The sequence below is a fragment of the Myxine glutinosa genome, chromosome 2 (genome assembly GCF_964187855.1).
Source record: "Myxine glutinosa chromosome 2, kmMyxGlut1.1, whole genome shotgun sequence".
In the NCBI taxonomy this organism is placed as follows: Eukaryota; Metazoa; Chordata; class Myxini; order Myxiniformes; family Myxinidae; genus Myxine; species Myxine glutinosa.
This window is the reverse complement of record NC_136262.1, coordinates 121073637-121217815: the sequence shown is the minus strand read 5'-3', so window position 1 is coordinate 121217815 and position 144179 is coordinate 121073637. Positions and strand designations below refer to the sequence as shown.

Sequence of the window (144179 nt, the reverse complement as noted above, 5' to 3'; positions counted from 1 at the left end):
TCGGGGGGCCCGAGGCAGACCACGAGTTTCTCCTCTGGACCTGCTTGCGCTTTTTGCAAGAAACCGGGACACTTGATGTCCAGTTGTTACCTCATGAAAAGGGAAAACCCAGAGCGGAGTCCGACTATTACAACTCCGAATGCGATGGCAAGCGTAAGAAATTGCCCACAGAAGAGTTACCAACCATTTATTTATGAGGGGTTGGTCTCCCTCGAGGGAGACTTGACTAACCCAAGACCTGTTAGGGTATTGAGGGACACAGGAGCCCATCAATCCTTAATGCTTGAAGGCATTTTGCCATTGTCAAAGACTACCGCAACTGGTGATAGTGTTCGGTTACAAGGGATCGGTGGCTGTGTTAGTGCTCCACTTCATGTCATCCATTTGGAATCCTATTTGGTGTCAGGACCAGTCACCGTCGGTTTACAAGCCACGCTTCCTGTAGAGGGGGTATCTGTGATTATCGGGAATGATTTGGCCGGGGGGCAAATTTATGGTAACCCGAGGGTGGGTAAAGAGCCCCGCAGGGGAAATAACACCACCCCAGCTCGGGATGGCGACAAAAGTGCCAAGTTATTTGTAGGGGGACTGAACTTCAACCCAGAGGAAGAAGTTCTGACCTCTGTCTTCAACAGATATGGGCCGCTGGTGGAAGTGCGGGTGGTAAAAGACAGGGAAACGCAATGGTCAAGAGGGTTCGGCTTTGTCACGTTTGCAAGCACAAAAGACGCCAGGGAGGCAGAGAAGAATTGGAATGGTAAGGATTTGGAGGGTCGGACCATAACAGTAGGGAAGGCATTTCGTAGGCGTCGAGAGGTCTACAGAAGAGGACCACTTGGCGGTAGTTTTGGTGTTGGCAGCAGCCGATATTACTATGGAGGCTCCCAGAGTTACGGCATCTCCCGAAAGAATGATTGGCAGAGGACTGGCCGAGAAGGAGACCGCCAGTCAGGGGACTGCTGGGACAAGGGGTCCCACCGTAACTGTTAGGAGTCCGGAGAAGTTGAAGCACTCTATATACGGCGGAGCCGCCGAGCCTGGGCTCCTACACGGGCTAACCGTGAACGCCACGTTCTTAAAAGGCGTCCCGGTAGGGAACGTTCCTACACGGACTAACCGGGAACTCCACGTTCTTAAAGGCGTCCATGTAATGACCTTTCCTCCCCGGACTAACCGTGAACCCCACATTCCTTAAGGCGTCCATGTAGTGAGTACTCAGCTGGGCCTCCATCCAAGAGCAACTAGAAGTGGTTGACGCTTGGTCTCGAGGGAATTACCTTGGAATCTCTGGGGGGTTTTGGTGAAAGTTTGTTGCTTTATTTTTGAGATGCGATAATTGTGCCCGGGGGGAACTGATGATTTGGGGTATCGGGTTGGTTTATCAAAGTGGCCGGCACAGAAAGTTTTCGCGGGGTTCAAACTTTCTTTCTTGAAGGGGGGGAGTGTTACGGATCCCGGATTTAGAGGAGTTACTATTCATGTCATTGCTTATTAATGTTTATTCTATTAAAGGTTGTTGTGGTTAAAGGGTTAGAGAGGCTCCGGATAACAGGAGACCGGAAACGGGATAGTGAACCGGAAGAAGAAAAAAGACACGAGGTCCGGGAGAAGCGGCGATCTTCCTCTTCCTCGCCCAGCTCCGACGCGAGCAGTGTCGATATTGAGCAGCGTAGGGGGACGCTGCGTTTGAAAGCCCGTCTGGCGAAAGGAGTTACCTGCGCGGGGTAATTACTGATTACATGTCAAGTGCCATGGGTTCGTGCACGGAACCAAGCGTCCGGCACAGTTCGCCTCGACGTCTACAAGGACGCGTACGGGTCGCACCTTGGGCCTCGCGCGCTTTGCCAGCCGCGCTTTGCTTTTGCCCGCTTGGCTGTGCAAGGAGGAGGGCGCTGCAGCAGTTGTTCCCGGTACGTGATGTGCACGTTTGGAGCACGTCAGCCAGGGGTCCGTTCAACCGCCCGTGTGCGGAGAAGTCGACCTTCACCTTGGCCAGGAGGGGCCCAGAGACATTGTGAGGGACAGTGACCATTGAGGGGTCATGAGTGGGGAAAGGGGGGACATACATGAGATGGCCATCTTAGTAATATTGGTGATTGATTAATTATTGATGGTTGTTGATTGATTGGGGAATATATTAATTGATGAATCTGGATCCTTGGTGTGGGGTTTCTTATTGACTTGAATTGTTGTGTCTTTCATATTGATTGCGTTACGAAAGCATATAAATCATAGATCTTTCTGGCGGAGTTCCTCTCACGGTCCGGGGGTCACCGAGACCAGGTAGTCACCGGGAGGACCACGTAACACATTGATTTACCCAGTGTTATCAAAAATAGAAAAGCAGTTATCAATATCAAAAATAAAGACAATAAATGTTTTCTCTGGTCTATTCTGGCACACTTACATCCTCCACATTTTCATGATGAAAGAGTATCTCATTATAAAAAATATGAGAATACATTAAATACGAAAGATCTAAAGTTTCCTATGGCTTTAAATGATATTCCTAAATTTGAAAAGATGAATAATTTATCAGTTAATGTTTATGGTCTAACAGAAACAAACAGCATTCAGGTTTTAAAGCTTTCTAACAATTGTAAACAAACTCATATTAATCTTCTATATTATAATTCAGAGGAAAATTCACAGTATACATACATCAAAGATATTGCTAAATTAATAAAACCACAAGTATGTAAAAGAACAAATAAAATATATATTTGTTTGCGTTGTCTTAACTTCTTCCATACACAAGAAAGATTAGATAAACATTCAAATTATTGTGGTGAACATAAATCAACGGTAATCAATATGTCTAAAGAAGGCTCAAAGATCACATTCAAAGATGAAAAGAAAAAGATCAAACATCCATTTGTTATATATGCTGATTTTGAAAGTACAGTATTTCAGAAAAAATAGATACTGCTTCTCCATATCCAAAAGAATCATACACAAATAAATATCAAAAACATACTCCTTGCGGTTTTTGTTATTATATCAACTCATCCGTTGGTGATAAATATAACAAGTTAGAGGAGTATAGAGGCTCAAATACCCCAGAGGAGATTGTGAAACGACTAGAAAAAGACTGTGTCCGATTAACCAAGATAATGAGAGAAACCAATGAACCAATGTCCTTGACGAGTGAACAGAAAAGGGAATTTAGAAAAAACAATGTTTGTCATATTTGTGAGGAAAAAATTGGTGAAGGTCTAAAGGTTAGAGATCATTGTCATCTCACTGGTAAATATAGAGGTCCGGCTCATCAAAGTTGTAATATTAATTATAAACTCCCCTCTTTCATTCCCGTCTTACTTCATAACAACGCTCATTATGATACGCATCTATTTATTAATGAACTTTCAAAGACATCTGGACACATTTCAGCAATTCCTAACACGGTTCAGAAATACATTTCATTCACAAAAACAATTCACACATCTCCTATTACTCATATCAGATTTCTTGATGCATTTAAATTCATGGCAAGTCCATTGGCTAACTTGGTTCAAAATCTAAAAGAGTTTCCATGTCTTTCAGAGTATTTTTCAGATAAAGATTTTCTAACACAAAAGGGAATTTACCCCTATGACTATATGGACTCATTTGAGAGATTCAATGAAACACAACTTCCTTCAAAAGAAAATTTATATAACAAATTAAACAACAGTCATATATCTGATAAAGATTATGTACACGCACAAAATGTTTGGGAAAAATATAACATCAAGAATCTTGGCGAGTATCACGATTTGTATCTCAAAACTGATGTGCTTTTATTGGCCGATGTATTTGAAGCCTTTAGATCTGTTTGTTACACTGGATATGGATTGGATCCTGCTCACTACTACACAGCACCTGGATTGGCCTGGAGTGCGATGTTGAAAATGACAAAACAAGATTTGGATTTGATAACCGATGTTGATATGCTTTTGATGATTGAAAAGGCAAAGAGAGGAGGAATTTCACAAGTCTGCTCGAGTAGATACGCAAAAGCAAATAACAAATATCTTCCAAATTATGATTCAACGAAAAAGAGTTCTTACTTGATGTACTATGACGCGAACAACCTGTATGGCTGGGCAATGTCTCAGGCTCTTCCTTATGGAAAACTTAGATGGGTAAAGGAAAAAGACTACAAAAAGGTTTTACAAGATGTATGTATCTCTACACAAAAAGAATTGGATGATTCAAAGGTTGGTTATTATTTTGAGGTCAATTTAAAATATCCTGAAGAACTTCATATCAAACATAAAGATCTTCCATTTGCTTGTGAGAAAGAAAGTCCAAAGAAAGAATGGTTAAGTGATTATCAACGATCGTTTGATATCGGTGAATCAACAGAAAAATTACTTACTACATTATATAACAAGAAAAATTATGTTCTACACCAAAGAAATTTGCGACAATATTTATCAAAAGGTCTAAGAGTAGAGAAGATCCATAGGGTTCTAAAGTTCAATCAAAGTCATTGGCCAAAGGAGTACATTGATTTTAATACACAAAGAAGAACAGAGTCAAAAACAGATTTTGAGAAAGACTTTTATAAATTGATGAATAATGCAGTCTTTGGTAAGACCATGGAGAACGTGAGGAAAAGACAAAATATCAGACTATCAACATCTTGGGAACAAGCATCAAAATTAATTAATAGACCGAGTTTTATAAGAGCCGAGGTCTTTACTGAGAACTTTTGTGCGATCCATTTGGTTAAAGAGAGTATTGAAATGGACAAACCTATTTATATTGGAACATCAATTCTTGATTTATCAAAGTCATTAATGTATGATTACTTTTATAATAACTTTATTTCAGACATTCAGACATTGATGTTTATTCAGACATGAAGGAGGACATCAATATCTATGACACTAGTAATTATAGTCCAGAGAGTGGATTGTTCTCTTCTAAAAATAAAAAGGTGATTGGAAAGTTCAAGGATGAATTAGGAGGAAATGTTATGAGTGAATTTGTGGGATTGAGGTCCAAGGCTTATGCTTATAAATACATTGTGAATAACGTTGAAAAGACTGATAAGAAGTTAAAAGGTGTAAAGAAAAATGTTATTAAAGAAACAATAAACTTTAAGGATTATTATAACTGTTTAACAACAAAGAAAGAAGAGTTTAGAAAGATTAATGGAATAAGAAGTTATAAACATCAATTATATTCAGAAGAGGTGAATAAGGAAGCATTGGGGGCTTTTGATGATAAGAGGTTTATTTTAGAAAATGGATTTGATAGTCTCCCTTATGGTTATATAAGTGATAAGATAAATAAGTGATAAGATACATATAAGTGATAAGATATAAGTGATAAGATATATATAAGTGATAAGATATATATAAGTGATGAGCTAAAAAGGGGGTTAGGGATTTTAACGGGCTACCACCGCCTTTTTTTACTATTATATAAATGATAGAACCAATTATCAACCAGACTAAAGAGTGGAGGTGTAATCAACCTTGGTATATAAATGGAAAACATAATGAATGTGAAAAATATCAAATAAGACCTATTGAAAAGGCAACTGGTAAAAAAGTTCACAAAACAAATAAGAGAATTAATTTAAATACTGGTGAGTTAGGTCAAAAAGATGGAAATCTTTTTGAGTGGATGGAAAACTTTGATGGTTGTCAGGAAAATATATACTTTAATTTTAAAATGGTGTGTGGCACTGGAGGCGCTCAGACAAGGACATTGAGGGAGGTTTATCATTTTATTTTAGCTCAGTTAAAATATCTTGATAAAGAACCAAACTCAAACATATACTTTGTTAATATATTAGATAGTGAAGAGAGTTGTAGGAGAATTAAATTATTTCCTACACATAAACAAATATTTGTAGGATCATTGTTTGAGTGGTCTACTCGATGATCTGCCAGATGATATGTATAAGGCTCAGTGTCAATAGTAGAAGAAGGATCATAGGTCCATAAGGTTAGAAGGATCATGGGTCCTCAAGGGGGGTGAGAGGGAGCAAATATTCGTAGGATCATTGTTTGAGTGGTCTACTGAACAACAATGATCATTGATAGTAAGAGTAAAAGGCCCATAAGACCAAAGGGGGAAGGAATAGAGGTGTTAAGGGGAAATGAAGAAAAGTGATGGTGAGAGGAAAATTTACATGTAAGTGAATGGAGATTTGGGGCTGTCCCAGGAACAACATTTATCATCTACTCCCCTCCATCCCCTCCCTTACCTCAAATGGCGACACAGTTGACACCGCACGTGACAAAGCCGAATGCCTCAACTCTGTGTTTGCCTCAAAATCTTGTGTCCCAAACCCATCTCTCTCTGTTCCCACCTTTTCCAGTTGAACCCAACTGCTCCTGGACTCTGTGTCCTTCTCTCCTGACAAGGTGGAGAAGTTTTTGTCAAACCTCAACTCTGATTCTGCAACTGGACCAGACAGCATCAGCCCACGGGTCCTAAAATCCTGCTCTGCCGCTCTATCTCACCCTCTCTCTGTTCTTTTCACCCTCTCTTTTGCTCAAGGTCATCTGCCAGCATCTTGGAAATCAGCAAACATAACCGCTTTACACAAAAAGGTGCAAAAACAGATCCTTGCAACTACAGACCAATCAGCCTGCTCCCAATTATCAGCAAATTCATGGAATTCATCATTGCTTCAGATATCAAATCCGTCCTCTTCTCCAATGGCTTGATCTCTGATCATCAATTTGGATTCAGACCAGGCCATTCCACTCTGGACATGCTGCTTCTGCTGTCTCAACAATGGATTGAGGTCCTAAATGCCAAACAGGAAATCATAGCTGACTCCCTTGACATATCACGTGCCTTCGATACGGTCTGGCACCCAGCTCTGCTCACCAAAATCTCCTCCGATGGTATCCATGGAAATCTCCACTCATGGCTTGCGGACTTCCTCTCTGGTTGTAGGCAACGTGTGGCCCTGAATGGATTTCTCTCATCTCCCCTTCCTGTTCTGGCTGGAGTCCCCCAAGGTAGTGTTCTTGGCCCTGTGCTATTTCTGGTCTTCATCAATGATCTCTCTGACTCTCTGGAAAATCCTCTCTATCTCATTGCTGATGAATCCACTCTCTGTCACTCCATTCCTCATCCCTCAGATCGGCAGTCTGCAGCCTCATCACTCTCTGCAGACCTGGACAAAATCACAGACTGGTCAAACAAGTGGAACATGTCTTTCAATCCTGACAAATCCCACACTCTTTCTAGGTTTCTCCGAAAAGACCGACTGGAAAACCCTCCCATCTACTTTCTCAACAATCCTCTCCAAGGGGTTCTGTCGCTCAAGCTCCTGGGTCTCACTATCTGCCATGAGCTTTCTTGGGAAAACCACATTTCCAAGCTGGCCTCCAAAGCCAGTCGCCGACTGGGCATCCTCCATCGTGCGAAGTCCTTCCTTGGCATACCTGAGCTCCTCACCACATACAAGGCTTTCATCCGCAGCTCAATGGAATACTGTCCCCCCCTCTGGGCCGGTGCTCCTGCCTCACACCTAGCTCGACTTCACGCTGTTGAAACCAAAGCTTTCAGAATCATTGGAATCTCCTGCGATGAAGCTAACTCCGAGGGCCTTTCACTCACTCACCGCAGGCAGGTTGATGGTCTTTCTGTCTTCTACCGACTCCTCTCTGGCCTTGCTCCCCCAGCTTTCTCTGTGCTCTGTCCCCCTAATATTCCTACAGGTCGCACAAGATCTGCCAGCAACCCTCTTATGGTTAAACTGCCATAATCTAGGCTCTCTGTTCACCTTCACTCTTTCATTACCCTTTTTTTTTTCTTTTTCTTTTTGTATACAAGATCGAGGCTCGTGAAAGAGCTAACATTAATCACACAAAAAGACAAACCGACACACAAAACACAAAAAAACAAGGGGAGCGGCAGACAAGATGGGGAGAGAGGGGGAAGGACACAATTTTCTCCCGCCTCTGGAACAAACTCCCACACTCTTTTCAAAACAGCTGTTCACCACCATCTCTTATCTTCCCCCATCCAAAACCTTGATCTTTTCTACCCCCGCTAATTCACCCCAGATGCACTTTTTTTGAAATTCCAACTTCTTTCCTGGAAGTCCTTGCAGTGTTGATGTGTTGTATAGCTCTCCCACCTCCCCCAAAGCCCTCCCCCTCCCACAGTTCTCTCGATGTCCCTGCTCTCAAATGTTGTGTTTGTGTCCTTCCCCCTCTCTCCCCATCTTGTGTTCCGCTCCCCTTATTTTGTGTTTTATGTGTCGGTTGCCTTTTTGCGTGATTAATGTTAGCTCTTTCACGAGCCTCGTTCTTGTATACAAAAAAAAAAAAAAAAAAAGAAGGTGTGCAATCTTACACACCACATAACACAAATCCCAGAGAGGGTGTGGATTCTCCTGGAGAGGGCTGCAATCTCATACAGGACACCAAAATCTCCCGGAGAGGGTCGAAAATATCCCGGAGAGGGTGTGCTATATTCCAGAGAGTGTGTGCAATCTTACACACCACATTAAACAATTCCCGGAGAGAGTGTGCAATCTTACACACGACACAACACAAATCCCAAAGAGGGACTGCAATCTTAGCACACCACACAAATCCCGGAAATGGTGTGCAATTTTACACACCACTCAACACAAATCCCTGAGAGGGTCTGCAATCTTCTGTATATCTTCTGGTCTGCAATCTTCTGGAGAGTGTGTGCAATCTTACACACCACATTAAACAATTCCCGGAGAGAGTGTGCAATCTTACACACCACACAAAACAAATCCCGGAAATGGTGTGTAATTTTACACACCACGCCACACAAATTACCTAGACTCTAGGGCCTAGAGCAAGTGTTCTTTACCTTTTTTGAGTCGTGTACCCCTTTGAGAATGTGTTGAAAGCTACGGACCCTTCCCCAGAAAAATGCACATTAGCACATAAACACAAAATTTTGCATACAATGAATAAATTTTATTACATAGGAAAATTTTTTCCTTCACATACCGTTATAATCAGAATTTAAAAAACAATCTTTACAAATAATATATCTCACTTTTTTCATGCAAAAATCAATGACCATTCCCTGAATAAAATGAAATATGTATATCCAAATTGTGCAAATTAAACAAAAAATAAACTTCAATTCTGCTGAAAAGGACATTTCAGTGAGAAGGCTGTTGTTGTTTGGCTTCAATAAGAATATGAAATTGGGGAGTGGTCTTTGACAAGGCAACATGCATGTCATGTTTGACATCCAATCGATTTCTACTTTTCGTTTTGATGGTAACAAGTGCTGAAAATCCTGAAATCTATTAAAATATGGATGAAAGATATACAATATATTGTAATGTAGAAAATAAATGCAGATAAAAACATGGCAAGCAGAAAGGAAAATCAGACGCAGGTAGATGGAAAAATTACATTGATGGGTAATTGAATATACAGTATAATTATAGAGGAAAAACAAGCGTTACGCCGAGGTCCCCCGTCAGTGAAGTGATGTGAGTTGACAAAGTGGAAGACGCAAGGTGGTCATCTTGGATTTGGACGTGGCGACCCAATTTTCAATAGCGTTCTTCCTTATGCGTAGATACACCCACACACCAGATTAGAAGTTAGTAGTTCGTTTATTTTTCAAGATATTTCGCTCACAAGGTTCAGACATATATATGGTGGCAGCCATCTTGGATTTTGACGTGGCGACCCAATTTTCAATAGGGTTCTTCCTTATGCCTAGATACACACACACCAGATTAGAAGTTGGTACTTCGCTTATTTTTCAAGTTATTCCGCTCACAAGGTTCAGACATACATGGCGGCGGCCATCTTGAATTTTGACGTGGCGACCCAATTTTCAATAGCGTTCTCCCTTATGCCTACATACACACACACCAGATTAGAAGTTGGTACTTCGCTTATTTTTCAAGATATTCCGCTCACAAGGTTCAGACATACATGGCGGCGGCCATCTTGAATTTTGACGTGGGTTGCACCCACACACCAAATTAGAATTCGGTCCTTCGCTTACGCAGTCACGCACGCACACACGCACGCACGGACGGACGCACGGATGGACGCACACATGGACGGAGGGGAAAACCACAGTCCCCCTTTCGCTCCGCGGTGCGACAGGGGACAACAAGTGTTACGCCTAGGTCCCCCGTCGGTGAAGTGATGTGAGTTGACAAAGTGGAAGACGCAAGGAGGCCATCTTGGACTTTGACGTGGCGACCCAATTTTCAATAGTGTTCTTCCTTATGCGTAGATACACCCACACACCAGATTAGAAGTTAGTAGTTCGTTTATATTTCAAGATATTTCGCTCACAAGGTTCAGACATATATATGGAGGCGGCCATCTTGGATTTTGACGTGGCGACCCAATTTGTAATAGCGTTCTTCCTTATGCCTAGATACACCCACACACCAGATTAGAAGTTGGTACTTCGCTTATTAGTCCCCTACCGGTGTACACCAGAGGGGACTATAGGCTTGCACACCGTCCGTCAGTCTGTCAGTCCGTCAGTCCGTCAGTCCGTCACGCAAAGAACAGTTTTCCGGACTTTTTTTCTAAACTCTTAAAGCTAATAGTAAGGGCATTTTATGAGATATTTCACAAATCTGTTAACTAAATTGTTACCAAAAAATTTCTTCACCAATATGTTTGTAAAGGTGTGTAATAACATGTGTTAAAATGTTGAAGTTCAACTCCCGTGGGAAACCCAGAAAAAAAGCTGTTGAATTCGGGTACCGAAAAATTATTTTCGAGAATTTTTATTTTTTTAAATCGGCCCTTAAGTAACTTATGAGGGGTCAAATAAGGGTTTTTCATGATTCTGAGTTGATTGTTAACATTTATATTTTCACTTTTACATTTACACACAAAGTAGCTTTTATTTCACATACATATATAATACTCAAGAGTTATTTCTCATTCACAATGTCAGAAGTTTCAACAGTCATTGTCTATGTCTTCTTCAGACTCAACAACATCATGACTGCAGTTTCTGCATGTAATGCCATTACAGACTCCACAGGCCGAGATGCACGTGACCCCATTCTTCTTGCAGCTGCATCGCCGGTTGCTGCAATCTCCATGACAATTACAGCTCGTGAACTGCAATAGCTCCTCAGGAGCCGTGGGGTCCAGTGTTGGAACTGGCTCATTGTTGGTGCTGCTGTTGATCAAAGAACCAAAGCTGCTGTTGTCTGTGGATCTGGCAAAGGTGGTGCCGGAGAGGTGACTTCGATCCAACCCATTGAGTGAAAGGGAGTGTTTCCGTGAATAGAGACAATGTTTAAATCTATATTGTCTCCAACAAACTGAGTGACTGCATTGTTTGTTTCCCCAACCTCCATAAAGACCACCTGATCATTACTTGACAATTCACTTTCACTGGCTGGCACTTTGGCTGTCATCACTGATTGATCCTCAAGCGCAGCATCAACCGCAACCTCATCATTGATCTGTTCATCGGTTTCCTCCACAATGGTGTCAAGAGTGCCAGAAGTATCTGGAACATCATCTTCACTCCTACTATTAAGGAAGCAGTATTTGTAGTTTTGTGTCTCCGTGTAAGACTCAGTGTATCCCAGCCGGTGGAACTTGTTGAGCATCCATTTTGATCCAAATCTATGATCAAGTTGTATGGCAAGCCCCATTTGGTGTGGCAATACTCCAGACCGAGGTCGACAGGCCTTAATAAAATTCTGCCCCCAAACGGCAACTCTTTCGTCTGTCTTGACAATCGGTCTCAAGAACATCTGAAGGCTTGCAGGAACAAGTGTCAGCTGACTATCGATGTCAGTCATACTGTGTGTGGTGGGGTATGACTTTGGACCTAAATCAATCAAGGCAATATCATTGGATATGAACTTGAGTGCCGTCTTTATGATCTGAGTCTTCTCATCTCCATGGTCAAGATTAGCATGATGCTCTCGCAGAATATTGTCAGTGCCATCTTTGAGACAGAGTACATCTGCCCTTCTTTCCTGTGTTGTGAAATACAAGGTATCTTCGTATTTCTCTAGAAGTTTTATCTTTAGCCAATGCTTTGAATAAGAAAGGCTCTTCTCTGGTGACTGATCAAACTCCTGCAGCTTTTCATGGACTTGGTCCATGTTCATTACCCCATGCTCTAATTCTGAGTCTAACCATTCGCAGAATTCAATAAAAACTGCCTCTCGCTCCTCATCAATACTCCTCTGTCCTCTCTTCCTTTTTCCTTCCTCATCAGTCTTGGACAAACTGTCACCTCTCGCAAACATAAGTTTGCATCGCAAATGGTACAGTGTTTCTTCTGCTACCAAGTCGTTGATCCCTTCCAGGCGTCCAGTGACTTCAGTGCCCCAGTCATCCCCGCGACTCCGTGCTGTCTTCAGCAAGCTTGCCTTCAGTGTATCTGCAGTCAAATTATCTGGCACTCTGTATTTCTTTCTAGCTTGTGCTGGATTATTTTTGTAGAGCTGGGCTGGTTGGTTGCAAAGAATGCATACATCCTTATACAGGAGGTCAACTGACTGTGATCTTCTAGAACTGCAGCCAGTTGATGAACTGAACTCACAAGTAGTGCGTCTTCTCTTCAACTTTGATGACTCTTTCTCTGCCTTTGATGCTTGAGCTGACTTCTTGGTGGTTGCAACAAAGTTGTTGTACAGATCATTTTTACACTTCTGGTGGTACCTCAGTTTTCCTTCCTTTTGAGCCTCCTTCATACGTTCCACAACAGTAACATTTTCGACAGTTTCTGCTTGTTTCAATAAAGTTGAGTATCCCTTTGGAGTTGCCTGTATGAGCCTTTCAGCTGGTGTATCCGAGCGTGCACAGATGAAGCAATTGAGCACAGGTGGAGTAACGTCTTCATCCATATTGCTAGACTCCATGTCCTGCAAAGTAGAAAATGAGATATATTTAGAAATTATTTTTCCACAAAGGAGTGTCTGTGGTGAAATATAAATGTTAACAATCAACTCAGAATCATGAAAACCCCTTATTTGACCCCTCATAAGTTACTTAAGGGCCGATTTAAAAAAATAAAAATTCTCGAAAATAATTTTTCGGTACCCGAATTCAACAGCTTTTTTTCTGGGTTTCCCACTGGAGTTGAACTTCAACATTTTAACACATGTTATTACACACCTTTACAAACATATTGGTGAAGAAATTTTTTGGTAACAATTTAGTTAACAGATTTTCATATGTTTCCCTTACTATAATGATTTCAAACTTGGTACATCGTTTCCTCATGATAAGTTACAGGTCAAGTTCGAACTTCACGACGTTTCGATCATTTTTGACAAAGTTATGGCACTTTGAACTTTGGGAATTCTGATAATTCTGATGATCCTTAACTCAGTGCCATTTTAAGTTTTAATTTCCTTTAAAAAAGATTTTCTCTGCAATAATTGGACCGATTGAGATCAAATTTTCACCGTCGGGGGGACTCGGTCTGTAGAATATTTTAATGGTAATTATGACATCACAGGTCACGTGGTTCGACCGCGATATTGTTTTTCGTGAAAACACGAAAACCCCTTTTTCTCTGCAACGGCTGAACAGATCGAGGCCGAACTTTGCAGGCAGAATCGCATACCCATGACGAACAAAAAAGTCAGCGAGCATGACGTCATGTGTCACATGGTTTCAGAGTTATGACGTTTTTAAGCATGAACCTTTAAAACTGAGCTCCTCCCTCATTTTTGATCCAATCGAGGGGAAACTTCACAGATCTGTTCAGCATGTCAGTCTACTAAAATGTCCTTTTGGAATTTGCGATAGGGCACGTGGTTTGGCAGATATCGTGAATTAAACGAAAAAAAAAAAAAAGGATATCTCTTGAATCGCTAGTACCTCAGACCGTGAGTTGGTAATTATATAATTCACACAGTGCAATACGTGCAGGCTGCTCCACGGAGTGACCTTGCGGCCTTATCAACGAGGCAAGGCGTGACACACGTGTCTCATGTCTCAGCATACCTCAGATCAAGTTTGAAAACCAGCATCAACCGTGCATAAATTTGCATATTCGATCATTTTTGACAAAGTTATGGCACTTTTAACTTTGGTAGGGGACATGTATTGCAGTGCAATACTCAGAATGCTTGTTTTTCAAGATATTTCGCTCACAAGGTTCAGACATACATGGCGGCGGTCATCTTGGATTTTTACGTAGCGACCCAATGTTCAATAGCGTTCTTCCTTATGCCTAGTTGCACCCACACACCAAATTAGAATTCGGTCCTTTGCTTACGCACGGACGGACGGACGGACGCACACACGGACGGAGGGGAAAACCATAGTCCCCCTTTCGCGCCGCGGTGCGACGGGGGACAGTAACATGGATCTGAAGATACTATAAAGTTTTAAACCTCACCAGTATATGAGAAGATTCCTGAGTCGTGACAAGCCGTGGAAAGTGAGAAATAAGCACTTAATTATGGAGTGGCACTGGATGGCGGACGTGCAAACGACGATACCAAACTGTAAACACGAGGTCTGGTGGCGCTAAAATCTGGGGCAGGGTACATTTTCTTCAATTTCTATCGACGGAAACTATTCTAGAAGTCATAACTTGACGACGATGACGACTGCATGTTACCTGACTGTACACTCAGTATCATCCCATTTCAACCTACCTTACAGACCTACTAGTCTTCAGTAAGCAAGAATAAGTACATAACATCCTGTACATAGACAAAGAACAAAACTTTTAATAAAGAGCTAGCGAAAATAAATTTTAAATAATTTTTATGCGCCTGGTTCACGGATCCCTTGAAGCCCATCCACGGACCCCATATGAGTCCATGGACCACAGGTTAAGAACCCCTGACCTAGAGGGTCTGCAATCTTCTGGATAGGGCGTGAAATCTTCCGGATAGGGCATGAAATCTCACACACCAGATGAAACAATTCCGGGAGAGGATCTGCAATCTTCCCAGATAGGGCTTGCAATCTCACACACCAGATGAAATAATTCCCGGAGAGGATCTGCAATCTTCCGGATAGGGCGTGCAATCTCACACACCAGATTAAACAATTCCCGGAGAGGGTCTGCAATCTTCTGGATGGGGCGTGAAATCTTCCGGATAGGGCATGCAATCTGACACACCAGATGAAACAATTCCTGGAGAGGATCTGCAATCTTCTGGATAGGGTGTACAATCTTACACAAACACAAGCGAACTCCCAGAGAGGGTGTGTAATTTCCCAAAGAGGGTGACCTGAAATTTAACGGAGAAGGTGACCTGAAATTTCTCGGAGAGGGTCACCTGAAATTTCCTGGAGAGGGTGACCTGAAATTTCCCGGAGAGGGTGACCTTAAATTTCCCGGAGAGGGTGACCTTAAATTTCCCGGAGAGGGTGACCTGAAATTTCCCGGAGAGGGTGACCTGAAATTTCCCGGAGATGGTGACCTGAAATTTCCCGGAGAGGATGACCTGAAATTTCCCAGAGAGGGTGACCTGAAATTTCCCGGAGAGAGTGACCTGAAATTTCTCGGAGAGGGTGACCTCAAATTCCCCGGAGAGGGTGACTTCAAATTACCCGGAGAGGGTGACCTGAAATTTCCCGGAGAGGGTGACCTGAAATTTCCCGGAGAGTGTGACCTGAAATTTCCCGGAGAGAGTGTGCAATCTAGCACACCACACAAATCCCAGAGAGGATGTGCAATCTTACACACCACACAACACAAATCCCGGAAATTGTGTGCAATTTTACACACCACACAACACAAATCCCCTGGAGGGTCTGCAATCTTCCGGATAGGGCGTGAAATCTTCCAGATAGGGCGTGCAATCTCACACACCAGATGAAACAATTCCCGGAGATGATCTGCAATCTTCTGAATAGGGTGTGATTGCCCCCTTCTCATGGCGCCCGCAGGAGATTGCCCCTTCACATGGCAGCCGCTGGAGATTGCCCCCCGATGCATGGTGCCCACTGGAGATTGCCCCCTTCGCATGGTGCCTGCAGGAGACTGCCCCCTTTGCATGGTGCCCGCTGGAGATTGCCCCCCTTTGCATGATGCCCACTGGAGATTGCCACACTTTGCATGGTGCCTGCCAGAGATTGCCCCCCTTTGCATGGTGCCTGCAGGAGATTGCCCCCCTTTGCATGGTGCCCATAGGAGATTGCCCCCCTTTACATGGTGGCCGCTGGAGATTGTCCCCCTTTGCATGGTACCTGCAGGAGATTGCCCCCCTTCACATGGTGCCTGCAGGAGATTGCCCCCCTTTGCATGGTGCCCACTGGAGATTGCCCCCCTTTGCATGGTGCCTGCTGGAGATTGCCCCCCTTTGCATGGTGCCCACTGGAGATTACCCCCCTTCGCATGGTGCTCACTGGATAATGCCCCCCTTTGCATTGTGCCTGCTGGAGATTGCCCCCCTTCGCATGGTGCCTGCAGGAGATTGCCCCCCTTTGCATGGTGCCCGCTGGAGATTGCCCCCTTCACATGGTGCCCGCTGGAGATTGCCCTCCTTTGCATGGTGCCCGCAGGATAATGCCCCCCCTTTGCATGGTGCCGGCTGGAGATTGCCCCCCTTTGCATGGTGCCCACAGGAGATTGCCCCCCTTTTCATGGTGCCAGCAGGAGATTGCCCCCATTTGCATGGTGCCTGCAGGAGATTGCCCCCCTTTGCATGGTGCCCACAGGAGATTGCCCCCCTTTGCATGGTGCCAACAGGAGATTGCCCCCATTTGCATGGTGCCTGCAGGTGAATGCCCCCTTTACATGGTGGCCGCTGAAGATTTCCCCCTTCACATTGTGCCCGCAGGAGATTGCCAACCTTTGCATGGTGGCTGCTGGAGATTGTCCCCCTTTGCATGGTGCCCGCTGGAGATTGCCCCCCCCCTTGCATGGTGGCCGCTGGAGATTGCCCCCTTCACATGATGCCCACAGGAGATTGCCCCCCTTCACATTGCGCACACAGGAGATTGCCTCCCTTCACATGGTGCCTTCTGGAGATTGCCCCCTTCACATGGTGCCTGCAGGAGATTGCCCCCCTTTGCATGGTGCCCGCAGGAGATTGCCCCAATTTGCATGGTGCCCGCTGGAGATTGCCAACATTCGCATGGTTCCTGCAGGAGATTCCCCCCTATTGCATGGTGCCCACTGGAGATTGCCCACATTCGCATGATTCCTGCAGGAGATTGCCCCCTGTTTGCATGGTGTCCGCTGGAGATTGCCCCCCTTCACATGGTTCCTGCAGGAGATTGCTCCCCTTTGCATGGTGCCCGCAGGAGATTGCCCCCCTTCGCATGGTTCCTGCAGGAGATTTCCCCCTATTGCATGGTGCCCGCTGGAGATTGCCCACATTCGCATGGTTCCTGCAGGAGATTGCCCCCTTCACATGGTGCCTGCAGGAGATTCCCCCCCTTTGCATGGTGCCCGCAGGAGATTGCCCCAATTTGCATGGTGCCCGCTGGAGATTGCCAACATTCGCATGGTTCCTGCAGGAGATTGCCCCCCTTTGCATGGTGCCCGCAGGAGATTGCTCCCCATTCACATAGTTCCTGCAGGAGCTTACCCCCTATTGCATGGTGCCCGCTGGAGATTGCCCACATTCGCATGGTTCCTGCAGGAGATTGCCCCCTATTTGCATGGTGCCCACAGGTGCTTTCCCCCCTTCGCATGGTGCCGGCAGAAAATTGCCCCCCTTTGCATGGTGCCTGCTGGAGATTGCCTCCCTTTGCATGGTGCCCACAGGAGATTGCCCCCCTTTGCATGGTGCCAGCAGGAGATTGTCTCCCTCTGCATGGTGGCCGCTGGAGATTCCCCCCCCTTTGCATGGTGCCTGCTGAAGATTGCCCCCTTCACATGATGCCTGGAGGTGATTGCCCCTTTTGCATGGTGGCCGCTGGAGATTGCCCCCCTTTGCATGGTGCCCGCTGGATATTGCCCCCTTTACATGGTGCCCGCAAGAGATTGCCCCCCTTTGCATGGTGCCCGCAAGAGATTGCCCCCCTTTGCATGGTGCCCGCAGGAGATTGCCCCCCTTTACATGGTGGCCGTTGGAGATTGCCCCCCTTTGCATGGTGGCCGCTGGAGATTGCCCCCTTCACATGGTGCCCACTGGAGATTGCCCCCCTTTGCATGGTGCCCACAGGAGATTGACCCCTTCACGTTGTGCCGCTGGAGATTGCCCCCTTCACATGGTGCCTGCAGGAAATTGCCCCCCTTTGCATGGTGCCCGCAGGAGATTTCCTCCCTTCACATGGTGCCCACTGGAGATTGCCCCCTTCACATGGTGCCCACTGGAGATTGCCCCCTTCACATGGTTCCTGCAGGAGATTGCCTCCCTTCACGTGGTGCCCGCTGGAGATTGCCCCCTTCACATGGTGCCTGCAGGTGATTGCCCCCCTTTGCATGGTGCCCGCAGGAGATTGCCCCCTTCACATTGTGCCCACAGGAGATGGCCTCCCTTCACATGGTGCCCGCTGGAGATTGCCCCCTTCACATGGTGCCTGCAGGAGATTGCCGCTGGAGATTGCCCCCTTCACATAGTGCCTGCAGGAGATTGCCCCCCTTTGCATGGTGCCCGCAGGAGATTTCCTCCCTTCACATGGTGCCCGCTGGAGATTGCCCCCTTCACATGGTGCCTGCAGGAGATTGCCCCCCCCTTTGCATGGTGCCCGTTGGAGATTGCCCCCCCCCCCTTCGCATGGTTCCTGCAGGAGATTGCCTCCCTTCACATGGTGCCCGCTGGAGATAGCCCCCTTCACATGGTGCCTTGGAGGAGATTGCCCCCTTTTGCATGTTGCCCGCAGGAGATTGCCTCCCTTCACATGGTGCCCGCTGGAGATTGCCCCCTTCACATGGTGCCTGCAGGAGATTGCCCCCCTGTGCATGGTGCCTGCAGGAGATTGCCTCCATTCACATGGTGCCCGCTGGAGATTGCCTCCCTTCACATGGTGCCCGCTGGAGATTGCCCCCTTTCGCATGGTTCCTGCAGGAGATTGCTCCCTATTTGCATGGTGCCCGCAGGTGATTGCCCCCCTTCGCATGGTGCCCGCAGATTGCCCCCCTTTGCATGGTGCCCGCTGGAGATTGCCCCCGTTCGCATGGTGCCCGCACCGATTGCCCCCTCCGTCCCCCACGAGTGTTTGACCCTCATCCTCGTCCCCTAACTGGTTCTCACTGCTCAGCAGGAGGTGGAGACCACGGTCACCATGTTTGTTGCTATCACTATCAGATCGTGCAGTATAAAGCGCGGCGTTACGCGCGCTGCTTGTGAGCAAGGAGGAAGCGGACAAGCGGTAACATATAAACGTCTTTATTGTAAGACTACACTGTAACACTGAACTCCTCCGGGCTGGTCGCCCGGTGTATATCATGAGGCCACGCCTACCCCTCGGGCGTGGCCACCGCCCACTTGGTGCGTGGAATGATGTCACCACGCCAGTGGGCTTTTGTGTCCGCCACACGCGCCCCCCCAGAATTCCCGCGCACCTGGAGGGCCAGTTTGCGGGGCAGACGAATGACCCGGCCGAAGCGCCCCCTGGCGATCGGCGGCGTCCGGGGTGCAGGGATACCAGGTGGGATGCCCCTGGCTGCCCCTGGGATGGGTGCAGGACCGGGGGGCGCCGTGGCGGCGGGGCTGGGCGGTGCCGGGGGTCCGCCCGCAGGAGGGCGGCCCCGACGTGGGGGTCGGGCCACTGGCGGTGGATGGTCCACATCGAGGTGGGCCGGCTTGAGGCGGTCTACCGAAACGCGGTCGGAGTACCGCCGATGTCCAGGGTGAAGTGCTTCGCCCCGGTCTCCAGCACGCGGAAAGGCCCGTCGTACGGGGGCCGCAGTGGTGTCCGATGGGCATTGTGGCGGACGAAGACGTACTCCGCCGTGCGAAGCTCCGGGGCGACGTGCGTCGGTGGGTGCCCGTGGCATGCCGTTGGCACCGGGGCGAACCTCTGGGCGGTCTCTTGCAGAGCGGTGCGCTGCTGTGGCGCGGACCATGGTGCCGTGGAGTCGGGGAGGAACTCGCCCGGCACCCGCAGCGGTTGCCCGAAGACCAACTCCGCCGCGGATGCGCGCAGGTCCTCCTTGGGCGCCGTCCGGAGGCCCAGCAGGACCCAGGGGAGCCTGTCGACCCAGCCGCCGTCGCGGAGGGTGGCCCGGAGCGCGGCCTTCAATGAGCGGTGAAATCGCTCACACAGGCCGTTAGCCTGGGGGTGGTAGGCCGTGGTTCGGTGCAGCCGGACCCCGAGCCCCTGCGCAACCGCCCCCCAGAGCTCCGAGGTGAACTGGGGGCCGCGGTCGGATGAGATGTCTGAGGGGGCGCCGAACCGGGCGACCCAGGTGGCGATGAAAGCCTGCGCGACATCGGCCGCCGTTGTCGACGCCAAGGGCACGGCCTCCGGCCACCGGGTGGTGCGGTCCACCATGGTGAGGACGTAGGTGAAACCCCGCGAGGGGGGCAGAGGTCCCACCAGGTCCACGTGGACGTGGTCAAACCGGCGTTCCGGCACCGTGAACGGGGCCAACGGGGCCTGGGTGTGCCGGTGCACCTTGGCGCGCTGGCACGCGAGGCACGTCCTGGCCCAGCCGCGGACGGCCTTCCGGAGGCCATGCCAGACGAACTTGTCGGCGATCAGCCTTTGGGAGGCCCTCGCGCCCGGGCGGGACAGGCCGTGGATGGCGTCAAACACCTGGCGCTGCCAGCCCGCGGGCACAATGGGGCGAGGACGCCCGAGGGAGACGTCGCACAAGAGGGCCGCGCCCGCGCCGTCGAACGGCACCTCGGTGACGCGGAGGCCCGTGACGGCGGTCCGCAAGGCCTGGACGTCGGGGTCAGCGGCCTGGTCCGCTGCCATCCGGGCATAGTCGATGCCGAGGTGGACTGCGTGGGCGACGGCCCGGGAAAGGCAATCCGCCACCGGGTTGTCCTTCCCCGCGACGTGCTGGATGTCCGTCGTGTACTCGGACACGGCCGAGAGGTGACGCTGCTGCCGGGCCGACCACGGCTCGGTGACCTTGCCCATCGCGAAGATCAGCGGCTTGTGGTCGACGAAGGCAGTGAACGCCCGGCCCTCGAGCAGATGGCGGAAGTGCCTGACCGCCAAGTGAAGTCCGAGCAACTCGCGGTCGAAGGTACTGTAACGGCGTTCGGGCGGGCGAAGCTGCCGGCTAAAGAACGCCAGCGGTTGCCAAGCTCCACGCACCCATTGCTCGTGCACCGCGCCCACCGCGTAGTCCGAGGCATCGGTGGTGAGGGCGATCGGTGCATCGGGCGCCGGGTGCGCGAGCATGGTGGCGTTAGCCAAGGCGAGCTTCGCGCCCGTGAACGCCGTGTCCATCTGCTCGGTCCAGGTAACGTCGCCTTTGCCCGGCTTACCTCGGAGAGCTTCGTGCAGGGGGCGCAGGAGCTGGGCGATACGGGGCAGGAACCGATGGTAAAAGTTCACCATGCCCAGGAACTCCTGCAGCCCTCTGATCGTGCGGGGGCGCGGAAACCCCTTCACCGCCTCCACCTTGGCCGGCAGGGGGACGGCGCCGTGCCTGGTGACACGGTGCCCCAGAAAATCGATTGTGGCGGCGCCGAACCGGCACTTTGCGGGGTTCACAATCAGGCCATGCTGGCCCAGGCGTTCGAAGAGCGTGCGGAGGTGGCGTAGGTGCTCTTCGCGGGACGCGCTGGCGACGAGGATATCGTCCAGGTAGACGTAGACAAAATCCAAGTCGCGCAGGATGCTGTCCATCAGTCGCTGGAACGCCTGAGCCGCATTCTTCAGACCGAAGGGCATGCGCAGGAACTCGAAGAGTCCGAATGGCGTGATGACCGCCATCTTCGGGACGTCCTCCGGCCTGACGGGGACCTGATGGTAGCCGCGTATGAGGTCCACCTTCGAGAAGAAGGACCTGCCCGCCAAACGGGCGGAAAAGTCCTGAATGTGGGGGACGGGGTAGCGGTCGGGAGTCGTGGCGTCATTGAGACGGCGATAGTCCCCGCACGGTCGCCATCCCCCGCCGGGCTTCGGCACGATGTGCAGCGGCGACGCCCAAGCGCTCTCTGAACGCCGAACGATGCCGAGTCGCTCCAGGGTAGCGAACGCCGCTTTTGCCACCGCCAGCTTCGTCGGCTCGAGGTGGCGTGCCCGGGCGTAGACCGGTGGCCCGACGGTGGGGATGTGATGGGCCACCCCGTGCTTGACGGCCCCCGCCGAGAAGGTGGGCCGCGTGAGGGCCGGGAAGCCGGCGAGGAGGCGGGTGAATGCGTCCGCTGCCGGAAGCGTACAGACCAACGTGGCCGGAACCGAATCGTTCGGCAAGCCGCTTGGCAAGCCGCTCGTTGAGCTGGGCAATGCACACGCGAGCGAGCTGAACGTCTCGGCCTGGACAAGCCGTCTGCGCTTGACGTCGACCAGGAGCCCATTAGCGCACAGGAAGTCCGCGCCAAGCAGTGCCATGGGCACGTCGGCGGTGACGAACGTCCATCGGAAAACCTGCCCTCCAAACCGCAGAGAGAGGCAGCGTTTTCCGTACGTACGGATGGGCGTCCCATTCGCGGCAAGCAGCGCGGGGCCCCCACCCGCGGCGTGCTTGTCTGACGTGCCGGCGGGAATGACACTCACCTGCGCTCCCGTGTCGCACAGGTAACGGCGCCCGGAGAAGGTGTCCGTTATGAACAGCAGGCTGCTCGAACGGCCGGCGCTCATCGCCACAATTGAGCGCCGGCCCGGGCATTTCCCGACCCGTTGAAGGAGCACGGCGGATGACACCGCCGAGCTTCGTGGCCGAACTTGGCGTGGAACCAGCACCAGGTGGTGGAGCTGGAGGAGCGCGGCTGGCTCCGCCAGGCCGGTGGAGTCGACGGGTTTCCCCGCGGTGGCGGTTTTCGCCGCGGCGGTGGGCGGGGCGTGGCGGCGGTCACGAGGTGCGTATCAGCATGCTGCTGAACTTCAGCGTGCTGTAGAAGATGATGCTGTGGAACATCAGCGTCGAAGGCCGTGACGGCCACGCCAACGCTCGCCCGCGTGTCCGAAGCGGCGAAGTACTTGTCCGCCTCGGCCGCCAATGCTCGGGGTTCCGTTAGCCCGGTCCCGGCCAACGCGAGGCGAACCTGCGCTGGAAGTTGGCGACGGAAAAGCGCCCGGAATAGCGAACCGGGGGCTTCGTCGCCCAACAGTGACAGCATATGGTCCATTCGGACCGACGGGCGCGTCTCACCGAGCTCGGGGAGATCCAGGAGGCGGTCGGCCCGTGCGTCGTCCGTGAGGCTGAACGTGGCTAGGAGTAGCCGCTTGAGTGCCTCGTACTTGTGGCCGTCCGGTGGGTGGCGAAGGACGGACACAACTTGAGCGGCCGTGCCGGGCCCGAGGGAGGCGACGACGTGGCAGTAGCGCGTGTCATCGCCGGTGAGGTGCCGAAGCTGAAATTGGGCTTCGGCCTGGACGAACCAGACTTCGGCCTGAGCCTCCCAAAATTCCGGAAGTTTGACGAAGGCGGCCATGGCGATGGCGTCGCGTGTGGAAGGATCGCTCCGGCAGATCCAACGTCGAGGGTCACCAGTAAAGCGCGGCGTTACGCGCGCTGCTTGTGAGCAAGGAGGAAGCGGACAAGCGGTAACATATAAACGTCTTTATTGTAAGACTACACTGTAACACTGAACTCATCCGGGCTGGTCGCCCGGTGTATATCATGAGGCCACGCCTACCCCTCGGGCGTGGCCACCGCCCACTTGGTGCGTGGAATGATGTCACCACGCCAGTGGGCTTTTGTGTCCGCCACAAGTATATATTTGCTGTTATCACTTGTGGTACTCGGTGCTCGTCTCGCTAATCGCCGCCTCATCAAGTGATGGTTTCGATACATCAATAAATAGAAATATATCAATAAACGAACCCAAGGAGGGAGACCTGCCAGCGAACAAGCAATCACGCAAAGTACCTGAGCGCGAGCTGTCCCTTGAGGCAATACCTCGTTTTATAAACGTCGAGATGATTCCCATTTACCAAATGGACTTTTATTTCCGTTTGATCCCAACAAAAAGAAAACTTCGCTTTAGAATCTCAATCCGAATTAAAATCCAGATTGAACCTGAACGTGTCTCGGAATAAAGTGGAATCTTGTGAAGGGAGCGGCTTTTCGTGCGTCATGACGTAACACGCGGCGCCGCGTCCTGTCGTACGTCACGCGTATGTTAATGACTGGAGTGCGACGAGGTTCATTCGGGAGCGTTTGTCCCGCTCTTGTGTTTTTTCGTTGTCGTTCTCAACGAGGAGGCCACTTGTCGCTATTTAATTCCATATTTTACTGTCATCTAAATGACAAATTGCTTTCCCTTTTCACCCCATCGGTCCATGAGCTGCGCTTCATTCTCTTTCTCTCTTCATTGCTTCTCCTCTCGCTTTGAGAAGAGAAATCGCTATTTTGCTTCCATTTACTTGTGTCTTGATGCAGCACCTCCTCCGGACTAATTATCGACTATTTGTTAAGCTTCCCTCACGTTCTCTGCAATCCCTCCAATCCACCCTGATTTTCCTCGCTCCCGGTCCCCGGTTTTGGCGCCTTTTCTCCTGCGCCTCGCATCCCCTCTTCAGGTAAGAGGTGTGAGAAGGGGACTGAGTGTTGTGGGGTGTGAAGAAGAATAAGATGATGTATGTGCAGCACGATGTGGAATCTGTGATGATGATGATAAGGTGACTATGAATCATTTAATGTTTATATTTCACACGTTTGGGGTGTTTGTGGTGCACACGTGCTCGTGACATCTCCGCGAGACCCGAGACCCGAGACCCGAGACGCGAGACCCGAGACCCGAGACGTGAGACCCGAGACCCCGGAAAAGACCGACGGGTCGGGGATTTCCCACGAGGAATGAAATGAGAGTAAAAATCGATGCGAATGTAACTGCTTATTGATTATATTTATATTATATGGTATGATATGATTTAAGAGATAAATAAAACTTTCGTCCTTTTAATCTCCATCTTTCCAGCTCTATTTTCCTTTGTCTTGGTTTCGTTTCCACTTCCAGCATCTTCGGTCCCAAAAGGTTATGTGCTTCACATTGTGGTTACAAATGCTTTCAACGAACTTTCCGTGCACAGCAGTTTTTAATGTTTTTAACCACAAACTCAACCCGACGGCTCATTATATCGCACTTATCCGTTCTCTTACCCCCACCCCCCAACGCACTCCCCCACCCCCTAACCCACTCCCCCACTTATCCCTTCTCTGACCTCCACCCCCCAACGCACTCCCCCACTCCCTAACCCACTCCGCCACTTATCCCTTCTCTTACCCGCCCCCCCCCCCAACGCACTCCCCCACCCCCTAACCCACTCCCCCACTTATCCCTTCTCTGACCTCGACCCCCCAACGCACTCCCCCACTCCCTAACCCCCTCCCCCACTTATCCCTTCTCTTACCCCCCCCCCAACGCACTCCCCCACCCTCTAACCCACTCCCCCACCCCCTAACCCACTCCCCCACTTATCCCTTCTCTTACCCCCATCCCCCATGCACTCCCCCACCCCCTAACCCACTCCCCCACCTATCCCTTCTCTTACCCCCACCCCCCCCCAACGCACTCCCCCCCCCCACCCCATAACCCACTCCCCCACTTATCCCTTCTCTTACCCCCACCCCCCAACGCACTCCCCCATCCCCTAACCCACTGCCACACTTATCCCTTCTCTTACCCCCACCCCCTAACCCACTCCCCCACTTATCCCTTCTCTTACCTCCACCCCCCAACGCACTCCACTACCCCCTAACCCACTCCCCCACTTATCCCTTCTCTTACCCCCCCCCCAACGCACTCCCCCACCCCCTAACCCACTCCCCCACTTATCCCTTCTCTTACCCCCACCCCCCCCAACGCACTCCCCCCCCCCACCCCATAACCCACTCCCCCACTTATCCCTTCTCTTACCCCCACCCCCCAACGCACTCCCCCATCCCCTAACCCACTGCCACACTTATCCCTTCTCTTACCCCCACCCCCTAACCCACTCCCCCACTTATCCCTTCTCTTACCTCCACCCCCCAACGCACTCCACTACCCCCTAACCCACTCCCCCACTTATCCCTTCTCTTACCCCCACCCCCCAACGCACTCCCCCACCCCTAACCCACTCCCACACTCATCCCTTCTCTTGCACCTGCGTTTAACCAACTTCATCTGCTTAACTTACCTTGGGGAGGTTCTTCTGGGTCTTCCTGGTCTTTTCTTGTCTTGGACCAAGCTAGTTTCTTTCAGGTGTTGCAAAGTGGACCTCGCACCATTGGAGGCGATATTCACCTTTTCTGTTTTTTTTCTTCAGTGCCTTCTACTCGCAGAGTTTTGATCTTCACACGCTGTTCTGTCTTCTTCTCGCAGAGTTTGGATCTTCACACGTTGTTCTGTCTTCTTCTCGCAGAGTTTGGATCTTCACACGTTGTTTTGTCTTCTTCTCGCAGAGTTTGGATCTTCACACGTTGTTCTGTCTTCTTCTCGCAGAGTTTGGATCTTCACACGCTGTTCTGTCTTCTTCTCGCAGATTTTGGATCTTCACATGCTGTTCTGTCTTCTTCTCGCAGCGTTTGGATCTTCACATGTTGTTCTGTCTTCTTCTCGCAGAGTTTGGATCTTCACACGTTGTTCTGTCTTCTTCTCGCAGAGTTTGGATCTTCACATGTTGTTCTGTCTTCTTCTCGCAGAGTTTGGATCTTCACATGCTGTTCTGTCTTCTTCTTGCAGAGTTTGGATCTTCACATGTTGTTCTGTCTTCTTCTCGCAGAGTTTGGATCTTCACATGTTGTTCTGTCTTCTTCTCGCAGAGTTTGGATCTTCACACGTTGTTCTGTCTTCTTCTCGCAGAGTTTGGATCTTCACACGTTGTTATGTCTTCTTCTCGCAGAGTTTGGATCTTCACACGTTATGTCTTCTTCTCGCAGAGTTTGGATCTTCACATGTTGTTCTGTCTTCTTCTCGCAGAGTTTGGATCTTCACACGTTGTTCTGTCTTCTTCTCGCAGAGTTTGGATCTTCACACATTGTTCTGTCTTCTTCTCGCAGAGTTTGGATCTTCACACGCTGTTCTGTCTTCTTCTTGCAGAGTTTGGATCTTCACACGCTGTTCTGTCTTCTTCTCGCAGAGTTTGGATCTTCACACGTTGTTCTGTCTTCTTCTCGCAGAGTTTGGATCTTCACACGCTGTTCTGTCTTCTTCTCGCAGAGTTTGGATCTTCACACGTTGTTCTGTCTTCTTCTCGCAGAGTTTGGATCTTCACACGTTGTTCTGTCTTCTTCTCGCAGAGTTTGGATCTTCACACGCTGTTCTGTCTTCTTCTCGCAGAGTTTGGATCTTCACACGTTGTTCTGTCTTCTTCTCGCAGAGTTTGGATCTTCACATGTTGTTCTGTCTTCTTCTCGCAGAGTTTGGATCTTCACACGCTGTTCTGTCTTCTTCTCGCAGAGTTTGGATCTTCACATGCTGTTCTGTCTTCTTCTCGCAGAGTTTGGATCTTCACATGTTGTTCTGTCTTCTTCTCGCAGAGTTTGGATCTTCACACGTTGTTCTGTCTTCTTCTCGCAGAGTTTGGATCTTCACATGTTGTTCTGTCTTCTTCTCGCAGAGTTTGGATCTTCACATGCTGTTCTGTCTTCTTCTTGCAGAGTTTGGATCTTCACATGTTGTTCTGTCTTCTTCTCGCAGAGTTTGGATCTTCACACGCTGTTCTGTCTTCTTCTCGCAGAGTTTGGATCTTCACATGCTGTTCTGTCTTCTTCTCGCAGAGTTTGGATCTTCACATGCTGTTCTGTCTTCTTCTTGCAGAGTTTGGATCTTCACATGTTGTTCTGTCTTCTTCTCGCAGAGTTTGGATCTTCACATGCTGTTCTGTCTTCTTCTTGCAGAGTTTGGATCTTCACATGTTGTTCTGTCTTCTTCTCGCAGAGTTTGGATCTTCACATGTTGTTCTGTCTTCTTCTCGCAGAGTTTGGATCTTCACATGTTGTTCTGTCTTCTTCTCGCAGAGTTTGGATCTTCACATGTTGTTCTGTCTTCTTCTCGCAGAGTTTGGATCTTCACACGTTGTTATGTCTTCTTCTCGCAGAGTTTGGATCTTCACATGTTGTTCTGTCTTCTTCTCGCAGAGTTTGGATCTTCACATGTTGTTCTGTCTTCTTCTCGCAGAGTTTGGATCTTCACATGCTGTTCTGTCTTCTTCTCGCAGAGTTTGGATCTTCACATGTTGTTCTGTCTTCTTCTCGCAGAGTTTGGATCTTCACATGCTGTTCTGTCTTCTTCTTGCAGAGTTTGGATCTTCACATGTTGTTCTGTCTTCTTCTCGCAGAGTTTGGATCTTCACATGTTGTTCTGTCTTCTTCTCACAGAGTTTGGATCTTCACATGTTGTTCTGTCTTCTTCTCGCAGAGTTTGGATCTTCACACGTTGTTATGTCTTCTTCTCGCAGAGTTTGGATCTTCACACGTTGTTATGTCTTCTTCTCGCAGAGTTTGGATCTTCACATGTTGTTCTGTCTTCTTCTCGCAGAGTTTGGATCTTCACATGTTGTTCTGTCTTCTTCTCGCAGAGTTTGGATCTTCACATGTTGTTCTGTCTTCTTCTCGCAGAGTTTGGATCTTCACACGCTGTTCTGTTGAAAGTTACTTTCTTGGCGAAATGGTGAACTCACTCATGGAATTTCAAGCAATGGACCTCGCTGATGAAATAGATATTTGCTTTCTCCTCTGAAACTACACACACTATTCCGATGAAACTTCACCACAACCTTCACCACCCGTGATGTACCAATTTTTTAAAGTCTTATGATCATAGCCTGGTGTTGGCTTAGCGGTTAGTGTGCCGGCTTGGGATCCTTGGAACCTGGGTTCAAATCTAAGCAGTTAGGGTGCGTCTTGGGATCCCAGGATCCTGGGTTTGAATCCCGGTCGATCGCTGAATTAAGGCCAGGTGGGTTGACTCAGCCTGTCATCCTTCTGCGTTCGGCAAATTGAATACCTGGTCACTGGTAATTCCCTGTGTGTCGCAAGAGACGACTTACAGGGTTGGCGGCAGGAAGGGCATCCGGCCATAAAACATTGCTTCCAAAAGGGGACCACGGTGCCCGAAAAATGCCAAACCCTGCTCTGTGGGGAAAAATGGCCTCTAAAGGTGGTTTAAAGTGTTATGATTATGTTAGTATGATTCTACATGCTGCCCTGTCTTTAGCAACCATTCAAATTGGTTTAAAATACCCTCAGTGCAGTGTAGTGTTTATTCTCCCAGGTGAGCCCCAGGGGTGTTTTTTATTTACTGTACAAAAATCCACAAACTGTTTCCTGCGTATTTCCTTTGTGACAAGTGGATATTACTAGTACATGATAATATAATATGTATAACAAAAATATAACTCTTTCAATTCCCTAATTTATTTATATACTTAAAGGTGTAAAAAGATATCAAATTGATTTTCACAGAAATCCAAATTATTACTTTCGTCGGAAGAGAGGGTATTGCATTTGGGTCTGTCTGTTCGTTTGTTTGTCCGCATAAAACGTGAGTATGTTTTTGTCTGCAAACGTTGGTCTGATGGACGCGAAATTTTCACCATGGGAGTGCCTCCTCCTGCAGAAGTCTTTAATGATAATTATGATGTCATCGGTCACATGGTACAGGCGCCATATTGGAAAAACCGAAAAACTTTGCACCTCTATATCTCTGAAACCGCTTAATGGAAAATATTTAAACGTGGCTCATTGTCAAGTACTCCCCATGGGGAACAACATATTGATGACGATATCATCTGTGCCATCTTTATGACGTCATAATTACACAAGTAGAATGCTTGATTCAATCAGTTTGAAATTTCTTGATCGTGATCGACACATAATTAAATTATTAAATTGATTTTTTTTTTTTTTTACGTCATAATGATAATTAATTTGATGACGTCCTGGGTCATGTCGTTCAGCAACCATATTGGATTGAAAAAAAAGATCTTCAAAAATCTTATTTTCCAGAGTGGCTTACGACATCGATGGTGGCTTACGACTCCACACATGCATGATCTACTAGTATTGAGGAATAAAGTTTAAAAATGGTTAAACAATAGGTCACATGGTGTGGCAGCCATATTGGATCTTATGCAAAATCTGCATGAATGAAATTATTGTTCTTTGAAAGCACTGAACGGATTGATGCAAAATTTTAACTATGTTCACCTACCCATGGGGATATAATGTTGAAAAAACCCCAAAAAACCGTCATCGGTCATATGGTTTGGCAGCCATATTGGATTCAAGGAAAATATTCAAAAAATAGTTTCTCTGAAAGCGTTTAGCCTATTGATGTGAAATTTTACAAATATAATCTCACATCATTGCTGCATATAGTGTGAAAATGACATCATCGGTCACGTGATTTGGCAGCCATCTTGGACAGAAAAAGGAACCTTATTCAAAACGACACGGAACAAACGCCACACAAAATACACCACACAAACATGTCCTGGCGATGGTCTGCAATCTCCGATTGCTCTTTCTTGTTATGTAACTGTATTGAACACTTCTAACTTCCCAAAAATGTTTAATAAGGAATAGCACCACAAAAGTGAAAAATTAGGACGGCACTCTGCAGAGCGCATACATCTGCCAGGCTGAACAGTTTATGTTTTGTATCCCACTGATAGGCTGGATTTGGATTCGGACCTGAACCAAAATCGAATTGGCTTGTTCTTGTCATCTTTTCTTCCCTTTTTTTTTCATACAAGATCGAGGCTCGTGTAAGAGCTACCATCAATCCCCAAAAAAAAAAAATCGGACAAACAAAACATACAATAAAAGGAGCGGGAGACAAGATGGGGAGAGAGAGAGGGAAGCGCACAAGTACAACAGCAGAGATCAGGGACATCGGAAGATCTGTGGGAAGGAGAGGGCTTGGGGGGAGGGGGGTGGGAGAGGTATAAAACACATGGACACTGCGAGAACTTCCAGGAAAGAAGTCGGTATTTCAAAAAAAGAAGTGGATTTGGGGTGAATTAACGGGGTAGAAAAGATCAAGGTTTTGGATGGGGGAAGATAAGAAATGGTGGTGAACAGCTGTTTTAAAGACCTTGCTAGAGGGAGGAATGGGATTGAAGAGAGTGAGGGAGTTTGTTCCAGAGGCGGGAGAAAAGAGGAATGAAGGAGTGAAGGTGAGCAGAGAGTCTTGATTTTGGCAATTTCACCAGAAGAGTGTTGCTGGCAGATCCTGTGCGACCTGTAGGAATATTTGGGGGACAGAGATAGAGCTGGGGGAGCAAGGCGGGATAGGAGTCGGTAGAAGACAGAGAGACCACCAACCTGCCTGCGGTGAGTGAATGAAAGGCCCTTGGAGTTATCTTCATCGCGGGAGATTCCATTGATTCTGAAAGCTTTGGTTTCAACAGCGTGAAGACTATCTAGGTGTGAGGCAGGAGCACCAGCCCAGAGGGGAGAACAGTATTCCATTGAGCTGCGGATGAAAGCCTTGTAATGTGGTGAGGAGCTCAGGTGTGCCAAGGAAGGACTTTGCACGATGGAGGATGCCCAGTCGGCGACTGGCTTTGGAGGCCAGCTTGGATATGTGGTCTTCCTAGGAAAGATCATGGCAGATAGTGAGACCCAAAAGCTTGAGTGACAGAACTTGTTGGAGAGGATTGTTCAGAAAGTAGATGGGAGGGTTGTCCAGTCTGTCTTTTCTGAGAGACATAGTAAGAGTGTGAGATTTGTCAGGATTGAAAGACATGTTCCACTTGTTTGACCAGTCTGTGATTTTGTCCAGGTCTGCAGAGAGTGAGGAGGCTGCAGTCTGCCGATCTGAGGGATTTGGTATGGAGCGGCAGAGAGTGGAGTCATCAGCAAAGAGATAGAGAGGATTTTCCAGAGAGTCGGAGAGATCATTGATGAAGACCAGATAAAGCACAGGGCCCAGAACACTACCTTGGGGGACTCCAGCCTGAACAGGAAGAGGAGATGAGAGAAATCCATTCAGGGTCACACGTTGACTACGACCAGAGAGGAAGTCCGCAAGCCATGCATGGAGATTTCCATGGATACCAGAGGAGGAGAGTTTGGTGAACAGAGCGGGGTGCCAGACCGTATCGAAGGCACGTGATATGTCAAGGGAGACGGCTCTGATTTCCTGTTTGGCATTGAGGACCTCCATCCTTTGTTGAGACACCAGAAGCAGCATGTCCAAAGTAGAGTGACCTGGTCTGAAACCAAATTGATGATCAGAGATGAAGCCATTGGAAAAGAGGAAGGAGTTGATATCTGAAGCAATGATGGATTCCATGGCTTTGCTGATAATTGGGATAAGGCTGATTGGTCTGTAGTTGCAAGGATCTGTTTTTGCACCTTTTTTGTGTAAAGTGGTAATGTTCGCTGATTTCCAAGCAGATGGAAGATGACCTTGAGCAAACTAGAGAGTGTAGAGAACAGCAGAGCAGGATTTTAGGACCCGTGGGCTGATGCCATCTGGTCCAGTTGCAGAATCAGAGTCGAGGATTGACAGAAACTTTTCCACCTTGTCAGGAGAGAAGGACACAGAGTCCAGGAGCAGCTGGGTACGACTGGGTACGGTTGGTACAGAGAGGGATGGGTTTGGGGCACAACATTTTGAGGCAAACACAGAGTTGAGGCATTCAGCTTTTTCATGCGCGGAGTCACCTGTGTAGCCGTTTGAGTTGAGGGAGGGGATGGAGGGGGAACAAACACCAGAAACGGATTTGACGAAATGCCTCCAGGATTTGGAGGAGGGAGACAGGTTTGAGAGTTCACTCTTGAGAGTAAAGATATAGTGCTTCCTGGCTTTCCTGAGGGTAGACACACACTTGTTCCGGGCTTTGTGAAAGTAAATGAGATTTCCTTCCGTTTGATTTGCCTTCCAGGAGGCGAAGGCAAGTTGTTTCAGGGCAACTGCTTCACCACAAGATTCAGTGTACCATGGACGGGAGGAAAGGTATGACAACTGAAGACGAGATGGGATAAAACTTGCCTTTGCAAGGTTTGATGAACAAGGTTAGTTCATCTAACCAACTCGTCCACCAAGTTTTATCATAATCCGACCACAACTTTAATATATCGTGCTATATATCGTTTTTTGGCCTCACCTCTCAATGGTGAAGACTTGCTTTAAAATTCCCATATCCGGATCTTCACCAATGTCGAATCAATTTGTCCTTGTCACACACCCAACTTGTCCACCATATTTTGTCCGGTGGTTTGCATGCAGCTTGTGGTTGCTTGGCTGCATCACTTCCTGGGGGTGTGGCTGTGCTGCTGATGCAATTCCCCCTATTACCAGTCATCTGGTACTCATTTTGCTGACCTCGGAAGGATGACTGAGGCAACCCACCTGGTGTTATTTTAACGGCACCACAGGGGCTCAAACTCAAGACCCCAACACAGATCTCAATTCAGCCACGTTATCCGTTAAACCAACACCAGGCAAGTTTTGTCTGAATCCGTCCATACCTTTTCGACATATCCTGTTCATAGACAAATAGACAGTGGTGAAAACATAAACTTCATCTACCTTCTGTGGCGGAGGTGTTGACCCAAACCTTTCGTGTGTGTGTTCGTGTATGCGTACGTGCGCGCGTGTGTGTCCAGGCCATAACTGTTTTACTATTTGAGCTATTGTCACAAGACGGAAGCACAACAACAGTCGGGAACAGGGACATTGGGAGATCTGTGGAAGAGGTCTGGGGAGGGGTACAGTTACATGGGATAAACAATATGGACACTACAGCGGCTGTCAGGAAAGAAAACGGGGAATTTGAAGGAGTTGGGTTTGGGATGTATTAACGGGGGTAGAAAAGATCAAGTTTTTGTGTGTGGGAAGATAAGAGATGGTGGTGAACAGCTGTTTTGAAAATAGTGTGGGAGTTTGTTCCAGAGGTGGGAAAAAGAGGAATGAAAGAGTGAAGGTGAGCAGAAAGTCTTGATTTTTGCAGTTTGCACCAGAATAGGGCTGCTGGCAGATCGATCTTGTGTGTCCTGCAAGAAAAAAACGATGATGATTGTGCGAGTCATCACTTTCTACGAATCCTTCCTCTGTTGGCGTGCTCACGAAGCATTGTGCGTCTACCGCAAACATTGCATGTATAGACTGGTCCTTGCGGAGATGGACATTGGCAGGTTTTCCATTCTTGCCTCCTCTGTCTCTCGAGAGCAAGTCTCCTACAAATTCAAAGTGGTCCAGGCCTTTGTGGCAAATGTTATGCCAAGTTGACCTGTTTGTGACCTGATGTTCCCAGATGACAACTCGATTGCCACAAGACTTGAGTGTAGACTTGAGGATGTCCTTATAGCACTTCATTTGTCCACCACGTGACCGTTTACCAAATTTAAGTTGTCCGTAGAAAAGTGCTCTTGGGATTCTACAGTCTTCAATTTTTTATTTTTTTTTGTATACTGAATCGAGGCTCGTGAAAGAGCTAACATTTATTTCACAAACAAATCAAGCAGACAAACAAAATATATAAAAAGAGGGAGCGGAAGACAAGATGGGGAGAGAAGGGGAAGCACACAAACACAACATTTGAGAGCAGGGAGATGTGTGGGAGGGAGAGCGCTTGGGGGGAGGAGGCGTGGGAAGGGGGTGGTGGGTGGGAGAAGTATAAAACACAAGGACACCAAGGACTTCCCGGACAGAAGTTGGTATTTCAAAAAAGTGGATTTGGGGTGAAATTAGCGGGGGTAGAAAAGATCAAGGTTTTGGATGGGGGAAGATAAGAGATGGTGGTGAACAGCTGTTTTAAAGACCTGAAGGGTGGAGTGGGATTGAAGAGAGTGAGGGAGTTTGTTCCAGAGGTGAGAGAAAAGAGGAATGAAGGAGTGAAGGTGAGCAGAGAGTCTTGATTTTGGCAGTTTAACCATCAGAGGGCTGCTGGCAGATCTTGTGCGACCTGTAGGAATATTTGGGGGACAGAGCCCAGAGAGAGCTGGGGGGGGGGGGGCAAGGCCAGAGAGGAGTCGGTAGAAGACGGAAAGACCACCAACCTGCCTGCGGTGAGTGAGTGAAAGGCCCTCGGAGTTAGCTTCATCGCGGGAGATTCCAATGATTCTGAACGCTTTGGTTTCAACAACGTGAAGACGAGCTAGGTGTGAGGCAGGAGCACCAGCCCAGAGGGGAGAGCAGTATTCCATTGAGCTGCGGATGAAAGCCTTGTATGTGGTGAGGAGCTCAGGTGTGCCAAGGTTCAATGCATGTGAGGTGGCTTTATCAGTGAAGCTGGGCTTGCATCAGGAAATACTCCATTCCTTGGATATGATGGTGGTCTATAGGATTGAGGTGTTCGTTATTCTGTGTCCCCAGGTGATGCCAAGAATCTTACGAAGGCATCGCATGTGGAATTGATCAAGGCGTTTTATATGGTGATGATAGGGTGTCCAAGATGCCCATCCATACAGGAGTGTCGATAAGACAACGGCATGGTAGACACTGATCTTGGTGTCCAGGCGAATGCTACGTTCATGCCAAAGGCGATGCATCAATCTTTCAAAGGCCACATGCTTCACCTCGTCTTGATGTTACTTCGTTGGCAATCATTGCATTTTGAGAGAGGACACCTCCAAAGTAGCAGAACGTATCTATAACTCTGAGTGGCGTGTCATCGATGGTAATGGATGGGACGGTATCCGCACCTTCTGGTCTCAGCTGAAGCACAGCCTCGGACTTCTTAAGGCTAATTGTAAGGCCATAGCGACGAGGAGATTGCGCAAAGATGTTGACAATAAAGTGCATATCTTTGAGATTATGACTGAAAAGTGTGCAATTGTCAGCAAAAAATAGATCGTGGCACAGCATTTCCGTGATTCTGGACTTTGCCTTCAGACGCTGCAAATTAAAGACACTGCCGTCGGTGTGGAACTGGATCATCGCTCCCGGGTGCAATCTCTGAAGGCATCATGAAGTATCGAGAGGAGAACACAATGCTAAATAATAGGGGAGCTAGGCCACAGCCTTGCTTTGTGCCGTTGGTAACAGGAAATGACTCAGACGTGCATCCACTGTCCCTCACACGAGCAACCATGCCATCGTGGAAGGATCTGATGATGGTGATAAACTTAGTGGGACAGCCGACTTAGTACAGTAGCTTCCACAGGCCTTCTTTACTAACCAGATCAAACACCCTTTTAAGGTCGACAAAGACAATGTATAGATCGCAATGTTGTTCTCTGCTCTTTTCCTGAAGTTGACGAGCAGAGAACATCATATGGGTCGTGCCACGTCCAGCACGAAAGCGACTTTGGCTGTGGTGACGCTGTTGACGGTTGTTGGTGACGTGTGATTAAGAATGATGCGGGCAAGTATTTTCCCAGCAATAGATAGTTATCGACACATAAGCTATAACCTCTGCATTTGAACAGAGGAACAGTTGTGGCATCTTTGAAGACCTTGGGTACTGACTCTCCACTCCAGATGGCATTGTAGAGTTGGGCCAGTTGGGTGAGGAGGTTGGCACCACCAAACTTGAAAACCTCAGAGGGGATACCATCATCATTAGGGTCTTTTCCAGACGACATGCCTTTGATAGTTCTGCTGGTCTCTATTTTAGTCGGAGGGCGGGCAAGGTCTTCTAATATTGGCTGCTGGGGGAAGAGTGCCAATGGCCGCTTCTGAGATGGAGGATGGGCAATTTAGGACACAATGAAAGTGCTCAACGTTGTGCTTCAGGATCTTGTTTGGATCTGTGATAAGGTGCTGGCCATCTGAGCTACCGAGTGCAGCGATACTGAGCGAATATGGTCCATAGACTGCCTTTAGACCAACATAGAAGGGCCTGAAATTCTTTGTATCAGCTGCCTCCTGTCTTTCTTCCGCTCTTGCTCCCCACCAGCTTTCTTTCATGGAGTGTAGTCTTGACTGTGCCCAGTCTCCCAAGTTGTAGGTAAGAGGAGTGTTTGCTCCCTGAGCCTCTGTCATCAATCCCGCAAGGATGAGCCGCATGCATGGAGTTGGGTAAACTGTTGATCTGGCAGGTGTTCTTATCGAACCAGTCTTTGTGACAAACTTAACAGAACCGAGGACGTCATAAGCTGCCCTGAAGGTGATTCTTGTAGGCCCATCCCACTTCTGCAGTGGTTGTAGGTAGATCCAATGGTTCCAAGGTGGCATTGAGACGATGCCGAAGCTGTGATTGCACATCGCTACATTTAAGCTGGTGAGCTTTGAAGCAAGCTTGAGATTTCATCTTGAGTGATATTTGAATCCTAACAAGCCGGTGGTGGGACCGACAGTCGGAGTCTCTCATGACATGTGTGTGCTTGACATCATGACATGTTGACTGTGCGACTGCTGAGAGGTTATCGTAGACCTGCTCTTTGACCTCATCTGTGTTTGTCATGGTAGGGTTGTATGCACCAATGACAGTAGCATGGCGTTCGTTGTCAAGTTTGAGTCGCACAGTCATGAGACGTTCACCGATACCAGTTGGGACAGAATCTAGAAGGTTATATGTTTGGTTTTAATCGCAAAACCGACACCTGCCTGATGACTTTCACTTTCTGGCTTGCTGCTTCAGCAGAACTTATATCCGGAGCCTCGTTCCTCAAGATGGGATTTTCCAGGCAGACGAGTCTCACTGTGTGCTGCAATGTCTATCACACATCGTGCCAATTTGTGGCCAATAATGGCCGTTCGATGTTTGAGGAGGTTGCCGTTGCCTTGCAACGTGTGCATATTCCAGGCACGGAAATTTGGCGTGTTGTTACATTTGTTGGACTTCTTGTTGTTTATTAATTTATTTTGAGTTGTTTTTTCTCGATCGCAGAAATGGATGACCAACCTGCCGTGGTAGGCAGGTAAGCCGAAGTAGAGTAAGCTTTCATTGGGGAACTTTTTATATCCCCTTCTTCATGTAGAAAGAGCACTGCAACCCCTGAAGAGGGCTGCTGTGATGCCGAAGCAGGATACAAATGTTACTGTTGCTCCTGGTAGATAACGAAAGACCATTTCACTTGGTCCGCCATATGTGTGGACTCATGACTAGGGACTTCCAGCAGCATCTGTTGCCGATTGCCGACACCAGTCCTCCCTCGCTACAGGACTTAGGTATAGATAGGTGGTGAGCAGGTGTCAATGACAAGAAAAACTTGCACAGAGAAGCGATTAAAGTGAGAGAGGTGTGTGCTGTCCCTCTCCCACTCTCTATTCCTATGAGCATCGTTGGCTGCAGGTGCAGTAAATGCAACGTGAAGTCTAATGCACATAGGCACAGCAGCCTGGCCAGGCCATCGGTATGATGGTAGCTACCCTTGATGTCCATAGTTGACACAGCTGTCTGCAGATGCTGTGCAGTGATGCCTAAATTTCTGCCAACATTGACTTTCATGGGCACATTTATAAGGCAGTGGGGATCCATTGCCCTGGGCAAAGGTGCCCATACAGCCGGAGCCAGCTGAGCTCGGCACACGCATAGGGCAGAGACGTCACTCTGAGGTAGCTGAAAACAGCTACCCTGCTACTATATAGTCTATGGGCCTATCAATTTGCCATCGCCGACATGTCAGCGGTCTCTGTCTTTTTTTTAAACCTAATTTCTGGTCTTGCCCTCTCTGTGCACCCCTCCCCCCCCCCAACTATTTCCAGGGCGTATACGGTCCACCAGCAACCCCCTCTGAAAGAAAATGGCTAAATCCAGAACCACTGTTCACCTCCACTCTTTTATTCCTCTTTTTTTTCCCCGCCTGTGGAACTGTCTGCCACACTCTATTCGATCCAATGTCTCCTTTCAGGTCTTCAACACAGCTGTTCACCACCATCTCAGGTCCTCCCCCATCCAAAGCCATGATCACCCATTAAATCGTCCCCGGTCCTCCCAAAATTTTGCTTTTGTATCCATCTTGTCCACCCCTTCTGTTCTTCCCTAACCCTCATTGTTACCTGCATCCCCTTGTTTGTCCGTCTCCGGCTGCATTCTCCCTCTGTCCTGCTGTTGGCCTTTTCCCTTTCTCACATTGTGTCCTGATCTGTTCTACAAGCCGAGACCATGTGATAATAATAAATAATTACAATATCCAGTGGATAAGGTGCAGAATGCGTTGCTTAGGTGTGGATAAGGTGCAGAATTATCCACTTTGTTCTTGTCTAATAATTACTTCCTTAAACTAGATGGTATTCATAGAATACTTACCCTGCGCAGTCAACTTGGTGTGAGCCAACTCTTCTATTTTTGAACGTTTCTTTTTTTTTGATCCAATATGGCTGCCAGACCACGTGAGCGATGACATCATAAATTTATATTCTCTAAATAATTGTTGCATAGATCATGCTCAATAAATTTCAAACTGATCAGACTAAGCGTTGTCCCTGTCGAATTATGACGTCCTAATTATGGCACCAATGACGTCATCGTTAACGACACCTATTCCCCATATGGAGTTCTTTACAATGAGCCACGTTTCAATTTTTAAAATGCTGACACGGCACACACTTTACTTTACTGAAATGCAGACACAAATGTTATATTTTCGTCAAAAATCGTCGGAATTTCGCCAAATCTGTTTTGGTCATGTGTTAATATACCTCGGCGATTGACAAATCTGAAATCAGAATTTTATTTGAGGTCAAAATGACCCCGTGAGGTTGCTCCGTACTTTGCCTGCTCGTCATGTGCAGTGTGATAATTAATTCCATGCCCACTCTAGAGGACTCTTCCTCTTCACGCAATAACGACTTCTAGCTTCCAGACCGTACATACAATCATCTTGAAATTGTTCACACATGTTACACTTCATTACCTTGACTATAATATAAAGTTTCACGTCGATCAATGAAGCGGTTCAAGAGTTATAATTTTTTTTTCGTTTAATTATTTGTACCTGCCAAACCACGTGACCTGTCGCAAATTCCAAAAGGTCATTTTAGTAGACTGATATGCTGAACACATCTGTGAAGATTCCCCTCGATAGGATCAAAAATGAGGGAGGAGCTAGGTTTTTTTTTTTTTTTTTTTTTTTTTTGTATACTGAATCGAGGCTCGTGAAAGAGCTAACATTTACTTCACAAACAAATCAACCAGACAAACAAAATATATAAAAAGAGGGAGCGGAAAACAAGATGGGGAGAGAAGGGGAAGCACACAAACATAACATTTGAGAGCAGGGAGATGTGTGGAAGGGAGAGGGCTTGGGGGGAGGAGGCGTGGGAAGGGGGGGGGGGGGGGAGGGAGAAGTATTAAACACAAGGACACCAAGGACTTCCAGGACAGAAGTTGGTATTTCAAAAAAGTGGAATTGGGGTGAAATTAGCAGGGGTAGAAAAGATCAAGGTTTTGGATGGGGGAAGATAAGAGATGGTGGTGAACAGCTGTTTTAAAGACCTGGAGGGTGGAGTGGGATTGAAGAGAGTGAGGGAGTTTGTTCCAGAGGTGGGAGAAAAGAGGAATGAAGGAGTGAAGGTGAGCAGAGAGTCTTGATTTTGGCAGTTTGACCATAAGAGGGTTGCAGGCAGATCTTGTGCGACCTGTAGGAATATTTGCGGGACAGAGCCCAGAGAGAGCTGGGGGGGGCAAGGCCAGAGAGGAGTCGGTAGAAGACGGAAAGACCACCAACCTGCCTGCCTGCGGTGAGTGAGTGAGAGGCCCTTGGAGTTAGCTTCATCGCGGGAGATTCCAATGATTCTGAATGCTTTGGTTTCAACAGCGTGAAGACGAGCTAGGTGTGAGGCAGGAGCACCAGCCCAGAGGGGAGAGCAGTATTTCATTGAGCTGCGGATGAAAGCCTTGTATGTGGTGAGGAGCTCAGGTGTGCCAAGGAAGGACTTCGCACGACGGAGGATGCCCAGTCAGCGACTGGCTTTGGAGGCCAGATTTGAAATGTGGTTTTCCCAGGAAAGATCATGGCAGATAGTGAGACCCAAAAGCTTGAGTGACAGAACTTCTTGGAGAGGATTATTCAGAAAGTGGATGGGAGGGTTGTCCAGTCGGTCTTTTTGGAGAGACATCGTAAGAGTGTGAGATTTGTCAGGATTGAAAGACATGTTCCACTTGTTTGCCCAGTCTGTGATTTTGTCCAGGTCTGTAGAGAGTGAGGAGGCTGCAGACTGCCGATCTGAGGGATGAAGAATGGAGCGACAGAGAGTAGAGTCATCAGCAAAGAGATACAGAGGATTTTCAAGAGAGTCAGAGAGTCAGTTTTAAAAGTTTATGCTCATAACTCCGAAACCATGTAACGCATGACGTCATGCTCGTTGACTTTTTTGTTCATCATGGGTATGCGATTCTGCCTGCAAAGTTTGGCCTCGATCTGTTCAGTTGTTTAGGAGAAAATTGGATTTTAGTGGTTTTTCACTCAAAACAATATGGCGTCCGAACCATGTGCCCTACGACGTCATTATAATTTTATTTCTCCATCAATTTATACCGAGAAGATGCTCAAGAAATTTCATCCTGATCGGATAACGTTTTTGTCCCCCGTCGCACCGCGGAGCGAAAGGGGGACTATGGTTTTCCCCTCCGTCCGTGTGTCCGTCCGTGCGGATGTGCGTGCGGGCGTGCGTAAGCGAAGGACCGCATTCAAATTTGGTGTGTGGGTGCAACCCATGTCAAAATCCAAGATGGCCGCCGCCATGTATGTCTGACGCCATGTATGTCTGATGCCATGTATGTCTGAACATTGTGAGCGGAATATCTTGAAAAATAAGCGAAGTACCAACTTCTAATCTGGTGTGTGGGTGTATCTAGGCAAAAGGAAGAACCCTATTGAAAATTGGGTCGCCACGTCAAAATCCAAGATGGCCGCCGCCATGTATGTCTGAACCTTGTGAGCGGAATATCTTGAAAAATAAGCGAAGTACCAACTTCTAATCTGGTGTGTGGGTGTATCTGGGCATAAGGAAGAACCCTATTGAAAATTGGGTCGCTATGTCAAAATCCAAGATGGCCTCTTTGCGTCTTCCACTTTGTCAACTCACATCCGAAACCATGTGACGCATGACGTCATGCTCGCTGACTTTTTGGGGGGACCTAGGCGTAACGCTTGTTTACTTGTCGAATTATGACGTCATAACGGCGGCACCTATGACGTCATCATTCACATATGTTTTTTCCGCTTGGAGAGTTCTTTGCAATGAGACCTGTCTCAATTATGTCTGTGCAGCGGTTTTTGAGATATAGAGGTGCAAAGTTTTTTGGTTTTTCCAAGATGGCGCCAGTACCACGTGACTTGTGATGTCATAATATTCACTAAAATATTCTACAGGAGGAGGCCCTCCTATGGTGAAAAGTTCATGTCAATCGGACCAACGGTTGCCGAGAAAATGAATTTTTTTAAAATGCAGACGCACGTACGACGTACGGACGGACCCGAATGCTTAACCCTGCCTTTCGCTTCGCGAGCGCAGGGTAACGAGTCAGGTATGTGATCTTGGAGTGAATTGTTGTCATGCCATTCCTTTTATACTCCTCTCGAAGCTGGGATCTGGTATGCTCCTGTATCAGGAATTGAGAGAATTTTTATTTTTCAGTTTCCTCTTCCTAATTCCTTTATTTTATGGAAATTTCTGTTGAACAATCTTCTGCGATGTATTTTAAGCTATATGAAGTGTTTTATCCGAATTGAACTGTGATGCGTGAGACTCCTTTCATTTATTTAGATTTGCACAAAGCAATCTAATTAAAACGACGTCCAACGATCGGTCTCGAGCCATCAAATATAATCTTTCACCTGAAGATTAAACACACCGAAGAATCCATTTGGTTCATTACATCTGTGCTTTCCTCCAATCAAGTAGTACTTCAATTAAAATTCCCATCCCAGTCTTCTTTTGGAAGTGTATTAATATGTTCGGAAACGCGAGGCTCCAAGTGGATATAAAAACTATGGTACGGTCTGGAAAGCAAGAAGAAAAAAAGAGCCTCGACCAAGGTTTAACATTCTGTGAGGAAGCATCCTCCTGTTGACATTTTTAGACTTTGTACAAAGAGAGTGCTGAGACTACAACACGACTACTACTGTAACACCCACAAAGATTCCCGCTGCCTTGTGGCTTAATCTGCGGAGCAATTTTTAGCCTGTTCTCCGTGCAGTAGGAAACGGTTTTCCAATCACTTCTGTTTGTCTGTCTGTGTATGTGTCTGGGTCGTAACTTTTATTGTACCATTTGTGCTTTTTTTTTTTTTTTTTTTGTATACAAGATCGAGGCTCGTGAAAGAGCGAACATTAATCACACAGAAAGACAAACAGACACACAAAACAAATAACATCGGGAGCGGTAGACAAGATGGGGAGAGAGGGGGAAGGACACAAACACAACATTTGAGAGCAGGGACCGAGAGACATGGAGACATCGAGAGAACTGTGGGAGGGAGAGGGCTTTGGGGGGAAGGCATGGGAAGGGGGGGGGGGGGTGGGAGAGGTATAAAACATATGGACACTGCCAAGACTTCCAGGAAAGTAGTTGGAATTTCAAACAAGGTGGATCTGGGGTGAATTAGTGGGGGTAGAAAAGATCAAGGTTTTGGATGGGGGAAGATAAGAGATGGTGGTGAACAGCTGTTTTAAAGACCTGGAGGGAGGAGTGGGATTGAAGGGAGTGAGGGCGTTTGTTCCAGAGGCGGGAGAAAAGAGGAATGAAAGAGTGAAGGTGAGCAGAGAGCCGAGATTTCGGCAGTTTAACCATCAGAGGGTGGCTGGCAGATCTTGTGCGACCAGTAGGAATATTTGGGGGACAGAGCACAGAGAGAGCTGGGGGAGCAAGGCCGGAGAGGAGTCGGTAGAAGACAGAAAGACCACCTACCTGCCTGCGGTGAGTGAGTGAAAGGCCCTCAGAGATAGCTTCATCGCGGGAGATTCCAATGATTCTGAAAGCTTTGGATTCAACAGCGTGAAGCCGAGCTAGGTGTGAGGCAGGAGCACCGGCCCATAGGGGAGAACAGTATTCCATTGAGCTGCGGATGAAAGCCTTGTATGTGGTGAGGAGCTCAGGTGTGCCTAGGAAGGACTTCCCACGACGGAGGATGCCCAGTCGGCGACTGGCTTTGGAGGCCAGCTTGGAAATGTGGTTTTCCCAAGAAAGATCATGGCAGATGGTGAGACCCAAAAGCTTGAGCGACAGAACTTCTTAGAGAGGATTGTTGAGAAAGTAGATGGGAGGGTTGTCCAGTCGATCTTTTCGGAGAGACATAGTAAGAGTGTGAGATTTGTCAGGATTGAAAGACATGTTCCACATGTTTGACCAGTCTGTGATTTTGTCCAGGTCTTCAGAGAGTGAGGAGGCTGCAGACTGCCGATCTGAGGGAAGAGGAATGGAGCGGCAGAGAGTGGAGTCATCAGCAAAGAGATACAGAGGATTTTCCAGAGAGTCGGAGAGATCATTGATAAAGACCAGAAAAAGCACAGGGCCCAGCACACTGCCTTGGGGAACTCCAGCCTGAACGGGAAGGGGAGATGAGAGAAATCCACTCAGGGCCACACGTTGACTACGACCAGAGAGGAAGTCCGCAAGCCATGCATGGAGATTTCCATGGATACCATAGGAGGAGAGTTTGGTTTTGTCATAAAATTTTCAATAAACCTAATTCTAATGACAATATGGCGAAGACCAATTACTAATTTTGCCAAAAGGTCACAATCCAAGCAATGTCACAGAAAATCGTCAATTTTCATCCAATTGACCGAAAATTTTAAGAATTTGCATATTGGTCGTCCAAAAGCTATAAGCCAATTTTTTTTTTGTTAACATCAAAAGGTCAAAGGTCAAGGTTGCATAAAAGCATCAATTTTCATCCGATTGACACGAAATTTGAACAGGGTTTGCATATCGAGTCACTGAATTGGTTCACCAATAAAGCTAGAGGCCGATTGTTTTGAGGTCAAAGGTCAAGGTCACAAAATTGTCAATTTCCATCCGATTTTGAAATTTGAACAGGGTTTGCATAGCGGGTCGCTGAATTGGTTCACCAATAAAGCTAGAGGCCGATTGTTTTGAGGTCAAAGGTGAAGGTCGCAAAATTGTCAATTTCCATCTGATTTTGAAATTCGAACAGGGTTTGCATATCAGGTCGCTGAATTGGTTCACCAATAAAGCTCGAGGCAAATTGTTTTGAGGTCAAAGGTCAAGGTCACAAAATCGTCAATTTCCATCTGATTTTGAAATTTGAACAGGGTTTACATATCGGGTCGCTGAATTGGTTCACCAATAAAGCTAGAGGCCAATTGTTTTGAGGTCAAAGGTCAAGGCCACAAAATTGTCAATTTCCATCTGATTTTGAAATTTTAACAGGGTTTGCATATCGGCAGCACTGAATTGGTTCACCAATAAAGCTCGAGGCCGATTGTTTTGAGGTCAAAGGTGAAGGTCACAAAATTGTCAATTTCCATCTGATTTTTAAATTTGAACAGGGTTTACATATCGGTGGCACTGAATTGGTTCACCAATAAAGCTAGAGGCCGATTGTTTTGAGGTCAAAGGTCAAGGTCACAAAATTGTCAATTTCCATCAGATTTTGAAATTTGAACAGGGTTTGCATATCGGGTCACTGAATTGGTTCACCAATAAAGCTAGAGGCCGATTGTTTTGAGGTCAATGGTCAAGGTCACAAAATTGTCAATTTCCATCTGATTTTGAAATTTGAACAGGGTTTGCATATCGGGTCGCTGAATTGGTTCACCAATAAAGCTAGAAGCCGATTGTTTTGAGGTCAAAGGTGAAGGTCACAAAATTGTCTTTCCATTAGATAGAAAGGTGGTTCTATCTGATTTTTAAATTTGAACAGGGTTTGCATATCGGGTCATTGAATTGGTTCACCAATAAAGCTAGAGGCCAATTGTTTTGAGGTCAAAGGTCAAGGTCACAAAATTGTCAATTTCCATCCGATTTTGAAATTTGAACAGGGTTTGCATAGCGGGTTGCTGAATTGGTTCACCAATAAAGCTAGAGGCCGATTGTTTTGAGGTCAAAGGTGAAGGTCGCAAAATTGTCAATTTCCATCTGATTTTGAAATTCGAACAGGGTTTGCATATCAGGTCACTGAATTGGTTCACCAATAAAGCTCGAGGCAAATTGTTTTGAGGTCAAAGGTCAAGGTCACAAAATCGTCAATTTCCATCTGATTTTGAAATTTGAACAGGGTTTACATATCGGGTCGCTGAATTGGTTCACCAATAAAGCTAGAGGCCAATTGTTTTGAGGTCAAAGGTCAAGGCCACAAAATTGTCAATTTCCATCTGATTTTGAAATTTTAACAGGGTTTGCATATCGGCAGCACTGAATTGGTTCACCAATAAAGCTCGAGGCCGATTGTTTTGAGGTCAAAGGTGAAGGTCACAAAATTGTCAATTTCCATCTGATTTTAAAATTTGAACAGGGTTTACATATCGGTGGCACTGAATTGGTTCACCAATAAAGCTAGAGGCCGATTGTTTTGAGGTCAAAGGTCAAGGTCACAAAATTGTCAATTTCCATCGGATTTTGAAATTTGAACAGGGTTTGCATATCGGGTCGCTGAATTGGTTCACCAATAAAGCTAGAGGCCGATTGTTTTGAGGTCAAAGGTGAAGGTCACAAAATTGTCTTTCCATTAGATAGAAAGGTGGTTCTATCTGATTTTTAAATTTGAACAGGGTTTGCATATCGGGTCATTGAATTGGTTCACCAATAAAGCTAGAGGCCGATTGTTTTGAGGTCAGAGGTCAAGGTCACAAAATTGTCAATTTCCATCTGATTTTGAAATTTGAACAGGGTTTGCATAGCGGGTCGCTGAATTGGTTCACCAATAAAGCTAGAGGCCGCTTGTTTTGAGATCAAAGGTCAAGGTCACAAAATTGTCAATTTGGCTTAGCAGTTAGGTTGCTGGCTTGGGATCCTAGGATCCTGGGTTCGAATCCTGGTCGATCGCTGAATTAACGCCAGGGGGGTTGACTCAGCCTGTCATCCTTCCGAGGTCGGCAAATTGAGTACCAGTTCACTGGTAATTCCCTGTGTGTCGCAAGAGGCGACTAACAGGGTTGGCGGCAGGAAGGGCATCTGGCTGTAAAACATTGCTTCCAAAAGGGGACCACGGTGCCCCAAAAAGGCCAACCCCTGCTCTGCAGGGAAAAATGGCCTCTAAAGGTGGTTCTTCTTTCTCCTTTCATCTGATTTTGAAATTTGAACAGGGTTTGCATATGGGGTCACTGAATTGGTTCACTAATAAAGCTAGAGGCCGATTGTTTTGAGGTCAATGGTGAAGGTCACAAAATTGTCAATTTCCATCTGATTTTGAAATTTGAGCAGGGTTTTCATTTTGGGTCGCTGAAGCTGAATGCTTTTGATGTCAAAGGGTCAAGGTCGCCTAAAATCGTCATTTTTTTGTATTTTTATTTTTAGCTGTTTTCATCATGTTTAGCATACGGAAGAAGACCGAATACAATGTGGACGCAGACGGGCTTTGCATTTTCAGATGCTTTCTATTATTTATTTATTTTTGGCCCAAGCCTGCCTTGAGCCGGGTAGCCAGGCCTGCCATTCTACTGGAGCTGATTTGTATAGGAATTTGTCATTTGTTCAGGGTGCCGATGAGAACTCACCTACTCTTCGTGAAATACACAGTGCTATCTTTAACATCCACCAGCTAATGCCAGCAAACGGGACACCCGACATAACGTCCCTCCGAGAGAGGCATCAATCGGGTGATTTATGGTCAGGTCGAGAATGGGGTCTAGTCTAAATGGCTCAAAGGTAAGCACGCTACCAGTGCACCATCCTGAGTGATTAAAGACTTGCTGAGAGAGTGCAGGTAAAGGTCACGGTGACAACCTGAAGATGCCTAGCTCACACAAACACTGCACCCAAAGAACAAGAAAACAGAACCCACAATCTGATATTGAGAAAGGATGCACACCCTCCCCATGATCAGGTGTATCCTTAACGCTGCCTTTACACCTATGGCATCAAGTACCAATGACATATAAACAAAGCAAAACAGCAATTTTCATACATTTAAGACGTACCTAGTGGGAATCATGCTGATGTTTGCACATGGCATAGACACCTTAATGTGGATAAAGGAATGTAAATGCAACTCTTCATTCATTTTTGCATTATGGACTAATAACTTATTAGTACATAATGAATATTCTTGTTCCAAGCAAAAAGGACACAACTCTGAAAAATTGGTGAAATACCAAGAAACTCACACTTGTTCTGTAACTTATCATAATAAAGCCAGGTACCAAGTTTCAGTTGGATATGTTAAAGAGCAAGGGGGAAAAGTGCACAAAACCACTCGTGGGATGGACAAACCTATATAATCCCCTCCGAGGTAGGGAATGTGTAATGCAAAGCATTTCTCCCTCTTGTTACCTAATTATTTCAATTGAGTAACAGGTTAATTGAAGTTTAACTTCCTGTGGACACCTATAGAGTGGGTAAACAGCTTGTCCTATATTTTGAATTACCCTTTTATATATATATATTTTATCATTTAAGCATTTTGTTTTGTCCAGCCTGGTGTTGGCTTAGCGGTTAGGGTGCCGGCTTGGGATCCTAGGATCCTGGGTTTGAATCCTGGTCGATCGCTGAATTAACACCAGGGGGGTTGACTCAGCCTGTCATCCTTCAGAGGTCGGCAAATTGAGTACCAGTTCATTGGCAATTCCCTGTGTGTCGCAAGAGGCGACTCGCAGGGTTGGTGGCAGGAAGGGCATCCGGCCATAAAACATTGCTTCAAAAAGGGGACCACGGTGCCAAAAAAGGCCAACCCCTGCTCTGTGGGGAAAAAAATGGCCTCTAAAGGTGGTTCTTCTTCATGAGCATTCACTTTGACATTGTATTAAAAAAATATTTTAAAATGTCCTGGTGTTTTGTCTGTTTAAATGCTCTACCATGATACCTTTATTTGCTCCCACAGGTGACCTCTTGCTGCTTTATTTGACTGTATGAATTGAGCAGTCATGCTGGATTGTGCAGGTCGTGCTTGGCTGTTTTCATTCCTTGCCTTGATGCAGGCCATCATGGGATCTTCTGGTGAGGGATAACAACAAGTAACAGATACATTCAAAGCACACCACCCCCATGATAAATAAATAAATAACATCCTCCAACACCCAGCGATGCCACCGTGCAGCACATCAAGACGGTATTTGGAGGGAGAGGTGTACAATAATTAATTGATTAATTGCGTAATTGAAATAAATAAATAGGAATCATAAAGTAATTAATTTCTTAAACAATTGGCTAATATAGCATACCTAAACCACCAATGTTTCATCCGAATCTGCAACGGTGTAAAAATTAATAAATAACATTAATTGAAAAATAAAACAATTAATTGATTAATTGATCAATAAATAATTAAGGTAATAGATTAATGGATTAATCAATAAATCAAAGATAGCCATTTCAGCCAAATCACTCGGTCATTATCGTGTCCAAATATCAGCTTCATAGCCCCAAAGGTGCCTGAGATATTGCCCAGATGAGAAAGAAAATAAATAAGTACTAAATTAATCAATAATAATTAAGTAACTAATCAATTCATTGATTGATTTAAAAAAACCGTTTTTGCCAAAGCAGGTGCTCACTATTGTGCCCAAATTTCATCTTCCAAGCTCAAAAGATGGCTGAGAAAATGGCCCGGACAAACAAGAAAGGAAGAAAGAAAACAAGGAAGAAAACAATCTGAGTGAAAACTGAGTGCTCCCTTTCGGTGCGCGTCATCGCCGGGCCCCCTTCAGTGCCTGGCGATGACGTCATGCAGCGCCTGGAGATGGAATAGGAAAGGCGTGGTGTACAACAAGTAAAACTAGAACGGCAATCGGAGCACATACCTCCGCTAGGTGAACGATTTACGTTTTGTATCCCACTGATAGGCCGGATCTGGATTTGGACCTGAACCAAAATCGAATCGGCTTTTTCTCGTCGCCAAACCAACTCGTCCACCAAGTTTAGTCATAAGTCTTCCATAACGTTTTAAAATATCATGCTATATATCGCTTTTCGCCCGATCTCTCAATGGTGAAGAATCCTATGAAAATTAAATAATTATCTTATCCGAATCCATATTCAGATCTTCACCAAAATATAATCATTTCGTCCTTGTTGCATACCCAACCTCTCTGCCAAATTTCGTCTGAATCCGTCCACAATGTTTTGATATATCTTGTTCACAAAGAGACAAACAGACAGGGTTGAAAACATAACCTCCATCCACCTTCGGTGGCAAGGGTAACAAGTTAACATTTTCCTGGAGTGAGGGGGATAAAGGAGAAAATAGATGACATGGGGGTGGAAATAAACTAGCGAAGGTGATTATGACGGTGTTGAATAGATGAAGAGAGGGAAAATAACTTCAGGAGATGTTTTTGCCTTATCTTAAACTTTGCAAGTTGGTAATTATGAAACGGAATATAACAGACATCCGGTGAGTGCTTCTGGCAAATCTTCTCCTGCCTTCAGCAGAGATACAACTCGCTCACTTATTCCCATTGATGTTCTGTCAGCCTTTTGTACAAGCACTTCACGTATTCCGATTCCACAAATGCACCAGTATGATTGTGAATGAATGTTCGGATCAATTCCACAAATATTTATTTTTAATGGAAAATGCGAATGTGGGTGCTAGAGCAAGGCAACAAATGGGAACATTTGCAAACTGAATTTGAAGTTGTGGTGAACAGGAGAGGTACAAACATTGTTCTCATCCAAGCAAGGTATGATAAAACAAAATATCAAGGGAAGCGCAGAGCGCCCCTTCCTTTATATGGGATCATTTCTCTATGTAACCTTAACATAGGGACTGAACATTTGTTTCTTAGCTTCTACTGGACGAAATCGGCTGCCAATTTCAGAAGAAAATGCTTTGTACGTCGAGGTAATATGTTCCAAATTTCAGCAACGTCTGTTTCCACATTCTTGAGTTTTATTTAGAAAACCCTCAAAATCACGTTGGTGTCCGTCAGTCCGTCCGTCCGTCAGCCCAAAATGTGTTGGCACTCATATCTCCAAGGCTATACATTGAAACTAGCTGAAACTTGGAATATACATCAGCTAATACGTCTAAATAATGGCTTTCAAAACAAATTAAAAAATTTGCGCTGCGCTCGGTGAGGGGTTATACGGAGCGGGTTGGGGCAAGGGGTTTTCACCCCCCCAAAATAGGTATTTTCTCTCCTCTCCGAAACTACACACGATTTTGATGAAACTTGGCCACAAGCTGCATATCTGATGCCTAACAAAGGTGTATTGACCCCATAAAAATCTTATCCCATAAAAGGGGTTTATGGGGAAGGGAGGGGTTGACTCCACTGAATAGGTGTTTGCTCTCTCCTCCGAAAGTACACACACGAAGATGATGAAACTTGGCCACAAGCTGCATATCTTATGCCTAACAAAGGTGTATTGACCTCATCGAAATTTGCGCTCATTAATGGAGTCTACGGGGGGAAAGGGGTGAGGGGTGGGTGGGGGGGGGGAGGGGGGGGGAGGTGTAACCCCTCAAAATATGTATTTAAATGGAAGAAGGCCACTCTGCCAAAAATTGGCAGAGTAGCCAGACGGAAGCCTCTCCTCGGTGAAAGACACATGAAAGCCCGCCCCTCTTGGAGTTTGCAAAAAAACACCGAAAGGACTCTCAGACTGTGAGATACAAGATTCTGTGGTCTGATGAAACCAAGATTGAACTGTTTGGCTTCTGTCTGGTCACTCTGCCATAAAGCCCAGATCGGTGGACTGTTGCAGTGATGGTTGTCCTTCTGGAAGTTTCTCCCATCTCCACAAGGATCTCTGGAGCTCAGCCAGAGTGACCATCGGGTCCTTGGTCACCTCTCTTACCAAGGCCCTGCTCCCCCGATTGCTCAGTTTGGCCGGGTGGCCAGCTCTCGGAAGAGTCCTGGTTGTTCCAAACTTCTTCCATTTAAGAATTATGGAGGCCACTGTGCTCTTGGGAACCTTCAATGCAGCAGATTTTTTTGTAGGCTTCCCCAGATCTGTGCCTCGACACAATCCTGTCTCTGAGCTCTGCAGGCAGTTCCTTCGACCTCATGGCTTGGTTTTTGCTCTGATATGCATTGTCAGCTGTGAGACCTTATATAGACAGGTGTGTGCCTTTCTAAATCATGTCCAATCAATTGAATTTACCACAGGTGGACTCCAATCAAGGTGTAGAAACGTCTCAAAGATGATCAAGAGAAATGGGAGGCACTTCAGCTAAATTTCAAGTGTCATAGCAAAGGGTATGAATACTTATGTCAAAGTGATATTTCAGTTTTTTCTTTTTAATAAATTTGCAAAACTTTCTAAAACCCTGTTTTGTCTTTGTCATTATGGGGTATTGAGTGTAGATTGATGAGGGAAAAAATGAATTTAATCGATTTCAGCATAAGGCTGCAACATAACAAAATGTGAAAAAAGTGATTGGGTCTGAATACTTTCTGAATGCACTATATATATATATATATATATATATATATATATATATATATATATATATATATATCTATATATATATATATATATATATATATATATATATATATATATATATATATATATATATATATATATATATATATATAATGTCACCACAGTCACATCTTTTGCACTCTGAAGCAGGTTCTCCTCAAGTATTTGCCTCTATTTCGCTGACAAGTCTCCTCGTCCCTGCTAAAAAGCATCCCCATAGCATGATGTTGCTACCACCATGCTTCAATGGTAGGGATGGTGATAAAAGGGTGATGAGCTGTGCTTGGTTTCCACCAGACGTAACGTTTTTGCATTCTGGCCAAAGTGTTCCATTTTGGTCTCATCAGACGACAGAATCTTTTGCCTCATACTCTCTGTCTTTCACGTGCCTTTTTGCAAACTCCAGTTGTGCTGTCATGTGCCTTTTTCTCAGGAGTGACTTCCTTTTGGCCACTCTCCCATAAAGGCCAGATTTATGAAGTGCTGCAGAGACTGCTGTCCTTCCGGCAGGAACTCTGTAGTTCTCTGAGTGGTCATTGGGTTCTTGGTCGCCTCCCTGATCAAGGTCCTTCTTGCCCAGTTGCTCAGTTTGGTTGGATGGCCAGCTCTAGGAAGTGTCTGGGTAGTTCCATATTCTTTCCAATTCCTAATGATGGAGCTCACTGTGCTCTTGGGAACTTTCAACACTCTAGAAATTATTTTATACCCTTCCCCAGATCTATGCCTCTTCACAATTCTATCTCGGTATTCTACGGACAGTTCCTTGGACTTCATGGTCGAGTTTCTGTTCTGACATGCACTGTCAATTGTGGGACCTTGTATAGAAAGGTGTGTTTCTTTCTAAATAATGTCCAATCAATTGAATTGGCCACAGGTGAACCGCCCGGTCTTTGACTGGAACCGCTCGCTCCTGCGTTGCTAGGCCTCCGCACACCCTCGTTCACTAGACCGCGCCCGCCGGCACGCAACAGGCCTTCCGCGTGAATCGAACAGGCCGTGTGCAGGTCGCTCCTCCAGCTGGGCCTGTCCCCGTCGTCCCCGGTGGGAAGCTGCAGCCCTCGGTCCGCGGCCTGCCCTTTTCCTCTGCACATCCACCAGCGGTGTCTCCGAACACGGCCGGTCCGATCGCTTCCTTGAGCCCGTGATCCAAGCATGATCGTTCGCTTTATTGCTTTATTGTCCAGAACAAGAGAGACAAATGCCGACTGCTGCGATTCAGACCAGGCGCAGAGAGCAGAGCCAAGCAAAGAGTAGAGAGCAGTGAAGAGAAGAGAAGAGAAGAAGCGAGGAGAAAATGTCTGCTTGCGTGTCCTTTTATCACCCATGCTCTCTCGTCATCGGCCGTGCTTCGCCAATCAGCGAGTCCCTTCTTACCAGTCCTCCTGTCAATCAAGAACCCTGACCAACCACGGCTCCTCGGGGCATGGCCTCGGCCTGCCCTCGGCCTGCCCATATTATCTGTGCCTCCCAAGTCGGGGTTGTCAGCTGTAGGGCTCAATGCATGACTTCCGGTAGGTTTTTTTTATTATTGATGAGTGTTTAAATGTGGAATTCTAGCCCTTTGTGTCTATGGTGCGGTGCCAAAAGAGAAAAAGGAATAGATACAGAGGTAACGACATACAAGGGATAATTTTACCCATAATCCCTGAGCTAATTAGCACAAGAGCCATTCGTATGGCCACACGTAACACTTAATCCGAACACACGACCTACCGGATCCCTACTTATTACATGGTGGTTCTTCTTCTTCACGACAATCGGAGCATGCTAATTTATGCAAATCTACCTGAACTAAGGGAATCACTGCCTACCCCCTACAAACGTAACAATATTTTCTGAAGGCCCTGTAAATACCACTGCTGTCACCACACCGAATCACAGTGGAATAACATGTATGTACTCTTCTCTATCGGGTTTATACATTAGTAGAGTAACTCTTCCACCTCAGGAGAATATTTTTTGCTAGATTAGTAATTCGGACTTGAATGAAATTGTGGATACAGCAAAGAATGAGATATGGAATGACCAAATGAGTCGTTAATAATTGTATGAAAATGTTATATTTATACTGGAAATGATAGTTTCAGTGACCCTCTCTTTCTGTCTGTCTTCCTTTCTATCCACAGCTCGTCGCTCTTCCCCTGTTTTCTATCCATCTCCCCCACCCTCTCTCATTCCTCATCTCCGTGGCCGTGCTTTGAATCTCTCTTGCTCAGCTACTGGTAATCCAAGTCCATCTGTTTCCTGGTTCTCAGCTTCCGGTGCTCTTTCGTCTCAGCTGCTCCGTTCACATTCCCTTTCCCGCTATTCCATCGTCTCTGGTTCGTCTCCTTCTTTCCATCTCCAAAGCAAACGTATCGTGAACTCATTGTCCTCATCTCGCTTAAGCTCACGACCCTCTGACTCCTTTCCAATAAAGCTCCATCCCTCTAGATCTTTATCGCTCCCATTCCGTGCCCAGCGCTCTCATCGTTCACATTTCACCAGTACCTTCCCTCCACATTTTCCGAGTCCTCGTGGCTCTCGACTTTCAGCTTCTTTACCCAAATTTCCAGACTTTGGCTATTTTCAACCTACACTTTCACCGTCATCTCCTGGGCGCTCTCTTCTCATTCTGTCTTCTCTCCATCACTCACTAAATCTCACTTGCGTTGCCATCTCTTCACTGGGAAGAATTGAATCCGAAGTTTTTGTCGATGTGAGAGGTATGTGTAAATCTGTATTTATCTGCACACTCGCCACTTCTGTTTTCATCGTATGTCTGCGTCTTATGTACTTCTTAGTTTGCTCAAATATTAAGCACAATGCATCAAATGAGATGTTTTTGTTGTTACTGTCAGAGCATCATAAAAACTGGTTGAAAAATTGGGAATATGAATATTAAATAATGAAGGCACTATGAACTAGCATAACTGCAAGACTTGTGTCCGGATGTTTGAGCACCACCCCAGATGGAGACCATGAGGTGGTCGATACATAGGACCCAGGGGCGGATCCAGGAATTTCAAGACAGCGGGGGGGGGGGGGGGGGGGGGGGTGCATGAAACTATAGCGCTGGGGAGGGGGGAAAAAAGGGGGGGGTCTGGGGGTCTTCCCCCAGGAAATTCTTAATAATTGATCGTCAGAAACGGCATTTCATGCGTTCTTGGAAGTTTCTGCAGTTTCATGTGTTTTTCCCTGGTCCAACAGTTTAGCAGATTCGCACCGCTTGCACCCTCATCCTGGATCGAAGGGGGGGGGGGGTGCGCACCCCCTGCACCCCCCCCCCCCTGGATCCGCCCCCTGGTAGGACCTGATCTTGCTCAATGGGCAGATGTGCCAGTTGGTGGCCCCTTAATTTTTATATGTATGAGCTTCGGACTGTCCTTTTGTTCTGTACGTGTTTGCTTTTTTGTGGCATTTTTGTTGTCGTCTTGGTTTTTGAAAAGGTATTGGGATTCATATATATTAGGAACCTGAGAAATGAAAAATAAATTCGTGCAAGGAAACTAGACTGAGCAGCAGGGATATTTGGTGAAGGATAGGTTATTACCTCCCCCACTGAAGGTGGACGGAGCTATGTTTTCATCCCGTTTGTCTGTCTGTTTGACTGTGAGCAGGATATCTCAAAAAGTTATGGACAGATTTGGACGAAACTTGGTGGACAGGTTGTGTGTGTGACGAGGTCTAATTGATTCCATTTTGGTGAAGATATGAATATGGATTCGGATATGGGAATTATTTAATTTTTAAGTGATTCTTCACCATTGAAAGATAGGGCCAAAACAATATATAGCACAATGTCTCAAAGAATTGTGGATGAGTTATGACAAAACATGGTTGGATGAGTTGGGTCGGTGACAATAACAAGCTGATTAGGCTTTAACACCTGGATGCAGATCCGGCCTATCAGTGGGATACAAAACGTAAACTGTTCACCTGGCGGAGGGAGGTGTGTGCTCTACCGAGTGCCGTTCTAGTTTATGCTGTTGTCATACGACATGTGAAACTTTTTAATGCAAATTGTAAGCTCATGGAAGTGCAAGGTGACATGGGGTAAAAAAGGCAACATTATGACAATGGTGCAGTTGGGACACAGTGGAACACAAGCATAGCTTATTCCCACACCTGTCAAACAGGTGTTTCCAACTTGAGTTATTCATTTTGTGTCACGAAATCTGATAGATGACCAAATCTTTGAGACTTATTTTATATATTTACGGGCTGGGCCGCAAATCATTGGACAACTTCCCTCCTTACGTGAGGCCTCTAGGCGAGGTTCCGTTCGTTCCGGATTACTCGTCACAGATTACCTAGAGGCCACCCTCCTGTGCTCGTCTCTTCCACCAATCTTTACATCGACCGGGCATGCTGACATGTTGTTTTTTGGTCAACTTAACTCTTTTGTTAAACCCTATTCCAACGTCTGTTCGTATTGTCTGTTAAAAAACAGTTCGTATGAGTGGAATATCGTATTCTAAATGCCAGTTCTGGTTCCACTTAATATGTGTCAAATTGACGAGAGCAGGTATTCTTTAAAACCCAGCTGGCTGGCTGTAAGACCTCCCAAGCCACACATGATACCTTGCGTGATGAACATTCTTTTGATAATGGTCTAAAGCTCGTAATGGAGCTGACATGCACACGCGCACACGCTCTGATGACGAGACAGCTCTGTTGATCGAGGTTTCGGTTCTCAATGACTTTGAACTAAATGCTTCAGAAACCAAGAAAATGCTCAAATACAAGGGTCTGAAAAATGAGGTCAGAAGGTCTTGGAAATTGAAGAAAGCTGAAGTTGTACCAGTGATAGTCAGAGCAACAGGGATGATCAAGAAAACCCTGAATGAGCACTTAACATCATTCCGGGGAACATCACTACAAACGAGCTGCAAGTCGAGGCTGTCAGATGTTCAGTGAGAATTCTAAAAAGAGCTTTTGGAATGAAGCGTTGAGAATGAAGTTTCACAATCTGGTTCATGAATAATGATCCTTAACCCGAAAAAGGAGGTGGAGATTTTGAGTTCTGGGGGAACTTCCTCCCTCCTCCTAAAACCCGCATATGACGATAACAACCAACGATACTTTGTCACGGAGGTGGATACTTTGAGACCTGGTAGGTCTCCGTTCCATCTCCTGAAACCCACCCACGTGTGGAGATAGCGGCCAGTAACAACAACGTACATGCACATACACACATATGTGCAGACACTCACATGTCAGTCACCCTCCCCACAAGCAAAGCCAGTGATGGGTGTCGGTTTAGTCACCGACAACCCGACTGTGCGACAGGTAGCACTGGGTTACATGTTACCACTGGCAGTCCCAAAAGAATGACCTGACTTGAAATTTTTACATCCACTAGCACAAAGTTTGACACACTTGATCTTTGACTTTCAAACATCGAATCTGAATGGTCGACCTTTTCATCAACCTTGTCGAAGGTGAGCGAAGACATCGTGGTGCTCACGGATATGGCCCCGCAATGCAAATTGTAGTGGAATGTTGCTCTGCCTTCCTGACCCGTTATCAGAAACTTAGTTTTACCAACCTCCCTGAACTGGCAGAGGTAGATGGGCAAAGGAGGAGATTGCATGAGATGTCAGCAAACATTGGTGTACCGGGGATCATCTTTAAGGGCACTTTAAGGGATCAAAGCCCTTGACTTGTCAGATTCCATCAGATTAGTTGCTCGTTGGAGAATTGGGCCCTCCGCCCGATGGTGGTCCAATTTGATACTGATACCCAAGGACCCACGGAGCCAGATATCCCATGATGACAATCATACATGCTCAGCCGATCCCATCTACATTGGGTTGGTATATTTCCTGACACCCCAAAGCTGATGCAGGTAAAACCAGTTCAAAGAGCATAAACACTGCTACCCTATTCCTCAGAGCTGCAATCTCATATACAGTACTGCCGAGAAAGACCTTGCCACCACCATCTCGCCTACACTGCCTCCTGACATTGAATGCCAGCCTCTACTTGTCAACACCGATATACCCACACCCACAAAGAAGTACCCCTGTTGTATCCGTACAGACTCTGGCATTACAGCTACACCCGTCAAATCCGCCAATGCCTTCTGAATATTCTTACAAAATGGGTATCAACATGATTTCCATCTCACAGACCCTCTATTTGAGCAGTGATACAGAGGACAGCTGATGCTCACTCCTACCATGGTGTCAGGTGCCCTGTCATGCCCCGATGGGTATCGACACCTGATTAGTAGTCACCCAGCACTCCTTTTTTTTTTTTCAACGAAAAGTGAATTAGTGGAACCATTCCTGATTGGCGGGTTGCTGTCATTATATACCGATCCACAAGTAAGGGTCTAAGGACGAGGTGACGAATTACCGGCCCATCAGCCTGACGAGTGCAGTGTGCAAGGTCCTGGCGAGACTTGTGAAGTTGGCAATCAACGGCTACTTGACAAACTCCTCCATTCTCTGCAATTCTCAGCATCGCTTCGTCAAAGGGAGATCCTGACTCACCGATCTCCTCACCACTTTGTAGATAGTAACCCTAGATGAGGAGTCCTCGGTCAACATTTGCTAACTAGACATCAGCAAAGCTTTTGACTCGGCCAACAACAATCGCCTTCAACAAACTCTTGAGCTATGGAATCGCAGGAAATGTCAAGGAGTGGTTTGTTGTGTTCCTAACTTCTCGGCAGTTTAGGGTCTGTGTTGAGAGTGTCCTCTCTGAAAGGGCACCTGCACCGAGCGGTGTCCCTCAAAGCTCTGTAATTGATCGCCTCCTTTTCATAATCTACATGAATGACCTGCCTGACCACCTTGTTAGCCAATGCCTGCTCTCTGCTGATGAGGTGAAACTTATTTGTAACACAAGGGAGGCCCCTGACTATGCAGAGACCTGAACTCCATCTCTGTATAGAGAGCACTCTGAGAACTGCAGCTAAGAATTACAAATACCAACACCTGTACTTGGGTAGGGACGATGTACCGATTTTATCCCTACATGATTTGTAGCCCAAGTTTGGGACCTGGGGTTTCCATTTGATACCTCCTTGAACACATCGGCTCAATGTGATGCGGTTGTGCAAATGGCCCGGCAGATGTTATTTATCATTAAACGTGCCTTCGCTCTTCTTGCTCCACAAGTGTTTATCCCTGCCTATTCGGCCATCGTCCGACATCTACTTCAATACTGTGTCCAAGCATGGTCCTCTAGCCTCCAATGCAACACCGTCAAAATCGAACGTGTCTAATGGCTCGCGACCCTGATGGTGTCGGACTCCGTGCCCTTGTGTACCACGGCAGGCTTTCCCGCCTAAACCTCTTGTCCATGCAGCCGGTGCCTTCGAGGAGATCTTATTGAGGTGTTTAAGATTGTGTGGAGTTATGAAAACCTTGACGACCGAAATCGGTTTTTCATCCTTCTTCAAGATAATGCCCGGCGTGGACACCCTCAGAAAATCTTCAAACGGTGAGTGCAAAGGTCACTCAAGCTTTTGGGTCTCACTATCTGCCATGATCTTTCCTGGGAAAACCACATTTCCAAGTTGGCCTCCAAAGCCAGTCGCCAACTGGGCATCCTCCATCGTGCGAAGTCCTTCCTTGGCACACCTGAGCTCCTCACCACATACAAGGCTTTCATCCGCAGCTCAATGCAATACTGTTCTCCCCTCTGGGCCGGTGCTCTTGCCTCACACCGACATCGACTTCACGCTGTTGAAACCAAAGCTTTCAGAATCATTGGAATCTCCCACGATGAAGCTAACTCCGAGGGCCTTTCACTCACTCACCGCGGGCAGGTTGGTGGTCTTTCTGTCTTCTACCGACTCCTCTCCGGCCTTGCTCCTCCAGCTCTCTCTGTGCTGTCCCCCAAATATTCCTCCAGGTCGCACAAGATGCCAGCAACCCTCTTATGGTTAAACTGCCAAAATCAAGACTCTCTGCTCACCTTCACTCCTTCATTTCCCTTTTCTCCCGCCTCTGGAACAAACTCCCTCACTCTCTTCAATCCCACTCCTCCCTCCAGGTCTTTAAAACAGCTGTTCACCACCATCTCTTATCTTCCCCCATCCAAAACCTTGATATTTTCTACCCCCGCGAATTCACCCCAGATCCACTTTTTTGAAATTCCGACTTCTGTCCTGGAAGTCCTAGCAATGTCAATGTGTTTTATAACTCACCCACCCCCGCCCCCTTTCCCACGCCTCCTCCCCCAAAGCCCCCTCCTTCCCACAGGTCTCCCGATGTTCCTGTTCTCTGTTGTGCTTGTGTGCTTCCCTCTCTCTCCCAAATCTTGTCTCCCGCTCCCTTTATCTTATGTTTAATGTGTCAGTTTGCCTTTTTGTGATTACTGTTAGCTCTTACACAAGCCTCGATCTTGTATACAAAAAGAAAGAAAGAAGAAGTTCCGCTCATCAGCCTTTTCCCATGGAATTGTGAATCTGTGGAATGTCGTCCCTTCTGATGTGGTTCTCGTACCATCAATTGCTGCGTTTAATGCTAGACTGAATGCCGTAATGACCCAGCTAGCCCTAGACATTATTTACCCTTTTGTCAATAAAAATAAATTCCCATTTCACATTTTTCTTTCCTTTTAAATAAACTTTGAATGCGGTACTGCATAAATGTACCGTGTCAAATTCATCCATTAAAATTATCATCATGGGGCCCAACGGCGCTACAAAGATCAATTTGAATGATGTCAATGATTATGATAAAGGAAATTAATGAACAATAAAACAGGAGAGTAGTGGAGGAAACACAGTAACCTGCAAATAAGAGGGTTGCTATAAGTTGGGTTCATGGTGGTAGAAAATATCGTGGTAGGAATAGAGGATGATAGGTGGTGGTGTACAATCTGCTAGAAGCCAAGGAGAGAAGAGTGGAGAGAACTCTACTGTTCCTTTTACGTGCGTCTTTACTGTTCCTTTTACGTGCGTCTTTACTGTTCCCTTTACGTGCATCTTTACTGTTCCTTTTATGTGCGTCTCCACTGCTCCTTTTATGTGTGTCTCTACTGTTCCATTTATGTGCGTCTCTACTGTTCCTTTTACGTGTGTCCTTACTGTTCCTTTTACGTGCGTCTTTACTGTTCCCTTTACGTGCATCTTTACTGTTCCTTTTATGTGCGTCTCCACTGCTCCTTTTATGTGTGTCTCTACTGTTCCATTTATGTGCATCCCTTCTGTTCCTTTTACGTGTGTCCTTACTGTTCCTTTTACGTGCGTCTTTACTGTTCTCTTTACGTGCATCTTTACTGTTCCTTTTATGTGCGTCTCCACTGCTCCTTTTATGTGCGTCTCTACTGTTCCATTTATGTGCATCCCTTCTGTTCCTTTTACGTGTGTCCTTACTGTTCCTTTTACGTGCATCTTTACTGTTCCTTTTATGTGCGTCCTTACTGTTCCTTTTATGTGCGTCTTTACTGTTCCTTTTATGTGCATCTTTACTGTTCCTTTGATGTGCGTCTTTACTGTTCCTTTCATATGCGTCTCTACTCCTCCTTTTATGTGCGTCTCCACTGCTCCTTTTTTATGCGTCTTCACTGTTCCTTTTATGTGCGTCTCCACTGCTCCTTTTATGTGCGTCTCGACTGTTCCTTTTATGTGCGTCCCGACTGTTCCTTTTACATGCGTCTTTACTGTTCCTTTTACGTGCGTCTTTACTGTTCCTTTTATGTGCGTCTTTTCTGTTCGTTCCTTTTACGTGCATCTTTACTGTTCCTTTTATGTGCGTCTTTACTGTTCCTTTCATATGCGTCTCTACTCCTCCTTTTATGTGCGTCTCCACTGCTCCTTTTATATGCGTCTCCACTGCTCCTTTTATGTGCGTCTCGACTGTTCCTTTTATGTGCGTCCCTACTGTTCCTTTTATGTGCGTCTTCACTGTTCCTTTTACGTGCATCTTTACTGTTCCTTTTATGTGCATCCCTACTGTTACTTTTACATGCGTCTTTACTGATCCTTTTACGTGCATCTTTACTGTTCCTTTTATGTGCGTCTTTACTGTTCCTTTTATGTGCGTCTCTACTACTTTTATGCGCGTCTCTACTGCTCCTTTTATATGCATATCTCTACTGCTCCTTTTATATGCATCTTTACTGTTCCTTTTATGTGCGTCTCTACTGCTCCTTTTATGTGTGTCTTTACTGTTCATTTTACGTGCATCTGTGCTGTTCCTTTTGCATGCATCTCGACTGCTCCTTTTATGTGCGTCTCGCTTGTTCCTTTTACGTGCATCTCTACTGTTCCTTTTGTGTGCGTCTCTAATATTCCTTTTACGTGCGTATCTACTGTTCCTTTTATGTGCGTCTCCACTGTTTCTTTTGCATGCATCTGTACTGTTCCTTTTATGTGCATCTCTCCTGTTCCTTTTACGTGCGTCTGTGCTGTTCCTTTTACGTGCGTCTCTACTGTTCCTTTTATGTGCGTCTGTACTGTTCCCTTTATGTGCGTCTATACTGTTCCTTTTATGTGCATCTGTACTGTTCCTTTTATGTGCGTCTTTACTGTTCCCTTTATGTGCGTCTTTACTGTTCCCTTTATGTGCGTCTCTACTGTTCGTTTTATGTGCATCTCTCCTGTTCCTTTTACATGCGTCTGTGCTATTCCTTTTACGTGCGTCTCTCCTGTTCATTTTACGTGCGTCTCTCTTGTTCCTTTTACGTGCGTCTGTACTGTTCCCTTTATGTGCGTCTATACTGTTCCTTTTATGTGCATCTGTACTGTTCCTTTTATGTGCGTCTTTACTGTTCCCTTTATGTGCGTCTTTACTGTTCCCTTTATGTGCGTCTCTACTGTTCGTTTTATGCGCGTCTCTACTGTTCCTTTTGCATGCGTCTCTACTGTTCCTTTTATGTGCATCTCTCCTGTTCCTTTTACATGCGTCTGTGCTATTCCTTTTACGTGCGTCTCTCCTGTTCATTTTACGTGCGTCTCTCTTGTTCCTTTTACGTGCGTCTCTCCTGTTCCTTTTGTGTGTGTCTCTACTGGTCCTTTTACGTGCGGCTCTACTCTTCCTTTTATGTGCGTCTAAACTGTTCCATGTGGGTGCGTCTCTACTGTTCCTTTTTCGTCCTGTTTTGTGTCTTGCATTCTGTTTTTGTCTATTACTTTCTGATCCGTTAAGTGTACTGGCTGCTTCATGAGCTTGACAAAGTATAGAAAAAAACAAAACAAAACAAAAAACCAGTCCTGGACAATGCTGTGTCTGTTTTAATGGTTAATAATAGTAAAACAACATCTTTGGCAAAAGAGATTTATTCAAATTGTGGAGGAATTAAGGATCCTTCTTTGATGCTTGAATTAAAGTTTGTCAAGTGAGCCGATTGCATAGCTCCAACATTCAATGAGTCAGGGCTTGAAGGACACGACACACGACTACAGGTGGGATGAAACAGCGTTTCTTTCAGCATAAAGAATGTGTGGAGGATTAATTCCTTTAAAGTTGTGGTTGAGGTCTGTATGTTATGGCCTGATCACCATGTACAGTGTCTTCAGAAAGTATTCACACCTCCATTTTTTTCACAAAAAGGTTGTGTTACATCTGGAATTTAAAATGGATTAAATTGAGAATTTTTGTCACTGATCTACACATAATACCCCATAATGTCAAAGTGGAATTTATTTTTTACAATTTTTACAAAATAATTGAAAAAGAAAAGCTGAAATATCTTGTCAATAAGTATTCAACCCCTTTGCTATGACACTCAAAATTGAGCTCAGGTGCATCCAATTTCCTTTGATCATCCTTGAGACGTCTCTACAACTTGATTGGAGTCCACCTGTGGCCAATTCAATTGATTGGGCATTATTTTATAAAGAAACACACCTTTCAATATAAGGCCCCATGGTTGACAGAGCATGTCAGAGCAGAAACTCTACTATAAAGTCCAAGGAACTGTCCGTAGAACTCCGTGATAGAATTATGAGGAGGCATAGATCTGGGGAAGGGTTTTAAACAATTTCTAGAGTGTTGAAAGTTCCCAAGAGCACAGTGAGCTCCATCATTAGGAAATGGATGGAATATGGAACTACCCAGACACCTCCTAGAGCTGGCTGTATGACCAAACTGAGCAACTGGTCAGGGAGGTGACCAATAACGCAATGACCACTCTGACAGAACTACAGAGTTCCTTGGCTGAGATGGGAGGACCTGCCGAAAGGAAAACAGTCTCTGCAGCCTTTACAAATCTCGGCTTTATGGGATAGTGACCAGATGGAAGCCACTCCTGAGAAAAATGGACACGACAGCACACCTGGGGTTTGTAAAAAGGCACGTGAAAGACTCAGAGCCTGAGGCAAAAGATTTGTGGTCTGATGAAACGAAAATTGAACACTTTGGCCTGAATATAAAGCACTACATCTGGTGGAAACCTAGCATAGCTCATTACCCATCTAACACCATCCCTACTGTGGAGCATGGTGGTGGCAATATCATGCTATGGGGATGCTTTTCAGCGGTAGGAACTGAGAGACTTGTAAGGATAGAGGGAACAATGAATGGAACCAAATAAAGGGAAAACCTTGGGGAGAACCTACTTCAGAGTGCAAAAGACCATAGAATGCAGCGATTTACGTTCCAACAGGACAATGACCCCCAAGCATACGGCCAAAGCACCACTGGAATGGCTTCAGAACAAGAATGTGAAAGTCCATAAGTGGCCCAGCCAAAGCTCACACTTTAATCCCATTGAGAATCTGTGGAAAGACTTGAAGATTGCAGTTCACCGACGCTCCCCATCCAACTAGACAGAGCTTGAGCAAATCTGCAAGGAAGAATGGGAGGAACTCCCCAAATCTAGATGTGCAAAGCTGATAGACATATCCAAGAAGACTTGAAGCTGTAAGCACTGCCAAATTTGCTTCTATGAAGTATTGACTCAGGGGATGAATACTTATGTAAATTTGATATTTTCTGTACTTCATTTTTTTTGGGGGGGGGGGGTCATTAAAAGAAATTCCACTTTGACATTATGGGGTATTATGTGTAGATCAGTGACAAAAAACATCTGAATTTAATCTATTTTAAATTCAGGCAATAACAACAAAATGTGAAAACAAAAGTCTAGGGGTGTGAATACTTTCTTGAAGGCATTGTATCTACCAGGTCATGGAGGAGCATGTATGCATTATTTCATGCAGGAAAAATACATTGGAAGATGACTTTTACTTTTACATGAATAGCAAGACATTTAGTAAACATGGAGAAAAAGACATAAAATATCATAGCCTCCATTGTATTCATAATTTTGCTGTATGGAGTTAAAGGCCTCCGGTTGGCCATCTTTGGTCAGATTACAAAACAAAATCTTCTGCATATGTATACTCTCATGTTTTTCTTTGTGCCAAGTTTGAACAAAATCGGTCCATGCATGTCCGAGAAATGGTTGGGAAAAATTGAAGTAACAAAATGTCCAACAGTCGGCCATCTTGGATCTGACTTCGAGACAAAATGACGTGCATATGTAATCAATCATTCATTATTATCTGTGTGCCAGATGTGAACAAGATCGGTAAATGCATGTCTGAGAAATGGTTGTGGATGTTTTCAATATCGGATTTTTTTTTACAGCTAAAAGGGCCGCCAGTCTACCAGTCGGCCATCTTTAATCAGATTGCAAAATAAAGTGAGGTGTACGTGTATGCCGTTACGTACTGTGCTTCTGCCAAGTTTGAACAAAATCGGTCCATGCATGTCCAGGAAATTGTTTGGGACACGTTTAAGTAACAAAATGGCCGCCAGTCGGCCATATTGGATCTGATCTCGAAATAAAGTGATGTGCTTATGTAAGCCATCATTCATTATCTGTATCCCATGTTTGAACAACATCGGTAAATGCATGTCCGAGAAATTGTTTGGGACACGTTTAAGTAACAAAATGGCCGCCAGTCGGCCATCTTGGATCTGATCTCGAAATAAAGTGATGTGTATATGTAAGCCATCATTCATTATCTGTATCCCATGTTTGAACAACATCGGTAAATGCATGTCCGAGAAATTGTTTGGGACACGTTTAAGTAACAAAATGGCCGCCAGTCGGCCGTCTTGATTCTGATCTCGAAATAAAGTGATGTGCATATGTAAGCCATCATTCATTATCTGTATCCCATGTTTGAACAACATCGGTAAATGTATGTCCGAGAAATGGATGAGGACGTACGTGTTCAACATCGGGTTTTTTTCCAACTAAAATGGCCGCCAGTCGGCCATATTTGATCGAATCACGAAACAAAATGATGTGCTTATGTATACCATCATGTATTGTCTTTCTGCCAAGTATGAACAAAATCGGTGCATACATCTCTGAGATATGGTTGCGGACAGATGGATGGATGGATGGGACTGACGGACGAGACCCAATCCATAAGCCCCCCCATTTTGGATCAAGTCCAATGGGGGCTAATAATGTACAAATAAGCATTGTGCAGTATATGATATTGAACCCAGGATTCCAGCATCATGTGACTGCATGGAGTTAATAGGCTGCAGCAGGTGTAAAGGTAGACAGGTTTTACTTGTATATAAATATGCATGTAGTACTACAACCTTTGGTGAGCAAAAGTACACCATGAGGGCCTGATAGTATGTTACCTTGTAGTTAAATTCTCCTTCATATGCATATTGGTTCCACATCACCTCTTTTGTTTGGTTACAAATAATACCTTTTTTTATCCTCTCCCTCTATTTCCTATTTTGTTTCTCACCATCCAGATCTCCCAGATGCCCCCTCTGCCCCCCAAGTAACAGAAACCACTGCCACAAGTGTTACTCTGAGCTGGTCACACCCTGAGTCAATCACTAGCTTCAATATTGAGTATCGCCATGGCAACGAACCATTCATCCAGGTACTTCATTCATTATAGAGATTACAAAGATTTAAAAATGACAAGTGCCATTGCTTTAAGTGAACATGGAGCATGCAGGAGATATTTGTTTGTCACACTCAGATCTAATTGGCTAAACTGTGCATAGGTCTTTGTTGTTGTTTTTTCTACACTTAATCTTTTTCTTATTTACGAGTGAAAGCTGTATTCTTTCTGATAGGTGAAACATGAGATACAGCCATCTTTCCCATAGTGTTACTCTTGGTGTTCCTTCGGGCTCTGCGTTGGGTCCTACATTGTTCTTGGACTACATCAATGACCTGTCTGATTGTATTGTCTTGTGTTGGGTCCGACATTGTTCTTGTTCTCTATCAATGACCTGTCTGATTGTATTGTCTTGTGTTGGGTCCTGCATTGTTCTTGTTCTCTATCAATGACCTGTCTGATTGTATTGTCTTGTGTTGGGTCCGACATTGTTCTTGTTCTCTATCAATGACCTGTCTGATTGTATTGTCTTGTGTTGGGTCCTGCATTGTTCTTGTTCTCTATCAATGACCTGTCTGATTGTATTGTCTTGTGTTGGGTCCTGCATTGTTCTTGTTCTCTATCAATGACCTGTCTGATTGTATTGTCTTGTGTTGGGTCCGACATTGTTCTTGTTCTATATCAATGACCTGTCTGATTGTATTGTTTTGTGTTGGGTCCTACATTGTTCTTGTTCTCTATCAATGACCTGTCTGATTGTATTGTCTTGTGTTGGGTCCTGCATTGTTCTTGTTCTCTATCAATGACCTGTCTGATTGTATTGTCTTGTGTTGGGTCCGACATTGTTCTTGTTCTATGTCAATGACCTGTCTGATTGTATTGTCTTGTGTTGGGTCCTGCATTGTTCTTGTTCTCTATCAATGACCTGTCTGATTGTATTGTCTTGTGTTGGGTCCTACATTGTTCTTGTTCTCTATCAATGACCTGTCTGATTGTATTGTCTTGTGTTGGGTCCTACATTGTTCTTGTTCTATATCAATGACCTGTCTGATTGTATTGTCTTGTGTTGGGTCCTACATTGTTCTTGTTCTCTATCAATGACCTGTCTGATTGTATTGTCTTGTGTTGGGTCCGACATTGTTCTTGTGCTATATCAATGACCTGTCTGATTGTATTGTCTTGTGTTGGGTCCTACATTGTTCTTGTTCTATATCAATGACCTGTCTGATTGTATTGTTTTGTGTTGGGTCCTACATTGTTCTTGTTCTATATCAATGACCTGTCTGATTGTATTGTCTTGTGTTGGGTCCGACATTGTTCTTGTTCTATATCAATGACCTGTCTGATTGTATTGTCTTGTGTTGGGTCCTACATTGTTCTTGTTCTATATCAATGACCTGTCTGATTGTATTGTTTTGTGTTGGGTCCTACATTGTTCTTGTTCTATATCAATGACCTGTCTGATTGTATTGTCTTGTGTTGGGTCCTACATTGTTCTTGTTCTATATCAATGACCTGTCTGATTGTATTGTTTTGTGTTGGGTCCGACATTGTTCTTGTTCTATATCAATGACCTGTCTGATTGTATTGTCTTGTGTTGGGTCCGACATTGTTCTTGTTCTCTATCAATGACCTTTCTGATTGTATTGTTTTGTGTTGGGTCCTACATAGTTCTTGTTCTCTATCAATGACCTGTCTGATTGTATTGTCTTGTGTTTGGTCCTACATTGTTCTTGTTCTATATCAATGACCTGTCTGATTGTATTGTCTTGTGTTGGGTCCTACATTGTTCTTGTTCTATATCAATGACCTGTCTGATTGTATTGTCTTGTGTTGGGTCCTACATTGTTCTTGTTCTCTATCAATGACCTGTCTGATTGTATTGTCTTGTGTTGGGTTCTACATTGTTCTTGTTCTCTATCAATGACCTGTCTGATTGTATTGTCTTGTGTTGGGTCCTACATTGTTCTTGATCTCTATCAATGACCTGTCTGATTGTATTGTCTTGTGTTGGGTCCTACATTGTTCTTGTTCTCTATCAATGACCTGTCTGATTGTATTGTCTTGTGTTGGGTCCTACATTGTTCTTGTTCTCTATCAATGACCTGTCTGATTGTATTGTTTTGTGTTGGGTCCTACATTGTTCTTGTTATCTATCAATGACCTGTCTGATTGTATTGTTTTGTGTTGGGTCCTACATTGTTCTTGTTCTCTATCAATGACCTGTCTGATTGTATTGTTTTGTGTTGGGTCCTACATTGTTCTTGTTCTCTATCAATGACCTGTCTGATTGTATTGTCTTGTGTTGGGTCCTACATTGTTCTTGTTATCTATCAATGACCTGTCTGATTGTATTGTTTTGTGTTGGGTCCTACATTGTTCTTGTTCTCTATCAATGACCTGTCTGATTGTATTGTCTTGTGTTGGGTCCTACATTGTTCTTGTTATCTATCAATGACCTGTCTGATTGTATTGTCTTGTGTTGGGTCCTACATTGTTCTTGGTCTATATCAATGACGTGTCTGATTGTATTGTTTTGCGTTGGGTCCGACATTGTTCTTTGTCTATATCAATGACCTGTCTGTATGTTTCACAGTTAGCCACTTTCACAGGTGATTAAACTCTGTAAAATACATATGAAGGAACCTTGTCTCCTCTATCCCGTGTCCAGGTCAATGCTACTCTCAATCAGGACCTGGAGAGTGTGATAAACTGGGGAACAGACTGGCTCGTTACTTTCAACCAAAATAACACTGACCTGTTGTCTGTGTCCTGATCAAAATCACTGTTTTCCAACCCTGTCTATGGATAATTCACCTTTGCAGGAACTTCCTGTTATCCATTTGTTTGGATTGTATATCAGCTCAAACCTCATGTGGGAAAAGTGCATCTCTGGTATAGCTAAAAGAGCGTCCCAGTGCCTTGGCTGTTTGTTTCGTGCTCGGCGATACCTTTCTCCAGCTGATATGCTCTACCTATACAAGGCCACTCACTGCATGACCAGTCATGGAGTATCATTGTCATATTTAGGCTGGAGCTCCAGTTTGTCACCTGTCTGTCCTTGACAGAATCTAGGAACAAGCTGCCAAAGTGATGGGACAGGAGTTTGCATCATCTCTGGAACCTCTTGGTCTGTAAGCTTCTTTGAGCCTTTTCTTTCGAAAACTGCCAAATGTATATGGTGATTAAATCACCCTACACATTTGGCAGTTTCTTTCAATCCATACGCTCTGTCTGTCCCGATGAGTAAAACTATGAGGTACTGTTCCAGTTTGTTTCCTCGTAATTTGCATCCTACTTCCACCTCAATCCTAACCCTAACTCAGTACTACAAGAGGAATGTAAGTAGATTTCTTCTTTCTGTTTAATATCTATACTTTCCTTTGTATACCCCCACCTTGAGTGGCCTTTGGCATTGTGGCGAACAAAATTCCTTTTAAAAAACACCTGTATTGGTACCGATTGATGAAACGAGCCCCGATCTTGTATACCAAAAAAAACACAAAAAAAAAAAAAAACAACAACAACTGTATTCCTTACCGATCCATGAAAGCTGTATTCCTTACCGATCAGTGAAAGCTGTATTCCTTACCGATCGGTGAAAGCTGTATGCTTAACTATCGGTGAAAACTGTATGCTTAACGATCGGTGAAAACTGTATGCTTAACGATCGGTGAAAGCTGTATCCTACTGATCAGAAAAAGCTGTATGCTTAACGATCGGTGAAAGCTGTATGCTTAACGATCGGTGAAAGCTGTATGCTTAACGATCGGTGAAAGCTGTATTCCTTACTGACCAGTGAAAGCTGTATTACTTACCTATCGGTGAAAGCCGTGTATCCTTACGGATCAGTGAAAGCTGTATTGCTTACCTATCAGTGAAAGCTGTATCCTTACCGATCAGTGAAAGATGTATTCCTTACCGATCGGTGAAAGCTGTGTGCTTAACGATCGGTGAAAGCTGTATGCTTAACGATCAGTGAAAGCTGTATTCCTTACTGATTGGTGAAAGCTGTATCCTTACTGATCAGTGAAAGCTGTATTACTTACCTATCAGTGAAAGCCATGTATCCTTACTGATCAATGAAAGCTGTATTGCTTACCTATTGGTGAAAGCCGTGTCTCCTTACGGATCAGTGAAAGCTTTATTGCTTACCTATTGGTTAAAGCCATGTCTCCTTACGGATCAGTGAAAGCTGTATTGTTTACCTATCGGTGAATGCTGTATCCTTACCGATCAGTGAAAGCTGTATTTCTTACTGATCGGTGAAAGCTGTATTCCTTACCGATCGGTGAAAGCTGTATCCTTACTGATTGGTGAAACCTGCATCCTTAATGATCAGTGAAAGTTTTATTCCTTACAGATCAGTGAAGGCTGTATTGCTTACCGATCAGTGGAAGCTGTGTCCTTACTGATTGGTGAAAGTTTTATTCCTTACAGATCAGTGAAGGCTTTATTCCTTACCGATCAGTGAAAGTTGTATCCTTCTCGATCAGTAAAAGCTGTTTCCTTACCGACTGGTGAAGGCAGTATCCTTACTGACTGGTGAAAACAGTATCCTTACCAATCGGTGAAAGCAGTATTCCTACTGATCGGGGAAAGCAGTATTCGTTATTGATCGGTGAAAGCTGTATCCTTAATGATTGGTGAAAGCAGTATCCTTACCGACTGGTGAAAGCAGTATCCTTACCAATTGGTGAAAGCAGTATTCCTTACTGATCGGCGGAAAGCAGTATTCGTTATCGATCGGTGAAAGCTGTATCCTTAACGACTGGTGAAAGCAGTATCCTTACTGACTGGTGAAAGCAGTATCCTTACCAATCGGTGAAAGCAGTATTTCTTACAGATCGGGGAAAGTAGTATTCGTTATCTATCAGTGAAAGCTGTGTCCTTAACGATCGGTGAAAGCTGTATTCCTTACTGATCGGTGAAAGCTGTATCCTTACTGATCAGTGAAAGCTGTATTACTTACCTATCGGTGAAAGCCGTGTATCCTTACTGATCAGTGAAAGCTGTATTACTTACCTATCGGTGAAAGCCGTGTCTCCTTACGGATCAGTGAAAGCTGTATTGCTTACCTATCGGTGAAAGCTGTATCCTTACTGATCAGTGAAAGCTGTATTACTTACCTATCGGTGAAAGCCGTGTATCCTTACTGATCAGTGAAAGCTGTATTACTTACCTATCGGTGAAAGCCGTGTCTCCTTACGGATCAGTGAAAGCTGTATTGCTTACCTATCGGTGAAAGCTGTATCCTTACTGATCAGTGAACTCTGTATTCCTTACCAATCTGTGAATGATGTATGCATACCGATCTGTGGAGCTGCATCCTTACCTATTGGTGAAAGCTAGATCCTTACCTATCGGTGAAAGCTGCGTCTTTAATGATTGGTGAAGGCTGCATCCGTACCTATCGGTGAAAGCTGCGTCTTTAATGATTGGTGAAGGCTGCATCCGTACCTATCGGTGAAAGCTGCATCTTTAATGATCGGTGAAAGCTACATCCTTACCTATCGGGGAAAGCTGCATCTTTAATGATCGGTGAAAGCTGCATCCTTACCTATCGGTGAAAGCTGCATCTTTAATGATCGGTGAAAGCTGCATCTTTAATGATCGGTGAAAGCTGCATCTTTAATGATCGGTGAAAGCTGCATCTTTAATGATCGGTGAAAGCTACATCCTTACCTATCGGGGAAAGCTGCATCTTTAATGATCGGTGAAAGCTGCATCCTTACCTATCGGTGAAAGCTGTATCTTTAATGATCGGTGAAAGCTGCATCTTTAATGATCGGTGAAAGCTGCATCTTTAATGATCGGTGAAAGCTGCATCCTTACATATCGGTGAAAGCTGCATCTTTAATGATCGGTGAAAGCTACATCCTTACCAATCAGTGAAATGTGTATCCTTACCAATCAGTGAAATCTGTGTTCTTTGTACAATGACTGATTAATGAATGAATCACATTAGCCTAGGTGTGGTGTTTCTCTGTTGCCATCCATGTAAATTATGTGGTCGATGGAATAGCTACCAGATCAATTTTTCTTTCTTTGGCAAGAGAGCGGTTTGAAAGAAAATCGATTTTGAAAAAGTCCTTTTTAATTTCCCACAGTCAATTCTCGAGATAGTTCCACTTGTTTAAAAAGCTTGAAATGTAATTCGCAAGGCTTAGCATACAATTGACAACGTAGAAGGAACTTTGGACGCTGGAAGAGGACATTTGACCCATCACACATGTCGTGTGATGAAATGCATCTTGACCTGTCTGATTTCTGATGAAATGACCTGTCTGATTGTATTGTTTTGTGTTGGGTCCTACATTGTTCTTGTTCTATATCAATGACCTGTCTGATTGTATTGTCTTGTGTTGGGTCCTACATTGTTCTTGTTCTATATCAATGACCTGTCTGATTGTATTGTTTTGTGTTGGGTCCGACATTGTTCTTGTTCTATATCAATGACCTGTCTGATTGTATTGTCTTGTGTTGGGTCCGACATTGTTCTTGTTCTCTATCAATGACCTTTCTGATTGTATTGTTTTGTGTTGGGTCCTACATAGTTCTTGTTCTCTATCAATGACCTGTCTGATTGTATTGTCTTGTGTTTGGTCCTACATTGTTCTTGTTCTATATCAATGACCTGTCTGATTGTATTGTCTTGTGTTGGGTCCTACATTGTTCTTGTTCTATATCAATGACCTGTCTGATTGTATTGTCTTGTGTTGGGTCCTACATTGTTCTTGTTCTCTATCAATGACCTGTCTGATTGTATTGTCTTGTGTTGGGTTCTACATTGTTCTTGTTCTCTATCAATGACCTGTCTGATTGTATTGTCTTGTGTTGGGTCCTACATTGTTCTTGATCTCTATCAATGACCTGTCTGATTGTATTGTCTTGTGTTGGGTCCTACATTGTTCTTGTTCTCTATCAATGACCTGTCTGATTGTATTGTCTTGTGTTGGGTCCTACATTGTTCTTGTTCTCTATCAATGACCTGTCTGATTGTATTGTTTTGTGTTGGGTCCTACATTGTTCTTGTTATCTATCAATGACCTGTCTGATTGTATTGTTTTGTGTTGGGTCCTACATTGTTCTTGTTCTCTATCAATGACCTGTCTGATTGTATTGTCTTGTGTTGGGTCCTACATTGTTCTTGTTATCTATCAATGACCTGTCTGATTGTATTGTTTTGTGTTGGGTCCTACATTGTTCTTGTTCTCTATCAATGACCTGTCTGATTGTATTGTCTTGTGTTGGGTCCTACATTGTTCTTGTTATCTATCAATGACCTGTCTGATTGTATTGTCTTGTGTTGGGTCCTACATTGTTCTTGGTCTATATCAATGACGTGTCTGATTGTATTGTTTTGCGTTGGGTCCGACATTGTTCTTTGTCTATATCAATGACCTGTCTGTATGTTTCACAGTTAGCCACTTTCACAGGTGATTAAACTCTGTAAAATACATATGAAGGAACCTTGTCTCCTCTATCCCGTGTCCAGGTCAATGCTACTCTCAATCAGGACCTGGAGAGTGTGATAAACTGGGGAACAGACTGGCTCGTTACTTTCAACCAAAATAACACTGACCTGTTGTCTGTGTCCTGATCAAAATCACTGTTTTCCAACCCTGTCTATGGATAATTCACCTTTGCAGGAACTTCCTGTTATCCATTTGTTTGGATTGTATATCAGCTCAAACCTCATGTGGGAAAAGTGCATCTCTGGTATAGCTAAAAGAGCGTCCCAGTGCCTTGGCTGTTTGTTTCGTGCTCGGCGATACCTTTCTCCAGCTGATATGCTCTACCTATACAAGGCCACTCACTGCATGACCAGTCATGGAGTATCATTGTCATATTTAGGCTGGAGCTCCAGTTTGTCACCTGTCTGTCCTTGACAGAATCTAGGAACAAGCTGCCAAAGTGATGGGACAGGAGTTTGCATCATCTCTGGAACCTCTTGGTCTGTAAGCTTCTTTGAGCCTTTTCTTTCGAAAACTGCCAAATGTATATGGTGATTAAATCACCCTACACATTTGGCAGTTTCTTTCAATCCATACGCTCTGTCTGTCCCGATGAGTAAAACTATGAGGTACTGTTCCAGTTTGTTTCCTCGTAATTTGCATCCTACTTCCACCTCAATCCTAACCCTAACTCAGTACTACAAGAGGAATGTAAGTAGATTTCTTCTTTCTGTTTAATATCTATACTTTCCTTTGTATACCCCCACCTTGAGTGGCCTTTGGCATTGTGGCGAACAAAATTCTTTTTAAAAAACACCTGTATTGGTACCGATTGATGAAACGAGCCCCGATCTTGTATACCAAAAAAAACACAAAAAAAACAAAAACAACAACAACAACTGTATTCCTTACCGATCCATGAAAGCTGTATTCCTTACCGATCAGTGAAAGCTGTATTCCTTACCGATCGGTGAAAGCTGTATGCTTAACTATCGGTGAAAACTGTATGCTTAACGATCGGTGAAAACTGTATGCTTAACGATCGGTGAAAGCTGTATCCTACTGATCAGAAAAAGCTGTATGCTTAACGATCGGTGAAAGCTGTATGCTTAACGATCGGTGAAAGCTGTATGCTTAACGATCGGTGAAAGCTGTATTCCTTACTGACCAGTGAAAGCTGTATTACTTACCTATCGGTGAAAGCCGTGTATCCTTACGGATCAGTGAAAGCTGTATTGCTTACCTATCAGTGAAAGCTGTATCCTTACCGATCAGTGAAAGATGTATTCCTTACCGATCGGTGAAAGCTGTGTGCTTAACGATCGGTGAAAGCTGTATGCTTAACGATCAGTGAAAGCTGTATTCCTTACTGATTGGTGAAAGCTGTATCCTTACTGATCAGTGAAAGCTGTATTACTTACCTATCAGTGAAAGCCATGTATCCTTACTGATCAATGAAAGCTGTATTGCTTACCTATTGGTGAAAGCCGTGTCTCCTTACGGATCAGTGAAAGCTTTATTGCTTACCTATTGGTTAAAGCCATGTCTCCTTACGGATCAGTGAAAGCTGTATTGTTTACCTATCGGTGAATGCTGTATCCTTACCGATCAGTGAAAGCTGTATTTCTTACTGATCGGTGAAAGCTGTATTCCTTACCGATCGGTGAAAGCTGTATCCTTACTGATTGGTGAAACCTGCATCCTTAATGATCAGTGAAAGTTTTATTCCTTACAGATCAGTGAAGTCTGTATTGCTTACCGATCAGTGGAAGCTGTGTCCTTACTGATTGGTGAAAGTTTTATTCCTTACAGATCAGTGAAGGCTTTATTCCTTACCGATCAGTGAAAGTTGTATCCTTCTCGATCAGTAAAAGCTGTTTCCTTACCGACTGGTGAAGGCAGTATCCTTACTGACTGGTGAAAACAGTATCCTTACCAATCGGTGAAAGCAGTATTCCTACTGATCGGGGAAAGCAGTATTCGTTATTGATCGGTGAAAGCTGTATCCTTAATGATTGGTGAAAGCAGTATCCTTACCGACTGGTGAAAGCAGTATCCTTACCAATTGGTGAAAGCAGTATTCCTTACTGATCGGCGGAAAGCAGTATTCGTTATCGATCGGTGAAAGCTGTATCCTTAACGACTGATGAAAGCAGTATCCTTACTGACTGGTGAAAGCAGTATCCTTACCAATCGGTGAAAGCAGTATTTCTTACAGATCGGGGAAAGTAGTATTCGTTATCTATCAGTGAAAGCTGTGTCCTTAACGATCGGTGAAAGCTGTATTCCTTACTGATCGGTGAAAGCTGTATCCTTACTGATCAGTGAAAGCTGTATTACTTACCTATCGGTGAAAGCCGTGTATCCTTACTGATCAGTGAAAGCTGTATTACTTACCTATCGGTGAAAGCCGTGTCTCCTTACGGATCAGTGAAAGCTGTATTGCTTACCTATCGGTGAAAGCTGTATCCTTACTGATCAGTGAAAGCTGTATTACTTACCTATCGGTGAAAGCCGTGTATCCTTACTGATCAGTGAAAGCTGTATTACTTACCTATCGGTGAAAGCCGTGTCTCCTTACGGATCAGTGAAAGCTGTATTGCTTACCTATCGGTGAAAGCTGTATCCTTACTGATCAGTGAACTCTGTATTCCTTACCAATCTGTGAATGATGTATGCATACTGATCTGTGGAGCTGCATCCTTACCTATTGGTGAAAGCTAGATCCTTACCTATCGGTGAAAGCTGCGTCTTTAATGATTGGTGAAGGCTGCATCCGTACCTATCGGTGAAAGCTGCGTCTTTAATGATTGGTGAAGGCTGCATCCGTACCTATCGGTGAAAGCTGCATCTTTAATGATTGGTGAAGGCTGCATCCGTACCTATCGGTGAAAGCTGCATCTTTAATGATCGGTGAAAGCTACATCCTTACCTATCGGGGAAAGCTGCATCTTTAATGATCGGTGAAAGCTGCATCCTTACCTATCGGTGAAAGCTGCATCTTTAATGATCGGTGAAAGCTGCATCTTTAATGATCGGTGAAAGCTGCATCTTTAATGATCGGTGAAAGCTGCATCTTTAATGATCGGTGAAAGCTACATCCTTACCTATCGGGGAAAGCTGCATCTTTAATGATCGGTGAAAGCTGCATCCTTACCTATCGGTGAAAGCTGTATCTTTAATGATCGGTGAAAGCTGCATCTTTAATGATCGGTGAAAGCTGCATCTTTAATGATCGGTGAAAGCTGCATCCTTACATATCGGTGAAAGCTGCATCTTTAATGATCGGTGAAAGCTACATCCTTACCAATCAGTGAAATGTGTATCCTTACCAATCAGTGAAATCTGTGTTCTTTGTACAATGACTGATTAATGAATGAATCACATTAGCCTAGGTGTGGTGTTTCTCTGTTGCCATCCATGTAAATTATGTGGTCGATGGAATAGCTACCAGATCAATTTTTCTTTCTTTGGCAAGAGAGCGGTTTGAAAGAAAATCGATTTTGAAAAAGTCCTTTTTAATTTCCCACAGTCAATTCTCGAGATAGTTCCACTTGTTTAAAAAGCTTGAAATGTAATTCGCAAGGCTTAGCATACAATTGACAACGTAGAAGGAACTTTGGACGCTGGAAGAGGACATTTGACCCATCACACATGTCGTATCTGGATACTGTCAAAGTCGATACATTTATTTTTCTTTTTATACAGAGTCCAGGCTCGTGTAAGAGCGAACACATTAAACACAAAAACGAAACATAAACCATAATAAAGGGAACAGGAGACAAGAGGGGGAGAGAGAGGGAAGCACAACAACAGCAGAGAACAGGGACAGTGGTAGATCTGTGGAAGGGAAAGGGCTGGGTGGGGAGGGGGTGGGGGAGAGGGTGGGTGAGGGTAGGGCAGGGAGGAGTACATGGTACAGTCTTGGCCAAAAATATTGGCACCCTTGTACTTTTTTCAAATAACTCACAATTTTCTCTAAAAATAAGATGAAATTGACAAAAGTATTGGGTCTCCACAATTCTTTATTTCACTGTTAATGTTACAGAACCTTTGTTTTTGATTCAGAACTTCATATATCATTTTAAATTTAAAAAATCTAAATAAATGGTATTGAAAAAATTATTGACACCCCAGACTTACTATTTGGTAGCACAGCCTTTGGACAAAATAACTGCAGTCAATCACTTCCTGTGGCCATGAATGAGCTTCCTACACGTCTCTACTGGCAGTTTGTCCCACTCTTCCTGTGCAAACTGCTCCAGTTCTCCCAGATTTGAAGGGTACCTTCTCCCAACTGCTGTTTTCAGATCTCCCCTCAGGTGTTCAATGGGATTTAGATCTGGGCTCATTGCTGGCAACTTCAGAACAGTCCAGGGTTTTATCTTGAACGATTCCTGGGTGCTTTTTGAAGTGTGTTTGGGGTCATTGTCCTGCTGCGAGACCCATGACCTTCGACGGAGACCCAGCTTTCTGACACTGGGTTCAACATTGCGCTCCCAAATGCCTCGGTAATCTCCTGTTTTCATGATGCCATGCACACATTCAAGGTACCCAATGTCAGAGGCAGCACAGCAACCCCAAAACATCACTGAACCTCCTCCATGTTTGACTGCAGTGTTCTTTTCTTTTCAGGCTTAATTTTGTTTTCTGTAAACATAAAAGTAGTATTAGGAGAATGGGGGTTCTGAAGCACACTAAAATTTAACATTGAAGTCAATGGAGAAAATTAAGGTTAATTATTGACTCGCTGGATTTTCAATTCGATTTTATCCTCCAATTCCTTCCCATCCTCAAGATTTCAAGATGTTCAACAGACATTCGCTAATGCTCATTCTCACTCACTGGGTTTGTTTGCTGTCAGTCGGCGCATTCAAGACACCCCATTCTCCTTCTACTTTTGGTGGAAGGAAAAATTGGGGGAAGGGGAATTAAGGAGGGGAAGGAGAGGGAGAAATGGGGGAACGGGGAATTGGGGAGGGGGACTGCACTTGATTATACTCACTCAGTGAATGAATGAATGAATGAATGAATGATCGTTTTAAGGCCATTTTCCCTGCTGGAGCGGGGGTTAGCCTTGCGGGCCCCATGACAATCTTCTCCATTTTGCCCTATTTTCTGCATCTCCCCTTGTTAACCCCCTTGCCCGCATTTCTTCTTCGACCACCTTTAGCCACGTCTTTCTCGGTCTTCCCCGTCCTCTACGAATCTACATCCTTCTACATTCATTTCCATCACTCTTCTCAACCAGTCACGTTCATCCTTCCTCAATACATGACCAAACCATCTCAACCTGTTTCTCTTCACAGCATCCATCACAGGCTCGATTCCCATCATCTTTCACAATTCATCATTTGTCTTCCTCTCTCTCAACGATACTCCGCACATCCACCGAACCATTAGCATTTCCACCCTTTCCAGCCTTTGTTGCTGCACTCCGTTCATTACCCATGTCTCGCTCCCATAAATCATAACACTTCTCACACATGCAGCATACTCCCCTCCTCGTCAGCACGCCACTCAGTTCCCGAAACTTTTCCATGCACATCTCACTCTAGCAACCATTGCCGAGTCTGATCCACCTTCTCCATTCAAAATGTCTCCTAGGTAGCAACATGTTTTCACACCTTCCAGCTTGACGCCGTCTCCAAGATCCAACTCAACATTTCCTCCATCTGCAGCTCCTTCTGTGCACACGTTACACTTGAATGTAGCTGCCACACTGGTTAATGACCCTCTCAGACCACTACATTTTTGATGAACCCACTCAGCGCACATTGTACATTGAATGGAATTCACTCCGACACTCTTCCTGCACACAGCACACGGCCACTTCCCAGTTCTTTCCACCTCACCACATGCTTTATCACTTGCCATCACCTTCTTTTTTCCGATATTCACCTTCAGACCTGAATACATTCCTTCCACTTGTTCATCTTCTCCTTCAGATTTTTTGAATGCTCCTTATTTTGTATTTTTGGCATTTTCTTCAAGCTATGGAACGTTCCTCTTTTCTATACTTTGCCACGTGGCACATACCCTTATATAAAGGGGCCTTTTCTCTATGCCCCTGGCATTTTACCCAAGAATATGTATGTATGAGTGTCTAGCAGGCACGGGTCTATCTGGGTCTGCCTAGGAGGCATGTAAGACATCGGCCATTATAAAGCTCGTAGTGTTAAGAGTGGAAAATTCTGAGGAGATTACGGCTGTTGACACATAATCAATGGAGGTCTGTGGTTCGAGTGCCGTATTGATTCAGAATTTTTCACACTTAGCCCCTCGCAGGAAATTAATTCCTGTTTATAAAAAAAATTATATATATATATATATGTACATATATATATATATATATTGTTGCGGTTTTGAGTCTGTCAAGTGAGTTTAATAAAGATTAAAGTCTGTCCCCCATAGTTAGTCACACAAGCAACATGTAGCCTCACGATAGTATAGTTATGTCTTAGTATTTGTAAGCTTAGTCCTTTTCCTTCGTTAGTTCTGCGTTGAGTAGGAGCCAGGAGAATAGGCCCTACTTGCCACCGATTTTCCAGCCACCCTAGCCTCGATCCAGTTTGTTAAGCATTGGTTGATCATTGGGCGAGTTAACATGAGGCAGGCCTAGGAAGGTCGGGGCGGAGTCGAGGCGGAGCGGCAGAAGCGATGACGGTAAGCACGAGCCGCCAATCAGAGCTCAGAGTTGGTGGCGGCGGCGTGGCGTCAGAGGGCGTGGTGAGAAGGTTCGGGTGAGTTCCAGAAGGTTCAGGGGCGTAGCTATAAAACCGCTGCGCGAAAGCCCTTGACAGGACTTGCTGCGTGAGAGAAAGAGAGAGGACTAGCGCGGGAACACTTGATGAGAAGGACTCGCACGCCAGGATTCGCAGAGGAACGCAGGACTTGCGGCAAAAGGATTGGCGAAAGAACTTGATAAGCGGTGAAAGCTGATGAACTTGATGAACTTGCATGAGAACGCGCGCGCTAACCAGCTCGGAGTGTATAGAAGAAGAGGAGTTGGCCGCTACATATACGCGGGCGCAGCCAGATGCGCTTAGAACGACTACAGCGCATTTTCAGACGCGCGAGTGAGCAAGGCTGAGTAACCGCCAGCCGCACTAAAGTCCGCCCTCTACCGTTCCGCCCCATCATCTGCTGTACGAGAGACACGCCACGAGTCCCTGCCTTCGCCTGCCACCATCTTCGCGGGACGTGCCGGGGCCGTGGAGAGCCGGACGGGGACCATCTCTGGACGCGTGGGGAACACCTGCCCAGCTGCAATTCCCTGTGTGAGTGTGAGACGGGCCCGTTGTCCAAGGGATAAGTTAAGACTGCTTAAGGATTGCTCTGTGTCTCTTCATCCTTGAACCTGTATATACGTGTGGGAATAATTAAACCCATTTGTTCTTCCTTTCTTCCTGGTTCGACCGTTTCTGTGATTTCTCCATTTGACTAAGCGTGGCACGAATAAGATCGCTCCAATCGGGTTCCAATATGTAAGTAACTGCACGGACCATGTGTACGCAATCCGCTCGGCGTACTCAAACCACACGTGGTTCGTGCGAGGCTTGTTTCCTCGCTCCCAGGGCAGCGCGGGGAATTAGGTACGAGCGAGCAGTAGTCCCGAAACCCTACTCCTCGTGTGTCAGCGAGGGACTTAAGTCTCGGTTCCGCCAGGCCCAGTAAAGACAAGGCGATTAATCCCCCCATGGTAAGGGGAAGAAGGCCGGCATAGAGAACCGTAACAATATATATATATCTACATATATATATTGTTGCGGAAATGAGGATTGTGTTTTTTTATTGTGTGTATTATTATTATTGCTTTATTCTGAGCCCTCCTTGCTCCAGTGTGTATAAAGGTCAAAAGGGCGTCCCGGTAGTTAATTCCATAAAGCATACATTGAAGGACACTATAATATCCCTGTTCAGTAGTTTATATCCTTATTATGTGTTTTAGGGTAAGGCCTTGTCTTCCATTAAAATGACACTCCATTGCACCAAGTGAAAAAGATAGATTCCCTTCATTCTTCATTCCCATTCCCAAAAACCTCCATTTCCCCTTTCGTCATGGCCAAGCCTCAATCTGCCAATTACATCCCCTCCAAGTCTCCATTGCCAACTGCACTGGGCAGTTGGCCAGTTTGTTACAGCTGTGGGTTGTTTTCGCCCCAAAGCCGCCATTGAACATGTGCTCGGGTCGGGGAAGAAAGGCGTGCCCGCCCGTCGTCATCAAGGGCGGAGCCAGAGGGTCGCGTGACCAACCAGGGCCGAGGTGAGCACACACCGATGGGCGTGTCCTGAAAGCCGGCGGCTTAATCGCCGGAGGCGCTATAAAGGCGCGCGCGCGCAAGAAGTTGCAAAGAGCTGAGTTGTGTGGTTTTGGTCAGAGTTGGTCGTCAGTGGTGGTCAGTGGTTGCGTCGAGTGGTTGCGTTGGTTGCGTCGAGTTGTCGGTGGTGAGGAGTGATTGGGCCAAGAGAGAGAGAAAGAGTGGTTGGACCAAGAAAGAGAGAGGAGAGAACCCGTCACGCCAGACCCCCCACCAGCGCGTCGGCTCCACCAAGCAGCTCCGACCCGTGATCCCGCGCACACGACAGGATCGGTGGCATCAGTGGCCGTCGAGGTCCAGCCCGACGTCCCGTGTGGGATCAAGCTCCAGCCAGCTCCGTGCCGTCCTCCCCCTCCAGCCACACACCTCCTTCCAGCCAATCCACTCTGCAATTCCCCGTGTACGTGAGTTTGTTCTGTTTGTTCTGTCCAGGGAATAAGTTAAGCTTGTATAGTTAAGCTAGTAATTTTCACTGTGTCTCTAATACCTTCTGTATATTATTTTATTATCTTTCCTTCTCCTTGGTTTTTTTGAGCCTGTATATAGTAGGAATAAATTTAGTAGTATTTTCAACCTTTTTTTCATCTTCTTCTTCTTCTTCACATCCGTGTCGCTTTTGTCTTTTCCATATTGAATATCTGTGGCGCGATCCAGCCAACGTTCGGGAAGGGTTAATCGGGGTAACTGTTCGGCTGCGGTGCCTCCGCTCGGTAAACAACATCCTTATCCGCGGACCGTAACAATTGGTGTCAGAAGTGTTGGATTCGGACCTGAAGTGCTTAACGCGCTCAAAATTACAAACTACCGAAATTGCTTTTGTTTTACAAAACCCGAATTTTGAAATCGTGCCATGGCTGGTCAAGGCGACGGGATGTCGGTGGGAGAGATAGACGGGGTAGAATCGACCCAGGACCTCGGGGAAATGTATGTGGAGGAAAGAGAGGAGGAGAACATTGGCAATGGCGCTCTCGCGCGCAAATGCGCGCAATGCAAATTGCGCGCAAATGCGCAAATGCTCGCAATCTCGCGCGCAATGGCAATGGCGCGCAAAATGGCGCTCTCGCGCACGTGGTTACGGCGGCACCAAATTGCGCTGCGCACGTAGCCGCGGCGGCCGAGCCCACGGCGCCGATAGACATGAACCTCTTTCTGATTCAACTTGCGGCAAGCATGGAGAAGCTAAATGATAAGATGGAGGCTCAGGGTGAGCAAATAAGGGACGAAGCGAGGGCTAATAGTGAGCGATTAGAGGGCCAAATGGGGGCAATGGGGGATGAAGCGAGGGGTACCAGTGAGGGGTTAGACAATAATTTTAAGGGGTTAGACAAGAAATTTGAGGGGTTAGACAATAATTTTAAGGGGTTAGACAAGAAATTTGAGGGGTTAGACAAGAAATTTGAGGGGTTAGACAATGGGATAGAAGGGGTGAAACATGGGTTAACGGGGGTGGAAAATAGAATGGCTGCCCAGGAGAATCAGATAGAGGGGGTGAAAAATGGGTTGAGGGGGCTAGAAGATAGAATGGAAGAGAAATTGCGGGAAATAGGGGAGCAATCCGCCCGAGAAATTAAACAAATGGGAGAGCAGATAGAGGAGGTGAAAATCGGGGTAGAAGCCAAATTGGATGCTCAGAGGGATGAATTAGGACAGATGAGAGTGGCATCTACAAAAGAGATGGAGGAGATGAAAGAGGAGATACGACGAGGTGTAAGTGAGGAGGTCTTGTGGGTACGCGAGGAGGTAAAGCGAGGCGAGAAGCGTATGGAAAAAGAGGTGAGAAATGGGACGGCAAAGTTACAAGGGGGCATAGAGGACCTGACGGAGGAGGTGGAACAGCTGACGGTGGGACAGACGGAGTTAGTGGAGCAGGTTCAAAGGAACACTGCGGTACTAGTGATGAGAATCGAACCATGTTCCACACCTTGAGTTCCTGGGATAACAAGATTTATTGATGAACCAATATCACAGCGCTGTGGAGGGTGTAAGAGTCATACCATTCACAATTGAACAGCATGGCCCCATACACTCCTAGAAAATTGGCAACCCAGAGTTTCTTTATATACACAAAATTATACAAAAAATCTCCGCTGAAAAATGAGCGCGGACAAAGGAAAACGGGCCAGATATCTCCCACCGAGACCCTATCTTCTTTGGCATGAGCAAAGGGAAAGATGCGGGAGAAAGACCACAGTGACATTCTCAAAACTTATCTTCCATGCTGGCCTTTGGTCAAGGACAGAAAGACGCGTTTTCACGAGGGGGTCTAACAGAGCAAGCAGTTTCACTATCTTTCTACATTCCTTGGCACAGTTGGACAATAAAGCAGAGTTCAAAGCAAGAGGGAACATAGTAAGCTTAATCCTTTTCACAAAGCAACCACTATTAAATGCAAACCACAATTACATAAGGCACAACCAAAGGCATGATCTCGACACTAGGAGGGTTAAAAGCGACACAAAACGACATTAAAAATGACTTGATAGCGACACAGAGGCAATGTCAGATGGTACGTGAGGGACTGACAACGAGGTTGGACGAGGTGACGGAAGTAATGGAGACGAAGGACCGGGAGGTGAGGACGCACATAGAAACGGTCAAGGTAGCCTTAGAGGACGAGATAGAGGAGACGCACCGGGAAATGAAGGAGGTAAAGGAAAAATTAGAGGAAGTGGAAGAGGAGGTGAGTGAAATTAAGAAGAGACGGAGGGAAACTAAAAAGGAGATAAGGGAGGAAGTGATGGAGTATGTGCAAGGTCTGTGTTCAAATCGTGATGATGTGCTCACTAACCAAATAAAGAGTTTGCAGGTGGTGAAGGAGGTGCGGAGACGAGGTGCAAAGGTGAGTGGCGATATACGAGGAAATGTATATGATGTGAGGGGAGCTTCAGTCGGCTTGGGGGTTGATTTGGATCCGGGTGTTAGTGAGAGGCCGTTGGTGAAGTGTGCGACAGGTACGGTGTGCGAAGGAGGAGGTGTGTGAGAATGTCCGACTCTGGGGTGTGTGAGGAAAAAGTGCGCGCCAAGGAGTGAGTGTGCTGTCGAGAGTGAGTTGGTCGTAGCGCGTGTGCGAGGGGGCACATGGAAGCGCGGAGTGGGGAGTGTTACAGAGGATGTAACGAGAGAGTGTACACCTGTGGTGAGTGTTACAGAGGATGTAACGAGAGAGTGTACACCTGTGGTGAGTGTTACGGAGGAAGTAACGAGAGAGTGTGCGCAAGAGGATGCGCGAGAAAGGTGTGTAACGGACGGGTGCATGAGAAAAGAGTGCGCTGTCAAAAGTAAGGGAGAATGTACACCTGTGGTGAGTGTTACAGAGGGTGTAACGAGAGAGTGTGCGCAAGAGGATGCGCGAGAAAGGTGTGTAACGGACGGGTGCATGGGGAAAGAGTGCGCTGTCAAGAGTAAGGGAGGATGCACACCTGTGGTGAGTGTTACAGAGGGTGTAACGGGAGAGGGTGCGCAAGAGGGTGCGCGAGAAAGGTGTGTAACGGACAGGTGCATGAGGAAAGAGTGCGCTGTCGAGAGTAAGGGTGATTGCGCTGTCAAGAGTGGTGGTGAAAATAGTGAGAGTGACACGGAGCGTGAGTTGGTTGTGACAGGTGAGAGAGGATGTACACCTGGAATGGAAGGATGCACACCTGGAATGGTAGAGCGTGTGTGGGAATGCACACTTGAGTTGGTCGTGAGGCACGTGGTTGGGTGTGCAAGTGAGAGCACACCTGTGATTGTCACAGAGGCGGTGACCGAGGAGGGGGCGCGAAGAGGTGTGTTGGTGAGGTGTGCGAACGACGAGTGTGTGCAAAGGTGTGCAGTGGTCAGGTGTGTGACCAAGTCTGTGAGCGAAAGAACGAGTGCAATGACGAAGTATGCGGGGTGTACGGGCGGCGTTGGAGCACCGAGCTCGGTGAGGATGAAAGGGGTAGCGTATGCGTGTGAGCATGCAGGTAAAGCATCGACGGTAACCGGGTTAGCGGTTAGAGCGACGTATAGCCGGATCGGGCCCTCGGTGCGCGCCGAGCAGCTTCGCATGCCGCGAGGACCAGCGGGGATCCGAACCACGGCGGTTTCGAAAGAACCGCCGTACGCGATCCATGCTGGGCCTCGCTCGGAACGGCCGCGTCCGTGCTCCACGAGGCGGAGCGGGCAGCCCGATAGGAAGGGTCGTCATGGCGACCCCTTTTTGCTGAGGCGTTCCGGCAGGTCGAGATCGGGCCATTGGACGGCTCTGTGCCGAGGTGGTGCGTGGGATCTCGGCCCGGGTAAGCCCCCGTCCCTGCACCGAATGCGGGACGTATCCAGCCGCCGGCACCAAAGAACCCGCATTCATTGCTCGGCTGTACGAAGCCGAGCTTTGGCAGTGAATTGGCGCACCGAGAGGCACTAGTGAGTAGACGTGTGACGAGGATAGTGGTTTGGCCCCGAAATTAGAAAAAAGCGAAATTTGATGATTGGCAAAGGATTGGCAGAGTGATTGGCAAATTTTTGATGGGTTGAAATTTGATGTGCAAAATTTATAGTGAGAGATGCCCGATGTGGTGGGATGGCAACTCTGCCATCTCTCACAGCGGGGGCAAAGGAGCACTAGATTTATGGGGTTTATGGCAGTGAAAACTAGCCCGGGAGGGTTTGGATAATGTGTAGGGCCCTAGAGATTGACAATAGGTAACGTTAAGATTAGTTAGTGACAATGATACCTGTAGTGGGGACGCAGGTAGATTAGAGTGGATGATAATGACGAGGGAGCGCAATAGTTTAAAGGGACGACTGGGAAGCGCGAGTTTCAGATGGGAGTAGGTAGATGAGATGATGCCGTGTGTATGGTTAAAAGGTGTGATTGCACAGGTGTGCAACTGAACAGGTGTATGGAGCAGTGTTTGAGTGAGTGATGGTGATGTGCGTTGTGTTGACCAAATGGTCCAGGAAGGAAGGAGGGTGCAGGTGGCACCAGGTAAGATTGCACAGGTGTGCAACAACAGGTGTATGGAGAATGGTTGTGTGAAATACGTGGAGTGTGGAATATATGGAGTATTGGAATGGATGGTCGTGGAGTGAGTATGGTGGAAACTATGGAGTGGAGTGGATGGTGCGAAGGTGTGAATGGGGGAAGGATGGACCCCCCATCACGAATACCCGGGGTGGGTAGTGTAAGTGTTAGGTAGAGGGTATAGGTAAATTGTGGTTGGATATTGGCATCTGTGGTGCGGGTGAAAGAATGGAATATGGATGGGTGCATTAGTGTTGTGGAAATGGCTGGGCGTGTAGCCTGTTAGTGTGTGTAGTTGGTTTGGGCACTCCACCACTGTGAGGATGTCGGCCAGGTGAGGCCGCAGGTGGGCTCTGGGAGCCGGTAGAGTTGTTGTGGATGGGGCCCGAGGATCCGGAGGACGGACCCGGGTATCCCAGTGCCAGAGGGCACCGAGGGGTGACAGAGCCAGGAGGGGCCTTCCCCAGTTAGATAGGTTAGGTAAGGAGCAGGTAAGCTCGGGTGGCAACTACAGTGGTGGAGGTGTGCAGGTGGGTAGACCTGCTGGGAGAGCTACACGTCACAGCCCAGAAATTGTGCAAGGGCACCGGGAGATGAATCGGGGGAGTGAGACCCCAAATTGAGAAGCACCACAGTTTGGTCAATGGGAATTGGTTTTTAGAACCCATCGTGTAAGTTGGCCAATGGATCGGCAGGGAGAGACCCCGGGTAGTGTAAAGTGTGTTAAAGTCATTTAGAGGATAGTTAGGATTGAAGTCTCCTCGCACCATCTACATGCACTCACCTGAGATGACGTAACTCCACACCATGCCAGGTTGTTTTTATTATTTTTATTGATGCAAATGTTTGGATTGTGAGACGCATCATGACGTGGGTGTGACATTGTGCTTTGTTGTTCCATCTCTTCCTCCTTATGAGGATTGATGATGAATTTGGTGATGGCAAATTTTGGATAGAGGGATTGTGGGAACGAATTTGGTGTAGAAGAGATATGGGGAAGACGTGACATTAGCGACGAATTTGTAAATGTGTAGATTTTGTACATATGGGGTAAGGGCAAGGGTAGTGTAGGTGACGTGCGGTAGGGACGAGCTTTCTCACTTCGCTCTCCGTACGCACTTTGCCTTGCATTGCCTTTGTTGATGTGTACCCTTGTGACCTTACCCCTCGCTCATCTGTCTTCCCCCCTTTGTCTCCCACATGAGGACCTGAGCGCCACTGGGCGCCGAGAGGAGCGTGGCGTGTGTCCGCCATTGTGGTCCCGGAACTCCCAGAACCAGCTGTCTGCATCGATGCACCACATTATGGACCACATGTCTGTGGCCGAGCACCACTTATGGACCCCATGGGTTGGGGCATGGCCCCTCTGCTGGAACCGGCCATGAGGGCCCGAAATCTTGCTGGCGGACCTTGGCCACAGGGCACCGATGCCCCACAGGTGAACCATACATAGTCGGCCCCTGTGGGCCATAAATAAATACAAATGGACACGTTGGGTGCAAGTTTTATTACAAATAGGCCACCAGCAAAGGAAGATGACAACATCAGGAAGAAATAATAATAGCCAGCAGAGGGAGCCGAAGAGCAAGAGACCACCTGCAGGGTTAGGGGTTGTTGATTTATTTTTATTGATGAACAGTGATGACTGTGCACCGATTGATGCTTGAGGGTGCTTTGGTGCGTTTTGGGTGCTTTCATGGTGCGTCGATGCAGAGCAGACTGTCTCCCCCCCAGAAAGAACAATCACAGGTCCTGGGTTGCGTCTTGTAAATAAAAGTAACGTCAGTGTAAATAATGCTCCCCACCGTCAGTGCATAGTTTGGAGACCATTCCGCAATTCGGTTAGCTGTGGGCGTGAGTCTGTTAGGTAGGGTGCAATGGAGCAGCGGGACATCTGTATTTATGTTTTAAGACTGTCACACTCAGGGTCAGGTTAAAATTAGAGGGAACTACACCTACGTGTCACACTAAATTAAAGTTATAGGCCCGGGACGTGCCTAAGAGGAGGAGGGTGCAGTGTTGCGGAAATGAGGATTGTGTTTTTTTATTGTGTGTATTATTATTATTGCTTTATTCTGAGCCCTCCTTGCTCCAGTGTGTATAAAGGTCAAAAGGGCGTCCCGGTAGTTAATTCCATAAAGCATACATTGAAGGACACTATAATATCCCTGTTCAGTAGTTTATATCCTTATTATGTGTTTTAGGGTAAGGCCTTGTCTTCCATTAAAATGACACTCCATTGCACCAAGTGAAAAAGATAGATTCCCTTCATTCTTCATTCCCATTCCCAAAAACCTCCATTTCCCCTTTCGTCATGGCCAAGCCTCAATCTGCCAATTACATCCCCTCCAAGTCTCCATTGCCAACTGCACTGGGCAGTTGGCCAGTTTGTTACAGCTGTGGGTTGTTTTCGCCCCAAAGCCGCCATTGAACATGTGCTCGGGTCGGGGAAGAAAGGCGTGCCCGCCCGTCGTCATCAAGGGCGGAGCCAGAGGGTCACGCGACCAACCAGGGCCGAGGTGAGCACACCGATGGGCGTGTCCTGAAAGCCGGCGGCTTAATCGCCGGAGGCGCTATAAAGGCGCGCGCGCAAGAAGTTGCAAAGAGCTGAGTTGTGTGGTTTTGGTCAGAGTTGGTCGTTAGTTGGTCGTCAGTGGTGGTCAGTGGTTGCGTCGAGTGGTTGCATCGAGTTGTCGGTGGTGAGGAGTGATTGGGCCAAGAGAGAGAGAAAGAGTGGTTGGACCAAGAAAGAGAGAGGAGAGAACCCGTCACGCCAGACCCCCCACCAGCGCGTCGGCTCCACCAAGCAGCTCCGACCCGTGATCCCGCGCACACGACAGGATCGGTGGCATCAGCGGCCGTCGAGGTCCAGCCCGACGTCCCGTGCGGGATCAAGCTCCAGCCAGCTCCGTGCCGTCCTCCCCCTCCAGCCACACACCTCCTTCCAGCCAATCCACTCTGCAATTCCCCGTGTATGTGAGTTTGTTCTGTTTGTTCTGTCCAGGGAATAAGTTAAGCTTGTATAGTTAAGCTAGTAATTTTCACTGTGTCTCTAATACCTTCTGTATATTATTTTATTAGCTTTCCTTCTCCTTGGTTTTTTTGAGCCTGTATGTAGTAGGAATAAATTTAGTAGTATTTTCAACCTTTTTTTCGTCTTCTTCTTCTTCTTCACATCCGTGTCGCTTTTGTCTTTTCCATATTGAATATCTGTGGCGCGATCCAGCCAACGTTCGGGAAGGGTTAATCGGGGTAACTGTTCGGCCGCGGTGCCTCCGCTCGGCAAACAACATCCTTATCCGCGGACCGTAACTATATATATATATATATAAATAAATAATTATATATATATATATGTATTTTAAAGCAAAAACTATTTGGAACATATTACCTCGACGTACAAAGCATTTACTCCTGATATTTGCAGCCGATTTCGTCCAGTAGAAGCTGAGAAAGGTATTTTCAGTCCCCATGTTAAAGGTCCATACAGAGAAACGATCCCTTATATAAAGGGAGGGGAGCTTTGCGTCTCCCTTGATTAATTAGACCACTGAACTTGCAATAATTAATCATTGTGTCTGTATGTGCTCAATCATTGTCCTTGCATCACCAAATTAATCGCCAAGTCCTCTTACACATCTTGTGTAGCATTTGTGGAGTCACCGGTGCGATGGAGGCCATGACTGCATCGCGCAATTGTTCAATCGTCCGATACTGGTTTGTCGACAATTTCTCCTTGATGAAGCCCCACAACGAGTTGTCTGGAGTAGTTAGATCTGAACTACGTGGTGGCCATGGTGGAGGAGCTAGTGATGTTGGTGATCTGCGTCCAATCAGTTGTTAAGGGAACGTTTCATTGAGATAGTTCCAGACATGCAACGCAAAATGCGTGGGTATGCCATCCTGTTGTAATTGGACACTTTCAGGTATTCCCACAGTAAGAAGTCATGGTACCAGCGAGTACCAGTCCATGGTACCAGTCCATCAAAAAATAGAGACCAATAAATATTGAGATCATATGGGGATGAATGACGTCAAGTGTGGAGGATGACGCGCCAATTCCAATGTGAAATGTGGATTTGATGATGCCTCAATTCCAATGTGAAATGTGGATTTGATGATGCCCCAATTCCAATGTGAAATGTGGATTTGATGATGCCCCAATTCCAATGTGAAATGTGGATTTGATGATGCCACAATTCCAATGTGAAATGTGGAATTGATGATGCCTCAATTCCAATGTGAAAGGTGGATTTGATGATGCTCCAATTCCAATGTGAAACGTGGATTTGATGATGCTCCAATTCCAATATGAAACGTGGATTTGATGATGCCCCAATTCCAATGTGAAATGTGGATTTGATGATGCCCCAATTCCAATGTGAAACGTGGATTTGATGATGCCCCAATTCCAATGTGAAATGTGGATTTGATGATGCCCCAATTCCAATGTGAAATGTGGATTTGATGATGCCCCAATTCCAATGTGAAACGTGGATTTGATGATGCTCCAATTCCAATGTGAAATGTGGATTTGATGATGCTCCAATTCCAATGTGAAATGTGGATTTGATGACGCTCCAATTCCAATGTGAAATGTGGATTTGATGATGCTCCAATTCCAATGTGAAATGTGGATTTGATGATGCTCCAATTCCAATGTGAAATGTGGATTTGATGACGCTCCAATTCCAATGTGAAATGTGGATTTGATGATGCTCCAATTCCAATGTGAAATGTGGATTTGATGATGCTCCAATTCCAATGTGAAATGTGGATTTTATGATGCTCCAATTCCAATGTGAAACGTGGATTTGATGATGCCCCAATTCCAATGTGAAACGTGGATTTGATGATGCTCCAATTCCAATGTGAAATGTGGATTTGATGATGCTCCAATTCCAATGTGAAATGTGGATTTGATGACGCTCCAATTCCAATGTGAAATGTGGATTTGATGACGCTCCAATTCCAATGTGAAATGTGGATTTGATGACGCTCCAATTCCAATGTGAAATGTGGATTTGATGATGCTCCAATTCCAATGTGAAATGTGGATTTGATGATGCCCCAATTCCAATGTGAAACGTGGATTTGATGATGCACCAATTCCAATGTGAAATGTGGATTTGATGACGCTCCAATTCCAATGTGAAATGTGGATTTGATGATGCTCCAATTCCAATGTGAAATGTGGATTTGATGATGCCCCAATTCCAATGTGAAACGTGGATTTGATGATGCACCAATTCCAATGTGAAATGTGGATTTGATGATGCTCCAATTCCAATGTGAAATGTGGATTTGATGATGCTCCAATTCCAATGTGAAACGTGGATTTGATGATACCCCAATTCCAATGTGAAATGTGGATTTGATGACGCTCCAATTCCAATGTGAAATGTGGATTTGATGATGCTCCAATTCCAATGTGAAACGTGGATTTGATGATACCCCAATTCCAATGTGAAATGTGGATTTGATGATGCTCCAATTCCAATGTGAAACGTGGATTTGATGATGCTCCAATTCCAATGTGAAATGTGGATTTGATGATGCTCCAATTCCAATGTGAAATGTGGATTTGATGATGCCCCAATTCCAATGTGAAATGTGGATTTGATGATGCCCCAATTCCAATGTGAAATGTGGATTTGATGATGCCCCAATTCCAATGTGAAATATGGATTTGATGACGCTCCAATTCCAATGTGAAATGTGGATTTGATGATGCTCCAATTCCAATGTGAAATGTGGATTTGATGATGCCCCAATTCCAATGTGAAATGTGGATTTGATGATGCCCCAATTCCAATGTGATATGTGGATTTGATGATGCCCCAATTCCAATGTGAAATGTGGATTTGATGATGCTCCAATTCCAATGTGAAATGTGGATTTGATGATGCCCCAATTCCAATGTGAAACGTGGATTTGATGATGCTCCAATTCCAATGTGAAATGTGGATTTGATGATGCTCCAATTCCAATGTGAAATGTGGATTTGATGACGCTCCAATTCCAATGTGAAATGTGGATTTGATGATGCTCCAATTCCAATGTGAAATATGGATTTGATGATGCTCCAATTCCAATGTGAAATGTGGATTTGATGATGCTCCAATTCCAATGTGAAATGTGGATTTGATGATGCTCCAATTCCAATGTGAAATGTGGATTTGATGATGCCCCAATTCCAATGTGAAATGTGGATTTGATGATACCCCAATTCCAATGTGAAACGTGGATTTGATGACGCTCCAATTCCAATGTGAAATGTGGATTTGATGATGCTCCAATTCCAATGTGAAATGTGGATTTGATGATGCCCCAATTCCAATGTGAAATGTGGATTTGATGATGCTCCAATTCCAATGTGAAATATGGATTTGATGATGCTCCAATTCCAATGTGAAATGTGGATTTGATGATGCTCCAATTCCAATGTGAAATGTGGATTTGATGATGCTCCAATTCCAATGTGAAATGTGGATTTGATGATGCCCCAATTCCAATGTGAAATGTGGATTTGATGATACCCCAATTCCAATGTGAAACGTGGATTTGATGATGCCCCAATTCCAATGTGAAACGTGGATTTGATGATGCCTCAATTCCAATGTGAAATGTGGATTTGATGATGCTCCAATTCCAATGTGAAATGTGGATTTGATGATGCTCCAATTCCAATGTGAAATGTGGATTTGATGATGCCCCAATTCCAATGTGAAATGTGGATTTGATGATACCCCAATTCCAATGTGAAACGTGGATTTGATGATGCTCCAATTCCAATGTGAAATGTGGATTTGATGATGCCCCAATTCCAATGGGAAATGTGGATTTGATGATGCCCCAATTCCAATGTGAAATATGGATTTGATGATGCCCCAATTCCAATGTGAAATGTGGATTTGATGATGCCCCAATTCCAATGTGAAATGTGGATTTGATGATGCCCCAATTCCAATGTGAAATGTGGATTTGATGATACCCCAATTCCAATGGGAAATGTGGATTTGATGATGCCCCAATTCCAATGGGAAATGTGGATTTGATGATGCCCCAATTCCAATGGGAAATGTGGATTTGATGATGCCCCAATTCCAATGGGAAATGTGGATTTGATGATGCCCCAATTCCAATGTGAAACGTGGATTTGATGATGCCCCAATTCCAATGTGAAATGTGGATTTGATGATGCCCCAATTCCAATGTGAAATGTGGATTTGATGATGCCCCAATTCCAATGTGAAATGTGGATTTGATGATGCCCCAATTCCAATGTGAAATGTGGATTTGATGATGCCCCAATTCCAATGTGAAATGTGGATTTGATGATGCCCCAATTCCAATGGGAAATGTGGATTTGATGATGCCCCAATTCCAATGTGAAATGTGGATTTGATGATGCCCCAATTCCAATGTGAAATGTGGATTTGATGTGCCCCAATTCCAATGTGAAATGTGGATTTGATGATACCCCAATTCCAATGTGGATTTGATGATGCCCCAATTCCAATGGGAAATGTGGATTTGATGATGCCCCAATTTCAATGGGAAATGTGGATTTGATGATGCCCCAATTCCAATGGGAAATGTGGATTTGATGATGCCCCAATTCCAATGTGAAATGTGGATTTGATGATGCTGCAATTCCAATGTGAAATGTGGATTTGATGATGCTCCAATTCCAATGTAAAATGTGGATTTGATGATGCCCCAATTCCAATGTGATATGTGGATTTGATGATGCCCCAATTCCAATGTGAAATGTGGCTTTGATTATGCCCCAATTCCAATGTGATATGTGGATTTGATGATGCCCCAATTCCAATGTGATATGTGGATTTGATGACGATGCAATTCCAATGTCAAATGTGGATTTGATGATGCCCCAATTCCAATGTGAAATGTGGATTCGATGATCCAATTCCAATGTGAAATGTCGATTTGATGATGCCCCAATTCCAATGTGAAATGTCGATTTGATGATGCCCCAATTCCAATGTGAAATATGGATTTGACGATGCCCCAATTCCAATGTGATATGTGGATTTGATGATGCCCCAATTCCAATGTGAAATATGGATTTGACGATGCCCCAATTCCAATGTGATATGTGGATTTGATTATGCCCCAATTCCAATGTGAAATGTGGATTTGATGATGCCCCAATTCCAATGTGAAATGTGGATTTGATGATGCCCCAATTCCAATGTGAATTGTGGATTTGATGATGCCCCAATTCCAATGTGAAATATGGATTTGATGATGCCCCAATTCCAATGTGAATTGTGGATTTGATGATGCCCCAATTCCAATGTGAAATATGGATTTGATGATGCCCCAATTCCAATGTGAAATATGGATTTGATGATGCCCCAATTCCAATGTGAAATATGGATTTGATGATGCCCCAATTCCAATGTGAATTGTGGAGTTGATGATGCCCCAATTCCAATGTGAAATGTGGATTTGATGATGCCCCAATTCCAATGTGAAATGTGGATTTGATGATCCAATTCCAATGTGAAATGTGGATTTGATGATGCCCCAATTTCAATGTGAAATATGGATTTGATGATGCCCCAATTCCAATGTGATATGTGGATTTCATTATGCCCCAATTCCAATGTGAAATATAGATTTGATGATGCCCCAATTCCAATGTGAAATATGGGTTTGATTATGCCCCAATTCCAATGTGAAATATGGATTTGATTATGCCCCAATTCCAATGTGAAATATGGATTTGATTATGCCCCAATTCCAATGTGAAATGTGGATTTGATGATGCCCCAATTCCAATGTGATATGTGGATTTCATTATGCCCCAATTCCAATGTGAAATATGGATTTGATGATGCCCCAATTCCAATGTGAAATATGGGTTTGATTATGCCCCAATTCCAATGTGAAATATGGATTTGATTATGCCCCAATTCCAATGTGAAATATGGATTTGATTATGGCCCAATTCCAATGTGAAATATGGATTTGATTATGCCCCAATTCCAATGTGAAATCTGAATTTGATTATGCCCCAATTCCAATGTGAAATATAGATTTGATTATGCCCCAATTCCAATGTGAAATATAGATTTGATGATGCCCCAATTCCAATGTGAAATATGGATTTGATTATGCCCCAATTCCAATGTGAAATATGGATTTGATTATGCACCAATTCCAATGTGAAATATGGATTTGATTATGCCCCAATTCCAATGTGAAATATAGATTTGATGATGCCCCAAATCCAATGTGAAATATGGATTTGATTATGCCCCAATTCCAATGTGAAATATGGATTTGATTATGCACCAATTCCAATGTGAAATATGGATTTGATTATGCCCCAATTCCAATGTGAAATGTGGATTTGATGATGCCCCAATTCCAATGTGAAATATAGATTTGATGATGCCCCAATTCCAATGTGAAATATGGATTTGATTATGCCCCAATTCCAATGTGAAATATGGATTTGATTATGCACCAATTCCAATGTGAAATATGGATTTGATTATGCCCCAATTCCAATGTGAAATATAGATTTGATGATGCCCCAATTCCAATGTGAAATATAGATTTGATGATGCCCCAATTCCAATGTGAATTGTGGGTTTGTTGATGCCCCAATTCCAATGTGAAATATAGATTTGATGATGCCCCAATTCCAATATGAAATATGGATTTGATTATGCCCCAATTCCAATGTGAAATATGGATTTGATGATGCCCCAATTCCAATGTGAAATATAGATTTGATGATGCCCCAATTCCAATGTGAATTGTGGGTTTGTTGATGCCCCAATTCCAATGTGAAATATAGATTTGATGATGCCCCAATTCCAATATGAAATATGGATTTGATTATGCCCCAATTCCAATGTGAAATATGGATTTGATGATGCCCCAATTCCAATGTGAAATATAGATTTGATGATGCCCCAATTCCAATGTGAAATATAGATTTGATGATGCCCCAATTCCAATGTGAAATATGGATTTGATGATGCCCCAATTCCAATGTGAAATATAGATTTGATGATGCCCCAATTCCAATGTGATATGTGGATTTGATGACGCTCCAATTCCAATGTGAAATGTGGATTTGATGATGCTGAAATTCCAATGTGAAATATGGATTTGATTATGCCCCAATTCCAATGTGAAATGTGGATTTGATGATGCTGCAATTCCAATGTGGATTTGATGTGGATTAGATTTGATGATGCCCCAATTCCAATGTGAAATATAGATTTGATGATGCTCCAATTCCAATGTGAATTGTGGATTTGATGATGCTGCAATTCCAATGTGAAATGTGGATTTGATGATGCCCCAATTCCAATGTGAAATGTGGATTTGATGATGCCCCAATTCCAATGTGAAATGTGGATTTGATGATGCCCCAATTCCAATGTGAATTGTGGATTTGATGATGCTGCAATTCCAATGTGAAATGTGGATTTGATGATGCCCCAATTCCAATGTGAAATGTGGATTTGATGATGCTGCAATTCCAATGTGGATTTGATGTGGATTTGATTTGATGATGCCCCAATTCCAATGTGGATTTGATTTGATGATGCCCCAATTCCAATGTGGATTTGATGTGGATTTGATGATGACCCAATTCCAATGTGAAATGTGGATTTGATGATGCCCCAATTCCAATGTGAAATGTGGATTTGATGATGCACCAATTCCAATGTGAATTGTGGATTTGATGATGACCCAATTCCAATGTGAAATGTGGATTTGATGATGCCCCAATTCCAATGTGAAATGTGGATTTGATGATGCACCAATTCCAATGTGAATTGTGGATTTGATGATGCTGCAATTCCAATGTGAAATGTGGATTTGATGATGCTCCAATTCCAATGTGAAATGTGGATTTGATGATGCCCCAATTCCAATGTGAAATGTGGATTTGATGATGCTGCAATTCCAATGTGGATTTGATGTGGATTTGATTTGATGATGCCCCAATTCCAATGTGGATTTGATGTGGATTTGATGATGACCCAATTCCAATGTGAAATGTGGATTTGATGATGACCCAATTCCAATGTGAAATGTGGATTTGATGATGACCCAATTCCAATGTGAAATGTGGATTTGATGATGCCCCAATTCCAATGTGAAATGTGGATTTGATGATAAGAGAGAAGGAGGGGAAGATGGAAGGAAGGAGGTGCGAGGAATTTGTTGGGGGTAATGCGACTTGTAGACCACACTGTACATTGTACCGTTGTACATTTTGTTTGTCTTGTCTTACATAAGCGGCTAAACATGGGGACAGAGCACATATCTGCACATGTACAGCTTGTGGTGTATTAAGGCAAATTAATATGACTCGTGTTCTCAAGTTCCTTTTCATGTTTCTAAAATATTAAATAACTGCTGGTTTTTTGTACACTGAAAGCAAAAGTTATTATAAAGGGTTTTTGTACCGTAATTAAAGATAAATAGGAACACTGGAACAGCCTTCATGTGTACTGTGTGAGTGCTAATGTAGATTTGTATATTAATTGATGATGATTGTTAATGGTCAGGTAGTACTTTAACATTGTTAGGTTGGTTTGTTCGAGTCCACCTTTTCATTTTTCTTCCTAGCTGGAGCCCGTCCCAACAAGTCGATACACAATCGGGGGACTGTCCCCCTCTTCGTTTTACGAGTTCAGAGTGAGAGCAAAGAATGCTGTTGGGTTGGGACCGCCAAGCCTCAGTGTGAATGCTCATACAGGAGAGAGAGCGTTTGCCTCTCCACCAAGACATTTGAAGGTGAATCCCATTCCGTTTTTTTTTTTTTTTTTGTACACAAGATCGAGGCTCGTGTAAGAGCTAACATTAATCACAAAAAGACAAATTGAGACAAAAGGACAAAAAGACAAAAGACAAAAAAAAAAAGAAGCTGACACATAAAACATATAATAAAGGGAGCGGGAGACAAGATGGGGAGAGAGGGGGAAGCACACAAGTACAACATTTGAGAGCAGGGACATCGAGAGATCTGTGGGAGGGAGAGGGCTTGGGGGGAGGAGGCATGGGAATGGGAAACGGGGTGGGGAGGGGCGGGTGAGGTATAAAACACATGGACATTGCTAGGACTTCCAGGAAAGAAGTCGGTATTTCAGAAAAGTGGATCTGGGGTGAATTAACGGGGGTAGAAAAGATCAAGGTTTTGGAAGGGCGGCAATTTGATTCATCCACCTGCATGAAGAAGTCAATGTATTTTATTTGCCAGATGTAGGGCGCCCCTTTATATGAACTTTTCTAGAGCATTACTTCCTTCCTCCTCAGAACACAAGGGTAGTGCAGCATGCACACGGCATTTTTTTGAATGCCCCTTATTTTGTATTGTCTGGTATTTTCTACAAGCTCTGGAATGCCCCTTCTTTTCTATACTTTGCCACATGGCACATCCCCTTATATATAACAGACATTTTAAGGTCATTTTCCCTGCTAGAGCGGGGGTTAGCCTTGCGGGCCCCATGACCATCTTCTCCATTTTGCCCTGTTTTCTGCATCTCTCCTTGTTAACCCCATTGCCCACATTCCTTCTTCCACCATCTTTAGCCAAGTCTTTCTCGGTCTTCCCCGTCCTCTACTTCCTTCTACATTCATTTCCATCACTCTTCTCAACCAGTCACTTTCGTCCTTCCTCAACACATGACCAAACCTCAACACTCAAAAGGAAACCATGACAATTACCATTACCCTTATATAAAGGGGCCCTTTCTATGCCCCTGCCATTTTTCACAAGATACATTTTAAATACGAACAAAATGCATTTGTTCACCGTACAAGACTTTATTCAAGACGATATAAAAGACTTGGAAAGGTAAGGGGAAAAAATATTCCACCCAGACAGGATTTGAACTCACATTCCCCAGCTTGGGAGTCTGATCCTTTATCCATTAGGCAATTGGACCAGCACATTCGATTTGTGTAATAACATTTTGAAGAGTTATGAAGTGTGTATATATTTTTATATACTTGATTTTAAAGCAAAAACTATAGCACTTCGGTGGAATTTGTTTCAAAATCCATTAACTCGACTTTTTACCTCCACCACCAAAGGTGGATGGATGTTATGTTTTCACCCCTGCCTGTTTGTTTGTGAACAAAATATCTCAAAAAGTTGTGGACGGATTCGGACTAAATTTGAAAGAGATGTAGCGTATGTGACAAGGACGAAATTTTTAGATTTTGGTGAAGATCCGGTTTCGGATCCGTCTACTAGAAATTTTTGGGAGATAGGGCCAAAAACGATACATTGCAGGATATCTCAAAAAGTTGTGGACAGATTTGGACGACACGTAGTGGATCGGTTGGGTGTCTGACAAGGACAAATATATTCGATTTTGGTGCAGATCTGAATATGGATTCGGATATGAGAATTATTTAATTTTTTAAGTGATTCTTCACCATTGGGAGAGAGGGCCAAAAACGATACATTGTGGGATATCTCAAAAAGTTATGGATGGATTTGGACGAAACTTGGTGGAGATGTTTGGTGTGTGACAAGTACAAAGAGATTCGATTTTGGTGAAGATCTGAATATGGATTCCGATATCAGAATTATTTTTTTTTGACGAAATTTTGATTATTCACCATTGAGTGATATGGCCAACCAGGCGGAGGTATGCTCTCTACTGTGTGCCGTTTGAGTTGGCCGATGTATATTCCAAGTTTAAGTTAGTTTCAATGTATAGTCGTTGAGATATGAGCACCAACACATTTTGGGCGGACGAACGGACGGACGGACAGACACCAACGTGATTTCGAGGGATTACCAAATATAACTCAAGAATGCGTAAACAGACGTTGCTGAAATTTGGAACATATTACTTCAACGTACAAAACATTCACTTCTGAAATTTGGAACATATTACTTCAACGTATAAAGCATTAACTTCTGAAATTTGGAACATATTACCTCAACGTACAAAGCATGATCTTCTGAAATTTGGAACATATTACCTCAACGTACAAAGCATAATCTTCTGAAATTTGGAACATATTACTTCAACAACAACAATAACACGCATTTTAAGGCCATTTTCCCTGCTAGAGCGGGGGTTAGCCTTACGGTCCCCATGACAATCTTCTCCATTTTGCCGTATTTTCTGCATCTCCCCTTGTTAACCCCCTTGCCCGCATTTCCTCTTCCACCACCTTTAGCCAAGTCTTTCTCGGTCTTCCCCATCCTCTACTTCCTTCTACATTCATTTCCATCACTCTTCTCAACCAGTCACTTTCATCCTTCCTCAACACATGACCAAACCATCTCAACCTGTTTCTCTTCACAGCATCAATCACAGGCTCTATTCCCATCATCTTTTGCAATTCATCATTTGTCTTCCTCTCTCTCAACGATACTCCACACATCCACTGAACCATTCGCATTTCCACCCTTTCCAGCCTTCGTTGCTGCTCTACATTCATTACCCATGTCTCGCTCCCATAAATCAAAACACTTCTCACACATGCAGCATACACCTTTCCCTTCAGCTTCAACGACACTCCTCTCCTCGTCAGCACGCCACTCAGTTCCCGAAACTTCTTCCATGCACATCTCACTCGAGCAGCCGTTGCCGAGTCTGATCCACCTTCTCCATTCAGCATGTCTCCGAGGTAGCAAAATGTTTTCACACCTTGCAGCTCCCTCTGGCACACCTAACATTTGAATGTTGCTGCCACACTGGTTAATGACCCTCTCAGACCACTACATTTTTGATGAACCCACTCAGCGCACATTGTACATTGAATGGAGTTCACTCCGACACCCTTCCTGCACACAGCACACGGCCACTTCCCAGTTCTTTCCACCTCACCACATGTTTTACCACTTGCCATCACCTTCGTCTTTCTGATATTCACCTTCAGACCTTTTGTCTCCATACATTCCTTCCACTTGTTCATCTTTTCCTTCAGTCCATCCATACTTTCCGCAATCAACACCAGATCATCTGCATACAACAACTCCCACGGTAAACCCTCCTTTACGTTCTGAGCCAGCACCTCCATCATAGCTACAAATAGTAGTGGACTTAGTACCGACCCCTGATGCACTCCCACCTTCACCTCAAACTCACCACTGTTCCCGTCCTTCGTCCTTACAGCTGTGCTTGCTCTTTTGTACATTTACATCACTACTCTGATCAACTATTCGTCCACTCCTAACTTCCTCAATGCCCATGTCACTACTTCGCATGGAACCCTATAAAATGCTTTCTGCAGATCAACAAATCCAAGAAACAACTTCTTCCTCTTCTCCATGGACATCTCCTGCAACTGCCTTACAATAAAAAGCACGTCTGTCGTTCCTATTCCTGGCATAAATCCAAACTGCATTTCGTCAATCTTCACTTTCTTCCTTATCCTCCTCTCCAACACCCTTTCCAATACCTTCATTCCATGCTCCAGTAACTTTATCGCTCGATATAAGCCACAGTCCAGAGGGTCACCTTACCCCTTGTATAGAGGGACGAGGGTACTCAGTTCCCAATCCACTGGAATGCGGCCTTCTTTCACCACCAGATTACAGATCTCTGTCATTCTCTTCACACCCCAACTTCCTGCTGCCTTCAACATATCTCCCACAACTCCCGTCGGCCCTCCCGCTTTTCTACTCTTCATTGCTTTTATCGCTTCCTCAACTTCCTTCTCAGTTATCTTCTCTGCCCATCCTAAAACTGGGTTACTCTCCATGTTGCCATCCCATTCATTCTCTGCATTCAACAGCATTTCCATATATCTCTTCCATCTTCCTTTAATTCCATCTGGGTCCACAACGATTTGTCCCACTTCATCCTTCAAGCAACTCACCCCCATCACATCACACCTCTCTTTCGCTATCTGCTTTGCAATCCTGAATACTGCTCTCTGACCCTCTTCCGAATCCAAGCGTTCTCCGTACATTTTCCTGCATGCCTCCTGCGCCTTTGCTACCTCTTTATTTGCAGCCTTCTTGGCTGCCTTATAACTTTCATGCTCTGCTTTTTCTGCCCCCGTACCCTTCGCATTCTGCCACTCCTTGAACTTCTTCCTCTTCTCGTCAATCCTCTTTCCAACTTTATCATCCCACCACCATGTTTCCGAGTGCCTCGGTGGTCCTTTTGTCCATCCACATACCTCACCAACGGCTCCCAACAGACTAGCTTTCATTGACATCCAACCACTTTCAAGCTAACCACATCATCCTCTACCCTACTCAGCCTCTCTTTTAATGCCTCCCTTACTATGACCTCTTTCAACCTCCACACCTTCATTCTCGGTTGGTACTTCACCCGCCGAGCTCTCCTCGCACCTTTCACCCTTATGTCACAGACAACCAAGTGGTGCTGTGAAACAGCCTCCTCTCCCGGGATCACCTTTGTGCCCCGGAGGTGCCCCCTATCTCGCCTGCGCACCATCAGGTCGTCAACGGTTGTCGTCGACCCACCTGATGTGTATGTAACAAGCTTATTATCCTCTTTCTGGAACTGAGTATTACAAATCAACAAATCGGCTCCATCAGCAAACTCCAAAATCCTTTCACCTTCTCCATTTCTCACACCATATCCGTAACCCCCATGAACTCCCTCAAAACCGTCCATACTCCTTCCCACATGTCCATTTAGGTCTCCTCCTACCACAACAACTTCCTCATCTTTCACGTTTTCCATCAGCTTCTCTATTGCACACCAGAACTTGTCCTTCTCTTCATCGCTCTGACCAACCTGCGGAGCATATCCCGAGATGACGTTCACCAAGAGCTTTCCAATCATCATTTTCACCATCATCAACCTATCACTCACTCCAGTCACACTCACCACACTGTCTACAAACTCCTCAGAAAACAGGACACCAACGCCATGCACGCCTTCCGGGCACCCTTGCCACACAAACTTGTATTGCTGTCCCTGCCTACCCTTCACCATTCTCACACCACTTCCCTTCCATCTCGTGTCTTGCACACAACATATGTCCACTCTTCTTCTGACCAATACTTCCACCACTTCTCCTGATCTCCCTGTCATTGTCCCTACATTCCATGTCCCAAACCTCAGAAACCGATCTCCACTTCGGGCATCAGACGTTTCGTCGTCATAAATGGAGCGATTTCCACCCTTGCTTCGATCGGGTTCCCCACCTTGAGTTTTGATGAGAGGGAGTGGGGTCCCCAACGGGGTACTTCGGGCTGTATCCTGCCCATATTTAGTTGTATTTGTCATGGTTGTCTTTTTGAGGCAATGTTTTTTTAATGGCAGGATGCCCTTCCCTTTCCTTCCTGACGCCAACCCTTTTAGTCGCCTCTTACGACACGCAGGGATACGGTGTACCGATTCTAAACCGGGGTACACACCGGAACATATTACTTCAACGAACACAAAACATGAATTCTCAAATTTGGAACATATTACCTCAACGTACAAAACTTGAACCTCTGAAATTTGCAGCCGATTTCGTCCAGTAGACGCTGAGAAAGGTATTTTCAGTCTCCATGTAGAAGCTGCAAACATAGAAACATCCCATATAAAGGGAGGGGCGCTCTGCGCCTCCCTTTGATTTACATAGATAATTTGCTTCTCCTTCCCCCCTCCCTTACACTACCGGCAAATATAAGAACACCCCTATTATACACTACTTCGGGTCATGGTGATCCTATGCAGCAAGTCTGGATGTAATTGGACCAGAACTGTAGGAGGCGTAACATGACACACACACACACACACACACACACACACACACACACACACACACACACACACACATACACACATACACACACACACACAAACACACACACAAACATACACATACACATACACACACATACACACACACAAACACATACATACATACACAAACACACACACAAACACACACACAAACATACACACACAAATACACACACACACATACACACAAACACACACACAAATACACACACACAAATACACACACACACACACACACACACACACACACACACACAAACACACACACACACAAACACACACACAAATACACACACACAAATACACACACACAAATACACACACACACACACACATACACACAAACACACACACACACACACAAATACACACAAACACACACACACACCCACAAATACACACACACACACACACACAAATACACACACACACAAATACACACACACACACACATACACACACACAAATACACACACACACACACACACACACACACACACACACACAAATACACACACACACACACACACACAAATACACACACACAAACACACACACACACACACACACACGCGCGGTCCATGAATTATAATAAGGATACTATATGTGCCTTTGGTATCGTTTACACAACGTCTGTTTTGCATTATTCTGCCTCCGTTCCTCACAGCCTTTTGCTCCCTCTTCCCCCTTCATCTTTTTCTCTTCCCTCTTCCCCCTTCATATTTTTCTCTTCCCCCATGACTCGCTCCTTCCTTTCCTTTTCTTTTCTTCGACATTTTAGGCCCATATGCTAACGGCGGGTAAAGCCTTGGTCAGCTGGCAAGCGCCCCCGGACCCCGCCGGTCGTCTGGTCGGATATAAAGTCTACTGGACAGATGATGCAGATCTCCCGATTTCATCATGGGAGAAACAGGATGTTTTGGTCGCTCTTACGACCACTTTGTCGTCCCTTTCCATGACACACTCGTACGTCGTTCGAGTGAGAGCCGTTACCTCGGAAGGTGATGGCATGATCTCCTCTCCCGTTCAGTTGGAAGGACCTTTGGGAGGTGGGTGTTGTACATGAGGGGAGGAAGGCTTCGTTTATGTACATTGTTGGTAATGTACTAAAAGGTGATGGCGATACAATTTTTTGCATTCATTTTTTTCCTCGGTGGGTGTTTCCGGCATGTTCAAATTAATATGGACATTTTCCCCCATGTATGTGCGGATATGAGCCTCAACGGTGCATCTTGCAAATACCTGTTTCTTTGTAAATTGATCTGCCTTTGTTGTTGGTCATGAAGGATAGGTTTAAAGAAAGGATGTTTGTGACTCATTGTGGTGGTTCTGCTTTTGCACCTAAATCTGTGTTCATTTATTGTGGATGTTCATTGCTGAGAGGCATAGTGATGTTAAGGTCATATGTGTAGCATGTTTTGAGAGAAACCTGACATAAGGGAACATTGCAAAGGGGGAAGGAAATAGGCCCTTGTGGAGGGACTAGGTTCAGCACCTGAGGTGCTGTTGTCTCCTCAAGAAATGTAGGCCTAATGTTTGAATCCTCAATGCCATGATGGTGCCTTCTGAGCATGGTTTTGGTCACCTGACGTAATCCGCTTAATTTATAACCTTAACCAAGCACGAATCAACAAGAGTGTTGTCTCGCATAACAGTGACAACCTAAACCTCATCGTCATTGGAGCCTCAACATTGCAGTCATCTTGCTAATAGTCAGGTTGACTATGTTAACAAATATAATTTCGTTCAAAATTTTGGGAGATTAGCAAACCTATACATTTTTGGAATCATCAGAGAATCGGAAAATCAATGTTGGCATTTGCACAGACACAGATTTTGGATTTTCAAAATGGCCGCCATAAAATACATATTTTGCGCCTGGCTTCTAGTCAACCTCGAAACTTAATTAAATATGCTAATCCTATGTGTTCTGGGTCAAGGAATCCAATAAAGGCCTCAAAATAGTGCTCAGGATTATTAGTGGGGGGGCCAATGTTTTCCCGTTGAATTCAAATGTTAATTTGTGGACACTGGTTGGGTTGTCTTTAGGGATGATAGAAGTTGTAGAAAAAATATGTCTCCATTTTTTTCAAGTTCTTTATAGCGGCCATTTTGGATTATCAAAATGGCGTTTGTTGAAAACCGAAATTGTCATTATCTTGGCTTCTAAATGACCTAGAGTGTTAATTTTGGTGTCCAAATGTACATATTTGCGGATACTTAATCCAATAAACACACATTTATACACCTACATATGATCAAAAGGGTTCTTATGGCAGCCATCTTGGATTTTCACGCACTTATGCCAACACATATATATATTTTTTTCCATCATTTTCACTTCTAAATCACATAAAGGCTGGACTTTAGTGTTCAAATGTACACTTATAATGTCTTTGTGCAATATTTTTAGTTGGCAGTGTTCATTGTTACATTGAAGGATCTCCATCCTCCTCATCATCAGTGTTATCGATTCCCATGGGGCGCTCCTGACCCGTGTTACCACACACCTCTTCATCTGCCCCACACATACACATCTCAGAACAGTTGAGATGCTGAGACCTGCATGAGCAGTGAGACATGCATTGGGTCTTCTTGCAGTTACATTTGATTAGATGTGTGATGGCAGCTGGGGCTGGAGGGTCCTTGGTTGTGATGGGCACCAGCTGATCTCCTTCTGCTCTCCATCCATGTTCTGTTGGTTGTGGAAGCTGGGGGTCCGGTACATCAGCCTGATGCCACACCATGGCCTGGAAATGTGCACGAGCAATGGCTTCATGTAAAGCTCCCCGTGTTGGTGGCAGCTTCTGTGCCTCTAGCTGTTTCTTGGTAAACAGTCTCCACCTCAGCTTGCCCACATCCACAACTGTAGTACGAGGCTCATACAGCTGGCATACAAATGCCTCAATGTCACTTTCTGTGTCAGCTCTCAGCTCCTCAGAGGCCCCAAGGTCATGAAACGCAGATACCACCTCAACAGAGCACCTATTGAGGGCTTGCCAACATGTGAGCTTTCCCTTGCCGGCAAACCGACCAGTCTGGTCTGCTCCCGTGAATGCATGGAATCCTGGTAGGGCTGCAGCCTTCCTGACACCAAGTTCATGTACTATTGGTTCCAGTGAGATTTGCCTCTTCTTGTTCCCCACACCCGTGATGAAGTATGTGTCTTTGCATAGTTCATGGTACCGGTGGAGTGCTAGGATGAATACATCAGTATCAGGTGACTGAATGTACAGCTGTGTTGCACCTCTTCGGACGGCATCTAGACTGTGAAGAAAGATCCTCGTATCAGCCTCCTCCTGGGAGCTACGGAGATGCTGTACATCCATGCAGTTGGAGAAGACATCCTGCCTTGAAGTGACGATGAAGACCTTGGTAGTCCCCTCAAAGTGACACAGAGCTTTCTTTGCCAGATAGACAGTTAGCTCATCTTTGGTGTTGGTGTGCGACAGGAACTGTTTTGCTGTCAGTTTCCCAATCGGGGTGCTGTCTTGAACGTGGTAAGCAGTGGGCGGCTTGCCACCTTGGCGCCTCTCCCGTGTGGCCTCTTTCAGTGAATTTGGCAGATCATATCGGTCAAACACGAGGTGGACTTCATCATACCCGTTGGTCTTGCAGTCCAGTGTTGCATTGAAATGGCCAGCCCACTGGGCACATGTTTTGACCCATTGTGGCTTACCCATTGCTTGCACTAATGCCATGCCGTCTATGACAGTCACCTTCTTGGGAGGGGGTGGAGTATGTTCAGGATTGTCGTCGTCTGGCTGCTGACCAGTGCCAGTTGACTTCTTGGGTAGATCTTCTAGGATGCCCATGAGCTTGCTTTTGTCTGTGCATGGTAGTAGTGTCCCAGCCATTGCAAAGAGGGTTCGTGGAAGCGCGGTGAATTCATATTGACCTATGGCATCCTTCAAGTTGATCTCTGGTCGTGAGCGGGCCACGATCAGCATGCGCGCAAACAGTGACCTGTCGTCTTTCAGCTCTACAACCTTGTCTGCCAGTTTGTGCTTCACAGCTTTCCTGGCACTCTTCCACATCTTCAGTTTGACCTTTCCCATTCTGGCCCAAAGGTTGATTTCATTTGTGTTGATGCGCTCTGCAACAAACGTGTTATACGCTTTCTGACCAATCTCATCTTGGTTGCAGACATCCTTCTGTACTTCAGCTGGCATCACCACCTTGGTGATGATAGTCGTCAGGTCTTCACCCTCATGCGTCATGGGATTCATGGACTCTCTGATCACATTCTTCAGTCGACGAATGCTGTCTTCCTGCCGAGCCCAGACTGTGGTTGATAGGTCGTGGTGCTCCTTGCGTGTAGCTGATTGTGAGCCAGCCATCTGACGGGCTTCTTCAGCAAGCCTACTCAGCTCTGGTGCTGTCAGAAAGAACCTTTCGCGGGCACTGGCATTCTGGGTAATGCCCACAATACCCCCTGTCACCTTCATGATCCTGTTGATGTGCTCCAGTGCATGGTCCACACCTACAGCACAGAAGGGGATTTCATTCTTATGGACACTGAAGTTCCCATCCATGAACTCTTGGTAGATCCCTGGATCTGTCATCTTCAGGGCCTTCATCTCTGCAAGGTACCGGGGAGTCAGCCTGGCATATTTCTGTTTGTCATGTGCAAAGAAGTATATGCACATCTCATCCAGTGAAGACAGGTGAAGCTCAAATTGTCCATCACGGGTGGCACGGATGAATGTGTATATCAGCATTATCATCCGCATGTAGCGTCGCACAAACTTGAACAGTGGACTCTTGGCTTCTTTCCTCTCATCAAACTTTGCCATGGCCTCCAGGACTTCGTTTGACTCGAGGACAGCTAGCATGTTGTTCTGCGCGCTTGTCATCTCCTCTCGGTTGTGTAGATGACAGCTCTGGGCAACCTGTTGTGCTGACTGGGTACATGGGCCCCTCAGATGGGGATGCTCTTGGAAGAATTCGTCCACATAGAGGTCGAAGAGGGCTTGGACAGTGGTGATGTGGGCCTCCAAAGCCCTCTTCATGTGCTTGGCTTCCAGTATTTGTCTGGTCGTTGTTGGGCCATAGATATCAGCCTCAGACCAAGCCTCGTCAAGACCACTGTCCTCTATGGCATTCCCAGCAGCCCTCAGTGCAGCCATCACAGTGTGCATCTCCCCTAGTCGCAGTACCCACTTGCCTTTGCAGTCATCTCTGGTCATCTCCAGCTGTTTGGCTCGCTCATACAGGGCCATGTCTAAGGTGATCACTGTCTTCCTATCGGGACCCATGACCATGCAGTTGATTTGCTGTGTCTGTTTCAAGACTGTTATCAGTGTTTGCCATTCATGGGCTGGTGCTGCTACCAATGGCAGGGCGTTGACCTCTGTCAGAGGCTTCGAAGAGGAGAGCAGTGAGTTGTAGGCTGTCCAAGTTGGGATATCGTGATGCTTGATCCTACTGCCAGGTGGTTGTTTTGGATCGTGGACGAGTGACCCAACAGGGTCAGCATGCTGGGGTTCTGCAGCTTGCAGCTGGTCATCTGGTGGGATGATGTCGTCTTGTACGTCCTCAGCTTCAGCTGTTCGCATGATTGTGCGTGAAAGTAGCCACACTGTGTCCGTCGCAGAGTACGGCTTGGTGACATCTGGGTTTGACCGTGTCTTGAAGCTATACGTGGTACCTGTGGCAGATTGTTTGTTTGGTGCTTGGCAAGGAACAAAGTCTGGAGCAGTCAGAACCTTGAGTGAGCGGTGTCTGGCCTTTCGGTCATGTAGTGTCAGTGTTCTATGTTCATCTGTGGAGGGTGCATGTTCCCGTCGTTGGTAGAGTGCCCAGGCTGTAGCATGGAGTGTCCGCTTCCCATCAGGTGTGTCTTCATTGAAGTCACTGTTGTCCACTGCAAAGAAGACAAACGTCCCTATGCGCATGGTTCTTGGAAAGTATACACCCTGTTCTGTCGTAGACTCTATGACTGAGTTGGCCAGCTGTGTCTCCAACCGCAAGATCCGACTATAATCAACAGACAGACCGAACCCATGCAGGAAATCCAGAAGCTTCTTGTTTCTGGTGGACTGATGGACTACAATGGCAACGGCAAGCTGCTGTGGCCATTCTAAGCGATGGCGGAATGGTGCATCTGGCTCTTTGGGCTTGTACGTGACTTGGCGTTTTGACTTGTAGCCGTACATGATGTTCTGACTGATGGTTATAACATCTCGATGAATAGTGGCTGAGCGCATAGTCTCTGGCTCAATGCTCGTGGCTGGTCCTTCCAGTAGCCAGCGGAGGAAAGCATAGAGTACTTTGGGTACATGCTTTTCAGCATCATCAGTGTTCATTTCTCCTTCAAATTGCCATGGGTGCTTGTTCTGACAAGCAATGGTACTGCGGAGAACAGAGGCACTCTCAAACAGTTGTTCGATGTTTTTTTCATTTGTCTTCGTCATTGCATCTTCGACAGCTGCATCACGCACGGCAGTGGAGAATACACAGTCTGACTCGTTTCGACGTTTTGGTTTCATGAAGTGAACGTCATCAATGTGAGAGTTGATTTTCTCCTTCATGCCTTGGGTAGTAGGTGATGGGACATTGTGCACACCATTATTGTCAAGAATCCTGGAGTAAACCGACTTCAGGTCAGACATGTTGAGAATTTCACCAGCTTGGAGTAGAGAGCGAACAAGGCTGACAAACTCAATGTCTGCGGCTATTTTGATAACATTAGTTTCTTGCAGTATGTGTTCTTTGTCATCACTTGATGTCCCACTCTTGGGAGCACGTTGGACATTCTGCACCCAGCATGGGAGATGATACTTGACGTCGATCGCATGAGCATCATGTGCACTGATGGCAGCACTCAGCTGAACTTTCCACTTGTGGTTGCTGCCTTCTTCAACAGCTTTCTTCAGCTGTTTACCTGCGTTGAACGTGCATACAACATGTACACTTTCCTTAGTGACCTCTTGACAGAAGAAACAAAGGTCTCTGTTGAATGGAGTTGATGATGAACGTGTGAAGCGAAGAGTCTCGTCTTGCGTAGAACCTGAGGTACTTGCAGCGGCAGGTGCAGAAGAAGGACGTCCACACCTCTTATGAAGATGCTGGGTGTCGCCATGTTCGCAGGCTTTCTGGTGGCGAACTCTAGCACGCTCCAGGTGAGCAGTGTTGCATGTAGATCCATAACATGCCCGGTGCCACTTTGCTTTATTGTTCCTCAAGTCAGTGGCAGTGAAACAGCTTAATCGTTCGCTGATCTGTTTGAAGTCGGCATCACCATATCGTGCCCTCTCCTGGATGAACTGGAGAAACTTTGCATATGAGCCCAGTGCTGGCTCAGTCACTAGTGCACCTTGGGGATCCTGGCACTGAATGCAAAGTGTGAAATCAGTTTCTTTCTTGGTTTTCTTGCTTTTTGGCTCCATCATAGCTCAGGGTCACGAATCTGGAACATACAAATAACAAATAACAATTAAGATAGATGTGCATTAAGTTAGATTTTGGACACTGGTTCGGCTGTGCCATAAAAACCTATTTTTATCCCTTGTAGGTTATTAAAGAAGGTTTCATTCAATTCTCTATCCCCAAAAATGTACAACTGGACACCAGAATCGAAACTCTAGGTCATTTAGAAGCCAAGATAATGGAATTTTACGTTTTCGACATCCGCCATTTTGAAAATCCAAAATGGCCGCCATAAAGAACTTGAAACAATTGGAGACATATTTTTTCTAGAACTTATATCATCCCTAAAGACAGCCCAACCAGTGTCCAAAAATTAACAAGCAATTTCACCGGGCATTTCAATCTGCTACATTGGCCCCCCCACTATAAAGAAAAGCAACAAACAAAGGTAATTGAAAACCATCGTCTTTATATTTTTTATATGGGTGGGGGCGGAGATGAGATAACTTCCGCTTAGTAACGGCGTCACGTGCCCTAGAGCGATAAAAACAATCACGCTGCGCGCGTGCAGTGTGTGTGTTTTGTGTTTGCAGACTTGCGCAGAAAAGTGCTAGATTTTGTGTTGTTGCAACGATTTAACTTACGACTTTCGTCACATACTACTGGCCACTTATATCAGCATGTCTTACAACTATTTTGACAATCTTCCAAGCGAAGAGAGATACGGCAATTGGATACGGCAAAAGAGAGATACGAGACCAAATTATCGGCAATTGGCCTTGCAATTTGTCCGTACCGGTTACCGGCAAGTGCGTGGATCAACGACCTGACAGCCTGGCCGGATGTTCAGTTCGCGGATGTGTACATGTACCTCACGAGCACACCAGGTATGAAAGTACATCCTTTCACCCTCTGACACCTGACAACCGAACGGCCGATGAAAGCAAACATGCGTAGCAATGCGTGCGTACATGTGTATACATGCGCGATACACACAAGTTACTTACTTATATTTTCAGTAGCTGTGATGTAATGAAAATACTAGTACCCGACTGCAAAGCCGCAATGAGCCGGCGAAGCCAAAGCCTCTTGCCACTATTTTACCCATCACGATGGCATCAGTGGGTTAGGTAGTTGGTAGTAGGTAGGTGTAGTAGGTACCGTACCTCGTTCAAAATGACACATTTGCATTCTGGATGAGATTAAAATTTATAAAATTTCCTTCTTGATTAATTCGGTGAATTCCGTCTCAACTTCGGATATTTCCGGCCATGAAAAACTATCCCCTACGGCCGCGAGATTTCTAAACAAGTACAAAAAGTTTTATATAAAACAAAAGCCGCGTCGATGTTACACAATGCCTAGATGCAGCTGTGCCTATAACGTCGATGTTATAGGCACAGGACATTCCTATTGATTCGATTACTTGATGTTATTTTTGTGCAAAGTGAAAATATATCTCGGCAATTTCCCGTGTGTGGCGACGAATTTTAAATATATCTCGGCATTTTCCCGTCTGTTATTTCAGGCGGTGTATGACTGACCATGCCGCGATTTAAAAAATATATATCTCGGCAATTTCCCGTGTGTGGCAACACGTGAACGAAGCTATGCTCCTCTCTCCACATTATTGTGACGACGTATAAATTAAATATTTCATCGTGACGATTGTCATCAAATGGACGAATTTTTAATATATCTCGGCATTTTCCCGTCTGTTATTTCAGGCGGTGTATGACTGACCATGCCGCGATTTAAAAAAAAAAACAATATATCTCGGCATTTTCCCGTCTGTTATTTCGGGCGGTGTATGACTGACCATGCCGCGATTAAAAAAAAAAAAAATCTCAATGGACTTGAAGTTACAGGCCTTTGAGAATTCATTTCGTTCTATAAAGGGCAACTTTCATCGGATTTTCTTCACGTTTTTTTTCAACCGAGTCTAAAACTATGTTAGCGACTGTGAAAAATGAAATGATATATCGAATTTGATTTGAAAGAAAACTGTGTGAGAGAGCAAGACACCACGGGCCTACAAAACAGGCCTCAAAGCTATGCGAGTTAATAAAATGGTGGATATTTGTTTATATGAAGCCTCTCCCACAATGGGTGGAGCTATGGTTCCCAGAATTGGTGGAGCTTTGAGGTTTTGTCTTCTCTGCAAGAACAACAAGAACAAGAAGAACAAGAACAAGAACAACAGCAGAGGGCACTCTATGAGCAGCGTCTGCGACGCGGCTAAAAATAATTCTTCGTCAATTTTAGAATATTTGACGCCGTTTTCAGCGTCCGAAATGTGGTAAAAAGCTTTTTGAAATATTTTTTCAAATGCTCGAATCTCATTGGTTCCGGTAATTGGTGACGATTTTCGTTGAAGATAACCAGGGCCCGTGTGGGCCTGGGGAACGAGGTTGGTCTTAAAGTATTTTAATTACAAATTAGAGGTGCATAAGATTCTGAATCAAACAAAGACGGGTGAAACAAACTCCTATTTAACTTTTTCGCAATTTTTTAATGCATACTTCCGCATCCGGAAGATGGCGGCCTCCATTGAGTGATTTGGTTTTTGAAATATTTTTTCAAATGCTCGAATCTCATTGGTTCCGGTGTTTGGTGACGATTTTCGTTTAAGATAACCAGGCCCGTGCGGGCCCGGGGAACGAGGTTGGTCTTAAAGTATTTTAATTACAAATTAGAGGTGCATAAGATGGTGAATCAAGCAAAGACGGGTGAAACAAACTCCTATGGAACTTTTTCAAATTTGTTATGCATACTTCCGCATCCGCAAGATGGCGGCCTCCATTGAGCGACTTGGTGCGTCAAAGCTTCGAAATTCTCAAGGGATCCAGCAAAATCTGGCTTTTCAACATAATACGTACGCGTTCATTCACAACACCGGCTTCGCCGGCTACTAACTGAAGTTAAAAGTAATCGTTTATATTTAAACTTACCCAGCCATGCAAGTGCAGTGGGCAGCTTGCACTACTCCGTCACTGTTTGTGGCTAGCCATGGGCGATGTGAAGGGTCATTAGCCCGCTGTGATGGACGTACATCAGCTTTCAAGATAATCAACCCTGTTGCAGACTTGACATGATGTGCTGTCTGCACGAAGCCAGCAGTGAAGTATCGATGGGCCTTCAGTGACTTATAAGCCTATTGCTGTAAGCTATATAACGTTGTTGCTGTATATAAGTTGTATAGCTGTTGCTGTAAGCTGCACGCCCATTGCACTTGCATGGCTGGGTATTACTATTAGTTTAAATATAAACTATTACTTTTAACTTCAGTTAGTATTTTCATTACATCACAGCTACTGAAAATATTAGTAAGTAACTGTTTTGTGTATCGCGCATGTATACACATGTATGCACGCATTGCTACGCGTGTTTGCTTTCATCGGCCGTTCGGTTGTCAGGTGTCAGAGGGTGAAAGTACCCGGATGTACTTTCATACCTGGTGTGCTCGTGAGGTACATGTACACATCCACGAACTGAACATCCGGCCAGGCTGTCGGGTCGTTGATCCACGCACTTGCCGGTAACCGGTACGGACAAATTGCAAGGCCAATTGCCGATAATTTGGTCTCGTATCTCTCTTTAGCTTCGCTTGGAAGATTGTCAAAATAGTTGTAAGACATGCTGATATAAGTGGCCAGTAGTATGTGACGAAAGTCGTAAGTTAAACCGTTGCAACAACACAAAATCTAGCATTTTCCTGCGCAAGTCTGCAAACACAAAGCACACACACTGCAAGCACGTGGCGTGATTGTTTTCATCGTTCTAGGGCACGTGACGCCGTTACTAAGCGGAAGTGATCTCACTCTGCCCCCACCCATAACTGTATTACATAATACATGATATTGCAAGTCCTTTGAAGTTATAGGTATGGGTTTATAAAGCAAGAAAGCAGCCTTGTTACTATCAGATTGAACTATAAGTCCTATACACAGGATCTAATAGGTCTATATACCGTTCAGGAATATGCTTTTATAGATCTTCATCACTGTCCTGAGTGTCATTTTCGCAAAGGTGTCTACGCAAATGCCAACATTAATTTTTGGATCTCTCATGCTCTGAATATTCCAAAAATGTATAGTTTTGCTAATCTCCAAAAATTTTGAACGAAAAAGCATCATGAACCTGACTATAACGTCCTGGTCCCACAGACTGCCGCCATTTCCTCGGATTTCATTACCCCACAAGTGAAGCAGAGAGCCGAGTGAAGCAATTGCTTTACTTTGTGTGACTGTCTGTCTGTCGACAAAGGTCGGTCTATCATCAAGGAACAACTGAATTTAAATTTAATTTTACATTTTGAAAACTCTACAGCATGAATCGGAACATGAATCAAAACAAGAATCGGAACATGAATCAAAACAAGAATCGGAACATGAATCAAAACAAGAATCCGAACATGAATCAAAACAAGAATCCGAACATGAATCAAAACAAGAATTGGAACATGAATCAAAACAAGAATCGGAACATGAATCAAAACAAGAATCGGAACATGAATCAAAACAAGATTCGGAACATGAATCAAAACAAGAATCGGAACATGAATCAAAACAAGAATCGGAACATGATTCAAAACAAGAATCGGAACATGAATCAAAACAAGAATCGGAACATGAATCAAAACAAGAATCCGAACATGAATCAAAACAAGAATCCGAACATGAATCAAAACAAGAATCGGAACATGAATCAAAACAAGAATCGGAACATGAATCAAAACAATAATCGGAACATGAATCAAAACAAGAATCGGAACATGAATCAAAACAAGAATCGGAACATGAATCAAAACAAGAATCGGAACATGAATCAAAACAAGAATCGGAACATGAATCAAAACAAGAATCGGAGCACGAATCAAAACAAGAATCGGAACACGAATCCAAACAAGAATCGGAACACGAATCAAAACAAGAATCGGAACACGAATCAAAACAAGAATCGGAACACGAATCAAAACAAGAATCGGAACACGAATCAAAACAAGAATCGGAACATGAATCAAAACAAGAATCGGAACATGAATCAAAACAAGAATCGGAACATGAATCAAAACAAGAATCGGAACATGAACCTGCACATCAGCAGTACTTTTTCTCTGAATTTGACAAATTGTGCGGAGACTCGTCCTGAGCGATCATGCGCACACAAGAGTAAGGTAATTTTTTTTCCTGTCTGCCTGTCTGGGAGTCAAATAAAAGTGAAAATCATTCCAAACAGGAAACCTACTGTTTTTAGGCACATTATAAAGGACACAAACAACAGGCACGAATAACTAATGTAACGCGTTAAATAAGGTGGTGTATAAGATGCTGCAGCAACGGCGGTAAACTTCCAAAAATTTTTTTTTCTACAACCTCTATAACCTTTATTTTATTTGAATTCAGCGATATACTTGGACAATAGAGACCACAAATCGCCTTGTTGGCACTTCCAAAAGCCTCCAGTTTTGCAGTACTTGGACAAAATATTGCATCATTTTACGCCATCTCGACCAATCAAATTTGCCACACTCTCTCGGCGTTGGGGAATATCGAGATTGAGACAAAATGGCGGCTCATAGGAAATACAGATTGTGCTCGGAAACACAAAGCAAGAGTTTCAAAGACCCTTCCCACATCCTCATTCTCAAGACTGCGTGGGATAAGGTGTTCTATGAACTCTAGTTACCTCCAACACCAAAACTGGATGGAGATGATGTTTTGACCCATGTGTCTGTTTGTTTATGAACAGTTTTATCTCAAAACGTTGTGGACGGATTTGGACGAAATTTGGTGGAAAGGTTGGGTGTCTGACAAGGGTGAATTTGTTCGATTTTGGTGAAGATCCGGATCCAGATCTGTGAATTTTTATGTTTTCAAAGTAATTCTTCACCATCAGAGAGAGGGGGCTAAAACCGATATATAGCATGATATCTCAAAAAGTTATGGACGGGTTCAGACAAAACCTCATGGACTGGTCGGGGGTGTTAGACACATCGATTCAATTTTGGTGAAGATCCGTATCCGGATATGAGAAATTATATATTTTTGAAGTGATTTTTCACCATTGAGGGATGGGGCCAAAAACGACATTAAGCACGATATTTCAAAAAGTCGTGGATGAGTTATGACAAAACTATGTGGATAAGTTGGTCAGGTGACAAGAACAAGCCGATTAGATTTGGTTCAGGTCCGGATCCAGCGGTAAACTTCTGAAACTTCAAATGCGACATTATGATCAATTTAGTGGCACATGATATTTAGCTGTTCAAAATCGGTGTTGTGTTACCCAAACAATGGCGGTTAGCATGGAATACCATTCGGGGAGATGTTAATTGGGATACACAGAAAAGACCTACTTGGACCTTAAACCACCAGTGAGGAGCTGTTTCAAATTCCTGTGCCTTTTCTAAAGTTCTGTTGTTCAAATTAAAATTTCATCATCTCTCTCTCTCTCTCTTTTTTCCCCTAGGTTCATTTCATCCCAGAGAGTTGAAAGCAGAACCCGTTTTTCTCAACTCTCCTCTTTCATCCCTTCAGCTCTCATGGAAACCTCCAACTTCAGGGTCTACTCACAGCTACCGTTTGTATGTCAACAAGGAGGGAAATATTGAGCAGGTTAGATTCAAACCAAGGCAGCACAAAATCCCTTGGTTTTTTTTTTTTTCATAACTCTCAAATCCTAGTAGTCTAGTAGGAAGACTAGGTCCCCCTGCACCCCCCGGAGATATACTTCTAATCAGTGTTTCTAGATTGGAAAAAATGTGTAGAAAATGACTAGCTATGGCCCCAAGCTGAAAAAATGTCCCACATACCATTTTTATGCAAATTACTGCTGCAAATTTTATGCAAAATTATGCAAATTTTATGCAAATTTTTGATGAGGAGTAGAGTTGAGGGGTCTTTGAGGGCTTCATCGAGGTGCTCTCGGTTGCAAGACTGGGTCATTCTGAGAAGCACAGCAGGGTCAGAGATCATGATGTTCTCCTCCTCAGTGAATCTCTCCATCAACAGCCTCTCCATTGCCTCACACACTGTTTTGAGGCAAAAGAGGGACTTTGCGTAGGCCTTTCCACTGAGAACACCTTTGAGAGATCCACTTGTTACTAGTTGTGCCTCAAAGAGAATCTCTGCATATCCAGAACCACGCATCTTGTGTCCAGTGAGCATCCCGATGTAGTTCATGGATGTGTGGAAGGGTCCAATCGTTACTACATGACTAGCAAATTCATTTGGCCAGCGCCAGATGATGGGAAGGGCTTTCATGCAGACACCCAGATCAAATGTATTCAGGACCCATCTCTGACCCACCTCAGCAGTTGCTGCCTCGGAACGCTTCAGTAGCTCACGAACAACTGCGTTGTCTGTGATCGGTCTGTGCCTGGTGCCTGCATGGCATGGCAATGGCCTGCAGCCTGTGCCTGGGCTAGGGGGTTTCACCTCTGCAACTGGTTCTCCCCCACCCAGCAAATCAACAGTCGACTACTGCACGCCTATCCACCAACCGATCACAGACAACGCAGTTGTTCGTGAGCTACTGAAGCGTTCCGAGGCAGCAACTGCTGAGGTGGGTCAGAGATGGGTCCTGAATACATTTGATCTGGGTGTCTGCATGAAAGCCCTTCCCATCATCTGGCGCTGGCCAAATGAATTTGCTAGTCATGTAGTAACGATTGGACCCTTCCACACATCCATGAACTACATCGGGATGCTCACTGGACACAAGATGCGTGGTTCTGGATATGCAGAGATTCTCTTTGAGGCACAACTAGTAACAAGTGGATCTCTCAAAGGTGTTCTCAGTGGAAAGGCCTACGCAAAGTCCCTCTTTTGCCTCAAAACAGTGTGTGAGGCAATGGAGAGGCTGTTGATGGAGAGATTCACTGAGGAGGAGAACATCATGATCTCTGACCCTGCTGTGCTTCTCAGAATGACCCAGTCTTGCAACCGAGAGCACCTCGATGAAGCCCTCAAAGACCCCTCAACTCTACTCCTCATCAAAAATTTGCATAAAATTTGCATAATTTTGCATAAAATTTGCAGCAGTAATTTGCATAAAAATGGTATGTGGGACATTTTTTCAGCTTGGGGCCATAGCTAGTCATTTTCTACACATTTTTTCCAATCTAGAAACACTGATTAGAAGTATATCTCCGGGGGGTGCAGGGGGACCTAGTCTTCCTACTAGACTATAGGCTGTAGGCTCGTTTACACAACATTTTGGGGCCACTTGGAGTCGTACGGGGCCTCGTGAAGTTGTGTTCACAATCAATCAGATAGGTCGTGGGCGTGCCGATAACTTTGATGTCAAAGGTCACATGGTATGCCAGGCATTTATGATTAAAAGAAAAAAATTTGGACATTTCTTTTCTCTGCAACCGCTCAACGAGAAAAATTGAAACTTGGCATAGGTCATCAACTCCCCATGCGGTATATAGGGTGAAAACGATGACATTATCAGTGAAATGGTACTCCAGCCATAATTTGTTGAATCAAAATCCTTATCCGAAAAATCTGAAACTTCATATATCTGATCTACAATCCAATGTTATTAAATTTATGACGTCATCGGTCACGTGGTCTGGTGTCCATATTGGATTGAAAATAAAAGCATTAAAAAATCTTCCTCTCCAGAACTGTTTAAGAGATTGATGCAAAACTTCATACATATTGTTAGGTTTTGTGGAGGGCAAATGAAGAAATACCTTAAAGAAAGTTCAGAATCGTATAAATTAGCATGCTCCGAGAGTCGCGAAGAAGAAGAAGAACCCACCTCAATGTTTCTAACGTGTGTCAAATGTCCGGATAAGATCGTATATGTGTCTCCATACGAGGGGTGGAGCTATGCTAATTAGGTAGGGCTAAAGGATAAACCCGAGTGTGTAATTGCCCGGTGATTTTTCCCTTCCTTGTTATTGTATCAAAAAGGGCTGCCATTACAACTACAATGATCGCACTGTAAATGGACTCATTCACTCAACACTGCCAGGGATAACCAACACACAGCACATTTGCCGATCGGCATGCAAGCCCTCCCGCATGGCCTTCGACGTCATCCGAACATTCCTGAATGGAGAATGGACGCCGCCCCGACGACTCGTGACGAGGAGGCCACGCCCCGGCCTTCATGATTGATGGAGGCGCGATGGGATGATTGAGTAGAGCTCGGTGATTGGAGAGAGTGTGACGTCAGCGTGGAGGATTTGAGAGCTGAAGGAGAAAGGGACGCGTCTCGCCATCTTGGTCTCTTGGTCGTCTCGTTCTGGCTACATGGCGGACGGTTTGATTTGTGCTACGGGTTGCTTGGCTGTGGCTGTTCTGGTTCGTTGCGCTGGTGCTGAGGAAGAGCAGTGTTAGCCTTCGTGGCCGGTTTGACCGTGAGAAGAAGGTGGCGGCGACATTCATGGGGCTCTTGGCGCTTCGGACCGAGTGGGGAGCGAAGGAGGAGTGCCGCCCGGATTGCCTCACGTACGTGGCACTGCGGAGAGCGACTACGCGCCATTGTTGGAGCGGTTCCAGGCCACCTTGAACCGCCATTTCATTCCACAACCTCATTGAGAAAGACAAGTGCCGGCACTCTACAAAAGGCCATGATTTATTTTATCTTATCATTCCATTGTCTGTGTATGAGTCGGCGTGGAGGATCCTCAAACTCGGAGTTTTAGTTTTTCCTCACATTCATTTAAATTGTTTGCATTTATTTTCATTAAATCATTATTTGTTGAATTTTACTTTTCTTGTCCTGGTTTGTCTTTGTGTTTGTGGGTTCGGATTATCCCCTGCGTGTGTTCCGATCAGATAAGGCCTCAAACCTTCCGCGCGTGTCACTACCGCCAAGTTGGGTATACGCCTCGGAGTTAAAGCTCGTTTCGGTCATTCGTCCTCTTGGGGTCTTAACCCCGGGGACACGACAATATGCCATGGGGAATATAGTTTGAATTGTTTTTCATATTCATCTTAATTTAAGCAATTTAGCTTTCATGTGCACAAAAGTGGTCGTTACATATCCTAATAATTAATCAATAATTAATCAATAAAGCTATGAATAATGGCAATGTATGTGACGTAATAGGGTGCATGGATGATACAGGTATATGGGCCAGAATAGCAGTAGGCTATAATCATTGGGTATGCGGGTGTCTTCTGATACCTCAGGGAGATGGATGCCCCTGCCTTGCATAACCCCGGGTCACCTGTGGGCAAGGTGTAGTACCTGTCAGCTCCCCTTACCAGGGTAACGGTCCGCAGCCATGCGGTTTAAATGGCAGATGGCTCTGCACATCTGGTAGATGAGAGTCTAGTTGACGAAGAGGGTGACGGGTGGAAGAGGGTGAATTCCCCAACGGCCAGCAGAGGGACGGAGAGGAGTGGCGACCCAATGATAAATCATAGCGTGTTCAGTTAACAATGGTGAAATTTGTTCAGAATGAGTGCGTGAGGCGAGACTGTGCTCTAGTTTTGTTGAGTCAATGCCGAAGCCAAAACCGTTTTTCTTCGTGTGTGATTTGCACATAATGGTTCAAGGCAGTTTTGCCCACCGTCATCGTATCATTTCAAAGTCATTCATAATGCTTTCGTTGACAGTCAAAAGTCAGGTGATGACCAGTGCATTGTGCTGCCAATTTCCCCACATACCGCGATTGGCTCAATTTCTCACATGACCAAACGGCCATCATAAGTAAATGCTCAATCTTGTCACTGATTTAATTCATTTTCATTCACCATGTCAATATTTTCTCCACTTTCAGTTATTATTATGACTAGCGTGACTCGGTCCGTGCGCCTCACCACACATCGTTTCAGAGGGATAGGCATCTTTGACCATTTCGGTGTCTTTTGGATCTTCAGGGTCTTTTTGGTCTTCATTGTATTTTGGGTCTTCAGGGCCATTTGGGTTTTCAGAGTCGTTTGGATCGTCTGGGCCTTTAAGGATATTTTGTGTCTTTGGGGTGTTTTGGGTCTTTGGGGTCTTTTGGGTCTTTGGTGTCTTCAGGGGCTTTTAGGTCTTAAGGGTCTTTTGGTTCCTCTGGGTCTTTAAGGGTCTTTGGGGCATTTTGGTTGTTCAGGGTATTTAAGGGTCTTTTGGGTATAAAGGGTCTTTGGGGTATTTTAGGTCTTCAGGGTCTTTTGGGTCTTCCAGGTCTTTTGGGTCTTTGGTGTCTTTTGGGGCTTTGGGGTATTTTTGGGTCTTCAGGGTCTATTGGGTCTTCATTATGTTTTGGGTCTTCAGGGCCATTTGGGTCTTCAGAGTCGTTTGGATCGTCTGGGCCTTTAAGGATATTTTAGGTCTTTGGGGTGTTTTGGGTCTTCAGGGTCTTTGGAGTCTTTGGGGTATTTTGGGTCTTCGGTGTCTTCAGAGGAGACCTAAATGGACATGTGGGAAGGAGTATGGACGGTTTTGAGGGAGTTCATGGGGGTTACGGATATGGTGTGAGAAATGGAGAAGGTGAAAGGATTTTGGAGTTTGCTGATGGAGCTGATTTGTTGATTTGTAATACTCAGTTCCAGAAAGGGGATAATAAGCTTGTTACATACACGTCAGGTGGGTCGATGACAACCGTTGACTACCTGATGGTGCGTAGGCGAGATAGGGGGCACCTCCGGGACACAAAGGTGATCCCGGGGGAGGAGGCTGTTTCACAGCACCACTTGGTTGTCTGCGACATCAGGGTGAAAGGTGCGAGGAGAGCTCGGCGGGTGAAGTACCAACCGAGAATGAAGGTGTGGAGGTTGAAAGAGGTGACAGTAAGGGAGGCATTAAAAGAGAGGCTGAGTAGGGCAGAGGATGATGCGGTTGAGCTTGAAAGTGGTTGGATGTCAATGAAAGATAGTCTGTTGGGAGCCGTTGGTGAGGTATGTGGATGGATAAAAGGACCACCGAGGCACTTGGAAACATGGTGGTGGGATGATGAAGTTGGAAAGAGGATTGACGAGAAGAGGAAGAAGTTCAAGGAGTGGCAGAAGGCGAAGGGTACGGGAGCAGAAAAAGCAGAGCATGAAAGTTATAAGGCAGCCAAGAAGGCTGCAAAGAAAGAGGTAGCAAAGGCGCAGGAGGCATGTAGGAAAATGTTAGGAGAACGCTTGGATTCGGAAGAGGGTCAGAGAGCGGTATTCAGGATTGCAAAGCAGATCGCGAAAGAGAGGTGTGATGTGATGGGAGTGAGTTGTTTGAAGGATGAAGTGGGACAAATCGTTGTGGACCCAGATGGAATTAAAGGAAGATGGAAAAGATGTATGGAAATGCTGTTGAATACAGAGAATGAATGGGATGGCAACATAGAGAGTAACCCAGTTTTAGGACCGGCAGAGAAGATAACTGAGAAGGAAGTTGAGGAAGCCATAAAAGCAATGAAGAGTAGAAAAGCAGGAGGGCCGACGGGAGTTGTGGGAGATATGTTGAAGGCAGCAGGAAGTTGGGGTGTGAAGAGAATGACAGATCTGTAATCTGGCGGTGAAAGAAGGCCGCATTCCAGTGGATTGGGAACTGAGTACCCTCGTCCCTCTATACAAGGGGAAAGGTGACCCTCGGGAGTGTGGCTCGTACCGAGCGATAAAATTATTGGAGCATGGAATGAAGGTATTGGAAAGGGTGTTGGAGAGGAGGATAAGGAAGAAAGTGAAGATCGACGAAATGCAGTTTGGATTTATGCCAGGAAGAGGAACGACAGACGCGCTTTTTATTGTGAGGCAGTTGCAGGAGAAGTACATGGAGAAGAGGAAGAAGTTGTTTCTTGGGTTTGTTGATCTGGAGAAAGCATTCGATAGGGTTCCACGCGAAGTATTGACATGGGCATTGAGGAAGTTAGGAGTGGAGGAATGGTTGATCAGAGTAGTGATGCAATTTACAAAAGAGCGCGCACAGCTGTAAGGACGAAGGACGGGAACAGTGGTGAGTTTGAGGTGAAGGTGGGAGTGCATCAGGGGTCGGTACTAAGTCCACTACTATTTGTCACTTCTGTGATGGAGGTGCTTAGCTGTGATGGAGGTGCTGGCTCAGAACGTGAAGGAGGGTTTACCGTGGGAGTTGTTGTATGCAGATTATCTGGTGTTGATTGCGGAAAGTATGGATGGACTGAAGGAAAAGATGAACAAGTGGAAGGAATGTATGGAGACAAAAGGTCTGACGGTGAATATAGGAAAGACGAAGGTGATGGCAAGTGGTAAAACATGTGGTGAGGTGGAAATAACTTGGAAGTGGCCATGTGCTGTGTGCAGGAAGGGTGTCGGAGTGAACTCCATTCAATGTACAATGTGCGCTGAGTTGGTTCATCAAAAATGTAGTGGTCTGAGAGGGTCATTAACCAGTGTGGCAGCTACATTCAAATGTGAGGTGTGCACAGAGGGAGCTGCAGATGGAGGAAATGTTGAGTTGGATCTTGGAGACGGCATGAAGCTGGAAGGTGTGAAAACATTTTGCTACCTCAGAGACATGCTGAATGGAGAAGGTGGATCAGACTCGGCAACGGTTGCTCGAGTGAGATGTGCATGGAAGAAGTTTCGGGAACTGAGTGGCATGCTGATGAGGAGGGGAGTGTCGTTGAAGCTGCAGGGAAAGGTGTATGCTGCATGTGTGAGAAGTGTTATGATTTATGGGAGCGAGACATGGGTCATGAACGTAGAGCAGCAACGAAGGCTGGAAAGGGTGGAAATGCGAATGGTTCGGTGGATGTGCGGAGTATCGTTGAGAGAGAGGAAGACAAATGATGAATTGCGAAAGATGATGGGAATAGAGCCTGTGATTGATGCTGTGAAGAGGAACAGGTTGAGATGGTTTGGTCATGTGTTGAGGAAGGATGAAAGTGACTGGTTGAGAAGAGTGATGGAAATGAATGTCGAAGGACGTAGAGGACGGGGAAGACCGAGAAAGACTTGGCTAACGATGGTGGAAGAAGAAATGCGGGCAAGGGGGTTAACAAGGAGAGATGCAGAAAATAGGGCAAAATTGAGAAGATTGTCATGGGGAACCGCAAGGCTAACCCCCGCTCTAGCAGGGAAAATGGCCTTAAAATGCATGTTGTGTTGTTGTTGGTGTCTTCAGGGGCTTTTAGGTCTTAAGGGTCTTTTGGTTCTTCTGGGCCTTTAATGGTCTTTGGGGCATTTTGGTTATTCAAGGTATTTTTGGGTCTTTTGGGTATAAAGGGTATTTAAGGGTCTTTGGGGTATTTTGGGTCTTTAGGGTCTTCCAGGTCTTTTGGGGTGTTTTGGGTATATAAATATTATTATATTTCAGAAGAAATGTTAAATTTGGAGAGTTTAAAATAAATTACAGTACAATACAGTAATCAAATTAACCATAAACTTCATCATTAGCTGTTATACTCTAAATGTGATCTGTGTGCAATGATACTGAACAGTAATCGGTCTCAACGTGCAAGTACAGCCTGTTGGTGTTGTTTAACACTTAATTCCTCTTTTGTTTTTCTGTCTGTTTTTACCTCGATTTTTTGGGGTATTTAGTTTCTTTCTTTCTATCCACTCTTACTATTACTTACATGCTCCACATCTCCGTAGACTCCCATTCATATCCCGGGTGGATCTACTTTTGTACTTGAGAATTTGATCCCAGACATGGAATACGTTCTTCGTTTGTGCTCCACTTCACCGACATCTTCAAGCTCCTGCAGTGCCCGCTTATCTGTGCGCTCGCCTTCTCCTGGTAAATATCACCTAATCGAGCTTCTCCATGTCATGCCGAGTTTTCCTGTAACTACTGAGAACTGGGTGCGTTGCTTCTCTTTTTACGAGTTTAGAATGGAGTTAAAATGGACACTGCTTTAATCGTGTTTGGAATTCCATTTTGGATTGACTTGTAAAACAGACGGGTAACCTGTTAACTTGCCGTCTTCAATTCCCGAACATCGCCAGATAACACAAGAAAACGGCAGAACCCAAAACAGCAAAATACTACTGTCTCATCTGACTTGGACAGCTTTCCATGAATCCAGTTTCCAAAGCCACAAGGCTCTCTGCAAAACTAAATAAGTTAATTTAAAAAAAAAAACTGAGGTGTGTGTGTGTGTGTGTGTGTGTGTGTGTGTGTGTGTGTGTGTGTGTGTGTGTGTGTGTGTGTGTGTGTGTGTGTGTGTGTGTGTGTTAGTGTGTTAGTGTGTTAGTGTGTGTGCATGCAAATTGCTGTTGTTGGCTGCTGTCTCCACACATGGGTGGGTTTCACGAGATGGAATAGAGACCATGGTGGATTTGGCCTTTACCAAAGATGAAACATTAGTATTTTGGTCTGCTTTGGTCAAAGGTCAGGCACACAAGTAAAGGTCAATTTCAATGCATTGTAATTTAAATGACGACATAAATCTTACTGTAACTAAGGGTTCGTCATTTACCGTTTGAGCAAGTTAGATGTTAGATGGGGGTTTGTGTACTAATTTTCTAGTTAATTTCTGAGTTATTCTCTAATGAGCCTGCTCTAATAAATATGTTGGGGGAATTTTGAGTAGGGGGAATGGGTGGGGAGAGGGGAGATCCTGCTCTAATAAACAAGTTTCTTGTTAGTTGACTGTTCCTCCAATGAACAAGTTTCTTGTTGGTTGAGTTTTCCTCCAATGAACAAGTTTCTTGTTAGTTGACTGTTCCTCCAATGAACAAGTTTCTTGTTAGTTGAGTTTTCCTCCAATGAACAAGTTTCTTGTTAGTTGACTGTTCCTCTAATAAACAAGTTTCTTGTTAGTTGACTGTTCCTCCAATGAACAAGTTTCTTGTTAGTTGACTGTTCCTCTAATAAACAAGTTTCTTGTTAGTTGACTGTTCCTCCAATGAACAAGTTTCTTGTTAGTTGACTGTTCCTCCAATGAACAAGTTTCTTGTTAGTTGAGTTTTCCTCCAATGAACAAGTTTCTTGTTAGTTGACTGTTCCTCCAATGAACAAGTTTCTTGTTGGTTGAGTTTTCCTCCAATGAACAAGTTTCTTGTTGGTTGAGTTTTCCTCCAATGAACAAGTTTCTTGTTAGTTGACTGTTCCTCCAATGAACAAGTTTCTTGTTGGTTGAGTTTTCCTCCAATGAACAAGTTTCTTGTTGGTTGAGTTTTCCTTTAATGAACAAGTTTCTTGTTAGTTGAGTTTTCCTCCAATGAACAAGTTTCTTGTTGGTTGAGTTTTCCTCTAATGAACAAGTTTCTTGTTAGTTGAGTTTTCCTCTCATGAACAGGTTTTTTGGTAGTTGAGTAGTTGTGCTCAAATGAGCCAGTTTATAGTAAAGGGATTGTGTTCTGATAATAAAGGTTGTAGTTATTTGGGGATTTGTGCTCTAATGATCGACTCTCCTAAGGGTTTGTGCTCAAATAACCAAGTATATATTTGACTATTTGTGCTCTAATGAGCAAGTTTGTAGTTAGTTGCGGGTATGTGCTCCAATAAGCAACTCTCTAGTTGAGAAATCAAGAGAGAATGTCACTTCCTTCCATTGGAATCATTGTAATTGCTTCAGCCATTATTGTGCTCGACCAGATGACATTTGCCAACAATTCTGTGGATGAACAAATCAGCGATTTTGCAATCTCTTGATTTTGTATTTGACGTTGTATTGTGGCATATTTTTCATTCGTGTTAATTCTGAAAACGTTTGAGAATGAAAGGTATAGCTTTTAAATGCTTATGACTTCACTCTCAAGTATTTTTTAAGTGTATCATTTTGTACACATTTGAATAGATGGCCATCTTTTTCCATTCCATCCTTATGGGATAGTACCGTATCCCATGATGCAAGATCAGGCGCTGTCCTAATTGGGAGAATTGTTTATACCAATGGAATATTTATTGTTAATAATTGTTTATACCAATAGAAACCTTGTTGTTTTTGTACCCTGCCATAACAGCGCCCCAACAGTCCAAATTGTAGCATCCAAAGTTGTTTCCTGAGATAGAGGTCATTTAACTTTTGACCTTTTGCGTGGCACTGGAAACCTCAGAGGATCATATACTGTACCAGGTTGTACTTGTGCTGGAAAGCTGATTTGGATGTCAAATTATGGTTCTATTCAAAAGGAAACATGTTTAGCTGGCATTATCTTAAGTCTTGTGCTTATACATTTTGGACATCATTTTGTCATTGCATGTTTGTGTGTTTTTACAGCTGATAATTTCTCTTTTATGTAAAAAAAAAAATCTGACTTCTGTCTTTGCTTCCCTTTCTCCCCTTGATTTAAATTTCTTTAGATTATGCTCAGTCTTTCTCTATCGTGTACGTTACCAAGTCTTCTGTGTGGGTCACCTGGCATCCAGCAGCAGCCTTTCCTCTCAGGGTATTTATCCTCTTGTTTTATTCTTCTTATGTAGATTACAAAAGGGTTGATAGTTAGCTTGGGCAATGGGAATTGTGGACAAAATTTGGGGAGGGTGACTGACAGAGGTTCTTGTACTTTGGCAGTCTAATATAGTTGAACTTGATGCTTGACTGTGAAACGCACAACAAAACAGGCATGTACACCCTCACCTGTGGTAGCATCCAAGTGTTCAGATGAGTTTTGATTTGATCAATCCAGTTGGTTTCTTCATCAAGGTGAATCATTGAATATATATACTTTTTAATACAGATGTGGAGGCTCATGCAAGAGCAGGAAAACAAAGGGGTAATTAATCAACAGACAAAATGGACCAAAGGGAAAACAGTAGATGACAACCAAAAGATGCATGACCAAAGTACATGGAGAGGAATTCCAAGAGAAGGGTGGGAACAGAGTCTCAGTGAACATAGTTTGGATCTCGGTAGTGGAATGGGAGAGACTATGAGATGGGAGTGGGTAGCAGACTTGAAATGATTTCAGGAAGTGCTGAAGACAAGTGACTTGGGAATATATTTCCACAGTCGAGAAAACAGGGCTACGAAATAACGGAGGTGAGTGTTGAGGTTAAACTTGTAAAGGAAACGAGGAAAGGCTTTCCTGACAACTTGTGTGACCTGTAGGAGCATAAGCTTGGCAGAGGTGAGAAGGCAGGAGGAGCAAGACTAGAAAAAAATTCCAAGACCAATGAGTAAGAAGGAAAGCATGACACTCAGCTTCCTGATTCAATATTGTCGTGTCCTCGGGGTTAAGACCCCTGGGTGACAGATGGCTGACCGAGCTTTAACTCCGAGGCATTTACCCAAAACTGGCGGTGTTATCTCTTTATGGCACGCAAAGGAAACGGAGGTCTCTTTAAAAAAGGATAAAAAACCTCGGATGAAAACTGGGTGTTTGGGGGTGTTATAACACCCTTTTTGAAGATTAATTAATGAGGTGCTCATAACCCGATGCCCCAACCGTCCCACTGCACTTCACTGGGTTCTTAAGCCGCCATTTTGTTTTGGCCTACTCAAACGTGCCTTGCATTGGAAACACGCTGGATTATCATTACGAAGGTACGATAATCAGGGAGGCAGTATGAGGAAAAGACGAGCAGGTACGATGATCAGGGAGGCAGGACGAGGAAAAGACGAGCAGGTACGATGATCAGGGAGGCAGTATGAAGAAAAGACGAGCAGGTACGATGATCAGGGAGGCAGTATGGGGAAAAGACGAGCAGGTACGATGATCAAGGAGGTAGTATGAGGAACAGACGAGGAGGTACGATGATCAGGGAGACAGTATGAGGAAAATACGAGCAGGTACGATGATCAGGGAGGCAGTACGAGGAACAGACGAGCAGGTACGATGATCAGGGAGGCAGGACGAGGAAAAGACGAGCAGGTACGATGATCAGGGAGGCAGTACGAGGAACAGACGAGCAGGTACGATGATCAGGGAGGCAGGACGAGGAAAAGACGAGCAGGTACGATGATCAGGGAGGCAGGACGAGGAAAAGACGAGCAGGTACGATGATCAGAGAGACAGGACGAGCAACAGGTGAGCAGGTACGACCCTCGCTGGTATATACAGATTCCAGATCCGAGACAACAATGTATATTGAGGTAGATCGCTTGGTTCCGCTGATGGCGATCCCACAAACCACTACCCTGGTGATGAAGGTAAGGACAGGATGGAGGTGCAGTGCAGAGAGGACTGGTGGTGCAAGCAGAGCGACGAAACCTATCAAGGACTGGAGACGAGGCGCGTGTGGACTGCAGTCCCACTTGCTCCCGAGACTGAAGTTAATAACACTGAAGTACTGAGAGTAAGTTAATACTGAAGTTAAACATTTTTCTCTCTTGTATTTCCCTCTTTCCCCTCTTCCCTGTTTCAGATTCTCTGCTGTAATCGTCGTCCTCAGATTATCCCTGCTTTCTCTTCCCTTTTCCTCATTTCTAACCTCCAACCATCCAGAAGTTATGACCTCCTCCTCACTCCAAGCCCTCCGGTATTGTTTTCATTCCCATTTTGGCTCTCCTCATTCCAACGCCACTGTAACTTGTTTATCTTGTGTCCTGTTTTTCCTAACAGTGTACAGTATATCCTCTTTTTCTTTTTTAAGTCATCCTTCTGCAATGTGACGGCCAGGAAGAGGTCAATGGAACATGTACAAAACTGACTAGTGCTTGGTCAGATGTAACTGCTGACCCAAAACAAAATAATTGGTCGAGTTCAATGTGATATTCATTTCCTCTATGTTTATAACGAATTATTAATGGATTGTTGCAATATTTGACTTGACTTCAACCGCATAATGTAAAACTGCAGGTAACTGCGGAAATTCCGCATCTATCTATAATTCCAGTAATCTCTGTGTGTCTGTGTGTCTGTGTGTCTGTGTGTCTGTGACCGCTGTTTCTCGACAACCACGGGTCCGATATACTTTAAACTTGCCAGGTATATTGCTGGGGACCCGAGGATGTGCCTTTTCAAGGTTTCATATTAATCGGACAATTACTTACCGAGCTATGTCCAAAAAACGATTCAACCAATCAGAGAGCAGCGAGCTATCACGTGTGCCGAACGTGGCGATCAGACTCTGCCTCGGACGGCACATTTGACAGCGTATTCATTTATTTCACGTTGGAAAACTATGTTGCCGTTAAACTATGTTTTAAAACGAATTCAAACTGCGATTAAATTAAAACGATTCATCGTAACTGCGATTTGCGAACTTCCGGACAGTGAAGACTGTCCGGCAGCACGCTTTCCGGCAGCCAATCACAGAACGCTTTGTTGCGTAGGCGTGGCCGATGTGAGACGAGCGGAGCTGAGCGCGTTACGAGCTGACCGCCATTACGGTACGTAATTCGATTTCTTATGCGCATTATTTCTCCCAATTCAGTCAGAGCGAAGGGCGGAAGCGAAGAGCGTTGTTTTTTTTGTTTACGGGCGTACGGGCGGGGTAGAGCGTACGGGTAGCGTTTTTTTTTTTTTTTGGCAAGGAACGGGCACCCACGTACGGGCAATGCCCTAGTAATGTAAAATTTGACTTCAACCATGTCTTTGGCGATGATGTTCCCTGTTTGTTTGCCACACGGTCCTCGGTCACACGCACCCAGGCTACACACGCCATTTTTGCCGATGAAGTTCCCTTTCAGCTTGTCACACCTGTATCTGGATCCTGGCAGACAGGCCACACGCCCCGTCCCTTGGACATTAGCGGTCTCCATCAAATTATGCCATCGTATGGCGGGTATGGGGGATGGTATGCGGGCATTCGATAGGGTTCCACGCAAAGTATTGACATGGGCATTGAGGAAGTTAGGAGTGGAGGAATGGTTGATCAGAGTAGTGATGGCAATGTACAAAAGAGCACGCACAGCTGTAAGGACGAAGGACGGGAACAGTGGTGAGTTTGAGGTGAAGGTGGGAGTGCATCAGGGGTCGGTACTAAGTCCACTACTATTTGTAGCTGTGATGGAGGTGCTGGCTCAGACCGTAAAGGAGGGTTTACCGTGGGAGTTGTTGTGTGCAGATGATCTGGTGTTGATTGCGGAAAGTATGGATGGACTGAAGGAAAAGATGAACAAGTGGAAGGAATGTATGGAGACAAAAGGTCTGAAGGTGAATATCGGAAAGACAAAGGTGATGGCAAGTGGTAAAGCATGTGGTGAGGTGGAAAGAACTGGGAAGTGGCCGTGTGCTTTGTGCAGGAAGGGTGTCGGAGTGAACTCCATTCAATGTACAATGTGTGCTGAGTGGGTTCATCAAAAATGTAGTGGTCTGAGAGGGTCATTAACCAGTGTGGCAGCTACATTCAAATGTAAGGTGTGCACAGAGGGAGCTGCAGATGGAGGAAATGTTGAGTTGGATCTTGGAGACGGCGTGAAGCTGGAAGGTGTGAAAACATTTTGCTACCTCGGAGACATGCTGAATGGAGAAGGTGGATCAGACTCGGCAACGGTTGCTCGAGTGAGATGTGCATGGAAGAAGTTTCGGGAACTGAGTGGCGTGCTGATGAGGAGGAGAGTGTCGCTGAAGCTGAAGGGAAAGGTGTATGCTGCATGTGTGAGAAGTGTTATGATTTATGGGAGCGAGACATGGGTAATGAACGTAGAGCAGCAACGAAGGCTGGAAAGGGTGGAAATGCGAATGGTTCGATGGATGTGCGGAGTATCGTTGAGAGAGAGAGGAAGACAAATGATGAATTGCGAAAGATGATGGGAATATTGCCTGTGATTGATGCTGTGAAGAGGAACAGGTTGAGATGGTTTGGTCATGTATTGAGGAAGGATGAAAGTGACTGGTTGAGAAGAGTGATGGAAGTTAATGTAGAAGGAAGTAGAGGACGGGGAAGACCGAGAAAGACTTGGCTAAAGATGGTGGAAGAAGAAATGCGGGCAAGGGGGTTAACAAGGAGAGATGCAGAAAATAGGGCAAAATGGAGAAGATTGTCATGGGGACCGCAAGGCTAACCCCCGCTCTAGCAGGGAACATGGCCTTAAAATGCATGTTGTTGTTGTTGTTGTATGGCGGGTGTGATCTACATCTACCAACGATGAGGAGAAAACATCCCCTCCAACAATTGTCCTTGGTGCTGTGATTCTATGGAAGTTCATCTTTTCAGTTGGATGGATGTTAGAGACATGTGTGATGTTTCACAGACTAATCTGCTGTTTAGACGCGCACAACTAACTAAACAATTGGATGTTGTGGATATGTGTGGTGTTTCACAGACTAATCAGCTGTTTAGACGTGCACAACTAACTAAATAATTCGATGTTGTAGACATGTGTGGTGTTTCACAGACTAATCTGCTGTTTAGACGCGCACAACTAACTAAACAATTGGATGTTGTGGATATGTGTGGTGTTTCACAGACTAATCAGCTGTTTAGACGTGCACAACTAACTAAACTAGAACGGGCACTCGGTAGAGCGCATACCTTCGCCGCAGCTACTTTTGTTGCCAAAATAAAAGACTACAAGATCTGTGTAGCAAAGCATTTTGGCATTAGTTTCATACAAATTGGACACAAATTGACCGCGCTATGGTAAAAAGACGATTTTGACCTTTTCATGACCTTGACCTTGACCTTTGACCCGATCGATTCCAAAATCTAATCAAATGGTTCCCGGATAATAACCTATCATCCCACCAAATTTCATGCGAATCGGTTGAATACTTTTTGAGTTATGCGAATAACATACACACACACACACACAGACATACAAATAAATACACAGCGATCAAAACATAACCTTCCGCTTTTGCGAAGGTAATAATTCGATGTTGTAGACATGTGTGGTGTTTCACAGACTAATCTGCTGTTTAGACGCGCACAACTAACTAAACAATTGGATGTTGTGGATATGTGTGGTGTTTCACAGACTAATCAGCTGTTTAGACGTGCACAACTAACTAAACAATTGGATGTTGTGGATATGTGTGGTGTTTCACAGACTAATCAGCTGTTTAGACGTGCACAACTAACTAAATAATTGGATGTTGTGGATATGTGTGGTGTTTCACAAACTAATCAGCTGTTTAGACGTGCACAACTAACTAAATAATTCGATGTTGTAGACATGTGTGGTGTTTCACAGACTAATCGGCTGTTTAGACGTGCATAACTAACTAAACAATTGGATGTTAGAGACATGTGTGGTGTTTCACAGACTAATCTGCTGTTTAGACGCGCACAACTAACTAAACAATTGGATGTTGTGGATATGTGTGGTGTTTCACAGACTAATCAGCTGTTTAGACGTGCACAACTAACTAAACAATTGGATGTTGGAGACATGTGTGGTGTTTCCCAGACGAATTGGCTGTTTAGACGTGCACAACTAACTAAACAATTGGATGTTGTGGATATGTGTGGTGTTTCACAGACTAATCGGCTGTTTAGACGCACACAACTAACTAAACAATTGGATGTTGTGGATATGTGTGGTGTTTCACAGACTAATCGGCTGTTTAGACGCACACAACTAACTAAACAATTGGATGTTGTGGATATGTGTGGTGTTTCACAGACTAATCGGCTGTTTAGACGCACACAACTAACTAAACAATTGGATGTTGTGGATATGTGTGGTGTTTCACAGACTAATCGGCTGTTTAGACGCACACAACTAACTAAACAATTGGATGTTGTGGATATGTGTGGTGTTTCACAGACTAATCGGCTGTTTAGACGCACACAAGTAACTAAACAATTGGATGTTGTGGATATGCGTGGTGTTTCACAGACTAATCGGCTGTTTAGACGTGCACAACTAACTAAATAATTCGATGTTGTAGACATGTGTGGTGTTTCACAGACTAATCGGCTGTTTTAGACGCGCACAACTAACTAAATAATTGGATGTTGGAGACATGTGTGGTGTTTCACAGACTAATCGGCTGTTTAGACGCACACAACTAACTAAACAATTGGATGTTGAAGACATGTGTGGTGTTTCACAGACAAATCGGCTGTTTAGACGCACACAACTAACTAAACAATTGGATGTTGTGGATATGTGTGGTGTTTCACAGACTAATCGGCTGTTTAGACGCACACAACTAACTAAACAATTGGATGTTGTGGATATGTGTGGTGTTTCACAGACTAATCGGCTGTTTAGACGCACACAACTAACTAAACAATTGGATGTTGTGGACATGCGTGGTGTTTCAGAGACTAATGTGCTGTTTAAACGCGCACAACTAACTAAACAATTGGATGTTGTGGACATGTGTGGTGTCTCACAGACTAATCGGCTGTTTAACTGCCAGACAGGCAAATTCAAAATTCAAAATATATAATTCAATTGGAATCAACTAATTCCTTGATCATCATCATCATCTATTATGTAATACCAAGTTGTGTGTTTTTTTGAGCAAATCATTTTCATGCTTGCCATTTGACTTCACGTCCATTCACTTCCCATTTCACATTGGCTAAGTCATTGTACCAATGGATATTCTGTTCGATCATTGATGCAGGGCACTGGACGATGCTTCCGCTTTGTATATAGTGGAGGATGGTAGTTTGTTTTGGCTTCTGTAATATGTAGAATTGCTCGTTTTCTCCTCAGGTTGTTGGTGGAGTTGAACAACGACTTGGTTTTCAAACTGCCCCAGACCTCTTGCCTCACCCTCCAACCTTTGACCCTTGGAGTATTGACTTGGATGGCATTGTCACCCTAAACTTCGAACCACCAACAAAACAAATCTCTGCTTTAAGGTATGATACATGTGTAGCACTGTGTTTTTGATATTTAAGGTATGATACATGTGCAGCACCTTGTTTTTTATATTTAAGGTATGTTACATGTGTAGCACTGTGTTTTTGATATTGAAGGTATGATGCATGTATAGTACTGTGTTTTTGATATTTAAGCTATGATACATGTGTAGTTTTATGTTTTTGATATCTAAGGTATGATACATGTGCAGCACTGCGTTTTTGATATTTAAGGTATGATACATATGTAGCACTGTGTTTTTGATATTTAAGGTATGATACATGTGCAGCACTGTGTTTTTGATATTTAAGGTATGATACATGTGCAGCACCTTGTTTTTGATATTTAAGGTATGATACATGTGCAGCACTGTGTTTTTTATATTTAAGGTATGATACATGTGTAGCACTGTTTTTGATATTTAAGGTATGATACATGTGCAGCACCTTGTTTTTGATATTTAAGGTATGATACATGTGCAGCACTGTGTTTTTGATATTTAAGGTATGATAAATGTGCAGCACTGTGTTTTTGATATTTAAGGTATGATGCATGTGCAGCACTGTGTTTTTGATATTTAAGGTATGATACATGTGTAGCACTGTGTTTTTGATATTTAAGGGATGATACATGTGCAGCACTGTGTTTTTGATATTTAAGGTATGATACATGTGCAGCACTGTGTTTTTTATATTTAAGGTATTGTTACGTGGTCCCCTCGGTGAATACCTGGTCTCGGTGACCCCCGGACCGTGAGAGGAACTTCGCCAGAAAGTTGTATTATATATGCGCTTTCGCCACGCAATCCATATGAATTCCACCCAAGAGAAAACTGATGTTCAAGGATATATTTCAATGGTAATGACACCATACAATTTCAATGATACAACCACGGAGATTTTCCCCGAGCAATCAATAGCAAACCACCATCAACAATTCCCAATCCACACTCAATCCCCTATATGATTAAGATGGCCATCTTATATATGTGTGTTCACTTCGGTACTCACGACCCCCTTTTGGTCTCTGCTCCTCACAATGTCTCTGGGCCCCTCCTGACCAAGATACTGGTCGGCGTCGCCGCACTCGGGCGGTTGAACGAACCCCGGGTGGACGTTTTTCCACCGGGCAGGTATCGTACCAGGCACCGTGGCTGCAGCCCCTCGTGGCCACGCGAAGCGGGTACGGTAGAGCAAGCCAAAAGCCCCACGCCGCTTGCAAGGCGCGTTAGGCCCCAAGGTGCGACCCGCACGCGTCTGTTTAGACGGTGCCGCGAACGGTGCCAGACGCGGGGTTGATGCACGGCCCCACGTCAACTTGACGTCTCCACCGGGCAGGTACACGTCCCGGTAATTCCTCTCGCCAGACGGGCTTCGGAACGCCGCTTTTCCACGCAGCGCAAGGTCGATCCCACCTTTTGTCGGAGCGGGGCGAGGAAGAATACTACTCGTCGCTTTCTTCCTCGTGTCTTTTCCTCTTCCGTTTCCGGTCACTTCCGTTTCCGGACACTTTTCAGAAGGGCTCCTGACCCTCCAACCACAACAACCCTTAATCTACTAAACATGGATAAGCAAAGACCTGAATGGTAATTCACATACATTCACATAAATATGTAACACTCCCCCCCTTCAAGAAAGAAAGTTTGAACCCAGCGAAAACTTTCTTTGCCGGCCAATTTGGAGAAACAAACCAGATAACTCAACCCCCCCCAGATTAACTCAATCTGGACAAAGCGTCCGCCACGACATTGTCCCGGCCCCGTACATGTTCAATTTCCAAGTTGAACCCCTGCAAAGCCAAACTCCATCTCATCAACCTCTGATTTTTATTTTTCATTCTTTGAATGAAGGTTAAGGGGTTGTGATCCGTAAAGACCTTTATGGGAAAGGACGTGATTCCTAAATACACCTCATAATGTTGAAGCCCTAACAGGAGAGCCAGGGTCTCTTTCTCCACGGTGGCATAATTTGCCTGATGTTTATTGAACTTTTTGGAGTAGTAGCACACGGGGTGGTCCACCCCATCCTCATCTTCCTGTAACAAGACCGCTCCAGCCCCCACATCGCTTGCATCTACGGCCAACTTGAAAGGTGCTTGAATGTCCGGAGCGGTTAGGACCGGAGAGCTCATTAGTATCGCTTTGACATGGGCAAAGGCCGCCTGACATTTGCCATCCCAAACGAATGGGGTCTCCTTTCTCAACAAACTCGTTAAAGGGGCTACCACATCCGAAAAATTCTTACAGAACCGCCGGTACCACCCCGCCATACCTAAGAATCTCATCAGCTCTTTCTTCCCCTTTGGGACTTGGAAGCGATCGATAGCTTCTACCTTGGCGGTCACTGGTTGTACTTGACCCTGCCCTACTACATGGCCGAGGAACACTACCTGTGCTCTTACAAACTCACTCTTGGCTAAGTTGATGGTCAGACCTGCCTCGGACATCGTCTGAAAAAATGCATGGATTTGCTTAATGTGGTCTTCCATCGTCATGGTGTGGATGATTACATCATCCAGATATGCCTCCACCCCCTCCAGGTCTGCAATGAGCCTATTAATCAGTCGTTGAAATGTAGCCGGCCCGTTCTTCAACCCAAAAGGGAGGACCTTGTACTGATATAACCCATTCGGAGTGACCAAAGCTGAGATTTCTTTGGCTCTATCGGTAAGAGGGATCTGCCAATAACCCTTTCAGCAAGTCAAATTTGGTAACAAATTTAGCTGGGCCTATTCGATCAATACAGTCGTCAATCCTCGGGAGCGGATAGGAGTCGGTCTTGGTCACTGCATTCACCCGTTTTAAATCTGTACAACACCCTTAATCTGTACAAGCTGCCATCGGGTTTCGGAACCAACACACATGGGGAGCTCCATTCACTGTTGCTTGGTTCGATGATGTCATTGTCCAACATATATTGCATCTCCTTCCGAAGATACTCCATCTTCACCGGGTTCATCCGATAGGGGTGTTGTTTCACTGGAGTGGCCTCCCCCACCTCGATATCATGATATACTAAGTCCGTACGACCAGGTACATCTGTGAACAAATGTTTAAATTCGAACATTAGGCTGGACAGTTGTCCTTGCTGTTCCCTTGTTAAATGACCTAACTTCTCATCCAAATGACTCAACACTTCGGTGTTCGTCAATTTGGGGCAGGCCTGGTCATCCAAGTTATCAAACTTCACACCGGCGTTTCCGTCCATTTTCACCGGTACGACCGGTGAGACAGGAACTACGTCTTCCACCGGTTCCCTCTCATGATATTTCTTCAGTCGGTTGACATGACACAACTGTCGCTTTTTTCGTCGGTCGGGAGTGGTCACCACGTAGTCTGTCTCATTCACCCTCTCCTCCACTGCATAAGGACCGAAATATCTAGCCTGGAGGGGCTGACCTGGAACGGGCAGCAATACTAACACCCGGTCCTGAGGACTGAAATTCCTTATCTGCAAGGTCTTGTCATGTCTCTCCTTCATTTTCCCCTGGGCCCTTCTCAAGTTCCGTCGTGCCACCTCACACGCCTTTGCCAATCGGTGTTTCACTGTGGACACATACTCCACCATCGGTGTCCGGGACTCCTGTAGTAACCACTGTTCTTTCACCAATTTCAATGGTCCCCGCACTGCGTGTCCAAACACCAGTTCAAACGGACTGAATCCCAAGGAATCCTGCACGGACTCCCTCGCCGCAAACAACAATAGGGGTATCCCTTCATCCCAATCCTTGGCACATTCCAAACAATACGTTCGGATCATATTCTTTAAAGTCTGGTGAAACCTTTCCAGGGCCCCTTGGCTCTCAGGATGGTAGGCGCTGGATCTTACTTGTTCCACCCCCAACAGGTGTACCACTTGCTGGAACAGTGTGGACATGAAATTGGACCCCTGATCCGATTGGATGATCTTAGGTAGACCAACCCAAGTGAATAATTTAATCAAGGCCTTTGCAATAACTGCCGCCGTTATTTTCCTCAGAGGCACTGCCTCGGGGAACCTGGTGGACGCGCACATGATGGTCAGTAAGTATTGATGTCCAGCTTTGGTTTTGGGTAAAGGGCCCACACAGTCCACAATGACTCGGCTGAATGGCTCTTCAAAAGCTGGAATTGGCTTTAACGGGGCGGGTGGGATTTTTTGATTCGGCTTTCCCACCAGCTGACAAGAATGGCAGGACTTGCAGAACTCCGCCACATCCCGTCGCAGTCCCGGCCAGAAAAAATGTACCAATATCCTGTCACAGGTCTTGTTCACTCCCAGGTGCCCGGCCCAAGGGGTCTCATGTGCCAAACTCAAGATCTCCTTCCGGTACAGCGGTGGCACCACAATCTGATAGTGAACTTTCCACTCATCGTCTGCGGGCACCTCCGGGGGCCTCCATTTCCTCATTAGGGTTTCCCCCTTCATGAAATACCCCACAGGTATCTTCGTAGCCTCTTCTTCCGTAACGGCTTTCTCAATTAACCTCTGGATCTCCGAGTCTTCGTGTTGTTCTTCCACTAGTCTCCTTCGGACCAGCGCGGTTTGCTCCACTTCGTTCTCCGCGGTCTCCGACGGACACTCCACGTCCCCTTGCGTTCCAGACGCTACCATTTCTCGAAATTCCTGGGAATCCCTCCCCTGGTTATTTCCCTTTTCCGAGTTGTCTTCCCGTACCTCTAAGGGTTCCAACTCCCCCTCTCTTTCTTCCTCCTTCTCTTCCGCGTGCTTTCTACCCATAGCCCGAGTCACTGCACAGGATGGAAAGATACCCGGAATCTCCATCTCTAACCGAGTGGTGTTATTTTTCTTACTGGGCTTGTCCACCATTATTGGATTACCCGAAACTCGCCCCCCGGCCAAATCATTCCCGATAATAAAAGAGATTCCCTCCACAGGAAGGGTGGCTTGTAAGCCTACGGTGACCGGCCCGGATACCAACTCAGAACTCAACTGGATGACATGAAGCGGAGCTTTAACATAGCCCCCGACCCCCTGTAAAAGCACACTAACCCCAGTTGCCGTCTTCTCCGACAATGGCAAAATGCCCTCCAGCATCAACGATTGGTGGGCTCCTGTGTCCCTCAATACCCTAACTGGCTTCTGGTTACTCGGGTCGCCATCCAGCGACACGAACCCCTCTGAAATGAAATGTTTGTAGCCCTCCTGAACCAGGTTCTCCCGGGACGCCGTACCTTTGACAGGGGAATTTTCCCCCAGCTCTGCTCTCCAAGAATGATTTCTCACACTTGCCAGTGCATTCGGAGTCGCACTAGACTGATTCCGTTCCGGGTTCTCCCTTTTCCGGAGGTAACATTGGGACATCAAGTGTCCAGTTTTATGGCAAAAAGCACAAGTAGGCCCGGGGGAGAACCTCGGGGTCGGCCTTGAGCCCCCCGAAAAATACGTTTGTCTTGGGCCCGTAGCCCTCGGATTTCTAACCGTTGGGGTATCATAGTTGTCCCCATAATCATCTCGAGGCCGCCGCCATGTAAGGTCGTTCTCCGCACCGGGTGTTCCATAACTCCCCTGCTGAAGTCTAGGCGAGGAGTTAGGTTTGTGGACCCCTATTCGGTGGGTTAAAGCATAATCATCTGCCATGGTGGCTGCGTCCCACAACTTTGGTACTTTCTTTTCCTGCAGGTACACTTTGATGTCCTCGTGGACACACTGCTGGAATTCCTCCACCAGGATCAAGTCCCGCAATGTTTCGAAGTCTTTCCCGACTCCTTTTGACTCACACCACCGATCAAACATGTTTTCTTTCACTCTGGCAAACTCCACATGGGTCTCACTCTCCCTCTTCCTGGCATTCCTGAATTTTTGCCTGTAGGCTTCCGGAACCAACTCATAGGCTTTGAGGATGTGCTTCTTCAGTACCTCATAATCTGCACATTGGTCCATTGGTAGCGCCGAATAAATTTCCTGAGCTTTCCCCACCAGCACACTTTGCACGAGTATGGTCCAGGCCTCCTCCGGCCAGTTTAATTGTCGAGCCACTTTCTCAAAGTGTGGAAAGTATTTCGCGACTTCCTTTTCACTGAACGGTGGAACCAGCCTCACATGTCTGCCCACATCCCAGGTTTTCTGGTTAGGTGTCGACCCCGTCCGCAAGGGTGGTGCCTCTCCCCGTTCTCTCATTAACTCCAGCTCCTTGAATTTGATTTCTTGCTGAAGCTCCATGTCACGTTCCTTTAATTCCCTTTCCGCTTTTCTCTCCTCTGCTTCGAGGTCCCTTGCAGCTCTCCTCTCCTCTGCTTTTCTCCCTTCTAACCTTTCCGGGAGTTCTCTTTCCACTCTCCTTTCCTCTGCTTGTTTATCTTCTCTCCTCTCTTCTGCTTTCCTTTCTTCTTCTGCTCTTTCCTTTTCTGCTTTCCTTTCTTCTTCTGCTCTTTCCTTTTCTGCTTTCCTTTCTTCTTCTGCTAACCTTTCCTGGAGTTCTCGTTCCACTCTCCTTTCCTCTGCTTGTTTCTCTTCTCTCCTCTCTTCTGCTTTCCTTTCTTCTTCTGCTCTTTCCTTTTCTGCTTTCCTTTCTTCTTCTTTAATCCGTTCCTGGCTCCGTAATTGCAACTCCAGTTTCCGGAGCTCAACGTCTTCTGGTTCTTCGGGTAGCCACTCCCAGGCTAACTCGTCCCATGTTCCTAATCCCACCATAGATTGTATCACCGTGGCCTGCAACTCTGCCTTCCTCAAATTAGTTCGGACCTCCAAGTTAAAATGTTTGGCCAATTTCAAGAGGTCCGACTTTAGTAACG

The 144179-nt window shown here is 45.3% G+C and overlaps 2 protein-coding genes across 2 annotated transcripts in view; both read left to right on the top strand.

The window, feature by feature from the left end:
• The first annotated feature begins 24121 nt into the window (after positions 1–24121).
• On the top strand, positions 24122–122066 carry LOC144890796 (receptor-type tyrosine-protein phosphatase S-like). The gene is made up of 7 exons (XM_078772630.1): positions 24122–24485; positions 48732–48847; positions 66958–67091; positions 99449–99616; positions 106343–106610; positions 119404–119549; positions 121860–122066. Exons 2-7 carry the CDS (start codon positions 48775–48777, stop codon positions 122064–122066), a joined length of 996 nt encoding a protein of 331 aa, XP_078628756.1. The 5' UTR covers positions 24122–24485; positions 48732–48774.
• Positions 122067–127449: 5383 nt separating this feature from the next.
• The window catches only part of LOC137422297 (receptor-type tyrosine-protein phosphatase delta-like), a 130879-nt gene continuing 114149 nt past the window's right edge, over positions 127450–144179 (top strand). Inside the window, exons 1-4 of the mRNA XM_078771586.1 lie at positions 127450–127587; positions 130099–130184; positions 132103–132216; positions 137297–137445. Of these exons, the coding sequence (XP_078627712.1) occupies positions 127500–127587; positions 130099–130184; positions 132103–132216; positions 137297–137445 (437 nt within the window). The 5' untranslated portion in view covers positions 127450–127499. The remainder of the gene's footprint in view (positions 127588–130098; positions 130185–132102; positions 132217–137296; positions 137446–144179) is intronic.

Bases quoted from the DNA above. Each gene is read 5' to 3' on its own strand.
- LOC144890796 (XM_078772630.1), top strand. From the start codon at position 48,775: ATGCTGGATTGTGCAGGTCGTGCTTGGCTGTTTTCATTCCTTGCCTTG. The intron at 99,617-106,342 runs GTGAATCCCATT...TCGACATTTTAG, and splicing joins CTCCACCAAGACATTTGAAG to GCCCATATGCTAACGGCGGG. The intron at 106,611-119,403 runs GTGGGTGTTGTA...TTTTTCCCCTAG, and splicing joins GTTGGAAGGACCTTTGGGAG to GTTCATTTCATCCCAGAGAG.